The 106,826-nt window shown below is 34.0% G+C and overlaps 5 protein-coding genes across 5 annotated transcripts in view; 2 read left to right on the top strand and 3 right to left on the bottom strand.

Moving 5' to 3' along the window:
- Nucleotides 1–247: 247 nt before the first annotated feature.
- Nucleotides 248–10,917, bottom strand: LOC145265331 (S-crystallin SL20-1-like). The gene is made up of 7 exons (XM_080121100.1): nucleotides 10,785–10,917; nucleotides 9,333–9,425; nucleotides 6,978–7,073; nucleotides 6,670–6,785; nucleotides 2,751–2,804; nucleotides 2,538–2,645; nucleotides 248–412 (listed from the first exon to the last, which is right to left on the bottom strand). The coding sequence occupies exons 1-7, from the start codon at nucleotides 10,915–10,917 to the stop codon at nucleotides 248–250; spliced, it is 765 nt and encodes a 254-aa protein (XP_079977226.1).
- A 13,169-nt stretch (nucleotides 10,918–24,086) lies between these two features.
- Nucleotides 24,087–31,347, bottom strand: LOC145265332 (S-crystallin SL20-1-like). The gene is made up of 6 exons (XM_080121101.1): nucleotides 31,215–31,347; nucleotides 27,401–27,496; nucleotides 27,062–27,177; nucleotides 25,264–25,317; nucleotides 25,030–25,137; nucleotides 24,087–24,251 (listed from the first exon to the last, which is right to left on the bottom strand). Exons 1-6 carry the CDS (start codon nucleotides 31,345–31,347, stop codon nucleotides 24,087–24,089), a joined length of 672 nt encoding a protein of 223 aa, XP_079977227.1.
- An 11,137-nt stretch (nucleotides 31,348–42,484) lies between these two features.
- Nucleotides 42,485–62,107, top strand: LOC145265334 (S-crystallin SL20-1-like). The gene is made up of 6 exons (XM_080121102.1): nucleotides 42,485–42,617; nucleotides 49,043–49,138; nucleotides 52,127–52,242; nucleotides 57,165–57,218; nucleotides 57,345–57,452; nucleotides 61,943–62,107. Exons 1-6 carry the CDS (start codon nucleotides 42,485–42,487, stop codon nucleotides 62,105–62,107), a joined length of 672 nt encoding a protein of 223 aa, XP_079977228.1.
- Nucleotides 62,108–72,082: 9,975 nt separating this feature from the next.
- LOC145265335 (S-crystallin SL20-1-like) lies at nucleotides 72,083–86,661 on the bottom strand. Its single transcript, XM_080121103.1, has 6 exons — nucleotides 86,529–86,661; nucleotides 79,500–79,595; nucleotides 79,190–79,305; nucleotides 78,356–78,409; nucleotides 78,078–78,185; nucleotides 72,083–72,247 (listed from the first exon to the last, which is right to left on the bottom strand). Exons 1-6 carry the CDS (start codon nucleotides 86,659–86,661, stop codon nucleotides 72,083–72,085), a joined length of 672 nt encoding a protein of 223 aa, XP_079977229.1.
- An 18,631-nt stretch (nucleotides 86,662–105,292) lies between these two features.
- LOC145265336 (S-crystallin SL20-1-like) overlaps nucleotides 105,293–106,826 on the top strand; it is an 11,745-nt gene continuing 10,211 nt past the window's right edge. The window contains exon 1 of the mRNA XM_080121104.1: nucleotides 105,293–105,425. Within this exon, the coding sequence (XP_079977230.1) occupies nucleotides 105,293–105,425 (133 nt within the window). The remainder of the gene's footprint in view (nucleotides 105,426–106,826) is intronic.

Below are 106,826 nucleotides of genomic sequence, written 5' to 3' on the forward strand. Positions count from 1 at the left end.
ACATAAAGTTATGATCAGTACATAGAGCCCGTGCAAAGCCGAGCTGAACAGGTAATATCTCACTAAAACAGTCGCAAAAAATGTGAACGATAATAAGGAATATCTCCATAGAGAGTGGCATAACAACAATTTTAGAAATAAAAAAATATAACCGTTTTTTTTTTTTTAAGAATTTGTTTTTATTGAAAAAATTGTCAAAATCAAATAAATTTGTTTTTCAAAATAAGTTCTGTCATTAAAGCCGTCTTTACCAGCAAGAGTTACAACGGCTCTTAAAGTAACCGGCCATCTTTGGGTAGTTGTAGAATCGGTTGTAAAGACCCATCATTCTGGGGTAGTTGCTGAACATGTTGGGGTAGGAATTGTACATCATCTCCATGCAACAGTAGAACATCATGTCACACCACATCATCTGGAAGAAAAGAAAAAAAAATATATATGGTTAACTATGTTGAATGTGGATGATATACAGTGCCGGGGCACACTGACCAATGCCGGTAGAACGGGATTCTTCCGCAAGAGGAAATTTCAAAGGAATATGAAATTCACAATCGGTCCCCAATTGCTTGTATATCTCCGTCAGGGAAGATGAGAGAAATGAATTTTTTTTTTGCATTTTCTTGAGTGAGGTATTGAGTTTCTCCTACACACAGCGCATGGTATTCTCAAGCCTTATTGTTGCTTAACTTCAGCAATCTTACGATAATCGATGTATCACAAAGAAAGTTCAACCTCTGTATTATTTGTATGCACGGGATTGCTAGCAAAATCATTAACCGATCGTTGGTAATTTTGAAAAACAGCTGCTACGCGTAAAAGAAGGTAATGCAGGCGATACAAATCGGAATTCTAATCAATATTAGAATAAAATTTAGTGTCATTATGACCTCGGTCAGATATTCGTTAGTAGACTGTTAAATGTTAACATTCATTGAGTTTTTACATTGAAGATTTTTTGTAAAATTTAATAAAATATTTATAAATAAGAATATATATAGTATATATATATATGCATATATCATATATATATATATATATATATGATATATATATATATGATATTAGTATAGATATATCAAATTCACATTCCCCTGCTCATTGTACCTATACACACTAGTATGTTTAAAATTTAGGGCGGCCATCACACACGCATACGAATAAGTTTCTTTCTAGCTTTCCATTACCTATAACTCAATCTTTAACCCTCCATCCTTTCCCATTCATTCCTATATCTCAACACAGACTCAAATCCACACACCCTATTGTGTCTTCTTTACATACAAGCAAATCTTATTTTTCACAACATTTGACCGAATCTCCTGATATTAACTTCATATGACAAGGAAAATCTGATATTTTCATTTCAGACTTTGCTTTCGTATAAGCTGTATCGCCTGAAAAGGTCTGACTAAAACATAACCATGTGTAGCAATAGAAAATGCTTATAGAAAAACAAATAAAGTATACATACATACATACATATATATATATATATATATATATATATATATATATTCCAGGATAAGATTGTAGAATAAAATCCAGAGAATAACCACTCGATATAATAGAGCTGAATAACAAATAAAACTATTTATATATTAATATTTATTCATGAAGACATATACAAAATTTGCTACATTGGCATGACAGTGTTTCGATCTATAAATATTAATAACTACAGTAGCTTCAGGTGTGTTATTTCACTTAGGTGTTAATGTTAGAAGTTATGAAAAGCAATATTTTATTTAGAAGTCATGTGACCCGATTTAAAAAAAATCAAAAATAAAAAGTCGTTACTAGTGTGTTGATTGAAGAACGTTCAAATGTCATTATTAACAATGGAAACGGTTGTCTATTAAAACTGAAAATTGAAAAATGGAGAAATGAAAAAGAAGTGTAGAGGAGGGTGTTAGTTATTAATACCTATAGATCGAAACATTGTCATGCTAGTGCAGCAAAGCGTATACATGTCTCTCTATATATAAACATGTATACAATATAAGTGTATTAGAAGGCTATAGCAATGTGGGTTACCGGTGTTAGAAGTGCTGTGAAAAATGAACAATATAGACAAACAGGTGGAAATCTTGTAGAATAGTGGAATATCGTAAGGCTATTTCTTTTTCAAATTCGCATATAACATTGCATATAAAAGCAGTAAACGTTTTTTTTGGGGGGGGGCGGGGTAGTTAATATATTTGATATTTCGAGATAACATCCCTTTGTCAAAATTAAAAAAGGTGTAAAAAGCTGATGAGTGTTTCAAAAGAGAAAACCCGCCATGATTGCTATAACCTTTTAATGCACTTATATTTTATTTACCAGCAATGCTTGAAGCAAACTGCCTTTACCTTTTATAAACATATATATATATATATATATTTACATACCCATATATGCATATATTAAACTGTTCTATTAACCTTAGTTTTTATATATATATATATGTGTGTATGTGTGTGTTTCTATTTATGTGTGTGTGTTTAAGCGTATGTATATAGATAGTTACTATAAAATGGATATAAGGTAATACGAACATTATCTCCCATGAACCACATATTTCCGCCATTGCGCATGCACAGAGTCCTCTCCATGAAGGGCATGATTCTGTTGAAGGTGTTCATGTATCTCCAGTACATGTAGTTCTGAAAGCAAACAAAAGGAAACAAGCATTAAACATCGTTTTAGTTGAAATTGTATTAAATCATTCTAGCATTTGTAGAATTTTTTTTAAATGAAATGAAACTTACATCGTAATTGCCGCACATGCTATCACCACCGAATCCCCAGTCGTTCATGTTGTACTGTGGGAAAAGAAAGAGAAACATTATAAACGCTTACAATACCGATTAGAATATGTTAAGATTGGCAAGTCCATTACAGAAAGAAAGACTCGAGGGGTCAAATGAGTATAAGGTGGACGGTGAGACAATACTATTGTGATTGGTAATGATTGTGGTGATTGGGTAGAAGTTGATTATTTAAGAGGGTGGTTCAACAAGAGTTTGTATACTTTAGACTTGAAAACGGTTATGTTTTAATCAGCCTCACGATATCGTATTTCAAAAACTGGCAGTTCCAGAAAAGAAATCTGCTCGTGGAATGACGTTCAGTTTTAGATAGATACAGAAGAAAATAAACTATTGACAGTGATTGTAGATTGATGAGTTTTTGTTGGGAATGTTTTGCAGTGTGACAATAAATAGAAGTCTGATCGAGCACCTGCAATAAAAATAACGATAGAAAAGGATATCAAAATATCTTATATGAGAAAGGAGTAATTAGACAAGAAAAGAGCATCGCTCACTAGATTTCTAAATCGTTTTACTTTATCGATCCAGGAAATAATGTAATGTTGTGTGCATATCGATAGAAAAACCCATAGCATTTGAATTAAGTTTAATCTGTTTATCTGTATTTTATTGAATTTCTCAATATAGGAAAAGGTTAAAACCAAAAATGCAGTACACAAATTTAAGACGCCAGAAATCAACTCGGTTTGGCTAAAATATGGAAGGGAAGTCACGAAATATGAAACGAAATAGAAACTATATGCAAATAATTTATTTCCAAAAATCATTTTCGTTTTAATACTTCTTGTGCTATCATAATACAATATAAAAAATAAACTTCTATTTCAGTTTCGAAATTCAATTGAAGGAAACTTTCAGGTTGACACGGAAGTTCTTGCGGTTTTTAACTTTTAAATTCAGATGAACATATCTCGGCTCAAATAATAATTTATTGATCAAAATAAGCATCATTAGACTCAACACACTTTTGCTAACGCAAAACAAATGTGTTTTTGCCAGTAACATTATGATGAAGTCGCTGAAGGCGTTTTTGATATCGCTTAGGTTTTTGAAGCATTTCTCACGCAGAAAGTTGTCGAGATGCTTGAAAAAATCATCGGCGGTATGTAAGAGGTTTAGAGTGCATGATGGATAAGGCAGATTTTCGTAGCCTAATTCAGGGTCGCTTTAGCAACGTGCGTATTGTTATTGAATAGAATTGGGCATTTTTTTTCTTCTTTATGCTGGGCATTGTTGAATTAGGCTAAGAAACTCTTTTCCAATTCAAAAATAAAAAATTCTCCCTTTTCACTGGCTGAAAACTGACAATTAGTTCATTCCAGAATCTAAATCGTATTACAAAAACGAACGCTCTGAAATTTTAAAATATGGCGTCACTCTCTACAAGGGGCAATCCTTTTAAATAAAATAAACCAGATATAAACATAATCACCAACTACAACATATCTAGACATGTCCATAAGTCAATAATTCTTTTCTTTTTTACATTAAATATGCCATAAAAATGAATTATCCTTATACAGTTACGTTACCGCGCTATTTTTTGTGTTTACATAGATGGTGTAGGTTGTTATTAAATACTGATTTTCGAAACATCGGCACAGGTTGATAAGACATTATTAGGCTAGATAAATATTTCTTTGTTTAAAGTACAATTGACTAAAATTCTTTCTTTATATGCTAAATGATTGTTTTTATACAGTTACGCTTACCGTACTAAACCTTTTCTGTTTACATAGATCGTACATGCTGTTATTAAAACTATTTTTCGACACATCGATACATGCTTATAAGCAATTATTTCATTACTGTTTAAACTAGATAAATCTTTCTTTTTATAAAGTACGATTGACTAAAATTCTTTCTTAATGCGCTAAATAAGAAAAATAAAATGGATTAAGCGAATACTATAGCCGAGACCCGCATATTGCCGAAACCTTACACAGTGAACTATATTGCTTGACTCCAACATTTAATCATATCCAGAAATTGAGAGTTTATATATTTCAAAATCTCCTTGTGTGTGATTTCGAAACTTTTAAACTGTATATTCCTGACTATTTACATACTGTGTGCGTGTGTGTGCGTCCGTGTGTGCGTCCGTGTGTTCGTCCGTGTGGGTTTGCATGTAGGAGTCCGTGTGTGTTTGCGTGTACACGTGTTTTTTTACGTGTGTGCGCGCCCGTGTGTGTGTGTGTTTGCATGTGTGTGTATTTGTGTGTATGCGTGTGTGTGTTTGCGAGCGTTCGTGTGTGTGTGTGTGTGTGCGTGTTTCTGTGCGATACAAATCAATCTAATATTTGCGTCAACCAGAGTCAGCCACGGCAACGCGTGGCCGGGCGTTTACGGCTAGTATTTATAAAATTATTCTAGAAATGGAAGCTATGAAAGATTAAATTACTTGTTTGAAATAAAATATTTCCATACGAATATATTTTAAATATTAAAAATATTATTTTATCTCCTACTCCTCTCTATCTCTCACGCTGTTTCGTTCACTCGCTCTTGCATCTTTCTTTTCTCTATATATATTTCTCACTCTCTCACTCTCTCTCTTTCTTTCTCTCTCTCTCTCTCTCTCTCTCTCTCTCGCTTGCTCGCTCAGTCATATACACACACTAACTGTTAATATTACGGGTCATTTAAACTTTATTAACATAGTAAAGTACAACCATTACTAACTTTCGTAGGTTTAGTAGCCACATGTTTTCAGAGCTACTCAGTTTACAGGGCAGTCGTGATAATTCTGTAGGAGTCGGCATCAGGATCCGTTGTCATCTTGTCGAACCGAATAGAGTGAAAGTCTTAACGTTGCTTCTGCACAATTTATTTATGTATTCTGTCGCCAAGCTTTCCCGACTTCGCATGCAACCTATGACCATTACTGTTCTCAGTGTCAGTTTTAATTTCTGCAATCCTTCAATTAAACAAATAGCTATTATCAATAAAGAGAACTTCATAGTTTTCGTCAGTATCAAAAAAAATTTTTGTTCTTTTTTTTCTGTTTTCTTTCTTTTCGTGATGTTTTTTGTTTGTTTTGCTAAACCACTGATAAGAAAAATCTGAGCGTTTGTATATTTCTTGTATTACCAAATTTCCTGATTTGAAATGAAAATCATTCTTCGATATTACCATAAACATCAGCTTTGTGTTAACTATATTTTATGAACTGTAATTTAAATAGAGTTTAAATTAGCCGTCTCTCGTCTAGGCGATCGAGTTTCCATCTCAGCGTAAAGCACTTGCTTGTCTAGCTGCACTGAAGAGCTGTGATACAACGAAATAGTTTGTCTGTTGATGACTATATATATATATATATATATATATATATATATATATATATATATATATATATATATACACATATGTAAAGATTAGTAACTGTGATCACGATTCCGAGTCTCGACAAAAATACTGTCGCGCTGAATAGCCGTAGAGGCAAAACGTTTGAGCGTGCACAAGTGTATTAAAGATAAAATATTTGGGAGTACATATAGGGTACATAAATGTAGGTAAATGCTTCACCGTAGATAAATGACCCGTGTCTCTATTGCTCATACTATCACAAATAAAATTAATGTGTACGCCTTTATGAGCGATAAATGTTCAGTAATGCTAACAATAATCTGTAGCCTGATCAGTACTCGCAATGCGGTTTCAAATCTCGTCAGAGGTACAAACACGCTGAAAAGCCATAGAAAACGAACGCACGCTGTTGTATGAGTTTTTTTATAAATAAATTGTACATCTTAGCATTGGATATTAAAATAATTTCCTCACATATTTCTAATCGATTTCTTTTCATAAAGTGTCTAAGAATTCGATCAGAGATCTTTACTCAAGAAAACTAACTCACCCTGAAGTTTCCGTTCTTCCAATGGTAATACCTCATGTAATCGTCCATGATTTCATAGAAGCAATCGCAGATATAGTCACACCTGAACATATCCATGGCGTTATTAGGGTAGAAATCTATAAATATCAAAAGTGAATAGTCATTGTACTCATTTGGTCGGATAATTATGTGAGAAAAATAAATCCTCACTCTTAATAATTAAAACATATTTTTAATATTTTTTGTGTGAGAAAAGTGCGTGAATCATTGAAAATATAAGCAAATCTTTAAGACATGTTCAGCTGATTTACCGTGTATGATATACTTACTGAATTCACGGGCCATGTATCTGCAAATGGCCATTGTCTCGGGCATCATGTAACCATTGTCCATCTGCAGACAGGGGAGGTAATTACAGGGAAAATCTAGAAGAAAGAAAATAAAAACTATGACTATATTCGAACATTATATATATATATATATATATATATATATATATATATATATATTAGGAGGTAGCAGGGTTTTCATTATATTAAAAGCTAACCTTGTGTCTAACTTTGCGATAGTAGGAAGGAAAGTAATTTTTCCACTTGTTTCAGTTTTTAATGTTTGCTAAAAAGAACGCAATAAACTTCGCTGAGGTGTTAACATATGCTACGTCTGAAAAAAAGGTTGGTTCACGCTGACAATTAAATGTAATAATAAACCTTGAAAAGTTAGTAAAACTAAGTAAAAGCAAAGTGTAGAATAGTTAGAAGTCGAGAAATTGTAAAAAATAACAACAATCAACAAATACTGTTTTTCTAAACGCAGTAAAATCCAAGTATCTTTTATACTTGCCGAAAATGTGTTCACGTTCTTTTTATTTCGTTTTTAGTTGTTTTTACAAGAAATAATTTGTTTCTTGTAGTTTAACTGTTGGGAACTTCATTCTTGAAAAACTGTATAAACAATCTTTGACTACCAGTAATTCTAAATTTGAGAGTGCAACTTCAATTTTGGGACAGTGGTAGAATAATTTTTCAGAAATTAAGCCTCCCACTCCGTTTAGCAATAAGCGTCCATTTGTTTATTTTTTGACTCAGAGTGTAAAAACCACTTTGAAAAACATATTTTGAAATTAGAAAAAAAGTTGCTTTTAGCAGGTTAAAGATATTCATGTCGGCAGATAATTAAATTCTACTGCGTTTGGTATAAGTTTTTTGCTGTTGTTGCTTTTTTATAATTTTCTCCTGTAAACTTTTCTACACTTTTACTAAGTGAATGAATACTTTTAAATAAAGAGACTTTCTTTGATCGTATTTTAATCCATAAATGCTGGAAGTCCCTCTCCTAATAAAATGTACTCAGAAAAACTGCTTTTCTAACGAGGTTAAAATGTTAATCGAAAAGATGGTGAAAAGAATAGTCAATAAATAATTGTTACAGAACGCAATAAATGCTGCCTTCTACCTGAATGAGTTTAGTTTATGTTTTAAAGTATTTTCAAGCACATTTCTTTTTTTTATCTTAAATTGTGTGTTTTTAGTGACAATTATCTCCAGATTATCTAAAAACAAAAAAAAACGGTAGCCCTTAGATCAAAATTTTACCCGTTGGATTGCAAACGAAATCGCCAGATCTAGCGGGAAACTCGATAAATTGAGAACACTGATTAATTCCCTTTGCCGATGTAATCTAAAATGTTACTCTGTAAAAATTCTTCTTTTATCTATACGAGAGATGATTTTTTTCGCTTTCTCATACTTATCGGATAAATTCCTGTACAAAAGGTATCTAAGAACATGCCAGATATATATATATATATCTATATATCTATATATCTATAAAAGTGAACGTGTCTGTCTGTCTGTCTGTCTGTCTGTGTGTCTGTGTGTCTGTCTGTGTACATTTCCCTACGCAATAACTCTGTCAATTTTTAGTCTATAAACTCGAAATTTGAAATACCGGGTACTGAGATTTGGGAAAATCGATTTGACCTTTAAGAACTCTACCAAACTCCTCCGACTATTTTGGGTCTAGACACTTGAAATTTTAGATATAGGTTCCTTGAACCTGGATCTAACTTAATAAAGTGATTTGAGCCCGAAACTATAAATTTTAATGGGTCATAATAGGGGTCAAAGTTTTAAAAATTAACCATCTTTTTTGTTTTTTTGCTTTTTTTGCACAGCATACACCTCCAAACACCCGAGCAACGCCGGGCACCCCTGCTAGTATATATATATATATATATATATATATATATATATATATATTACTTTTGTGTGAACTTTGAAAAAGATAGGTTGATTTGTTTCAGATCCTATGAAGAACTCACACACATACACAAAGTCACTTTTATATATATATATATATATATATATATATATATATATATATATATGTATATATATATATATATGTATATATATATATATAATGAATTTTGTCGAATTTACCTACATAGAAGTAAATAGCAAAGCCTGTCATTAATAAATGAAGAGATCTTTAGATTTGAGTAACAGGTCTCATACATGTGTTACATACGTCAATAGCGATTAAGTTCGCTAATGTGCATTTTAATACGAGTCATTTTAATACATGTTAGGATAACCCAACTCTGTAAAGCTATTCCTGTGGTGGATGATGGGTGCGATGCAGTAGTAGGATATCTAATGGTTCACTGACTTGGCTCTCACACGGATCTGAAAGTCGGGCAGTTTCATGACCTTGATGTTTATAAGCGCACAGTGGTTTCGATACCAAAGCCATTGGCAAAAGTGACGCTGATTCTGCAGAAGAAGATATACATGTAGCATATTCTTGAACTTAATGGGTACTATGTCAATTAGAGATATTAACAGTGACTTCGTACTGTTACTACAAAGCCCATCGTATCAGACTTGATACACAACAACATTGACAGTACCTAGCGTATCATATATGATACGCCAATCTCTAGCTTCTGTAGTTCATGTGAATTATATATAATATATAATATGCCTATCTCTAGCTTCAATAGTTAATATGAATTAATATATTTTATATAATATATAATATGCCTATCTCTAGCTTCAATAGTTAATATGAATTAATATATTTTATATAACATATAATATGCCTATCTCTAGCTTCCATAGTTAATATGAATCAATATATTATATATAATATATAATATGCCTATCTCTAGCTTCCATAGTTAATATGAATTAATATATTATGTAAACCTGTCATATGGTGCAAAAATAAGGTTATGTTTGACTTGAAGTTGAAGTCAAAACACGACATTATTTCTGTACCAAACTAATATATATATATATATATATATATGTACCAACCTAATATATATATATATATGTACCAACCTAATATATATATATGTATATGTACCAACCTAGTATATATATATATATGTACCATCCTAATATATATATATAATATATATATATATTCCTTTACATCTTTTTACATCAACAACCAATTGCTAAGAGTGTAAATTCACTTACATTTAGATTAAGATAAATTAGGGCAACTGCAGATCGAAATAGTAGCACCCTCGACGTACATAACCCGACAGACTCGCTTAGCAACAAAATCTCACCCCTTCACTGTTTAGGTGCCTTAATGCCCGAAAGCTTTCTACTCTAATAGTTTCTTCCCTGGAGCAGTTAGACTTTGTAATTCCCTTCCGGTTACCTGCTTCTTTGACTGTACTGATATGCAAAAGTTTAAATGTAATGTAAACCAAAGTCGTGTTAATCTTTCCTCAGCATAGTCCCAAATAGTCCAAGTTGCGATATGCCTTGTTACGTGAGTGACGTGAGTGACGTGAGTAACCCTAGGATCGGTCAAAGAGGAAATGATGCCATCTGGAAAAGGCTTTTAGAATAAAAGAACATAACAAGCTTAAAAGTCTCATCCATTGATCTTCAAACCAGTAGCTTCTTTTGTACATGCTACTTTTTCTTATTTTTGTTGATATTTTAATATGGCGTGTCTCATATATGATACGCCTGAGCCTAGAGGGTTACAAAGAGCTTCCACTATATGCGGAATGAACTGTATAAAAACCTTATTCGTCCAGAAACTATTTTTCACATTAAAGATGCCAAAAGGATAAACAGAAATGAATATAAGAAAGAATTCCTTACCATTCCTGCAACGATCCCAATCGGAGAATTCGTATCTCTTGTCCATATATTTGACGCCGGCCATATGGAACATCATACGCATGCACTCGGCACGTCCGCGGCCATTGAAGTAATGGAGGGTGTAGTTAGGCATGGTTGAGTGGTTTTCGACTTGGTGACGACAAAGAGACGAAAGAGATGTTCGTGTGACTGTAAGTCTTCTCTGATGATACAAACCCGAATGCACGGCGTATTTATACACTAAGGTTAATTAAGGTGTTAGTGCTAATGAACAGGTACTTGCTTACCTAGCCAAGGACGCCTATTCAATATTCCCCACTTGATGGAGCTTAATTCTAATCTGACTTTACAAACCTTAAGAGTGCACATGCTCAAGAATAATTATAGTCAGACTTTTATTTGTTTCAATGCACTTTAGTTACTCGGTGACCGATTAACTTGAGATAAACGTGAAATTAGTCAAATTTTCCTTGACTAATATAGAATTAAACATTCCTTAGTTATAGAGATTCGAGTCGTCTTAAAGAAGCTGATACGTTGTTCCAATATTAATAGTTAACCTAATCTAAATATTTATATAATCTTTAAGGTGGTTTCTTTCGTAAAAAAAGCAATCTTATGTTTACTTATCTTGTGTTTTCTAGGCCACGTTACGTATCAAATATCCTTATATTCTTTCGTCTTCGTGAAGTAAATAGGCTGCTTCTCACATGAGTCTTTTTAATTAGTTACAGTGGTATATTATCAGTTTGATATAAAGAATTACGAGAAAATACATATTCAAGTTGTCTTCTTTAACGGCCACGCACTTATTTCAAGCAAAAATGGCGGATTATTCGGATTACTATTCTCATCTTGAGTGTAATTCGCACAACGTTCCAGTCGATGTAACTTCCGACCTTCCTTAGGGGTATCCTGTTGAAGTAGAACCCAGGAATCTTGCTGCAAAACTCGATAATCTTCATAGAATTTCGAACGGAACTATTTATTTTAATACACGGAGATAGCATGTTGTCGTTCGGTCAGCCATTCTTTGTATTGCTCTCAGTGAAGATTGAACCTTCAACCTAAAGTAGTGCTATTTACAACTGAATTTTATCTAATATTTTATACGTTACACCACGGGTCAAGATGAGAAAAATAATCCGAGTTATCCAAATTATCTAAATTATCAATCGTTACCTAAAAAATGAGAAATATGAAAAAATGCCATTCATTAAACATAGTCTAACAAATTTTTGTTTGGCAATTAAATTTTAATCATAAGTGCAATGGATAGAATATTGTGTAAAATTCAGTTGTTAAAGCTACACTCTTCTAGAGGTTGAAGGTCTAATCGTCAGTGCGAGCGATACTCAGAAAACAATTGCGAATTACTTAGTACATCTACCTAGTCATGGCTAACGGAACAATAGCATGGAGCAACCGTGGATTAAATAAAGGGTTCCGTCAAAATCAAGTGCAGATTCGTAGAAAATACGATTATTTGAAACATAAAGGAAGACACTTTTAATAGTTTTACAGCCATTGTTTCGTAATTTACTGCCTAAGATATAAATGAAAAATCATTATCATACTCATTTTACCGAAATATTTCGTTTCAAACTACATCATTATTAGTAATTAAGCTCATTCGATTATTTACTTATTTATTTACGAGGGCAAAAGAATACAATGATGTTTAATACGTAATTCCGTGCAAGTTCGATAGAAAGATTTCCGAGTTCGACAAATAACACCTTTAAAACGTGGAAGGTTATGTCGAGCGAAACTCAAGATGAGAACAATAATTTCAAGAATCCAAATAATACGAATACCTGCCGTTCTTTATGCCTTCAAGCATTTATTCATAGATTTTGGTTTAGTTGTTTTGTTTTACGGCATATCAACCTTTTGGAGGGGTAGAGAAAAATCGTTGTTTTATTTTTTGATTTTGCAGACATATACAAAGGAGAAGAAAAGAAACAATTACGTCATTTTTTGCTCAAGAAGCCAGTATCTTCAGACAGCCAGGTCTTGTAGCATCAGGCTGAAACAAAGAAAACCGGTTTTAGATCATACCATTCTGCGAAACACGTCATATTAGTATTTCTAGAAAAGACTAGTAACATCATGTTTATAGGGAGGATGCAGAGAAGAAGAAAAAGTGAGGGAAACAATTGTAAATACGTTTGCAGCTAATCAATACCTTTCAAATGGGACAGTATAAATAAGATAACAACACCCTATACATGGTCTGATAGTACGAGGTTCTTTGCAGATTTTTTTCGTATAGGTTGAAAAGAAAGATAGACTCATAATTAGTGAAAGATAAAGAAAGAGGGGGAGTAAGGAAGGAGTCCATATAATATATTAAGTAGATAACACGATAATATGAAATCCCATTTTTTATCAATTAATGGCAGGATTTCTAACGACCTCCCCTCCTCCGTCAATCTGCATATATTCTGATTGTTATTTAACAAATAAATCTTAATCATTAATTACAAATATTTCTAAATGTGTTTCTTTCTTTCCCTGCATTACAGCAAGAACGACTGAGGATTCTGTGGTGGCAGCATGTGCGGAAATTACGTTGTAAATCTCATTCCATTTTACCAAAAATCAATTTTGAATTACTTCAAAATTGATTTTGATTTACACTTGATTTTTAAATCGAATTTTTTTAATTACATTTTTACCCCATCAAGGCACATTGCCACTTTGATGTAGGGGGCTACTATCAGGGGCATAAGCTACAGGGATACTATGTGAGGAGTTGGGAAGCAAGATGTCGTTTCACATTACACTTGAACTTCTGCATGTCAGTACAGTTGGGAAAGCAGGAATCCGGAAGGGAATTCCAAAGTCTAGCGGTTCTGGGGAAGAAACTATTAAAGTAGAAGGCTCTCTTACATCTAGGGATCTCAACTGTGAAGAGGTGAGATTTTGCTGCTTGGTGGGTTTGTCGGAAGTATTTACATCGAGGGGGTAGAAGTGCTTGCAGTTCGTCGAAGCATTCACCGTTAAAGTACTTGTAGAACAGGCAGAGGGATGCTACATTTCATCGATGGGACAGAGGCTGAAGCTTAAATGACATTTCAGGACCTATCGGGTTGGCGACTCTCTTTTGAACCTTGTCTAGGAGTGAGAGATTAGTGGCATATACACTAGTCCAAATATGACAACAATACTCCATATATGGGCGAATGGTGGCCTTATAATGGTGCAGGATACTGTCTGGCGTTAGTAGTTTTAGCACGGTAGAGAGAACCTACCTTTTTCGCAGCGGTCCTGATAATGCTCTCAATGTAATTTTTCAAACTCGTGTTTCATGTGGACGTTAGACCGAGGAGTTTAAAAGATGTCCTTTCAGATAAAGAGTTTTTGGTCATTGCTATTGGTGGTAGAGAAGGTTTCTTGTAATTATTGAAGGAATCAAGTTTAGTCTTGGCAGCATTGAATGTGACCATCCATTTTTGTCCCCATTCCACTACAGATTGGAGGTCATTGGAGATGTTTCTGCCATTTTTTTAGATATGTGTTCATTTGTTTTCCTGTCGTGTCTATTATTAAGCGTGGTGTCATCAGCATATATACCCATTTCACAGACTATTTTGTCAGGGAGATCATTTATGAATATTAGGAATAATAGAGGTCCAAGGATAGACCCCTGAGGCACTCCCGCATTTATATCATATTGTTTAGATGTACGACCATCGAGGACAACCTGGATTTTTCTCTTATCTAAGAAGGATTTAATTATGTTAAGTATCCTTCCAGTGATACCGTATGATCTAATTTTCCTGAGAAGACCTTCATGCCATACCCTGTCAAAAGCCTTAGATATATCTAGAGCTACCGCTTTATCCTCCCCTGCTTTATCAAGTGAATGGTATATACGCTTGATAGGAATTGATACAGTTCTAAAAACGGTTGAATGGTTTAATGCAAGTTGTAATTGAAGCAATATTTTATACTTGTTTATTTTTGTCTTCTCAAAACTAAAAGATGGAACAATGAAATTGTCGTCCTAGAAAAGCCGATGTGATTCCATTTCCGCTTGATGAAAACCGGTTTCCTTTTTTTGTTGCAGACCATCTACTAGTTGGCCAGTCGTGTTCAAATCCAAATAGCAATAAGGGTTTTCTCTCATGTCTGGAAGTGAAATGTTCAATGAACGACATCGGACATGCGCACCTGCTCATGCTCTATAAGTTATGATAACAAGACCATTGCCAGCACCCTCAAACTGCCCTGGGTGATTATAACAAAGTTTTTGGCTACGTTTATGGTCTTTAGTGTTTAAGTGAGGGTCACATCATGCCACCTCACATCTTCGGAATCGGCTTGAATCAACAACAAAATATACCTGGATGTGCTGAAAAGCGTGGTGATCCCCTGGGGCAATCAGTTGGCCGCTGGCAGACCCTGGGTGTGGCAGCTGGACTTGGTGGCAGCCCACAAGTCGAAAGAAACCCAGTCTTGACTTCAGAAGGGGTGCTACGACTTTATACTCTTTTCTCATCGGTCTCCTAACTTCACTGTTCTAGACCCGCTAGACTAGTTCGTTTGGTCATACGTTAAGAACATCACCAACATGACCTACTACAACACCAAAACCCGCGTGATCGCCGCCCGAGTATTTGCCGAGCTCCTGCCAACGCTTGTGAAAAAGGCATGCTCCCAGTTTCGGACCCGTATCAAGGCGGTGATTGAGGCTGAATGCAGCTACATTAAATAGACATCAGCTCTACTACATAATCAAGTTACCTGAATTGATTTTTTCAATAAAAGTTTTAAAATAAAGCTGTAGTGTTGTTTTCTTTAGGGCGTCAATTGTATTGTTTTTCCCCGTATTACGTAAAACAAAAATATTTATTTTGAAACATGATAACTCATTATAGTACAACGCAGTTAATAATCAACCAGTATCTATAGTTGCCAGTTCACCAAGTTCATTAATCTTTCCAGGCTTTATGACATCAATTTATTTTTAAAAGCTGACCGTATATTTTTTTCAAATTTATTACATTTTTCTGTATTTCATATATGACAGATCCGCCAAGTTTACTTTAAATAAGTATAATATTATCTGTAAATTAAAATCAAATAATATTTAAATTTTATTTTTTATAATATTTTCATATTTGATAAATATAAATAGTTTTATTTACATTTAAGTATTTGTTGTGATAACTTGTTCTATACATTTGCAACTTGTCCTGTAATTTTTTCACGTTTATAATCCTAAATATATTTTTTCATGCTCGAATGTTTCAATATAATCTATGATTTTTTGCATAATTTTTAATATTATGCTTATTGATAATGTATCAATAACTAATCTTAAGGTATTACAAAATAAGTCAGTAAAATATATGTTTTGTTATTTTTTTATTTGTAAATGAATTCCATGAACAAAGTTTCTTTCTTAGAACTGCACGCCTGTAGAATTGTCTTCCATTTTCCTGCTTTCCGACTGACTACAATATGCTTGTCTTCAAGTCTAACGTAAATAAGTTCTTGATGAGCCGTTCCATATGAGTTAACAAATTTACCGAATTTTCATTACTAATGATTACTATATATTTCAATTTCTACTGTACACTCTTTAACCCTTATCCTTGAGTGGCCTCTTGGCCTTGATAATGTGGTGATGCTTGTTTAAAAAAAAATTAAACAATAAATAAATACATCAAAATTAACGTTTTACATAACAAAGATTTGGAGAGAATATATTTATTATAAAACTAAATTTTAATTTAACATTTTTCCATGATTAATAAGACAATGTCAGGCAATTTGACAAGAACTTTGTAATGGCGTTTTCTGTCAATAACTTCATCCCATTTCTATTCAGCCAAGTATAATTTAAAATACGAGGGGCGTGCAATAAGCAATGGCCCTGACCCACTTCCCGTAGGAGTAGAGCAACGAAACTTGGCACAGTTATTAGTCTTTCTCTACATAGAAACCACCCACAGTTACGCTTTTCTCTTATCGTTTGCTGCAACTCTGGAGACCGTTTATGTAGAACACCCCAGGTTGGTCCTCCAACCACGACGTGACTTCAGAAATCAAGGCTACATCATCTGGGAAACGCTTTCCTTTCAAAAACAAGTTCATGGCTGGGAAGAGGTGAAAAAGAGTGCAAGGTCAGGAGAGTAGGGAGGATGGTGTAGGATTTCATAACTACACGTCCGTGCTTCTGATCTGGTGACATGCGAGTTGTTGATCCCCAACCAATTCCAGTTCGAACAATTTTGTTTTAAGCTAAAGTTCCTAATAATACACTTTAATGTACCTTCGAAATTAATATGCTGATTAATTTCAAATATAATAATTTATTTAAAATCAAGACTTAGCGGATGCATGTTTTCAAACAGAAATTTTACAATATTATTGCAATCAGTTTTTCTTACATATTTAAATAATTTTGACATCATAAATATCTTTTGTTCTTTAAATTTTTGTTTATTTTCCTTATTTCATTTATATATATTTCGCTTTTTTTTATATAACCTTATTTTTATTTTTGCATTTTTCTTGCGTTTTTCTGTTTTTATTTAGCATTTTTAATTTTATTCATTTTTTTTTTTTTACATTTTTATATTATTTTTCTTTTATGGTATTGTTTATTTATTGCTCAAATTTTTATATTATCTGAATTTTATTGGATTTATTTTTATATGATTTTTGTTCGTTTATATTCTTTATTTTCATATTTTCCTTAATTTAAATATGTTTTATCTTATGGCATTATAACTAACTTGGAATTTATAATGTTATTCTACTGCGGATATTTTAAGTCATTTCTGTACGCATATAGCATGCACTGGATAAGGCAAGTCAAGCTAGAGCTGTGGCGCTTGATGTATCCAAAGTCTTTGACAACGTCTGGCGTGAAGGGTTCTTAATGAAAGTTTAATCATACGATATAACTGAACAAATACTAAATATAATTAGATCCATCTTAGCCAAAAAGGTTGTCCTTTACAGACGTACATTAAAACAGCATAATATTAATGTTGGAGTGCTACAGAGTTCGATCATTGGACTACTATTATTTCTGACATTCATTAATGACTGATAACATTGTGTCCGAGATGGTTATATTTACGAGGATACAACGCTCTCTAACAGGCTCAAGAGAAAACGGATAGAAGGCTTCTATCATGTCTAAAAGTGACATAATGTTCGACGAACAGGATCGGAGGTGCACCACTATACAACTCACGCTCTCTACCGATCCATGTTATGACGACAGGACCATTGCCAGCACCCTCAAAATGCATCGCTAGATTACCACGAATTACAGGGACGTGTCCAGGGTGATGAAAGTAAAGTTTGCAGCCACGGTTATGGCTTTTGATGTGGTTTCAAGTGAGGGCCACATCATGCCACGTCACATCTTCGAAGTCGGCTTGAAAGTCAGCACCAAAGGATCTGGATATGCTAAAGAGTGTAGTGTTTTCAAATATAGCTGAAGTGTTTTCTTTATGGCGACAAATTTATCTTTCCACCCTGTATATATATTAAAGGACCTTGTCGGTGTTTTTGTGAGTTCTTTCTCTATGGACTCGAAAACGACTGAACCAATTTTAATTAAATTTTACACGAAGGTAATTTATGTGCCTGGTAGAGTCCTTCCATAGGCTTCGTATGGGAATGTCTTCGATAAGTATTGATAATCGAAATAATCTGATGAAAGAACGAACAGGCGATTTTGGGCAAAGTTACCTAGTCTAACATAATATGGTCATCTGAGAAGTGTTATTATCACACAAGCCGAAAGGTCTGATATATATAATCAAAAGTAGGTTCTTAGATATGCTATGGGGCGCGTTCGAAATGAATGTTTCTTTTCAATACACAATTGATGTATGCTACTTGACGTTTGCATTTTAAACGTTAATGCAAGCCATTATATAAAGATAATTTTATAACAGCAGTTTCTCTACAGTGCAATCTACACTACAATGTAGTGTTAACTAAATCACTTAGCAAGGCATATTAGCTTCATCTCGGTGCACCGTGATAAGTTCCCAAATAAATCAGGCAATCAACCGATTTGATTGAAAAATGGGCGATTTCACCGATTTCAGTGATAATAAAAATATGGGAGTGCGAAACCATTCGCTGATCATTATTCAATCCCTGGGCAACTTCGGGTCACCCTGTTAGTATATATATATATATATATATATATATATATATATATATATATATATATATGTGTGTGTGTGTGTGTGTGTGTGTGTGCGTGCGTGCGTGGGTTCGTTCCCTTTGGACTCGTAAACGATTGGAAAGGACTGGGTAGATTTTGGGGGAATTTTACAAGAAAGTACTTGATGTGTCTCAGAATGTTCTTAGATAGGTTTTATATCGCAAGGTGTCTGATAAGTATCGAATATCGACAATGGAGAAAATCCGATTAAATAAGGAAATCCGATTCTAACACCTTTATACAATCTAACAGTACATTTAAGAAGTACAACCAGAAAAGCTCAACCTATAAAATCCCATGTAAATTCTTTTATAAAACAGGGGCGCGTTCAAAATAAATGTTTCTTTTATGAGTATGAACAATGATACTTGAACCTCTTTACGTTTAACTGTAATTTAAATGATTATGTTGAAATAATTTCATAAAATCAACAGTTGGTCCTTTGATAAGAGAGTGGCGCATTCAAAATGAATGTTTCTGTTTAAAACAAAACTGAAACGTGATACTTGACTTTTGCATTTTAAATTAAGTAAAACCATTATCAACAGATAGTTTTATTAATCAACAGGGCATTCTCTACAATGCAATATAGGTTACAATGTATTGTGGATTAAGTTTCTGTGGGAAGGCATGTTAAGCTTCCTCAGGGTACGTAGTGGCGGATCCACAACTAGAAGCAGGCAATAAATCGATGTTTTCATTCTATTTTCACCCCAAACAAAGCACAGTGCCACTATCGGGGACATAAGTCACAGGGATACTATGTAGGTTGCTATATCTGTTCACATTACACTTGAACTTCTGCAAGTCAGTACATTTGAGAAAGCAGGAACCTTGCAAGGGAGTTCTAAAGTCTAGCAGTTCTGGAAAAGAAACTATTAAAGTAGAAGGCTTTCTTACATCTAGGGATCTGTACTGTGTAGGGGTGGGATTTTGCTGTTTGTCGGGTTTGTCGGGATATTGTAGTTCGTCAGAGCATCCACCATTAAAATACGTAGAAAAGGTAGCAGGAGGCAAGATTTCGTCGATGGGACAGAGGTTGAAGCCTAGATGATAGTTCAGGACCTATCAGGTTGGCGACTCTCTTTTGAACCCTGTCCAGGAGTGAGAGACTAGTAGCAGATACATCAGCCCAAATGTGACAACAGTACTCCATACATAGGCGAATGGTAGCCTTGTAGTGGCACAGGATACTTTCAAGTATAAGTAGCTTTCTAGCACGTTAGGGAGAGCCCACCTTTATCGCAGCGGCCCTGGCAATGCTCGCAATGTATCTGTTCTAACTCGTGTTTCCTGTCGACGTTAAGCCGAGGCGATTGAAAAAAGGATTTTCAGGTAATGTATCTTTAGCCATAGCTATTAATAGTTTCAAAGGTTTCTTGTAATTATTGAAGGAAACAAGCTTAGTCTTGGCAGCATTGTGTGTGACCATCCAGTTTTGTCTCCATTCCGTCACAGATTGGAAGTCTTCCTCCAGTGTTTCTGCCATATGTGATCATTCGTCTTCCCCTCGTGCTTGTTATAAAGTGTGGTGTCATCAGCAAATATACCCCTCTAAGAGATAATTTTATCAGGGAGATCATTCATGAATATTAGGAATAATAAAAGTCTAAGGATAAACGTCTGAGGTACTCCCGCATTTATAGCATATAGTTTAGATGTACGACTGTTGAGGACAACATGAATTCTTCTCTTATTTAAAAAGGATTTTATTATGTTAAGTATTCGGTGATACCGTATGATCTGATTTTCTTGATAAAACCATCGTGCCATATCCTATCAAAAGATTTAGACGTATCTAGGGCTACCGCTTTATCCTCTCCTGTTTTGTCTAGTGTATGGTATATACATCCAGAGATTACAGTTAGGATATCTGCTATAAAACAGGCTTGCTTAAATCAATATTATTGGTCGGTCAGAAGTTTAGCAGCGGTAAGGTGATTGACTAGAGCTTGGTTAATTATGGACTCAAATATTTTGGCGAAGTGGAAGTCTAATGGGGTGATAATTTAATAGGTTAGTTCATTCACCAGAATTCTTGTAAACTGGTTCCACTGAAACAATTTTCCAGCAGTCAGGGAAGCAAGATTCCTTAAGGCATTTGTTGTAAAGTTTGGAGAGGTCTAAAGTAACCTCAGCGGGCATTTTTTTAATAACACAGCCGGGATGAGATCGGGTCTACATGTTTTTGAGGTGTCTAGGTTTTTATAACTTGCACTTGAGAAGAGGCAATTTCCAGATCATCTAGTGTGGCGTCTGTCCGCAAAGGAAAGTCAGGGAGGGAGTTGTTTGCTGGGCCCAATGTGGAGTTTGAGGCAAACCGACATGCAAGCCTGTGAACCTTCTCAGTTGCCGTACCAACAACCTCATGATTGTTGGATTCTAGCTTCTATAAACTTTGTCTGTTTTACTGGATTTATGTCGGTTTAATCTGCGGTATGCATGCTGCCTTTGAGCAATCACAGCTGCACAAGTAGACTATTGGGGAGAGTATGATTTACTATAGAATTTCCGCGTGGAATCATATGCTTCAATTGCCGTTTTTAACCATTTAGTGTTCTCATTTCTGCACTGCGGGAAGATAAAAGATATTCCCCCATGGAGCATCTCTGATGAGATTTATGGTGTTTTTCTAGTCAGCATTTTTATAATCGGCGTTTTGAGCAATTGCTCTTTAGTTTTGAGTCAGAGATTAACGACGATTTCTACCATTATCGCAGCATGATCAGTATTTTCGAGTGGGCTATGAGCATTAGTTACACAATCATTCGGTACTGTAAGTGAGGTATGTTGATCTTGCTGATCTGGGAAACGTGTCGGAAACGTAACCGTCTGTGATAGCGAATGAGATATAGAGAAGCTATGTGTTATGCTACCAGCTGCGTTTGTGTAAGTTGAGACTCCAAGCACATTACTGTGGTGGATATTGAAGTCACAAAATATATGTACATGTACGCTAATATCGAGAGAGAGTGATGTATTTATGCTGTCAGAGACTTGGTTGATTAGTGTGCAGTCCTGGGTCGAGTGAGAGCGGTTGAGAAAATATAAGTAGCCAATGTTATATTGCATGTTAAGTCTAAAGCATATAAAGGCCTGGTCGTCTGATTCTAGCTTTGTTTCTCTAGTCAAGGTGAGAATGTTTCGAATATAGACTCCAAATCCGTGAATATGCCTGTCTGGGTCCTTACGGCAAATTGGGAGATAACCAGGCATGTTAAAGTGTTTATAGGAGATGGAGGAGTGTATGTTAGTTTCACTTAGGGCTTAAAAAATGGGCGATTGTACTGATTTCGATGACAAAAAAGTATGAGAGTGCAGAAATTTTGTTGATCCTCATTACATTCCGGACAACTTCGGGTCTCTTTGATGAAACTTTCAATATTTAAGGTTAAAAAAAATGCTTCCTGTGCACAACTTTTACACTCAACATTCACAGTTACTACTAATGTGTGTTTCCAGCCAATAATACATACGTGTCTTCCCTGTTTAGTAAGTAGTTTTATATTCTGTTAGAATCACTCTCTCAAATACGTAATTCATTTAAGAGAGTAGCAAAAGCTTTCACCAGTTTTCGTATTTATTATTTGAGTTTCCACATATGAATATTTACTACATACTAGATTACGCTTACGTTTAAACCATTCTTGGTGGTTTTGTGAAATGTCATTTAAACTGAAACTACCAGTTCATAATACATATTCATGTTCATGTACATATTCATGTTCATTTACTTTTCGGAATAGGAAATCGTAAAAACGAACACCTAAATTATTGCAAACATGTCCAGCTTCGCATACAAATAAAGTGAAAACAAAGTTTTTTTTTACATATCGTGTTATTAACCCGGATTCCTTTACTTCAAGTTCGTAATACAAATAGAAAAGCTGGCAAAACATCAATCCGCTTACGAGTAAAATAGATCTCAGAGAAGTTCCCTCATTTACATATTACTGATTTAATCCGTGCAATTCCAAACAAAAACAACTATTTAACAGTGATCAGTACGGTAGCCCAAGCGAATCAAAATAATCTCTACCAGATCTATTCGTTTCCTTAATAACATATGATGATTTTGCGCGACTACAGATAATCTCAGAAATTCGCTCATCGTTTACTTGTCATATTGGCGTCTAATTTTAACGAATATAATTTTATTATTTTACTCAACCAAAATAGGAATCCTCCGGACTAACATGATTTAATAATTTCGTAGTTTTCTGATCTTCTTTTGTGTGGTATATGTTATTCTTTCATTAAGTTATACAGAATACATTTTTTTTTAATAGGGATTTTCAAGTTAAATTACTTTTTCACATTATTAAAGTATTAGAAAGGAAGTGCAGAATGTATTTGACAAAATACGGAAGAATTATTTTTGTTTATTTTGTTTAGGTTCTAAGTTAGATTAATGTTTAATGATATTTGTGTTTATTAAATTGTTAGGTAAAACTACTGAATGAGTTTAAACAGAATACGGAATGTTTTACTTTTTCTTGATCGAATTTTCAAATTAGATTAATTTTTAACGATATTTGTGTTCATTAAATTGTATAAAAAATTAAAATAAAAACTAGGAAGAACTCTTTTAAGTAAGGCGTTTCTCTATTAGGGGTTTCATTCTCTAAAACATTCCTAAAAATACTCTCGTCTCTCTCTCCTTTCGTGTTCCTTTTTCTCTGTTTTTCTTTTTAATACTCATTCTCTCTCTCTCTTTCTCTCTTTTCTCTCTCTCTCTCTTTCTCTCCCTCCCTCTCTCTTGTCTCATCTCTCACCAACTTCTCATATCATATTTTTCTCCCATATTTCTTTTATTTACAAATTTCTCTCACTTTCCGAAGCATTCATGCACAGGTTATGGGTACACCGTAAAAGGCAAGCACGAAAACAAACTAATTAACAAAACATTTTAGATTAAATAGTTATTTAAAGAAAGTAAAAACAATTATATTTATGTATATTTTTGTTTTTATTTAAAAATTGTCAAACACAAATGACTTATATTTATCCTTTAAAACGTCTCAATCATGCAATCTGTTTATCAGAACATTCTATGTCATTTGGGCGTGGTCTTTTGAACCCTTGAGTCGTCTTTACCAGCAAGAGTTGCAACGGTTCTTAAAGTAACCGGCCATCTTTGGGTAGTTATAGAATCGGTTGTAAAGACCCATCATTCTGGGGTAGTTGCTGAACATGTTGGGGTAAGAATTGTACATCATCTCCATGCAACAGTAGAACATCATGTCACACCACATCATCTGGAAGAAAAAATAAAAAAAAACGTTAAATACTGATGATAGAAATTAAATACTTTACAGAAAAATAGCGGGGAAACCCCAGTCCGACGTTTTTCATCCTAACTACTTAAACCACAATCTAAATATATTTTTTGCTTTGAAAATAATCATATATATATATATATATATATATATATATATATATATATATACAGGGTGACCCAAAAAACCGGGCCCCAACTATAATTAGGCCCCGTTTCTTAGTGTTTTGTCCGAACGAAATTAAACTTTCGTCACAACTAGTTTATTATATTCAAAACATCACATTAAAACACTAGAGTCTTTGGCCTGTTTTACTCCGTTGACTGTAAAATGCTCAGAAAAACAATTGAATGTTCTCTGTTTTTTTTTTGGAGGGGGGGTCACCCTGTATATATATACAGGCAGTTCGTCGATTTCAACGATGACGCGGAGGTCGGTTAGTGTCCGTGTCGAATGTGCGATGTGAGTCCGATCGGAGCTCTGAAACTCTGAAAAAATCTATATATATATATATAAATTAGCATGGGGAAGAGCGCCCGGTTTTGTCTGTTCGTAAAATACGCTTAAATATGATATTTTAATTTGTCCTGATTTCGTATATATTATTATAGAGTCGTGATTTCAAACGTAAAAAAAGTATTTCGGTGCCATTAGTTAGGATCGAACCTGTATCATTTAAAGTTGTGTATATATATATACGTGTTTGCGTGTCTGCACTGAGATACCCATGAATGTTTTAATTAAAGCAAATACAAACCTGATCTCCCATGAACCATTGGCTTCCGCCATTGCGCATGCAAAGAGTCCTCTCCATGAAAGGCATGATCCTGTTGAAGGTGTTCATGTATCTCCAGTACATGTAGTTCTGAAAACAAAATATAGAGACATATTAAATATTGTTATTAACAAAAAATTAAATTATACCATTCCAGCATTTCTAGAATTGCATCAATTCGATTTAAATATGTTTGTAAAATGAAATGAAACTTACATCGTAATTGCTGCACATGCTGTCACCACCGAATCCCCAATCATTCATGTTGTACTGTAGGGAAAAGAAAGGGAAAGATTTAGAAATATTTGTAAGTATTGACTAAGGTGACTTGTATAAACCCCACCGTTAATTGATAAAAACTTTATCATCATTGTTTTCTTTTTTTTTTTTTTTTTGATGTATTGAATAACTTTCAATAAATAAAGTTTTTTAAAACGCTGTAAACAAACATAATAACATATATATATATATATATATATATATATATTTTATGCTATGAATAAGCGTATGAATATCTGCGTGTTTTATCTATCTATATATATAATTAAATCAAAGAACATGTCGTGCTGTACTGATACAAGCAATAGTAAACTTCAATCTAATATAAATACCAAATATTCATATTATGTAATTATCCACTGACACGTGTTTCGTCGTCTACGACCCATCAGAGTGGCTGTATCTAGCGAGATTCGAAATCGGATACAGCCACTCTGATGATTAGTAGACGACGAAACACGTGTCAGTGGATAATTACATTTTAAAAAATAATATATATATACCGCTCCCCATGTGGGGGTACCAAATTGGTTAAAAGGAAAAAATATTCCCAACTTGCATTTAGGTAAAAATGCACTGTCGTCAGTAATTGAATTCATTCAAAACATATCGCTAAAACCAAAAAAAAAATAACATCTAAGTATTTATATTAGATATTTTAATCTCAACCAAATTAGAAAAAGCTCAATACACATACAATAGAGTAGTGTTTATTATAAGAGAAAAGAAATTAAAACTGTAAGTTGAAATTAAAGGAGATAGCATGTTGGTTTTTCTATCCATCTAATTTCTCTAATCCACTCAACTGCGGATCAACCTATCTTTGGACTACTGCACTCACCGCAAGAACAATTTCCATGAATTTCAGCGGCATGAAAAATTTTCCAACCCGACTAATTATATTTAACTGGATTTAAATTTGGAGTTGATTCTTTCTAAAGAATTGTTTTCACCTTCCGGATTACCTATAAAAGAGCCTTTATGCAGTCTGCGATTTTATTTCGGTTTGTTTTTATTATTATTCTACATCTCCTACATTTTTTCACTCATTGTTTTTAAAAGATATGTAAATCTTGGCAATTGATGACTATAATCAATTGCGGTTTCATTTAATACCATAATCAGCAAATTCTAGCATTACTACAAATATAATTTGCTGATTTCTTTCTGTCATCTGATGAAAGGAATAACAAGAATAGCATTCTTTGAAACTCCGCGAATAGCATTTTGTGATTGTAAAGTTCAACTTAAAGTTTAAATTTTTTTCTCTCTTACATATATATATATATATATATATATATATATATATATATATATATACATATATACATATACACACATATATATATATACGTGCATGTATTCTATTCTGCTTTTTTTAATTACCTTTGTCTTTTCTCCATTTTTTATTTGTTTCTTTACCTGAAGATGATTCAGCGAGGAATCAAAAACATCTACTAGGCATTCGTCTGCTCCATTGTAGTTTAAATATTATCTCTGTTTGTACATGTGTGTATGTGTGTATGTGTGTATGTATTATGTGCGTGTATGTATGTATTTGTGTATGTGTGTATGCATGTGTGTATGTGTGTATATGTGTGTATGTTTCCTAAATCTATATCTTAACATTGTCTATAAAAATTCATATCCACAAAACACCTTTCCTAATCGATTCTTATCAATGACGTGTTACCGTTTCGATTTGAGATGTGCACTAAAAAGTTAACTGACTCACCCTGAAGTTTCCGTTCTTCCAATGGTAGTACCTCATGTAATCGTGCATGATTTCATAGAAGCAGTCGCTGATGTAGTCACACCTCATCATGTCCATGGCGTTATTGGGGTAGAAATCTATAAATAAGAATTATTCCTAGATTAGATCCTATAACAATTTCGTCAAATACTAATATGATTAACAATGAATCTACAACAGTATGTTTTTAATTTAATGAATAAAAATTATTCAAAATATTTGTTATGCGTTAAAATTGAATTTAAATCATGAATGAAAGTGTATTACATTCTTAAAAAATGTTTAGATGAATAATGTTATAACGTAATATAAATCACTTACTGAATTCACGAGCCATGTACCTGCAAATGGCCATTGTCTCGGGCATCATGTAACCATTGTCCATCTGCAGACAAGGGAGGTAATTACAAGGGAAATCTGGAATGGGAATATTCATTTGAGACTATTACGTATTTCATAATAATTCGATAGTGTGGCGCAATGTGAGATTAAGCACATTAAACAAACAGAAGAATAAAAAAAATTAGCGACTAAACATCAAATCTCTTATAATAATTTGATGATTACGGACTCACGTGATACTCCATCTTGACATACGAAAGGCGTTCTAAATGTATTGCCTCCTTTTTTTATTCCTACCCAATGAATCAAAGGGGATCGTTATGAACGCTGAACGTATGCATTCATGATCTGAAAGTTTCATCACGCCATTGCCGATATTGAAAGCAACCTGTTGTTGACGCGCGTCAAAAGCAGAGATACGTCATTAAATTCCTTTATGCAATAAAATTGGCCTGATCAACAAACACCGGGGCCTGCTGAATGTTTACAAAGCCGATGCAGTTGATCGCAGCACAGTTCATCATTAAGATGGGTTCCTTGATTTCATAGTGTCAACGGAGAGGTGAGCGACAAAGCGCACTCCGGACTTTTACCAGCGAGGTAACATTGAGAATGATTGCTCTTCAAATTTCGTGTTAAAAATAGTAGGCTTTACATTTTGAACAACCCTTGTATATAGATATGTGTATTGTGCCTGCGTGTATGTATGTATAAAATATAATCACATGCGCATGTATATATATATATATATATATATATATATATATATATATTAATAATATATATATATATATATCAATAATATATATGCATATTATTAATATTTTTACCAAATTTGTTTTACATATTAAAATTCGGTAATGTTCATATACTAATAAAATCAAAGTCAATATTATTTGACTCAATTAATTAAGATTCTGAGCATGCATTGCAAAAACCAAGATAAAATATAAAATAAGAATACGGTGTATTTCTTATGTATTAAGATTTTTGTAACCATTTGGACACATTTAAATATTATATTATTAAAATATTCCAAAAGACGCTACTCTTCACACACTGAAATACATTTGCCATATATATATGAATATATTTATTATTCCTATTTTAAGTGACATATATATATATTAGACATTAACAGGAGATTATATATATATAAATATATATATATAAATATATATATATATTTATATATATATATATATTCGCGCATATTTTATTGAAGAGGATCTTCGTTCTTGTTTTTATGATCTTTCTTTCGAATTTTTCTTGTTTTCATACAAGTATTTTTGTTGTGGGATCCAAAGTTCTTATAAAGTCCCCTAGTTTACTGAACGTTTTCGGTCTCGATTGACCATCGTCAGGGTTATGCTTCAGAATAATGAAATGCAATAAATCTACTTGTATGTAAATCCAATGGTTATCGGTCTTAAAAATATTATTAGATATAATATTTTATACAAGACAATCCCAGCTAAATAAAAATACTTCGAGGGGATGAATAAACATTGAAAACTCTTTTATTTATTAAACTGTATTCTTTGTTTAGCATTCAATAAAAATTCTAGATTTGAAAATTAACCTTTTAAAATACTAAAATTTAAATTCCTTAATTATGATATATATGTGTGTGTGCGTGCGTGTGTGTGTGTGTGTGCGTGTGTCTGTCTGTCTGTAGATATCATCTCCGAGCATGTCTCACGTGGTCTAATGGATAGTGCTGGCGACTATCAACTCGATAGCTGAAGATGCAATTCCTGTCTAGCGAAAGGTGCTTGTCCAGCCTCACAGAAAAGCTATGATACAGCGAAACATTTTTCTCTAGATGAACACACACACACACACACAGATATATATATATATATATATATATATATATATATATACTGTATTTGTCATGTTTTGCCCCCAACCTCGATCGCCAAACTTGAAAAAAATGCTAGAAATAGCGTGCCTCGTTGAACTCCTTGTGGCCAAAAAGTAAATGACCATTTTAAGTTAAATTTATATAGAAAAGTGATTCCCACTCTAAAATCTCAATTTTCCCTCTTTTTTTTTCACAATTTCTTTTTTCATATTATTTATAAAGGCTGTTTAAACATATTAGGCCCCCAAAAAGTAGGTCTTATTTTTTTTTTTTTTAGTGGTTAAACGACGCGTGGTCACGTCGTAAAAATTAACATTTTTTTTATTATAAATTTTAGTATGTAATCGACGAGATTAACGTGAAAAAAGAAAGAAAAGTGTAAATTCTGGAATTTATAGGGGGGGGGGGGCGCAGTAAATCTTTATTTTGTTTAGGTGTTAAACAACGCTGCGTTACATCGTAAAAAATTTCCGATTTTTGTATAGTCGTTTATTATTTTTTTTTTTTTGCTCAAGAGACACATCCAAACACCCGGGCAACGCCGCGCTGAAATGCTAGTACGTATATAATTTTTGTTTATGCTATAAAAGTGAACGTGTCTGTGTATCTGTGTGTCTGTGTCTGTACATTTCCCTACGAAATAACTCTGTCAATTTTTTCTCTACAGACTCGAAATTTGATATACACAGTACTGAGATTTGGGAAAATCGATGTGATCGGTTGTCGGCCAGAAATTTGACTGCTAAAGGGTCAAAGGTCAACGATTTGTCCTTTGAGAACTCTACCAAACTCTTCCGCCAATTGTGAGTCTAAACACTTGAAATTTTAGATATTGGTCCCTTGGACATGGATCTAACTTAATAACTTGATGTGAACCCAAAACAACAAAATTTAAGAGGTCATAATAGGGGTCAAAGTTAAAAACAAAATGACCTTTGGGTCTCTACCAAATTACTCAGACAGTTTCTGGTCTAAACATTTGAAATTTTACATAAAGGTATTCAAAGATAGGGCAAGCTTTTTAATCAGTTTGCGTCGAAAATTTTTAGTTACCAATATATAAATGTATGTATGTATGTTTGCATGTCGTGCTAAAACTTTCGACAGAGGCGACGGATTTTACCAAGATCAGTATCGTTTTGATGTTCGACCTTTCAGACGACAAATATCGAAAACTTGGCAAAAAAAATATCTTTTCTACAGTGGGGGTTCGCTTTTTCGCCTATATTTTTTAAAGTTATCCCCTCCTTTCGATTGTCTAGCCTTAATTTAAACATAAGTCACTTCCGGTTTGGCAGTGGTCGTAACAGCAAAGACATCAGGTTTTTTTCCCCCGTTCTTTTCCTCCTTCGCGGTACGGGTTCGAGCCTGCCTTCCTACTACCACTTTTTTTTTTTTTTTGCTCAACAGACACATCCAAACACTCGGACAACGCCGGGCTGAAATGCTAGTATATATATATATATATATATATATATATATATATATATATATATATATATATATATATATATATATATATGTCCGGTATTGTTTAGATAATTAAAACAGGCCTTAATTTTAGGAGATATTAAGATATAAGTTTATAGATCAATAAATATTTCAAAATAAAGTGTTATAGTTTTAATATTATTGCATACACTGGGGTTTATAAGCGGAAACGCCATTGGAGGATTAAATTCCAGGCAAGATTTAATTTGATGAAAAACACGTTTAAAAAAATAAACACGACAGTTCTTAATCGACTTTATATGAATTTTCATTTCTTTTGCGTATATCTATTTGTATACGCACACGTTACCCATCTAAGTACAAACAAAGTTCAACAATGTTTAACTTCTGATGAGAAATAATAATTTTATATAGCATATATAATAGCAAAGCCCACACGACTAACAAGAATAAACATAATAAACCATTTCTTACCATTCCTGCAACGATCCCAGTCGGAGAATTCGTATCTCTTGTCCATGTATTTGACACCGGCCATATGGAACATCATACGCATGCACTCGGCACGTCCGCGGCCATTGAAGTAATGGAGGGTGTAGTTAGGCATAGTGGAGTTGTTTTTTGACTTAGTAACTACCAAAAGGAGAACAAGATGTTGTGGTTTCAGCGACTGACGACCGAGACACAAACTAAACTCGTATATATACTCTCAGGTTAATCAAGTTGTTAGTACTAATGAACAGGTACGTGCTTACCTGTCCAAGGACACCTATTCAATATTCCCCACTTGATAGAACTTAATTACGATCGAACCTATTTAAAAGTACAAATGTTTTTCCGAATAATTATAGTTTTACTCTTATTTCTCTCAATGCACTTTGCTTCTTTTTGTTTAATCTGAGAACCATCGCGTTGTACGTGAAATAAATAATTTCTGATACTTATGTTGTATTAGTAGGCAATTAGGAACAGACATGCATATAATAAGTTTCGTAGATTTTGTTTTCAATATTAATAGCAAAACGTCTATATTGCCGTTTAATTCTTGAGACATTTTCCTTACCAAGATAAGCTCTTGGAATTCTCCACCTGTTTCCAACTAGTACATATTAATTAGGTGCTCGAGTTCCTTGCACTTTACGAAAGCCTGGCATTATTTTCCCTTTGTAAATAAATAAACTGTTTTCGGGTTATTTAGACTTTCTAATTTTTATGAGAAAATTGGCTTCAGAAATTTGAACAAATCTCATAAAACAATGGCTTATATTATTTGGATTTTTTAACGTTCTATTCGCATTTTGGATGTTATTCCTACAGTATTGCAGTCGATGTAACCTCTAATTTTCTAAAGATGTATCTATTTTACTTTTATGCAAATGAGGTAAAAATGGGAGGGGGTGAAAAGGGCATCGTGATATTTTAGATACCAACAATAAGGATTAATAAATATTTCTCAAATTTGAGTGGGTAATGGTGAGTTGTTTAAAGAATTTATGGGAAAAGTCTCTCAATTGTTAAAACTATATTTTATCTAACTTTAAATAATCCCCATGAAAGTATATTACCACTAAGGCCTAAAGATCTATTGTGAATAATGGTCCATATTTATAGTCCATCATAAGTTGTGTAGCGAGATGTTTGTTCACATTACATTTAAATTTTTACATGTTTGTATAATAAAGGAAAGAGTTAGCAGAGATGGAATTCCAAAGGATAGTAGTTCTAGATAATAAGTTATTACAGTAGAATTTTTTAGCGTCTGTGAACTTTAATAACGAATAGGGTGTAGCTGATTGTCGGATTAATCGTTGATATTTTAGTCTTAGGGCACCAGTCTGGCATGTTAGTCGGAGCACGTTCTATTGGAATACTTGTAAAACACAATCACGACGATGGGACCTGTTAAATAACATGAAACTTATTAGATTAGCTCTTTTTAACCCTTCTAACAAGGAGGGATTACTGGTTGAAGCACCAGTCCAAATGTGTGAAAACAAGAATCCATGCATTGGCGAAACGAATGGCGGCTTTGTAGAGATATAAAACATTGATAGGCGAGAGAAGTGTTCTCGCACGGCAGAGGGAGTTCAGCTTTTTTGCAGCAGATTTGACATTATTTTCTATGCATTTATTTAAATGCATGTTACCTTTGAATCTTAGGGCAAAGAAATTGAGTGTTGGACTCTCTTATTAGGTGCTATTAACCATAGCAATTGGTGTTTGAAAATCATTTTTTATATAATCGTTAAAGCAGAGGAGCTTCGTCTTATTAACATTAAATGTTACCATATATCTATGTCCTGACTCAATTACAGACAGAATTGACCGAATTTTATTACTAATGAGGACAGTTCGGCTTTACCTGCTTCAAAATGCCGTTCTAACTTGTTCTAGTAATGTCTACAATGGAATTAGAACAAATACATTGAAGTCATTGCCAACGCTGCTTTATCTAGCAAGAAAATAACTCATACCATTTCTGATAGCCTATATTTTTCAAAGTCACAATTCACCCATGCACGATTGATTATTCACTCGTATACCAGAAAGAGGTCTACGTGGATAGTACCGGAAACTATATCGGCAATAATTTCGATTGAACCAGAAGAGGATTGTTTTTTCATTCAGCATCTGTTGGCCTTATGGTAGACTTTTTAGGAGATGAAATAAATGCACCAAGTACGTAGCAATTTGGGTGTTATTCTATCCTCGTCTGTGCAAATTTCTAACACATGTTCTTTACATGGCAATTGAATCATGCTTGTTTTATTTATTTTATTTTTTTGCCAAATTTATTGAATTCAATTGCCTTGAAGTATACTGACATAGGTTTCGTAAACATGAAATTAAGAAATTAGTCGTACACTACTGCCCTGATTTAAACGTTTCATTTATTTATGCCTATACTTTCAACCCGATGTGAAAATATGTTTTTATCCCTTTCCCTCCATACTTATTTAGGAGCACTGAGAAATTAAATGCTTTATACATACTGAACATTAACAATATCTTCATAACAAAAAGTTACACAATATACTCTAGATAATGTAACAAACATTTTTTTTTTATTTCAATTAGTATGTTTGGCGTTGTGGCCCTAGAAAATGCTCATAAAGGAAATGTACGACCATCAGATTTATGTAGAAAAATATATTATACAAGAAAGTGAATACAAAGAAAAGTCTAGAAGTGTAAGCCATTTCTAGTTTCAGATGGTTCGCTGTTACACACAAGTCCTGGGAGGTGACTTGTTTGTAGTAGACAGTTCCACAGAACAAAATATTCTTACCGTGTCGAAACCCGGGAAAGAACATGTGAAATTGCTCCAGAAAAGGTTTAATATTTATGAAGCAATTCTGGTTTCTGATTGGCTGGTAGCAGAACGTGAATTAATTTGATTCGTCAGTTCTTAGCAGCATCGTTTATAAATAGAATCGTCCGACTGTGTGGGATCATACCCCATTAAAAGGGCCAAAATATTGCAACAAAAAGATTGTCGGCATTTTCCGACTGTTTGTTAGACAGTCTGTAGACTCGCGTTGGGTCGCGACAAAACCCCCACGAGAGTATTAAACTCGGGGGTTTTATAATGATTAGAAGAGTCCATTACGAGTGAATGGGTAAGTCCTCACAACACATGGGAAAGGTCATTTTGTGTGATTATGTTCTAGAATGAATTTCATTTTGAGGTGTTACTCTTGGGGTATATTGTGTAAGACTTAGGGGAAATAGTAAAAATGATATTTGACAAATATCAACAAGTATTACAACCAGAATTTATCAAACGATTCATTATTGACGACATAGACACAATTCTTAACAATAACTTGAATTTGACAACGAAAATTGCATTCAAATACTTGGTACAGCAATGAGAACAAAATGGCACCAAAGTATGTTTTACTCTCTTCCCGTACCTACTTGTTATGGATAATAGCCACACTGAAAAATTATATGCCTTATACATATTGAACATTAACGATATCTTGGTAGTAGGCGGAAACAATTGTATGCTCAAAATAAAGAAATCTGTTTTTTAATGAATTTTGCAAAATTTTGTTCCCTTAAATTTTATTTGATATGGTATATCTAATATAATATTAAATTATTTTATTTATACTACTATATACTATAGAAAAAAAACTTAAGGTTATTATAATTTATATATAAAAAAAGATATTCAACAATCAGCGATATTCAGTTACGATGAAAAATGTGTCTGTATTACCTTGAGGAATAACAATTTGGATTGAAAAAAATGCTTTATTGAGAAAATTCCTGCATTGAGTTCTCTGGTTTCTTAACAGATTTCCAAATTATTTATTATACCTGTGTTTCTATTGTAGGGAAAATGATATCAATACTTGTACACTAATCTCACTGCGACTATCGGACATGAAGAAAAGGTTTCTTCAGCAATAACGGAAGAAATCGACGTTCTTCAGCCACGTTGTAATAGCTCGTCAATAAAAATGAAAATACGTGTGTCCCCTGAGAAAGGATCATATATATGTATATATATATATATATATATGATCCTTGTATTGTATTGTTGTATATGTATATATATATATATATATATATATATATATATATATATATATATAATTATCCACTGACACGTGTTTTGTTGATTGAATTCATTCAAAATGTATCGCAAAAACAAAAACAAATAAAATAACATCTCTCTCTCTATATATATATGTGTGTGTGTGTGTGTGTGTGTGTGTGTGTGTGTGTGTGTGTGTGTGTGTGTGTGTGTGTGTGTGTGTGTGTGTGTGTGTGTGTGTGTGTGTGTACAAGGTGAGCAATTTTTTTCACAGGAGATAAGTACCTTGAAATTCTAATGAATCCATTAATAAATGTCTTTTACAGTCCACCTACTTTTGGCTCACACACACACACACACACACACACACATATATATATATATATATATATATATATATATATATATATATAGCTCAGAGCGTTAGAGGAAAAGAGCGATCTCAGTTCTATGAGAGGAGACATTATAAAGCTCTACAAGTATCTTTGGAGAGACACCTTACACGCCGTGAAAATATAACCACAACACATCCAGTTAAACCCCAACTTTAACCCTAAAACATATACTACATGCACTTAAAACTATGATAAAGACTCTATATACCTTTCTGCATTACACTATATATAATATGCTCCTCCTTTATTTAGAATTCGACCCCCAACATCATCTATAATTTTAATTTGTTTTTATCTATTTCGTTCCTAATGAATCCGACCCTAGACGTCGCATCCCCACTATGTTACCTCGCATCTTCTCTACTCTTCTGATGAGAAGCATTAGGCTTCGAAATGCCTTGGCATAAAGTCCCTTCTATCCTTCAACTAATCGATTGCATTCCCTTATTGAATAAATGAATCAATCTATATCCACCAATATATAATTCTGTGACTTCATTTCCCACTCCTATTGTTTTCATATATATTGTAAAATTTGAGAAAAATGCATGTTGCATTTTAAGCTTATATACACAAGTGATGAAATTTGTTCGGTTATCTTTTTTCAAAAGGGAGTTAACCTCACAACTGAGGTAAATTTGAAATATATATAGATAGATAGAGAGGTAGCATGAGCATGAAACACAATTGTCTGTAGATAAAAATAAATATTTAAAAAATGTAAAAATATTATTATCGCACCCTTCAACAAAGATTAGGCCTCTATGAGAATTTATAATAAACCGCCAATCTATGCGAATTCTTGCTGCTACTGTTGAACTAAGTTTACTGTGTTCACCGATTTGTCATAATATAGAATTTGAATTCTTTCCTTTTCCCATCTAAATTGATAGTCGCGCAGGGGCTGAATATTAAATTGAAGAGAACGGTGACCTTACATTGGGTTCAAATCCTTCGGCCAACACAAATTATCATTTTCCACCGGATTTTGTAAGCATAAAACACTAGGGTTTGTAGGTAAATATAATAGATATTTTAAAAATGACGTGTATATATATATATATATATATGATTGTTGAGCTGGATTAAATCCGACGATATGAAATAAAATGGAGGTGGAAGGACCTGGATACTCAACGTTTCGCCCGATTTATGCGCGCTTCTTCAAGAGGGATGGTCATTGACGAGAGAGTCGGAGGATTGGGGCTATATATAATGATGGGGGAGAGCAGCGTGTTTTCCTTATGTAAATTAGATGTCATATATACATGTATATACATTTTATGAGAGAAGAACTAATTAGAGTAAACTAGTGTAGTGGATTACGTCTAAAAGATAAAATATCGTAGAGATTAAAAATTGTGTTTGGAAATATAGCGGTGATAGATTAAATAAATAAAATGACACAAGATTACGAAAGAATCTTTCTTTTTTTGTTTTTAAATTAGAAATAATTGAATTGGGATAAAATAGCGCAGTAACTTAAAAGATGGTATCTAAAAATAAGAATAGGAGGTGATAAAATGGAGTCTAAAAATAGATAATGATAAAATACAGTAAATAAGTAAAATAAAAATAAAATTAAGTGAAATTACGAATTTTTTTTTTTTTTCGCGTTTAACTGGTGTCTAAGTTGTTTTCTTTAATAATTATTTTCGACAGAAAGGGAGCAACGTGGAAAAAACCTTTTCTTTGCTTAATTATATTGCTGGAATGGGAGATTATAGCTGACTCAATTAAACGTCGTGTGGATCTGTTATGTATGTGTTTAAGGAAAGTTGCTTTGTTAAAATCAAAATGGTGGTCGTTTTCCATGATGTGACAAAATATGGCGTTGAGTGTATTGTTGTTTTTTACATCTCTTTTGTGTTCATATATTCTTTTATTTAAATTACGTTGAGTTTCTCCTACGTATATTCTTCCACAATCAAGGCAGGGTATGGAATATATTCCGGCTTTGGTGTTAATGTTGGTATTAGTTATAATTTTACGTGTTAGATCCCTAATTGTTAAAGAGTTTAGTTTTGTTATTTGAATGCCTGTCTTATTTAGGTTTTTATAGATTGTGTCGTTGTTTTTATTAGTTGGTAATGTTAATTGTCTGTTGTGTGTCTGGCTATTTAAGGAATGGTCTCGGTTTCGGTTATGGTAAATTTTTAGTGCTTTTCTTTTTGTATTTGCCAAAAAATGTTGAGGGTATTGCAAGTTCATGAATGTACGTTCGATATACTCAAATTCTTCCACGATGTATTCTTCACTACATATTCTCAGGGCCCTAAGAAAAAATCCTATTAGAATACCTCTTTTTACTTTATCATCGTGATGAGAGTAAAAGTGTATGCAATCATTTTTATTCGTGACTTTCCGATGGACTTTAAAACTTAGATGATCATTGTTATTTATGATGTTGATGTCCAGAAAAGGTATGGAGTTGTTATTTTCTCTTTCATACGTATAGTTAATAGTGGGTTCAATCTTGTTTAATTTATCAGTGATATTCTCTATTTTGGAAGATATAGGGAGAAAAATTAAAATATCATCAATATATCTATAGTAGGAGGTACCCTTGGGCAATTTATATTTCATGGGTCCGGTTTCGATGAATTCTAAAAATAGACATGCCAAAACCCCACTTAGAGGGTTACCCATGGGCAGTCCAAATTTTTGTTTGTAGCAGAGTCCATCGAATGTGAAATATGTCATGTCAATGCATATACTTATAATTTTAATTATATTATCTATCGGCAAAGGTAATTTAATTTTTATTTTATTTAAGTGTTTTGAAAGAAGGTTGAGACATTTCTTGGTAGGGATATTGGTGTATAAAGATTCTATATCGAGACTATTCATGGTTTTATTTTTCATATCTATGTTTTTTATCTTATTAAGAAGGTCGCCAGAGTTTCTTATATGGGAATTGCTAATTAGTCTAAAGAGCTGAGCATATTTCAATGTAACAGTGAAATTACTAGTTTGATTAAAATACAGGAAAGAGAAAGTGCTCGTTGTAATTTAGATATATAATAAGCTCGATAGGTAAATACCCTAGAGCTAATTCAAAAAATTCGTAATTTCACTTAATTTTATTTTTATTTTACTTATTTACTGTATTTTATCATTATCTATTTTTAGACTCCATTTTATCACCTCCTATTCTTATTTTTAGATACCATATTTTAAGTTACTGCGCTATTTTATCCCAATTCAATTATTTCTAATTTAAAAAAAAAAAAAAAAATTTTTTTCGTAATCTCGTGTCATTTTATTTATTTAATCTATCACCGCTATATTTCCAAACACAATTTTTAATCTCTACGATATTTTATCTTTTAGACGTAATCCACTACACTAGTTTACTCTAATTAGTTCTTCTCTCATAAAATGTATATACATGTATATATGACATCTAATTTACATAAGGAAAACACGCTGCTCTCCCCCATCATTATATATAGCCCCAATCCTCCGACTCTCTCGTCAATGACCATCCCTCTTGAAGAAGCGCGCATAAATCGGGCGAAACGTTGAGTATCCAGGTCCTTCCACCTCCATTTTATTTCATATATATATATATATATATATATATATATATATATATATATATATATATATATATATAAATTTAAAGGAGATTAGAACAATAGTCTAAAGAGCTGAGCATATTTCAATGTAACAGTGAAATTACTAGTTTGATTAAAATACAGGAAAGAGAAAGTGCTCGTTGTAATTTAGATATATAATAAGCTCGATAGGTTAATATCCTAGAGCTAATTCAATATTAAGTAATGTGATTGATAATTTAAAATTTAAAAATCAAATTATAATTAAATTAAAAATCCGTTTCATAAGAAAGAACAAAAACAAAATCAATTATCTGTACGATCGTTTCGGAAAACAATGCTTTTTATTGTGGTAGACATCAAGTTACGTACAATAATTACATATAGTTTTTTAATAAGCAAGGTCTCCTCGTCAGCAAATTTTGAAGGGTTTTTATTAAGTTTAAAAGACACCATAAATAAACCTAGCATTAAAAGTAAGGCAGATGTATCTTTTAATTTTTCGCCTTTTGAAATCAGGAACTATGGTTACAATACTCATTTAGATGTTTGCTATAGCTTTTTACCTTATTGAATGATTCAATCCTTCAATAAGGTAAAATATATATATATGTTTTATTTTTTATTACCGTATTTTTCTGTTAAGTTACATTATTGTTTCGGCTACACGACCGTTTTTTTGGCCGTCATGTAGCTTCCTCAGACTTTTACGGAAAGGGTTTCTGTAAAAGTCTGAGGAAGCTACATGTCGTGTATTATTTAATCTAAGAATTTTTATTAATTACCATCTCTAACTTATATATATATATATATATATATATATACTACTTTTATTTTAGTCTTATGTGTAGTTCTATATCCTATGCTCACTGTATTTATCCTTTACTATCATTATTATTATTATTATTATTATTATTATTATTATTTATATCCTTCTACATGCATATGTTTATGGTTTCATATCCTTTTATATTAATTCAATCCATATCTGCCAACTTTAATCTTAATTTACTTAATTTCTTAGAGACCTCAACGCACCTATATATATATAAATGCACTTAAGTTGGATGTAACTATGTTGCTTTGAGAGGACACATATTAGTTATTGCAAATAACGCCCCCTCCCAAACCGCATAGATCTTTAAAGTGTCAAACTCCATATGAAATGTATCCAACAACTAACCGCGACGATCCGCAAATTAACGCCACATCCTTAACTGCTTGTCTTTCTCCTTCTCCTTTAGTTTTTATCACTTTCTCTCCCCCCCCTACCTTCGCCTTCAAAGTTTTACCCAATCTTACTTCCTCTTTTCCCCTCTTTTCTATCTCTCCCCTATACTGTTCCTATCCGTGTCTAGCTGCATATTTTAAACCCCTCCCCGCCCCTTACCACCTTCCAATATTGATTAAATCTTAGAACTTAACTGTTGTGGAATTAGAATTGAAATTCTCCCTCCGCCTTTCTATGCTTCTTCTAATATCGTTTTTCTAATCATAATAACCATTTCTGTAAAATCTGATGAAGTTACTGGGTCGTTGATACGATTCGGTAACTGAAACATGTGTAACTAAGCAGATAAAACAGTAAAACTATATATATAGAGAGAGCGAGATGTTATTTGTTTGGGCGATATGTTTTAAATTAATTCAATTATTTACGAAAGTGCATTTTTACCTAAATGCAAGGTGGGAATAATTTTCCCTTCAACCAATTTGGTACTCCCATATGGGGAGCGGCATATATATATTGTTTTTAAAATATATTTATCCATTGACACGCGTTTTGTCGTCTACAACTCACCACAGTGGCTGAATCTAGTGAGATTCGAAATCGGGACCCGCTTGTAAGAAGCCTACACTCTTACCAGTCGTCCACCTCGCGCGAATGTTCGGGTATATCGCGATTTACGTAGATGTTATTTGTTTTTGTTTTTGCGATACCTTTTGAATGAATTCAATTATTTACGAAAGTGCATTTTTATGTAAATGCGAGTTGGGAATAATTTTCCCTTTAACCAATTTACGTCTCAGTGAATAATAATATTGCGCTGTGATCTGGCTTTCAAGCGCACTTGATGCGTATTTTCTTTTATTCTAATTGAATCAACGTTTCTATAATGGAACTCACACACTTAACGTTAATATCGCGTAGCCAACGCTCTGTTCCAACATTTTAAAATACAACCGCTGAGAGACAACGCGCGGATCTTAACAAGCAGACTTTTCTTTCTCCAACTTTTTGATGTCCCTACCACATGGAAAGCCATCTTTAATGTAGGCACATGTTCTATGCCCATGGCGATCTTGGGGGTCAGAGTTGGATGTTAAGTTTGAGTATCCTTTAATTCCAAACTCTTCTAGGGAAATAGTCGGTCCAATGCCAGTTTCGCTTAAGAATAATAGATCTGGTTTAGTCTCCCGTAATTGGGTTTCAACCTTGGAATGTTGGGACATAGACCCCTGATGTTGGAGAAGGGGGGCATGGTAGTAGGGTTCTACATTGGAAGTTGAAGGTCTGGGTTTAATCTATTGAACTTATGGTCGTCTGTAGTCGTTATTTGCCGTCTTAAGTAATTCGTAATTATATTTATTAATATCACCCGCACTGAGAATTAGCCCTTCAAACTCCAAAAGACCGTCACCTAAAACTGATTACTATTCAGCACTTATATCCGTTACGCCGCAGGTCATTAACTTGATTTAAATTTCTACCCACTCATGGATGACGGAACGAGAACATGCCACCCTCTTAGATTAAATAAACGGTTCTGTCTGAAATTCTGTTGGAATTCCCAAGTTCGACAAGATGCACCTAAAGAAGGTCGGAGATTACAACGGTCAAAATATAAATAAGAAGAGTACTCCAAATAATGCAACTGATACATGTAACGAGTTGTTTACTATTTTTCTCCAAATACTCATGCAAATCCCATTCACTCCTTTCCAGTGCACACGGCCGATATTCAGGTGAACGTACGTTGAAACAAATAAAAATCGAACTGTAATTATTCTCAGTAATTTGTACTCTTAGAGTTCGTAAAGTTCGACCGAAATTAAGTCTCGTCATATGGGGAATATTGAATAGGCGTCCTTGGACGGATAAGTGCTTACCTGTTCATTATCGCTAACAACTTGATCAATCTGAGAGTATAAATACGATTCTTGTTCATCTACTCGTCCTCAGTCACTCGAACCTCAAGAACTTGTTCCCTTTTTGGTAGATCTGAAAACAACTCCACTATGCCTAACTACACCCTCCATTACTTCAATGGCCGCGGCCGTGCCGAGTGTATGCGTATGATGTTCCATATGGCCGGCGTCAAATATATGGACAAGAGATACGAATTCTCCGACTGGGATCGTTGCAGGAATGGTAAGAATTTATTGTAGTTTTTATTTATTATAAAATACGGCATAATTACGTTAACACATGAGTTCTCGTTAGATAATCGAAGTTAAGTAAAGGTGGACCTAATCAGTACGAGATGGGTGACCACTTAGGAATACCAGGCATTATAGCACCTCCTTGCAAAATCTGCAAATACATAATGCCATCATCTCTCTTGGCCGGGATGTACATATATAGAGACCGCTTGTGAATTTGATATTCCCTAGATACTTCGTCCTTCGAGGTAAACGAAACAAACGTACATTCTTCATATACGTTTGACTGCCTTCTAAATATCTATTACATTAAAACATAAGTGCTTGTCGAATAACTAAAGTTAAACATAGTTGACCTAAGTCGTTACTTAGATGGGTAACCATGTATGTGTGTGTTTGAGGGAACGGGAGTTGGAAATCGTTTTAAGACATATTAGAAATGTTCATAACTAATAGGTGTAATCGGATAAAGTCTATTTAAACGCATTTTTCATCAAATAAATACATTTTTATTCAAATTTACACGTGTTTACGCACGTGTTGACATGTAGACACTGTTGCAAAGGAGACAAAACAAGGAATAGGAAAGAAATGCAACTCGTTGTTTCAGATTTCAACAAAATATCTTTATTCCGCTTTCTCTGGCCACGCGTGACTTCTAGTATCGGCTGAAACGTCACACACGTGTCTCTAACGTGATCTGTTTTCACATGTTCTTTTTTTATAACCTTTTTCTTTCTTCCTTGCCGTATGGCAGCTGTATACAAATGACCGAATAGTGTGCGAAATTACGATTTCGCACACTATTATGTCATTTGTATACAGCTGCCATAAGCGCGCTGTTGAAATGTAAGTGTTTAAGATGGTTATTAGCAATGACTGATGTCGGGATGGTGAAGTAACATACGAACAAAAATAGTTAAATGATGCCTTAGGTTGTCTGTATTTGTTCTCTATGTCACTTCACTATGCCGGCATCCGGCATTGCTATCAGTAATGTCCAATGTTCAAGTTGGATAACACTAATATTTTCAAGTCTATTTATACAAATCTTCCATCCAAAATATTTTTAATAGATCAATATTTCTACATTTTAAAGACACCTAAATGTTGAAAAAACTTTAAAAAAACATTTATAAAGCCAATTTCGATGTAAAAACAAAATTTAAAAAAAAACATTATTTTCTTCTGAAGATGGTTGACGTCGATTGAAATATTTGATTTATATTTCATTTATTGAAAAAACATATTTTTGCACAGAAATTTGCTACATAAATATTTTATAGTGTTTTGATCTACTAACAAAACACGTTTCAGTGTGGTATCTACACTTGAACTAAACCTTAATTGCATCTCTATTGAACTCAGATGTTTTAGAAAAAGCATCCAATTAAAACGTTTAATTGCATACACATTTTATTTGCTTTTTATTTAATTAAATATTAACAGAACACCGTGGAAATTCCATAGTGTTTTCTACACCAATATCTATAATTTACTGTTAATGATGATAATTGTTTAAATAATAAATCTTTACCAGAGTCAATACTACTGAGAAACAATGATTTTATTATTTCATAAAACTAATTACATTGTAAACTAAATCTAATTTACAAAACTCACTATGTTTGTGTGTCTGCCTGTTTCTGATTTTTTAATTTACAATAACGCGTGTGCAGCAGCATCTCACATATGCAAATGAGCAAATCTGTGCGCAAGGAACATTACAGCGGAGGAAGAGAAGAAAAACTTAGAAAAAAAGCACCACGTGGAGGAGCAAAGGATTTGGAAGCATGAGTGAGTGCGAGAGGAACTTTTAAACAAGAAGCAATCCGAAATTTGAACAAAAAAAATGGTCGGACTGCAAACATAATAGCGAAAAAAAAAAAGAGATTTAAAAAACACACGTGGCGGGACTACGAGATGAAAACGGACCGGCGTGAGAAATTTAAAACGCGCGTGACACCAGGACAAGCCGATATGTCGACGCAAGAGAAGAAAAGGCACATGTTCGACACAGCAAAGTTTTGCTAACTATATGGCGAACTGAGAGATTTTAAAACAAGATTCACTGCGTTGTTTGAAAAATAAATGTCTTTTACTTCAACTAGAAAAAAAAAAGCTGAGTCTAATTTCCTTTGTTGTTACATCACAACTGTTTCGGATGTAACGTACAGATGCAGGTTAAAATGTAATGACACCATTGAAGAATATTGACAAGCACGTTACAAAGACGCATGCTCGCATTTTTTATGTACCGTTCTTTTATGAGTTTGTAACCTGTAAAATGCCTGCTAAGTGTTAGAAATTGAAAATGTTAGAACTTGGCAGCGTAGACCGGCTTAATGAGACATTTATACGTTGGTTCATTTTTATCTATTTCGTACCCATATAATGATGACTCAAATGGTAACGACTAACGCTGTGATGTTATATGTTTTGGTTTCGATTCTAGCTGAAAGGCCCACGTCATACTTTTTATTACTTTTGAAAGCACTACTATATACTGGGTATAATATAATAATCGATATAGAATTGCCTGAATAATAATAAATACGAAATTTATGTAAATTCAAAATATATTTAACCATAGTTTACGACCGGGCAACGCTTGTCGGCCTGCTAGTATTCTTTTAATAAATACGTCATTGTTTTTATTTGTTTGTTTAGTTATTTATGCAGTCACAATTTTAGCAACTTAATTTTTTTTAACAATTTAAATTCTCTGTATTCTTACCGCAAAAATAATTGTCAGCTAAACTAGTCTTTTAATAAATGAATCTAATATATATATATATATATATATATATATATATATATATATATATATATATATATATATATATACTAGTACTTCATCCCGGCTTTGCTCGGGCTCTATGTACTGTTCAGAACCTGCCCTATGTAGGAATACCCTTTATGTAAAATTTCAAATGTTTAAACCAAAAATTGTCTGAGTAATTTGGTAGAGACTGCAAAGGTAGTTTTTTTAACTTTGCCTCCAATTTTGATCCCTTAACATTTATTATTTTGGTCTCAAATCAAAATAAAAAGTTTGGCCCATGTCCATCTAAAATTTAAAGTGATTAGACCCATAATTGGCGGAGGAGTTTGGTAGAATCTGCAAAGGTCCACTCTTTCAACTTTGACCTATTAGCAGCCAAAATTTCACTCCAAAACTGATTAAAATGCTTGCCGCATGTCTGAATACCCGTTATGTAAATTTCAAATCTTTAGACCAAAAATTGGCTGAGTAGTTTGCTATAAACCGCAAAAGTCAAATCTTAAAACTTTGACCCCTTGGCAGCTCAAATTTTCAACCCAAACTGATTAAAAAGCTTGCCCTATCTTTGAATACCCTTTATGTAAAATTTCAAATGTTTAGACCAGAAATTGGCTGAGTAATTTGGTAGAGACCGTAATGATCATTTTTTTTTTTAAACTTTGGTCTGACCTCTTAACATTTATTGTTTTGGGCTCAAATCAAATTAAAAATGTTTGATCCATGTCCAAGTAACTTACATTTAAAATTTCAAGTGTTTAGACACAAAATTGTCGGAGGAGTTTGGTAGAGTTTTCAAAGCTCAAATTGTTGAACTTTTTCCCATTTCTGCTCGAAAACCGATTAAAAAGATTTTCCCAAATGTCAATTCCTCTTATGTCAAATCTCGAGTCCGTAGACCGAAAATTAACAGAGTAGTTGTGTAGGGAAATGTACACACGCAGACATACACACACAGAGACAACTTCACTTATATATATATATATATATATATATATATATATATATATATATATATATATATATATATATATATATATAATCTTCTTCGTAATCAAAATTGTAGCAATTTAATTCTTTTAAAAGGAATAAATATTCTCTGTATTTTTAACTTAATATTGATTGACAGCGAAATATTATTTAAATCAAAAAAACAAATGTAACTTATTAAAACAATATATCAGTTTAAAATTATACTATGCGGTATGACAAAAATTTCGATTTTAGAACAATTTATTTCTTACAATTTAAGTTGTCCAAGAATTGAGACGTTGTGGCCTCAGGAGCAAAATGGACAAAGAATAGAAAAGAACTTCAATTCGCTTTTTTGGTTGTACAAATATATTTCCCCATTCTCCGCTGTGACGTTCCTCACGTGATTTTCTCTCCGAGCATCATCTACGCCTATCATGTAATCTCGAACGTTATTTTCGTCTCTAACGTGATCTCCTTTTTAACGCCTTTATTTTTATTACCAGTAACGTCATTTCGCATTGATTTGCATACGCGTGTCCGCGCTATGTAACAGTAAAGTCAAATATTTTACATTAGCGACAATAGATTAATCAACAAACACTAGTAGATCGCATTTTTTTAATGTGATGATAACGTACGTACGAATATGACTTGAGATTTATTATTATGGCAGAGATTTACAAAAGCAATTACGATTTCTTAATGATAGATATTTTAACTTCAAAGTAAACAATGTATCAAATATGTACGATTTGTACGTAAACGATTTTTAAAAACAGTACTTACCCAATGATTTCGTCGGAATCGTCTGGGTAGTTTACGGGAAACGCCGAAAGGTGTCGAACGAAAGTGTAGTGATTTTTTTTTCTTTATTTTTTTTTTTAAATGCCTGCCAATTTTCTCAATGAAAGATATATTTCTGTCAGTACGAAACTAATTCCATGAAAAATTATTTGCAAATTGAAAACAATATTCTTAAATAATTAATTGAAAAATGAGAACAATTTCAATAAAATAAAAAATAATTGAAAAATTAAAAAGATTTCTGGAATAATTATTGGACAATGTTTACGACAGTTTAAAAAAAATTAAAATTAAACCAACATTTATTGCAAAATACGTTTCAGAAATAAATATTTATTTCTTGAAGAACAAACAACTGTTAATTATTTTTATATAATTTTTTCTTCTGTTTTTTGTTTCAATGATTTTTTTTTTTTACAAATGTAGATAAATATGTACATTATTTTATAATAAACCACTGATAGTAAACAAATGTTTTCTTTATGATTTCTTTAATTATGGTTAAGACGATCAACGTTTCGGCACTTCGCAGCGTTTCCGCAAATCACCCGGACGATTCCGATGATAGCATATATATATATATATATATATATATATATATATATATATATATATATATATATATATATATATATATATATATTAATACCTGCAGATACTAGTATATCATGCTTTCGGTAATCAACATTGCTTATCTGTAATAAAGTATGATATGCATCCCTACACATATACATATGTAAACAATAAAATTAAAATCAATTGAGAAAACTATCAAATATCTATCATCAACGTGCAAAAACTGAAAGCTTGATATTCTGTTGAATAGTGTCGAACATACATACATATATGTGTGTGTGTGTGTGTGTGTGTGTGTGTGTGTGTGTGTGTGTGTGTGTGTGTGTGCGTGCGTGGGTGTTATGTTAATAAGAAAGTTCTTTAACCAAGTTTTTTCACAGGAATAAACATTATCCTCGAAAGAATAAAAGCAATAATTTATTAAATCTTGTTTAACATTGTTAATTTAAAACATTTTAACATCGCACTCGGAATTAATATAAAATAATTAGTTCATAACACTTGAAAAAATATATATATATATATATATATATATATATATATATGTTCGTCTTAACGTATGTAATTTTTTCCTAAATTAAACCAAGATATACATACGAGTAAATGTTTACAGCTGTTTCAAGACGACGTTTTATTTCACTCATCTAATACAACATAAAAATATGCTGTATAACATGTTGTATAGTATGGACTTGTCCCTTTTTTTTTTCATTTTTCTTAAACTTTTTCTTCTAGGGGATGGGACATCCAACCAGATGTCTGACATTTACCCCTATTTTAGTGAGTCCAACCAAGAGATCTTTTCAGGATTCTAGCCGTCCCTTTCGGTGCAATCGTTTGTATTTCACTTGCACTTGGTTCACCGGGTATGCTTGCTATGTACTTTTTAAAGTTCTTTTTCATAAGCCCAGTTGCTCCTATGATGACTGGTATAATTGAAACGTCTTTTAATTTCCAATTTCGTTTCATATCATACATAAGTCCTTGATACTTTGTTATCTTTTCCCTCTCAACTCTGTTAAGCCCTGTATCATTGGGTACACTGACCCCTATTACGGTCGCTTTTTTGTTTGCTCTGTCCCAACGGTATGCACGTTCATATGCATTACACTGATGTCACCTATGTCAAGATTTCGGAAATCATCAAAGAATTATGCCGCATTTATTGTGCTTATCAAATGTACTTCATATTAGACTGCAATGTAAAACCATATGACGGATCATCTGTAGCACATGATTATAAAATACATATTTTCAAATTCATACTTTCATTCCAGATTTCCCTTGTAATTACCTCCCCTGTCTGCAGATGGACAATGGTTACATGATGCCCGAAACAATGGCCATTTGCAGGTACATGGCCCGTGAATATAGTAAGTATTAACATAACGAACTTTTTATGTTAGACCCAAATAACATTTAAGCTAATAAATATTTAAAATCATTTAGTCCTGTACGGACTGTACGGACTACATATATATATATATATATATATATATATATATATATATATATATATATATATATATATATATATATATATATATACTATAATAATCAAATACCTACAGACACTAGTGTTTCATCCTTTCGGGAATCTTCAGTGCAGTGTGTCACGATTAACACCAGTCGATGGATCCGAACACGGCAACACAAGCCATCTATGGCTTGATTAATAAAGAACGTATTCATTCGGCTATCATTAACCGCGTGACATAACGTTGAATTAAAACATTTTATTTTTAAAGGAAATGCATAGAAATATATACATGCATACACGTATTTTATATATATATATATACTCTATCACAATATATATATAATGTACATATATATATAATGTATATATATATATATATATATATGTATATTATATATATATTGTGATAGAGTACAATAAATTTGAATCTATGTAAAGAAAAGGCATAGAAATATATACATGCATACACGTATTATATATATATATAAATATATATATATAATGCATGTATATATTTATTGTACTCTATCAATATATATATATATATATATATATATATATATATATATATATATGCATACATAACATATATATTGTGATAAACTACAATAAATTTAAATCTATGTAAAAAGAAAAGGTATACAGAAATATACATGCATGCACATATTATATAAGAATAATATTTTTAAAAATATATTAACAATTGTTTTATACCTATAAATGATGGTATTTTTTGCTTACGCTATCATCAGTGTCGAAATTGAACCTTGACTTCCTATGCCATTATTGCATCTCCAGGCTACCAGAACTTGAGTATCTAAAAAACCCAAATCAACGGGCATGAATAATAAATAGTCAGAGAGTATTCAACGACAAGAAGTTGGAATAGTGAATTTTATCGCTTTTTCTTGATTAATGAAATCTCAGGGGGGGGTTCTTAATGGGTTTTTATCACAATATTTCTTTTTTTTATATATAAATATTAAGAATTATGTTTAGATCATCAGACAATTACTGCCAGCTGAGAGATTCAAGCCCAGTCACTAAGCCGCCCATGATTTTCTAGGCTGGTATTCTACGTCCAGCCTATCAGAAATTAATACCGGAGTTGTAGAAAATTAAGTACCCATAAATGCCAAATTAGTGGGCATAAACAGTAAACAGACAGAGAGTATTCTACGATTTGGATTGTCCGTTTTTTTTTCTTAATTTCCTTAAATCATAAATAAAGTTTTATTACTTTTTATATATAAGTATAAGAATGTGCAACTGAAAATAAAAATATAAACTTCACTGCATTTTCAGTAACACCAGGAAGATACATTCATTTTTCTAATATAAAATTTGTCGAAATTTCAAAGTCATACCCAAATACCCTTTTAGCTAATAAATCTGATTCTGACTAGTCATTTTTATCATGTTATTTGCAATCTATTAGAAAATTACTTCGTCCAACGGAGACAATTGATCATATGAAATATCTTAATCGTGCTGCGCACAAAAAAAATCAAGGGAGACAACTCTTACTTTAATTTGAAAAATATAAGTAGATTTGTCTACCGTACAACTTCCTTTATATGGTGTAAAATATCAAAATATAAAACATTAATAATTTGAATGACTTTACTGTATGCTAGGTAATGCTGGGGAGGTACGGTATGGATTTTTCTATAATAGAAATCTAAATAATTGTTTTTCTACGATAACATTATTTTTAGGATTTAGATTCAATTTTTACAGATTCTTATATAAAATGCTAACATGTAAGACTCAATATTGCCTGAGACTCAATGTTGAACACGAATAATATGCATACTTTTACCACCTTCTTACTGTATTCTTACTTTAATATAATTAGAAGAAACGGAAATGTTGGAAAATGTCTGAATTGGTTTCTTATACATAGGGTTTAAATTTCATTAAAATACGTATTTGAAGTTTTTGGAAGTCCTTTGTATATGAATTACATAAGGGTGGGAGCCTGTAGGTATTTTACACATAAAGGTTAACCTAGAGATTTGATTGTCTTGTATAAAAACGCTGAAATATTCGGAAGACATGGTAATCATTGCCTCATACATACGGTGTGAATGTTGTTAAAATTGATCCTTTGATGTCCTGCCCGCAGGGATTACTTCCAAGAGAGCGCATTTAAATAATCGTGTAGACAGAGGAAACTTACAGATTCGGGACAACTTCCATTGTCTTCCTCGAAGAGTTTTATATGTATGACATATTTTGTTTACAAAATACGATGGATTCGAAGTTTTTACGGAGGTTCGGCCACTCGTAAATCTTTTAAGTTTACACGTCGTGTACAGATTCAGGAACACTTATATTGTATTTACCAGAAAATAGTATATATATATATATATATATATATATATATATATATATGTATATATATGTATGTATATATATATGTGTGTATATATATGTATATATATGTATGTATATATATGTATGTATATATATGTATATATATGTATGTATATATATATGCATGTATGTATGTATGTATATATATATATGTATTTATATATATATATATATATATATATATATATATATATATATATAAACAGGGCTATATTTGAAAAGTTAACGGTATTTTAGAGAACCAATGGAGATACGCTTAGGGACTTGGGAACAATTCCACTGTCTTCCCCCAATAAATTCTGCATGAGAATATACTTTTAGATTTCATATAAATTGTCTAATCTTTCTTTTTATAGAGAACACATAGACACCACACCTATACGGACAGACATCGAATTTTTTAAAGAGTTGAAAGAAAATCTTCAGAAAATACAAGAACATTAAAAAGTTGTGGTTTTACGATTTTTTTTATGAGTATTAATTCTACGTTTGCTATTTGTAGATTTCTACCCCAATAATCCTATGGATATGTTCAGGTGTGACTACATCAGCGACTGCTTCTATGAAATTATGAACGATTACTGTAGGTACTACCATTGGAAGAACGGAAACTTCAGGGTGAGTCAGTTATTTTTAGTAATGTTTTCAGATTTATATTTTTTATGATATTTTTTCATAGTTATAAAATGAAATTGATTATTAAAGGTTTTGAGAGATTAATGTGAAAAGCTTAAATAATATAGCATTCGCCATATGTATATATATATATATATATATATATATATATATATATAGAGAGAGAGAGAGAGAGAGAGAGAGAGAGAGACTAGATTGTATGTTTTTTTTGTTTATGCTAGGACGTCATATATGACGTCATGTATGACATCATATATGACATACTGCACATATATGTTATCTGTTATGACGTCATATATGACGTATGTGAACAAATAAACAAACAGGAATACGACTTCATTATATAGATATATATATATATATATATATATATATATATATATATATATATATTAGGCACCGCCAAAACTGGGGGGGGGGCATGTAAGTACTTTTTGACGGACCGTCTTTTTAAAAATCTATCAAAAATCAGGTAATTATCCGATGAATACAAAATTTTCAGCGATTATTAAGAGAAGAATGAACTTTATAACAGTGTACTTATTTTTCATAAACGATGTTTATATATATATATATATATATATATATATATATATATATATATATTGCTTAAAACCCCCGTTGTTTTGAGGGGGTACAAATATGCTTAAAATAATCATCTGAAACTGAACACAACATATTGTGTTGTTGTAAGGGACAGAATTATAGATTTAAAAAAAAATGTTTGCATACCTTATTTTGACATCTGAATATCAGAACTTCGATTATGTTTAATTATCCCGCTTTTGAGTTTTGAAGTGTGAAATTCGGTGAATATGTTAAGTAAAATAATTAATTTAAGTTAAGCAAAACAAAAAAAAAATTTTTTTAATATTTATACGAAAAAAGCCATTTTAAAATCTTTGATAAATAAATTAACAATTTTTTTTAGCGAGTCGAATAATTGATGACCATTATTAAACAGGGCATGCTTTGAAGAATCGATACAAAAAAAAATCGACAAATATTGTGCCCTTTGTGTTAAAAATAGCATAATTTTTTCGATCCTGTTTGAAAACGTTTGCCGCCTTTCGACTACGGTGGACCAAACGCGCTGAAATATTTTTTTTATTCTGCTTTAAATTGCCCACCCCCATTTTGGGGAGCCTGGCCCCCCCACACACACACATTAAAAACCAAACTCATACAAATGGTCACCCATCTGGTACTTGCCAGCCTCAGCGTTAATAATACATTTAAATTTTTGTCACTGAAAAATAATTCTTTTTGGCGTGTTTGGTCTTCCATAGTTTGCTTTTTATCAAATATAAACATAAACATTGTCGATCTAGACTCTAGATCGACGCGAAGTAACTGCTTGCCTATATGAATAAGTGGAATTATTTGAAATCCAGGTACTTATATTATAATATTTTTGCATATTCTCATAGAAAATCATCCTAAATCTTAGTTAGACAACAAATAAATAAATTAATTATTTCAAAAACCTTTTTTTTATATATATTTATGTACGTTTTTTGTGCAAGACAAAAAATGTCAATTGTTAACTTTTTGGGAAAATTTAACATTTAAAATTTAATTAAAAATAGTAGAAAAAGTTTTACATTATTCTGTTTTCTATATGATAAAATTCAGGGTTTTATCTTTCTGGAAAAAAAAAGTTACTCAGAAATAATGGATTTTAATAAATGTAATTTCGTTTTAAAAAACAACAACTTGATTTTTCGGCCATTTTTGGCGGTGCCTAATATATATATATACATATATATATATATATATATATATATAGAGAGAGAGAGAGAGAGAGAGAGAGAGAGAGAGAATAAAATAAACAACAAATACATCGGTCGAGGGCTTAGTTCAATAGATTGCATTGTGGTGGCCGCTCTACTAAGTACGACACCCCGAGTTTGAAGTCAAGTGGTCTATGAGCGATCCCTCGTCTCACGCTCCACAGGGGGTTCGAAATAGGACGACAACGAAAACATCCCGCCGGTCGCGCATGTCGAGTCGGTTGGCCCGTTCAGGCATGCAGCCGCGTCAGCGACACCGACGACAGCTACCTGTGGAGGCAGCTTGACACCGCCACTCGTTCGCGTGAGCACGCGAACCGTTGGCGTTGCTCTGATCCCGTGGTTCCTCTCGTACTGGACGGTATAGCCGTGGCCACGGTCGACGTTGCATGTGTCGATCTGTAGAATAAAACTAACCTTTCACGGCAACCCCAAATCATATATATATATATATATATATATATATATATATATATATATATACGTCCCTAACAATAGGGCGATAATGTATATGAAAGGGAGGAAATCCAAGTGTATCTAATGGGAGGCGACTCTCTAAGGCTCAGTGGAGTTATTTAATAGTTAGCGCTAAAAAAAAAATAACATCAAAACGTTGCAACATTATATATATATATATATGTGTGTGTGTGTGTGTGTGTGTGTGTGTGTGTGTGTGTGTGTGTGTGTGTGTGTGTGTGTGCGCGCGCGTGTGTGTGTGTGTGTGTGTGTGTGTGTTAATAATTCATTAAAGGAACTGTCTTTTTTTTAGATAAATCATGTTTAGCATGCAATTTTCAAACGAGTCTTCTGTAAGGATAAGATGTTCCGAACAATTCCCACCATACTGTCTGTGAAAAGCTCTGTTTGTGATTTGCTAATCTCAAAAGCGTGCACAAGTTTTTCCTCCGAAAATAACGTCCATGTGAGTCAGACTGATCGACAATACGCAGTCTCTGGTAAAATCTGCCTCAGTCTGTCAGGACTAAAATATATCTCCGATTGCACAAAACCTGAAAAATCTCTAAAAGTTGGCCACACTAGAAACTGAGTAGACAACCATCATATACATAAGCTATGTTTTTTTTTAAAGGAAAGTTCAGTGATTATAGTTTCCAGTAATTATATGAGCAACTGGACTTATGAAAAAAAACTACCTGCTAAATATATCCGGTGACCCTAGTGCAAGAGAGATACAAAAAATTGCAATTAAAGGAGCGGTTAGAATCTTTTTAAAAAATCTTTTAACAAAGTAATGAGAAAATAATATATATATATATATATATATATATATATATATATATATATGTATATATATTTATGTTATATAGGGGTTTCATTAAAAGAGAGTCTTATTATTAGTGATGCTTAGAAAGAGTCTTATTAGAGTGTTTGTCGTTGAGAGAGAGTCTTATTACAAGTGATGTTGTATCTTAGAGAGAGAGAGATGTTGTTGTAAGAGAGATTGTTCGTGTTATGAAGATTCATATTTATATTAAATGTTCATTACTTAGAAGTGTTGCTATGGAAACTCTTCGAGTGAGGAGACATTGTTCAGACAGTCTTAGTGTAGATATGAGATGTAGAGTTCACATTGTAGATATGAGATGTGTATGTCATGACATTTTATAACACAGACATATAGACATATAATAACAATTCACTTTACCTTTCGCTGGAATCACAGCACAAAGACGACGTTTACAAAAACACCTTTTATGGTTTTATTTCTTCTCACGACCGGCCGTGGTTTTCATCATCAAAAATTCAAAGCGTCATTCTAAGTTTCACAAGTGACCGTCTCGCTTCTAGACGTTCGAATCCTCAGACTCTCTGTGGGTTTCTCCCCCTGCTTCTGTTTTCTCACTAACTCACTAACTAACTAACTCTTACTTCCTATATTGAGAAATCCATGCATGTCCGGCCAACATGACCACAATTCATGTGCCATCAACATGCGCGACCTGCACGTTTCCGAACATTCTGATTTCCCATTTTTCCTTTGTTGTTTTCACAAAGGAATTCAACCTACATATCTAATTCATTTAACCCATATTTTATTATCCACATTCTTTCTAACAATGATAGTTTATTTATTATTTATTTCATCAGAATCTATTTACTGGACATTCCATTTAAACCTATTGTTCTTTAAAACTTATATCCAGGGTTCGATTTCTGCTTTCTCTCATTTTATTTTCATTTTAACTAAATCTCTCTATCTGTATACTTACATGAAAAGGGGACAGCCCTTATCATGTAACATTTATATATATATATACTATTTACTGATGAAGAAATTGAATATATATATAGAGAGAGAGAAAGAGACAGACAGACAGAAACATTTGCTCACTACTTGAGAAGAGGAAAACATTACAATGCCGAAGAGAGGATGCTGTATAATATTTAAATTTTGTATTTATTTATATAGTTTATTAACTTCGTATTATAATGACTTTTGTTTTATTTTATTTTAGTCTAAATTTAAGGAAAACAATGGCGCCCCTTCTTTGGCTAATATTTGATCTCGGTGAGATATAAAAACATTCAAAACTTTCATTAAATTCTTTTTCATCTCTGAAATGTTGAGTTAGTAAAAAAGTGAAGAACATTAATTTCCTTCTCCCCAATTGATCCGTTACCTTTCTTTTTAGTGATTGCTACGAACGGATTCCAGGTAATCCAGATAACTAATTATCTATTCTGGTAGAATATTCAGCCTTAATGTTGCTATTATAGACAACATCATTTTGAGAAGGCGCATCATTCCTCGTATTATAAATTCTGGGGTAGTCATTATGAGGGATTATTGGGGGGGGAGCTTCGAATACCACCTTACTTTGAATATTTAGACAGGGTTTACTTGTGGGGGGAAATATCCTCATGCCAGGTTATCCTATCAACCCCTTATACAGACAAACTTTAGATAATATAATGGCACTATGTAATAGACATTCAAGTTATTTCTTTTGTAGCTATGCCGTAGGATAATAACATCAAATTTTTCTTATAGAATTTTTATAGCCCCGTATTGCAATCTAAATATATTCTAACAATACCTTTATCATAAATTACAAATGATTCTAAATCTATCTTTTTCTTTTCCCACAGTACAACATGAACGACTGGGGATTCGGTGGTGACAGCATGTGCGGCAATTACGATGTAAGTCAGATTTCATTTATTTTTTTAATATTTAAATCGAATTGATGCAAATCTAGAAATGGTGGCATAATCTAATGCACTTTCTTCAAAGGCAATTTTTAATATGTGTTCATTTTTTGCTTTCAGAACTATATGTACTGGAGATACATGAACACCTTCAACAGGATCATGCCTTTCATGGAGAGGACTTTGTGCATGCGCAATGGTGGCAGTCAGTGGTTCATGGGAGATCAGGTTCGTATTAACTTTGTACTTGAAGTTAATTATTTTGTCAGCTTATACACTCCTCCCACTAACGTGTATATTATAAAACATGTTTTATTAACTATTTGTTCTTATATATATATATATATATATATATATATATATATATATATATATATATATATATATAAGAACAAATAGTTTATAAAGCATGTTAAAAAACACTTTGAAAAAGAGTTAAAGACATATTCAATTTAAAAAGGAAGCACAAAATAAGTGGATAGTCATTAATCCGCGGAGTTTCGGTGAAACACTTTCCTTCTCATCAGAGGGTAGGATTTATAAATGTTTCTCTGTATTCTTATCTGCTCTTTACTCTATCCTCTTCCTATTCTTTTCTTTTGCCTTTTTCTCTTCTTTTCTTTTATTTTTAATGATCGCTATAATTTTTTTTACGATCCGTATTATCAATTTTCGTTTCGATTTTGATTCCTGCTCATGGTATTCAAATCATATTTTGTTTTCATTTTGAAATCATGGCTATATATTGGGTACAATATATTATGAAATAATTGATAGAGAATTGACTCAATAATAATAAATACGAAATCCACGTAAATTAAAATATTATCTTTAAGCATATTTTATGACCAGGTAACGCCGGGCACTCCTGCTAGTACGTATCTCTCTATCTACCTATCTATTTTTCTATCTATCTATCTCTCTATATATATATATATATATATATATATATATATATATATATACATATATATATATGCATTATAAAAAATAAAATAAAAGTGGTTTTCTATAAATGTTGACTTAGTTCAACATATCGCATACTTTCATACGTAAACTAAAAAAATCCCAACTACAAAAAGTAAATGAAACTGTACAAGTAGAAATAAAAATAATTTTTAACTTAAATTGTTTAATAGAAAACGTGAATCATCAGCTGTCTACCATGTAGCTGTTTCGGAGATATTAAAATCAGACAACTACTGAATTTATGGCTCTTTAGTGATAAATACAATTTCTTTAAAATGAAATATAAATTCAATCCAGTTAGTATTTCACTAATACATGACTATATAAACTTTGCTAAATATTGCTACTAATATTGATAATAATATAATATATAAATAAGTAAATATATAAATAATAAGTACAATAATTCTATTAAAAACTTATTCTGAGAACTATTATGCTATATATGCACATAAAATTATGTAGGAATAAAGATTTTTTTAAAGCTTAAGTACTTATGTGTGTGTGTGTGTGTGTGTGTGTGTGTATGTGTGTGTGTGTGTGTGTGTGTGTGTGTGTGTGTGTGTGAAACAAGCAGAAACAAAGAATTAAGAAGTAAATAAGTGTTAGGAAGTCTATCGATACAAATCTGAACCCCCTCCCCATATATATATATAGAGAGAGAGAGAGAAACAGAGAGAGAAACAGAGAGAAAGAGTGTGTCCCACTAAAAAGTAGTCCAGAAAAATGTAGTAGAGAGGAGAAACATTCTTTTATTGTTTAAGTTACTTGTAATGTTATAAAAGATGCTGGAAGTACTCCCGTTGACATCTATGCATTTCTGGTCACGTTTAACAATGTTTGTAGATACTGCCTGTTCTCTGGTGATTCCCCTGATAACGTTGGTAATGTTCTCCTTTAGTTGGTCTAGATTGTGAGGATTATTTGCATATACTTTTTTAAAGTCTCCCAAAGATAAAAATCACATAGTGACAAGTCCGGGGAACGTGGTGGCCATAACCCTTTGTTTATTGTTCTCTCTTCTGTAAACATGTCATGAACTCGTGTTAGTGATCTGTGAGACGTGTGGTATGTAGCGCCATCTTGTTGGAAAAAGAATTGAAATTTGTCTTGTGGTGTCAGTTGGTCATTAAGGGTAAGATTAGAGAGATCGTGCTACTTTTAAGGTGGCTATATATATGTGTGTGCGTGTGTGCGCGTGTGTGCGTGTGTGTGTGTGCGCGTATGTGTGTGTGTGTGTGTGTGTGTGTGTGTGTGTGTGTGTGTGTGTGTGTGTGTGTGTGTGTGTGTGTGTGTGTGAAATGAGAGACGTTGGAACTCTGTTTGTACTCTTCCTACATAGAGGAGGTTGATTTATAGAGAAAGATTTTTATTTTTCTGGATTCGATCGATCGCCGATTTTTACAACTTTAAATTTTAAATTCTACTTTTCATTGATCAACGAACAACGGACAGTATATAATCTGTAAATACTTTTGCAAGTTGCCATCTATTAAAAGTATTTGCTTTACATATGAGATAAGAGCAGCCAATCAAGCTACAAGTTACCTTTTTTGTTTGAGGAGGATACAGTTTTTTCTTTTCTTTTACTACATAGAGGTTGCTGGGTTGTAGAAAAAATTGATTTGGGATTTTTTTACTTTCCATAGTCCAATCAGTCATCGATATTGCTTTGGTTTGAACGCCTGATGTATTATTTTTTTAATCTGTAGAATTTCATTGAATTCAAACAGCTCTGAATTACTAATAAACCACAAATTGGTAATTTTATAGTATTTTGCGAATGGTCAACCAATAAAAGTCTTCGTTTAATACACTTTGTTGCATTGTGATCGCACACGCTAGGTTCTTAGCAACTTTAGATCGCACATTGACGTTCTCAATCATGAGTGATCAAGAAACCAATAGAATAGGTTTCTGATTTCTTAAAATTTTACTGGAAGAAGAATTCACTCATGAAAAAAGAGAGAGATCTTGTAATTCTTTACTTGTAAATTTATCTTGACTGAGTTTTTTAACTTGAGAACGGAGAGATGCAGACGGACAGACATCGAAATAATATTTATTTTAGATTGTTCACATTATTGGATTGTATGCCATCCGCACGACTTCCAGAATGAAACTGATTCTTTTAATTATTTTTGTTTCTCTCGCTCGAAGGCGTGGCGTCATCACCTCCTTATATCGTTCGACTAATTTTGTCTTGTGCGTTTGATCTATTGCACCTGCTGTATCACCCATCTTTAGTTGAATCCTGACAACTATCTTTTATAGAAATATGCGTTACCTTGACATGAACTTATGTAACCCTAGTCAAAATTTGACTCTAGCTAACTTAATCGCTACTTACTGGCGTAGGGTCTCAATTTGAGAAAACATTCAGTCAAGCCTATATATCACAATGTTTGTCATATTAAGAGTACTGACACAAGTTTTATTTCGACATATAGCTTCATCATCCGATGTGTGCGGTCCTCACAGCGACTCGGTTCGGACATTCTTATGAATTAATTTGCTTTAGATGAGAAATCAACTCTAAAACTTATTGGTCTTTCTTTCTCATCAAATTTTTTATTGAGCTCATATATTAGTTCCATTGTTCTTTCTGCTACTCATGAAATCGGTTCTCTCAATTGCTCTAAACACTTTCGCACGCCTGGAGCTATTCTGTATTTCTACAAATCTACTATGAAACCATGCATGAACTACTGTTCTCATATTTGCGCTGGTGAGTCACTGCCCCATTTGAAGGCTACTTATAAAGTGCAGAACAATATCTGAAATTTGATTGGCCTGCACCCTGTTTTCTTCACTGCAACCTCTTTTGCACGTGTTGCTAGTCTAAGTCGATTTTATATATACTAGGATGGCATGTGGTTTTCAGAATAATCTGATCTATTACCTGCTTCTTTTGTTCAAGCTCGTTTGACACGTTGGTCTAGTGGTCTTCATTATTTCACTATTTTAACACCTCATTGTAATACGGCTTCCTATTCCCTGACCTTCTCTTTTTTCCAAGAACTGCAATGCTGTGAAACTTTCTTTATGCTCATTGTTCTTTTAATTGCAGCCTTACTTCTTTGAATGTTAAAGCCAATAGGTACCTCCTGTCTTTGCGATAATCATCTGTTGCTCTTGTAACCTCTTTGCCTTTGTGTCTTGTCTGAAACAACTTCCATAAAAGAAAGCATTTATTTCATAAGTAAACTTAAACTTTAGAATACATCGGCACAGTAATTATATAATTCGTCATAAAAAAACGACTTTTTTTAACAAAGGATCCATCACTTATCAAGGCCCGGGGGCCACTCGAGGATAAGGTTTAATGAGTGTACAGTGGTCAATGGGAACATGTAGTCCTCTTTAGTAGGGGAAATTTTTCAAATTGGATTACTTAAGAGGATGGTTCATCAAGAATTTGTTAACGTTGGACTTGAAGGCGATCATATTGTAGTTAGTTGGAAAGCAGGAAAACAGAACAAAGTTCCACAGATGTGCAGTTCTCAGAAAGAAGCTTTTTTCATGGAATCTACGTTTAGCTTTAGGCATAAATAAAGAGGGTGAGAAATTATTGATAGTTGGTTTCGGATAGACGAGTGATTTTCGTGAAAGTCAAGACAAGGGGGGAGAATTTTCTAACATTATTATGTGATTCAGATTTTTATAAGGGTGAATTTGTCGCTGTTATATGAATGATACAATTTTTCACAGTATTACATCTTTATATTTATATTTCTCTTTTCTTCCAGATGATGTGGTGTGACATGATGTTCTACTGTTGCATGGAGATGATGTACAATTCCTACCCCAACATGTTCAGCAGCTACCCCAAAATGATGGGTCTCTACAACCGATTCTACAACTACCCAAAGATGGCCGGTTACTTTAAGAATCGTTGCAACTCTATGTGGTAAATGTGACTCACAGATTCCAAAGACCACGCTCAAATGATAAAGTGAGTTTTGATAGACAATCAAAGTGTATCAATAGACGTTTTAAAAATAACTATCAGCCATTTGAGTTTGGCAACTTTTTGAATAAAAACAAAAGTTATTCGTAAAAGACGATCGTTTTCCTTTTCTTTATAATATCGTTTTGTCGGTTATAGTCAAGATTGTTTGCCTTTTTTTCCATCCGGTTTTGGCTCTGCGGACGGAACGACGGTTACAAGATATTGTCCCACATGATTAGTGATTATCTTACTATTATCCCCCAGTTTTCCCATGTTAAGACCGGCTTTCTTGTCCGTTTAACCATTACTAATTATCAATCAAAATCGACAGAAGAAACCGGAAGTAAAACAAGGGGACAATCTTGACTATAACCGTGTTGTCCCTACCTATACTACGAAAACATTGCCAATCATTCTTTACTTATTAGTTTTATTTATGTGTCCCCTTGTACACTAGATGTGCTTTGGGACATTTTAGTGACGTCATCCAGAAAATGAGGTGATGGTAAACTAGGCACACTAGATGACGTCACGAAATGATGAAGTTATTTATCAAATTAAATAACTGTCACAAAAGTATGAAGTCATAAATGATTATGTCACTAAAGGATGACGTAATCCATTAAAAAATGGAAATGACTGGGTATAGTTGATAAGCCACAGATTCCATACTGTTGAATGTCCCGAAACTAATTAATAAATCTGATGACTTTTAATAAAATTCTAGGTTCTTCATTCTTTTTCTCTTTTCTTATTTTTTTTTTATTTTGTAAGACGATTTGTATTTTATCTTAAAACACGTCTAGTTCGCTGATATATCTCTTTACGTGGAGCAGCTTTTTGAGGTCTACGATGAGTTAGTACTCGCGACGCGCCATATCTCGAAAATACGATTAGTTTAGAAGCAATTTGAAGTGTAATTTATGTAGTTTTGCTATCGTTTCGATCGATTTGTAACACAGTGCATTTTCATGGTGAACAAGCACTCTTCCTTTAACATTTGTGACCGTTTTCTGCGATTTCCTCAATAATGCCGCTTTCTTTACTCTCACTTCGCGCTTAGACATTTATTATTATTTATAAATATAATAGCTGTAGAGCACTACGCTTAATATTTATAACTTAGTAAAAAGAAATGATGTTTATTGCTATCGTTTCCCACATATTAATCCAATGTTTATAATGTGTTATGGCTTGCAATAAGCCACAAAGAAAACAGAACAACTGAATAGAGTTTAAACAATGTATTACTGGAACAACCACGTAAAACGATTACAACTGAAAAGAGTAGTAAACGTCACCGAGCAGGTGAGGGTCGCTCTGGTGTTTAATCCACACCTGCGATCAAAAGGTCTACGGTTTATATAATGAATAGAACAGTCCATTTGGAGGGTGATTACCCACAACGTACTGATAATCCGGTGTTTATAAAATAATGCTCACAATAAATAGATTTATGACAAACATTATCGGCTACATGTGTGCATACATGTTTCCACTGTCATTTCTACCGAAATGGAGCACCATAAGCCTAACAACTGCTTTCAAATGCGAATATTCATTTCTTTTTTGCAAAGTATTTTATATAATTTTTAATGGTAGATGCACAAACATTGATATCGAAATTAAGCTATGGCTGCAGTGATAACGTAGAAATAATTATTAAGAAGCACAACAATAAAACACTGAATAGTAATAGCACAAGCATTAACAATAATGGATAAGCTAATAACCGTAATTCCAAAAAATGAGGCGAATGCCTCTTACAGAATAATTGTCTCACTTCTGTAGTGATATACTGTGCAAAAATATACATTAAAATATTCAGAAATATTTCTACATTTCTACATATGAATACGATTTTTTAAAAAATTATGTGGATACAGATTATCATTCAATCATGAAAACTATAAGAAAGGCACAGTTACTATCACTACATTTTTGTAACTTGATTATCGATAAAAAACACTAGTAAAAAATAGAAACTAATTAGGAGGGCCAGGATCTGTAGATCACATAACTTGCTATGCGTTTTGTGTCTGACTGAAAAGCTTGAAATAATCAGATTGAAAACAAAATTATTTAATGTCAGAAATAATACAACTTTCAACTGGAAGCACTTCAAATAACATACACTACTTTCACTGCAAGAAAAATGTTGATTGGTAGTGATTATAACTATAACCCTCCTCCCGAATCCTCCACATTACATTTATGATATTGAATTTAATTTTATCTAATCTTTGATATTAGGGTGTCTATATATTTTAAACATTATTTAACCTCGACTGTATTAGCGTGACTATAGGTCTGTTGAAATCTAATGCATCAACCATCTCATAAAGAACACTTCACAGCTATACGCGAAAAAAACATCCAATCAACATTAATTGCGTTTCTATCATTTTATCTATCTCTGTGGTCGTCCTCATAGTAAACCATCCTACTTTTAACTAAAAAAACCTTGTATATTTTCAAAGATGGGAGCAGTACCAATAAAACGAACAATAATGTTGAAAAATTATCTTCAAAATATACTCTTTTACCATTACCTTCAAAAAGTTTTTTTTTTAAAGCTAGTAAGGCGGGAGTGACACCATTAAAACGAAATATTATGTTGAAAAATAAACTTTGGGACACAAACATAAACACCACTATTCTCAATCTACTTATGACAGGAGTTCAATGACGCGTTTCCGATTCTGACGCACGTCCGTGGCAGTTTTTTTTTTTCTTAGAATCTCACATCTTCAATATCTGCAAGAGATAGATTATACTTTCAGGTTATGGATGCATAAGTTCAATCAGCATAACAACGCTATTTGAAATCCATTCTAATACCATTCAGATTAAATGAGTAAAATTAGAGGCATCATTTTTGGAACGCCGCACGTATATCCGTTTATACACGCTCTAATACATACATAAATACATACATACATAATAAACACATACATGCATGCATGCATACATACATACATACATACATACATACATACATACATACATACATAAGTACCTAGAGATAAATATACGTATAAACACATCTATTTATACCTTACTTCTTTAAACTAAATCTCACAGGGGAAGTAATTCTTGTATCTGTATATTTTACAAGTGAGTCAACTTCTTAAAAACTATGCCATAATGTGTTAAGGATATATTTTTTTAATATTCACTTGTATTAAATACAAACTATGATTAACATTTTCAGGGAAACTATTGTGAATAAATAATCGAAAACTTACAGACATAAAAGTTTAGATTTATCTATATATCTATAAAAGTGAACGTGTCTGTGTGTCTGTCTGTTTGTGTGTCTGTGTGTCTGTTTGTGTGTCTGTGTACATTTTCCTTCGCAATAACTTTGTCAATTTTCAGTCTACAGACTCGAAATTGTATATACAGGGTACTGAGATTTGGGAAATCTATGTGATCGGTTTTCGGCCAGAAATTTGGCTGTTAAGGGGTCAAAATTCAACGGTTTGACCTTTGAGAACTCTACCAAACTCCTCCGACAATTTTGGGTCTAAACACTTGAAATTTTAAATATAGATTCCTTTGACATGGATCTAACTTAATAACTCGATTTGAATCCAAAACAATAAATGTTAGGGGGTCATAATAGGGGTTAAAATTAAAAAATTGATCGATTTTTGTTGTTCTTTTGGGGTTTTTTTGTTTTTTGCTCAGCATACACCTCCAAACACCCGGGCAACGCCGGGCTGAAATGCTAATATATCTATAAAAGTGAACGTGTCTTTGTGTCTCTGTGTCTGTCTGTGTTCATTTCCCTGCGCAATAACTGTCAATTTTTAGTCTACAGACTCGAAATTTGATATACATAGTACGGAGATTTGGGAACATTTATGTGATCGGTTTTCGGCCAGAAATTTCGCTGTTAAGGGGTCAAAGTTCAACGATTTGATCTAACTTAATAACTTGATTTGAGCCCAAAACGATAAATGTGAAGGGGTCATAATAGGGGTCAAATTTTAAAAAATTGACCGTTTTGGGTTTTTTTTTTTTTTTTAGCTCAGCATACACCCCCAAACACCCGGGCAACGCCAGGCACCCATGCTAGTATATTTGCGGGGGATTGCTTAGATTAGTCGCGTCAGGGTTAGAGGGATAATCTATTTATACTTTAATTTTATAAACTAAATCTCACAAGGGGAGTAAGTCTTCTATCTCTACATTTTACAAGGGAATTCTAAAAAAACTATCAATAATTTATTCAGTATATTTCATTATTTTAATAATCTAACGTGAGTGCAAAAAGAGGATGAATATATAGACTAAGAGGAGTGGTATAAGGCATACTCATTTTATATATATTTATATATATATATATATATATAAGCGAAAATGTGTATGTATGTATGTATGTATGTATGTATGTAACAGATGCAACGGATTTTCACAAGATCGGTATCGTTTTGAGGCTCGATCCTTCCGGCGATTAAAATCGAAAAATTGGCTAAAAACATTCATTCTATTGCCCTCAACGGGACCCTTTTCTACAGGGAGGGGTAGCAAAAAATCGTTCCTTCATTACAAGTTAGACAAATACGCACGCGCAAAAAACGGTCGTTCTAGAATTAGTTTAAATATTTAAAAAACCGACCAAATTCTGCTGACGCGCTAATCGCTCAGTCGGTTAAGGATCAGCGTCGTTATCTTAAAATTGTGCGATTGTAAGATTTTTTTAAATAGTAAAACATTCGTTATTTTTTTTGTTGTTGTTTTTCTGATTTTTTAAAGAAGTTTTAACATCGTTCGTTTTGCATCATGTGCGTTTTTTTTCGTTTTTTTTTTTTTTTTTTTTGTTTTTTTGTTTTTTTTTTGTTTTTGTTTTTTCATCACGTTCTCTGTTTTGGGGATTTTTTTGTTTTTATTTTTCCGATGTTTTGTCATCGTTTTTTTTTTACCATACTTAAACAGGGTTATTACTTCGCTTATTCTTTATTTTCCATTTTGTTTTGATTTAACCCCTTGCGGACGGAAATTCGCCATCTCATCGTTGAATTACCTACATTCCCCAGCTGGAGCTGGGTCCTTTCGACGGGATAACTTCGGCTAAGATTGAGGTGGTTGGCCGGCTCAACTGGAGGAATATTGCGAAGACCAAGTTTTATTATTATTCATTATTGATTTGGATCAAGCCTTTCGCCAACCAGAGTCCAGCCCCTATATGGAATTTACCTTTCAGTACTCGGTGACTTCCAAAACCCCAGAAAGAGTTTCTTCCTTCACTGTTAAACTCTCGCAAATACAAATCAGGGGGCTTACTTTTACTGGACAGGAAATGGCGACCGACTGTATGAGTGTCAGGAACTGTTTAACAAGGTTCGAGAACTGTGAGACCGGTATGGCCAACGATGCAGAGAGGTTAAACTTTTTAAAGTGTTCCCTCTCGGGCAGAGCCTTGAAACTAATAAACTATATATGTTGTACAAATACCAATTATCATCGCGACATGTCTATATTAAAAAAGAAGTAATTTGACCTGGAAGCATATCCTTGATTGTGTCCCGAAAAAGAGTGCGCCCCTCTCTTAGCTGAGGAATTGCGTTTCCAGTACGGTGTCGCTGTTGGAAGAACTGGGCAACTTTTTCTTCTTTTCAGAGTTATCATAATAAGTTGCTAAAATTATTTATGCAGTCTCTCATCTATGATAAACTTTATTTTAAAAGATGATTAAATCAGAAAGTAAATTTTATGGTCGGAAAGATAGTGGATACTTGACAAGGATTTTTGTAAACGACTAACAAATGATTGCATCATATTTTCAAATATTTCAGGAGTTATTCTAAAGTTTTCTTGGTCAATATATGACATAAAGTGACTAATTTTTTGCGATTTTTTTTTAATAACAAGGACAAAATCAGAGACGCCATGTTCTATAAGCATGCTGGCAATGTCAAACGTCCAGGAAAATCTATAACAAAATAATAATTAAGAAGATGGCGTAAAAAGATCCTCGTAATGTTGGATCATATGATTGCTTTGTTTGTAAGTTACGCAATATTTACGAATTCCATTAATCTGAAGTGTATTTTTATTTATGCCCATATTTTTATAATAAATGCCAAATATATATTCATATTGTAAACCCCTCGAGGGATATTTATTCTTCTAGTTAATATAACATACGGGTGGCGTTCCAAAACTAACGACTCCTATTTTTTATTCCGCCCGAATGGATTAGAAGAGATTGCAAATTGCATTGTTATGATAACTGAACTCATGCTGTCATGACCTGAAATTTTTAGCTCTTTGTTGCAGATATTGACAGTGTAACACTCTAAGAAAGCAAGTCCTGTCATGGACGTGTGTAATAAGCAGAGATCCGTCATTGAATTCCTGGCAAAAGTGCATTGAGAATGGTGGTGACTATGTAGAAAAATAAATTTTGGAGTACAAAAGGCCGTCCGTATTAATGGTACCATTCCTGACTTAGTTAATCTTTAATATTTTCAATTACAAAATAGGGAGCTTTAATTTTGGAACTGCCATCATACTTTCTGAGAAATTGTCACCTGGATGTTTTCTGTCTTCTACACTCAAATGTACTCTCCCTCTATTTCAAGTGGTTTTGTTTCTTCAATACCAGCTGTCTATATCTCAGATTTTCCTTATTTTCTAAAATAAATGCATGCTTTTCGTTGTTCATAAAATAATTTTAGAAAGAATAGAAAATAACACATTTTATGAAGGACTTCTTTTTTATTACAATTATATTTATAACAAAATGTTTTGGTCGTCGTCGAAAAAATATGAAAATGTCCGACCGATAATTTTAAATTGACAGTTATAAGATTATTAGAATATAAGATTATTAGAATATAAGATTATTAGAATATACATTGTGATATTTAAAGACGAGTGTATTGTGCACTTTTTCCATTGCTTCCAACGTAATAGCTGTACTGAAACTAAAGCCGCTTTCAGGACCGCCAGCAACCACTATGAAAAAGTAATAAAGAACGCGAGGGGGTTGTATGTTCAGTCCGTCAAGTCCAAAGTATCTGAGTAGCAGCTTTGCTCTCATCAGTTTTGACAAACAGCAAACAGAATCCTGAACAGAAGCTTGTGCTCCATCCCAACTATTATCGATGGACTTGAGGTAATCTCGTCAGCATCAGACAAAGCCAAACTATTTGCCAAGAACTTTGCAGCTAATTCTACCCTTAACGAAAGGCCGTCAACCCCCAGCATTTCCTCGTGTATCTGAAAACACGCTATGCGATATACATATATATATATATATATATATATATATATATATATATATATATATATATATATACGTGATGTTGCCAAGCAAATCAAAAACCTTTGTTCCAGTAAAGCAACCGGCCCTAACGGCATTCCAATGGTAGTGCTCAAAAAGCTTCACCCAGAATAGCTCCAACACTTACAAAGTTATTTAAGCGTTGTCTTAAGGAGAAATGCTTCCCAAACCATGGAAAATCCCGTCAGTATTCCCTATATTTAAGAATTCAGATGATCGTTCATCTCCCTCTCAGTACAGACCAATAAGTCTCCTGTGCGTCATGAGTAAGTTGCTGGAATCTGTGTTAAATAGAGAAGTAGTCAACCATCTCAGCAAAAATAACCTTCTTAGTGACATTCAATATGGTTTCCGTTCTGTAAGATCTACAGCAGACGTGCTTACAGATATATCTCATAAGATTAGCGAATCTCTCGACAGAGGCAACCTTTATAGGGCAATTGCTCTTGACATATCAAAGGCCTTTGATAGGGTATGGCATAAAGGTTTACTTTACAAGATCTCCAGCTATGGTATAGATGGAAATGTCTTCTCAATTATTAAATCATTTCTCTCTGATAGGTTCATAAGAGTAGTAGTTGATGGGCAAAAATCAGAAGCTCGCAGTATTAATGCTGGAGTCCCTCAGGGGTCCATCCGTGGCCCAACTCTCTTCCTGATGTACATTAATAATTTTCCAAATCATATCCTTACATGATTCGTAGACATTTATGCTGATGACACCAGCATCTATGGCAGCACATCTAAGACCGTAAACAACCAAGTTCTCTCCGATTCTCCCTCCTCTTATCATGAGCACGTGGTACAATGGGGAAAGGGGTGGCTGGTTACTTTTAATGTATCTAAAACCAAGATTCTTTCTTTACATCATCAACGTTCTGATCCCCATCTGCATCAATTGAAATGAATTGGAGGCCTCATGTTTTGACAAGCTCCTAGGCTTGACCTTTACTCCTGATCTTAAATGGAACACGTACATCAAATCTGTTGCCAATGCCACTGGAAAAATGGTGGAATCCTTCTATCGATCCACTGCTGATACAATTCTCTATCTATATAAGAGTCAGGTACGTCAAAGAATGGAGTACTGTTGTCACATTTGGACAGAAGCTGCTAAAAAGGACTTGATAGAGTTCAAAATAGACTCTGTAACTTCGTAGGAGATGTCCTTTTCTCTTCGCTGCAACCTCTATCTCACAGAAGAGGTGTTGCGAATTTGTCTCTGCTTTATCGTTATTTTCATGGCAAGTGCTCCACTGAGCTTCAATCTATGGTCCCCCCCTCGCCAAACTTTCACAAGAAACACTCGTCTAGCTGAAAGCACTATCAATAATTCCCCCCACTCTTTATCTGTGCCTAAACCTAAACATAGATTCCATGGACAAATCTTCTTTCTTAGAACTGCACGCCTGTGGAATTGTCTTTCGCTTTCCTGCTTTTCAGCTGACTACAATATGGTTGTCTTCAAGACCAATGTAAAGAAGTTCTTGATGAAATGTCCCTCTAAGTAATCCAACTTACAAAAATGTCAGTACTTATGTTTACTAAGCTATAATCACATTGACTAATATATACCCATTAACCCTTATCCTTTAGTTGCCTCCAGGCCTTAATTAGTGGCGAAACCTGTGTAAAAAAAACCCTCTTCTGAAATATACCATTGTTAAAATATAATATAATTGCATCGAGTTGCAAAGATAAGTTGAATATGAGTGGAAACAATGTCGAGGCAAGCGGAAAAAAGACTCGTCATTTTACCGGTCTCCTTATTGCTTAGTTCCGTATCGTCATGTGGAATGAATCCATTAATTTCATTGTTGACATTGGTTTCTCCGATATTTTGTAGTCAGAATTCATTCTAAAAACATTCGGTATTCACAGGAGAGTGTATGAGAAGGTTGCCAACATCCACAATGAAAGAGATTTTTTTTGCGAAAACAGATTTAAAATTACTAAAGATATATTAATAATATGCACCTGTAGGGGCGTGTATTCTTTTAATTGTAAATAAAGTATATTCAGAAAGTAACTGTCATGTGGACGCCTTTTGCCTTCCGACAAATATACTCTTCCCCTCCCCCTTTCTCTCTCTCTCTCTCTCTCTCTTTGTGTCACGTGATCTTGTTTAATCAATTACAGCAATTTTATCTTTCTTTACTGGCACAATTTTCATGATTTCCATTGTTTCTAAAGTAGTTTTAAAAAGATAAAACCGTAGTTTTGTTGTTTTTTTTTTAATCATCAAACTCAGGTGGTTTATTGGGTTGTTTAGAAAAGACAAAGTATATAATTGTATTAAAGTTTTAGTAAATTAATAATTGAATGATTAAATGTAATATTTGAATTAAACGTTCAAATCCGATAAAATGTTTTAAATCAAAAACAAAACGTGTTGTTAAAAAGTTAAAAGAAAATTGAATGCAATGTTCCTCCCGGGAAACTCCGAATGGCATAGAAAGCTGTTGGTACTGAAATTAAGGAAAACAAAAAAAGTATTATAAAAGAAAATAAAATTTATTATAAAAAAAATGTCAAACATGGCTGACTGATATTATTTTGACAAAGGCTCGTGGATACAATTTCCCTGTGTATCAAAATATTCATAATTTTGGCGTGGTCATTTGAATCCTTGGGTCATTTTTACCAGCAGGAGTTGCAACGGCTTTTAAAGTAACCAGCCATTCTTGGGTGGTTATAAAAGCGGTTGTACAGACCCATCATCCTGGGGTAGTTGCTGAACATGTTGGGGAATGAACTATACATGTTTTCCATGCAACAGTAGAACATCATATCACACCACATCATCTGGAAGAAGAGAAAATACATACGGGTTAATGATGATATCACCAAATCATATATCACATAATTTACTTAGAAATATGGCAGCTATAACTAATAAGTTCAATAGTTAATCAAATATCGAGATATAGATCGATATATTTTTATACGAAACCTATGTTCATCAACGTTTGTTTCCATATGGTGTTCTTATATTCTTTAATAACGCAAATAAATAACAAATATACGTTATTTCGAATTCTCTTACTACTGTTTTTATCTTTGATATTATTTGCACAATGTTTCGATCGATATAACATCAGACCTTCTTCAGGTGTATTATCTTCAATGTTTGAAAGTAAGAAAAGAGTAAATCCATATATCCGATGTTTCGTAGTTATTTAAGAAAATAACGAAAACTCGGACATTTTTAAACATTGCGGCTTATACAACTGAAGAAGGTCGGAGGTTACAACGACCGAAACGTTGTGCAAATAACACTCTAGATGAGAACAGTAGTCTGAATCATCCAAATAATACGATGGCCCTGTCGGTGGGGCATTAGGATACGCCGACTGCCCCCTTGCAGAGGGTAAAAGTCCCTCAATGGGGGTCCTGGATATGACCTTAAACTATATCCAATGGTGAGGCCCCAGCTTGTGGGCTTTGGGGAGTGTGGAGCCACCCTTTAATTACCATTGCTCCCAGGTCCACTCTGACCCGGAGTGGTAGTACCTGTTAGGGTTCCAACTATGGGTTAAATAGAAACCGACGTGAAAACAACAAATATATTCTATTAAAAATTAAATTCTTCAAAATCTTTGGATTCGGCATTAAATAACCCGAAAAGGGTTGATATGCCGTAAAACAAAAACAACCAACCAACCAAATAATACGAATATTTTTTTCTAATCTCAAAAATTAAAAACTGAAATATTCTTTAGTTCTATCAATTGTCTAATATGAAAACAGTCTTGATGTCTCTGTGAGCATTTTGTAGAAAGAGTGACTCTTTTTTAGCGTTGTTATTTCATTTACACACGTGTGGCTATACATACGAAAAACGCGTGAGTAAATGAGATAATAAAATAATGATCTTTTCTATATTTTTTATATATTTATGATTACAATCTTGGTGCTATCAGTGCGGATTGTTTTACGGTTCGCATGGCATGATATTTCGGTAAAAAATCTCCTTTTCAGATTTTGGTTTCTGTTCCCTTTTATAAGTGCAATCTGTATTCATGTCAATACAGCAGAGAATAAGTTTTAAATGTAAAATTTAGATTTTAGTTTCAAATGTTTTGGTTTTTCGAATGTTTTGGTTTTAATGTTAGTTTTTTATTAATAAAATATATTTTATCAAAATATACGCAAAATAACACTTATTTTTCCCCATTTTCAAAAGCACGACTGTAAATGGCAAAAAAAGATCTTTCTTACATTAAATTTATTCTGAACAATTTTTTCGCTTCAAAGCAAAAGAAAATAAGACACAAATAACGGTTGACACGTCGCCGCTGTGACTACAGACACACAACCAGCTAGTTCTGTCTACAAAGTTAACTGCCGACAAAAGGTGATAATTAATGGATATTCACAGCATCCTAGTTATTGGGTTTATCGCGTGTTTTAGCTGTTTCTTTGATATATTTCTTTAATCTTTAATTTTTTTTTTTTTTTTTTTTTTGCTTTATTAAATTATTTGTTTCATTTGCTTGTTTATTTGTTACGTTTATTCGGCTAAAAAAAGACACATTGCTAATTAAACGAAGGAGCTGTGGTGAGCTAAGAGTTATATTTATGAGTTATCCTATGTGGTGAGTGGTGCTTCGAGATGTGTATTCTGATGATTTTCTGCGTGTTGGAACAGTTGCGAAGACAGGGAGTAGGGATGGAATTCCAAGAGTTAGAAGTTCGAGAAAACATCTATTAGAGTAGAAAACCTACTGGCATCTGCGGGCCACTGCACTGTTGGGTCTGGATTATTTACGCCAAGACAGCACAGGTGCAGCAGGTTCATAAAAACACATTCCATTGAAGTACTTGTAAAACAAGTAAAATTGTGCAGCATTACAGCGATGGCACAGTAGTTGGACCTTGGTAAATAGTGTAGGCCTTATTAGATTTTACGCTCTTTTTGAACCGGTTTAATAAAGAGAGACGAGTTGGTGGGTGTGCCGGACCAGCTGTGGCAACAACGTATTTTACTAAATAGATAAGGTTTGCCTCTTTATAGGGTATAATTCTTATTTTCTATATAATATTTTAGTTTCCTAACTTTAATGTTAATTATAGATTCAAGGTTTCTGTTGGATTCAAGTTCTGATGAGAATATTTTATTCAAGGTTGTTAATGTTGAGTTTTTGTGCTTAAATAAATGCTATTCATAAATCATATTAAATGTGTTTCTTTATATATTAAAATAAAAGTTTCATATACCTTTATTATATGAGTAGATCAATGAGGAAAGATTAAGCGAATATATATATATATGTATATATATATTGTTTTTAAAATGTAATTATCCACTAACACGTGTTTCCTCGTCTATATACATATATAGTGTGTGTATGTATATATATATGTGTGTATATATATATGTATGTAATGTATGTATATATATATATATATATATGTGTGTGTGTATATGTATGCATATATGTGTATATGTATGCATGTATGTATGTAGGATAAGGAAAACCTTGATATAAAACCTGCGGCGACTGCTGCTTCTAATTATGTTGACATGCTCTTCTTTTTTGGCTCAATGTGGCAGTTGTTTAGACAGTGGGATTGTCTCAGTGCAAAGTCTTTCCTCGCTATAAAAAGCTTCAATGCACAGGCATTACTTGATAGGTAATGGAATACACATTTTGCAATCAGTGTGTATCTCGATAACAAAAAGGCTGGCTGTAGCCTGAAGCGTCAATGGCAATAAAGGCTCTGGAATTCCAGGGTCTGGCCTAGTAGGTGTTCGGTGCACCACAGCTTGGACCCGGTCATCATTGGATGCGCAGGACCTTCTATAGAAGGTTCATAGAATGACCGTCTGACACGTGCTGCTAGTTGCGCTCATGTTTTCGTCATTTGAGCCAGAGATATATTCAGTAATGGCAATAATCAATAACAAGTTGCTGCCATCATGTCTGTCTGTCTGTCTGTCTGTCTGTATGTCTGTATGTATGTATGTATGTATGTATGGGGAAAGTGTGTCAGTTTATGTCATATGCAACTGGTACCATGTAACCCAGTACTACCTGCCTCATGGTCGGGTCACCGGCAACTAAACTGTTTCCCCCAGCAAACTTGTTTGGTGAGGAGGGTGGCTAGTCTCCCTGAAGGATTAAAAACAAGACCGTCCAAAGGGCGAATGAACCCTTTTTCGGGGTCAACGGCCAACTAGCACCGTGTGTGTTTTTGTGTATGTATGTGTGCGTTGGAGGGCTCCCTTAATCTGTGGTGAAGGCAACCTTTCTAGGAGAAGCAAATCTCTGATTTAAAAAAAAAACATAAAGCGGGCGACCAGTACCCGCATTAAGCTGGTCTGCAGTTTAACTTGTTGGTGGCTATCTTGCTCTTACTTGTTGCTGGATCTACACATTTTGAACCGAGAGAGAGAGACTTAGCTGTCGTACAAAGCTAAGGCTCTGTAAAATCATCTGCGTATAGATACTCCCTCAGGCATGTGTCTATTAAAATGATCCTGTGGCGATGGAAGTCATTTTTGAGCTCATTGACTTAAAGTGTCTGAGGGAGTGGCACTCGTCTGACAAGACGTTGCAATCATCATGGTGAACGAATAATTTCACGAAATGTACATGTTAACTAGAAACCTTGTTCGTGCGATTTAATCCGATTAGATTATTTTCTTGGGTCACATGTCTACGTTGATAAAGCAGACACAACATAGAACTTGCAAGACAACATTCACCGGTGAAAACCATCCTAATTTAGCGCGTAGAGTTTGTGAAAATTGGACTTCAAAAGTCCGCTGTATACACGCAAGCCGCGGGACCATATACCCAAGATTGTATTTAAATTATAAATTTTAAAATTTAATAGTTGGAATAAACCACATATTGTATAATAAAAATATTATTCTGTAGTTTATTTTACTTTAAATTGAGCCACCTCTAATATATATATATATATATATATATATATATATATATATATATATATATATATATATGAACGTGTCTGTGTGTCTGTGTACATTTCCCTAAGCAATAGCTCTGTCAATTTTTAGTCTACATACTCGAAATTTGATATATAGGGTACTGAGATTTGGGAAAATCGATCTGATTGGTTTTTGGCCAGAAATTTGGCCATTAAGGGGTCAACGTTCAATGATTTAACCTTTGAGAACTCTACCAAACTCCTCCGACAATTTTGGGTCTTGTAACGTAATCCCCCATTAAGGAGCGTTAGAACTACGATGGGGTAGCTTTGTATTCCCGGGTGACGTCAGATACCCCAAAGATTTAAGATACAGAAGATAAATATACATATTTTATTTCATGCCAAAATAGATATTGTTTGAAAACCAGAGAAATATTTTTACTGCTAAAAGTTGACGACAGGAAATTTCACTTAGAACCTTGTCTGGCCTTAAATGAACCCAGGGTCGGATGTCAGAATTGACATCTGTCCTTGAAAATGGTAAGAGAATTTCAGGTGTGGAAATGGTGCCCACCCAGGGACCTGGGGCTTAGGATTTCGTGGAGATTTCGTGGCGAAATCTTATTGGCTGGGGAGAATTTCCACCCCATCCACACACCTTACTATATATAAGACTGTCGTGCGAAAATTAGCCAGAGAGTTTCAGATCAGAGTAGAGCAGAGTAGAGTTGAGTCGCAGAGTAGAGCAGAGACGTGACCCCTCCCCACCTCATCCATCCGTCGGTCGCTGTCTGTGAAGAGAGTTGAGACTTTGAAAAGAACTTACAAAATCTGAATGAGAATTGTAAAAACATTTTGTACATAATTTTATGAGAATTAAGCTTTTGTAGATAGACTACAATCCTTTGTCTTTCTTCCTGCCTGCCGCTTCGATATTCGCTTTCAGCATACCAGATTTCATGTAACAGCCTCAGAGGAGTCTAGACGACACGTGTCGAGAATCCAGAGAAATAAGAGTCCTTAACCACCTCCCCGAAGGAGGCGTTACAGTCTACGCACTTGAAATTTTAGATATAGGTTCCTTGGACATGGATCTTTCTTAATAACTTGATTTGAGCCCAAAATAATACATTTTAAGGGGTCATAATAGGGTCAAATTTAAAAAATTCATCTCTGCGGTCTCTTCCAAATTACTCAAATAATTTCTGGTCTAAATATTTGAAATTTTACATAAAGGGTATTCAGAGATAGGGCAAGCTTTTTCATCAGTTTGGGTCGAAAATTTTTAATTACCAATATATAAATGTATGTTTGCATGTCTGCCTTAAACTTTCAATAGAGGCTACGGATTTTACCAAGATCAGTATCGTTTTAAAGTTCGATCTTTCATACGACAAATATCGAAAGATCGGCTAAAAACATTAATATCTTCCCCTTCAACTAGGCACTTTTCTACAGAGGGGGTCACTTTTTTCGCCGATATTTTTTTAAGTTATCCTCTCCTTTAGATTGTCTAGCCTTAATTTAAAAAAATGTCGCCTCCGGTTTGGCGGTGGTCGTAACAGCATAAACGTTAGGTTTTACCCCGTTCTTTTCCTCCTTTGCGGTACGGGTTTGGGCCTGCCTTCCTACTGCGGCTTTTTTTTTTTTGTTGCTCAAGATACACATCCAAACACCCGGGCAACGTGTGTTAATGTGTTTTAATTTAGATAATCAGTAATTTAATACTGACCTGATCTCCCATGAACCATTGGTTTCCACCATTGCGCATGCACAGAGTCCTCTCCATGAAGGGCATGATCCTATTGAAGGTGTTCATGTATCTCCAGTACATGTAGTTCTGAAAAGACAAAAACAAACAAGTATAAAACATTGCTTCAAGTGTAACTTACATTAAACCATTCCACCATTTTCAGAATGGTATCAATTCGATTTAAAAATCAAGTGTAAATCAAATTCAGTTCTGAATTTCTTCAAAATTGATTTTTAGTAAATTGAAATGAGACTTACATCATAATTACCGCACATGCTGTCACCACCGAATCCCCAGTCGTTCATGTTGTACTGTAGGGAAAGAAAGAAAAGCATTTAGAAACATTTGTAATTAATGATTAAGATGTATCTCTTAAATAATGATCAGAATATATATATATATATATAAATATATAGATTCTTGAACAAATCTTTCACACTCATCACTTGCACAACATTCTAAATCCTATCAATTACATCACTGTTAAAAAATTAATTTATTTATTCTAAACACGCTATCTCTCTGAAATATGTATTCCCAAAACAAAGTAGCAAACAGTTTCTCCCTTCATCCTTCTAGTCCTCTTACCCTCCTCACTTCACCGTCAGACTTCTTTAAAAAACCTATACATATTACATTCATATTCCATTACATTATACATTGTTGTAAGCTTATATATATGTGTGTGTGTGTGTGTGTGTGTGTGTGTGTGTGTGTGTGTGTGTGTGTGTGTGTGTGTGTGTGTGTGTGTGCATGTGTGTGTGTGTGTGTGTGCATATATATGTGTGTGTATGCATATATATATGTGTGTGTGTGTGTATAGGTGAACTTTCTCAACGAGCGAAGAAATACATAAAAGGCTTAACTACTTCAGCGTGAATCTAGCAATCCCAAAGACTGACTACAATCCAAAAAGTCTGATAGTAGATAATATACACCCGAGAGTCCTGAGCTGGTAGCAATAATGTTTCCGCTCGAAACTACGCCTGAAGACAGAATCGTAACCTGATGAACGCGTTGTTGGAAGCAATGCTAATGTACACACACTAACTATGGTGTAAATATATATTTCTAAAAAATAACTGACTTACCCTGAAGTTTCCGTTTTTCCAATGGTAGTACCTCATATAATCGTGCATGATTTCATAGAAGCAATCGCTGATGTAGTCACACCTCATCATGTCCATGGAGTTATTGGGGTAGAAATCTGTAAATATCAAATGTGAAAAGCTGCAGTCAATTTGAAACCACGACTTAATTTTTAAAGATTGCAATTAAAATTATTTTAAACACTCTATGTTCATGATGAGAATTTCATAGTTAGCACGAATGTTGAAAAACGTAAAAAAAAATTGATTTTGAAAACTGATGTATCATTTAAGAAAACTATTGTATACTTACTGAATTCACGGGCCATGTACCTGCAAATAGCCATTGTCTCGGGCATCATGTAACCATTGTCAAATTGCATACAGGGGAGGTAATTACAAGGAAAATCTGAAAGAAAAACATAAGAAACGTATAACAAAATATTATTTTATTACGTGTGTCGGAATGCTTCACTATAAATTAGTCTCCCCATGCTGTACAGATCAATTCGAAATACACAACGTCTGGCACCAGCAGAAAAAAATGGGTGTATCAATCGACTGGAGTATTCAGAGTTAAATTATTCTAAAGATGTGTTGTGATAATTTCAGGTCTTCTCTTGGTTATTGGCCCTTTCTTGGCGCCATCTGAATTACTAAGCGGTAGTGTCTATCCGTTGATTACAATTGGTGACGATGATGAACGCACATATAACAACAAATTGAAAGATATACACTACAACTTATCTATATATATATATATATATATATATATATATATATATATATATATACATATATATATATATAAGGGAAAAGGACAAAAAAGTCCTATGTGGGAACTACAGGGGTATAAGTCTGTTGGAGGTAGTCGGTAAGGTATTTGCCAGACTCCTACTAAACAGACTAAATGAATATATTTGTCCCTCAGTACTGCCCGAAGCCCAAAGTGGGTTCAGACCCGGGCGTGGCACAATGGACATGATCTTCTCAGTCCGTCAGATACAGGAAAAATGCAAAGAACAAAGGCTAGCTCTATATCAGGTATTTGTAGATCTGAAAAAAGGCTTCGACACTGTAAACCGAACTGCCCTGTGGATAATATTGGGGAAACATGGATGTCCACCTGGTTTCGTAAATATGATCAGACAACTGCATGAAAACATGAAAGCGCGTCTCCAGCTAAACGGCACAGTTTCAGAGGGCATTGCCATTGACAACGGGGTTAAACAGGGAGATATTCTAGCTCCAACCTTGTTCTCAATCTATTTCGCAACAACACTCGCGTTCGCATTTAGAAACTGTGAACCGGGAGTGCTCTTTCGATTTCGGACAACGGGCAAGTTATTCAACCTTACTCGTTTCAGGGCCAGATCGAAAACATTTCACTCACTTGTCAGGGAGCTGCTGTATGCTGACGATGTAGACTTCGTCGCACACACGGCAGAAGATATGCAGGGCATCATGGACTGCTTCTCCAGGGCGTGCACTGCCTTTGGCCTCACAATTAGCCTGGAGAAAACCAAGATAATGTTCACCCAAGCTCCAAACAGCCGCTACGAGGAACAGGTCATCTGTGTAAATGGAACGAAACTGGGCACCGTTGATGACTTTGTATATCTTGGCAGTACTATATCGAGCGACGGAACCCTCGATAAGGAAATCTTAGGAAGGATCAATAAGGCAAGTAAGGCCTTTGGTAATCTCGAAAAACGAGTGCGGGCAGACAGAGCCCTGACCTTCAAAACAAAGATAAAGGTATACGAGACTTGTGTACTACCTGTCCTCCTATATGCCTCGGAAACATGGACGACATATCGCTGTCATATCAAGGCTCTGGAAAGATTCCACCAGACATGCCTACGCAGGATATTTAATGTCACCAAACAAGCTCTCTTGTCCGATGAAGAGGTGCTCAAGAAGGCGAGCACATTCAGCATAGAGGCTCGAGTCTTTCGAAACCAGACTCGATGGGCGGGTCACGTAGTGAGAATGGAGGATTATAGGATACCTAAGCAATTGTTCTATGGGGAGCTTGAATGTGGCAAACGACCCAATCACAAACCTCGGAAAAGATACAAAGATGTAGTTAAGGGAAACCTGCGGGCACTTGGCATAGAAATAACAAGGTGGGAAGAGATAGTTGAAGACCGGGAAAGTTGGAGGCGCTACGTCTACGCGGGATGTGAGAATTTTGAGGTTTTGAGAGTTGAGCACGCCACTATAAAGCGAGCCTTACGAAAGCGAGAGGATACAGAGGACTTTGATCTCGACCCCGCGTACTCGTGCGGGATATGCTGCAGGGTGTGCCTGTCAAAGGCAGGCCTCAAGAGTCATGGAACTACGCACGCGGGACGTGAACTGGGAGCACGGGAGGGAGGGGGCGGTCACTAACAAGGTTATCCTGCAGAATATGCGGCAAACTGTGCAGGCCGGGTGGGGCTATGTGGAATCATATGCGGACTCACTCACACGCCATCGTATCGTGAGGGTTGGCCGTCTTCTGTAAAGAAGTGGCAGTCACCATATATATATATATAGATGTTTTTATTTGTTTTTGTTAGCGATACTTTCTTGAATGAATTCAAGTATTTATACGAAAGTGCATTTTTACCTAAATGTTTGTTGAGAATAATTTTCCCATTGACCAATCTGGTACCCCCTTTTAATGGGGAGCGGCATATATATTATTTTTAATATAATTTTGATATAATTATATTTTAAAAATAATATATATATATATATATATATATATGTATATATATATATATATATATATATATATATATATATATATATATATATATATATATATATATATATATATACATACGAGACGCTTTACTGGGTAAAGAAATTTAAATATAATTTTAACTGAAATATGTAAAAGGATCCGGATTTTAAACGAACAATAATCAAAACTGCTGAAAACGAGAGTTGAAAACACAGTCGAAAGTACTTGCAAAGAACAAAAGAAAAAGTAGACCAAGACGACAATGGAACTTTCTTACACAGATTCAACCGAGAAACAAGAAGGACAATTAGAAAAATTAAAAAACTACAAAGAAAGCTTATTAAGCAAGAACACTCCGTTCTATTTAACAATATTTGTCTGAATGAAAACATGCTGCCTAAATACATTATATATATATATATATATATATATATATATATATATATATATAGAGAGAGAGAGAGAGAGAGAGAGAGATAGATAGATAGATATAGATATAGATATAAATACATCATATATATATATATATATAGTTTAGTAGAAATGGTAATTAATAAAAACTGAAGAAAGTGCTCAATACTGTTGTAGAGCAAATATGTGTTTTATTTTTTATTGCCGTATCTTTCTGTTAAGTTACATTATTGTTTCAGCTACCCGGCCGTTTTTTTTTTTTTTTTTTTTTTGCCGTCCTTAGCTTCCTCAGACTTTTACAGAAATGTTCGTTATTATGGGATCAAAGAGTGAAAGAGTGAATGAGGTCAGGGGAAAGGTGCGAGAAGAGCGGAAAAAAGAGGAAGGGGACAAGGGGGAGAGGTGGTAGGGGTTGCTTGGTGTGTCGGTAATGTTTTAGTTTTGGAGTTTAAGGAACTTGTGTGGGAGCGTCTGGGAAGTTCATTTCTGGTGTGGCTGAGGGCATAGACATACATGGAGGGGGAAGGGGAATATGTGGGGGTAGGAGGAGGGGGTTACTTTAAAATTCGAATCTTAATGTTAAATTTTTTGGCGTCTCGTTGGTGAGATGATTTCTTGATAAGTATGTCTTGACCTGTTGGGTGTTCGCTTAGGCGCGGAGGCGGGGGAGGGGCTATGATTTGGTTTAACAGAAAGATACGGTAATAAAAAATAAAACACACACACACACACACAGACACACATACACACACACACATATATATATATATATATATATATATATATATATATATATATATATATATAGTCTAAAGAAGTTTTGGGTCATAAAATGTAAAAATAAAAATAAAGAATGCAGTTTAAATTCCCTGGAAAAAAAAAACTAAGTTTAACCTATCGCACCTATAGCACCTACATAATCCGATTTCTAAAAAGTTTATAATTATGTTATGATAAGAGAATTCAACTATATAAGGATGAAAAAAACGTTAACTAGAATTGTCAAATAGAAATAGACTTAGCACTTGCATTAGCCAACTTCTCAAAAGTCTACAATTATAAAAGAGAAGAGAAGAGAGAGAGAGAGCGCGTGAGAGTCAGTTGAACTCGGGTGGCACGCTCAATGCCGTATCAAAAACCTGTTCTGGAATGAACCCTTAAAACTCACTAAAATAACAGTCCTTCAAAAAAAAAAAGTAATAAATACTTCACTGATGAAAATTGCTCGAAACGATAAAAAGATAAGTCTAAATATCTGTAAAGAAAAAACACAAAAAGCACATAATTAAAACAACCCCCGTTAACCTCCTTTTGAATATAACAGATCACTAAGTACGTGACCATTGCTGACATTTCTAATTGTTTTCGCTTTTTTTTGGGGGGGGTAACTTCGTTTTGCCTACCGCGCATCTCTGGAATAAAAAATTAGTTTGTAGCTCATTTTTTGTTGCCTTATTATAACGGACTCTTATATCCTTTTTTGATTAATGCCATGGAAAAACGGCATATCAACCGGTGCGCAAAGAAGCTTTTAGTTATCGCTGTCCCGTTCGATAAATCAGTCATATTTGGATCCGTGTCTACTAGATCAGGTTTTCCCAAGCTTCAGGACACCATGGAGTCCCTGAGCAGAGCAAAGATTTTCACGGAGCACTAACAAGATAATTTCTAAAATTGCTCGAAATGATAAAAAAAATTCTAAATATCTGGGGAGGAGACAAAAAATAAATTAATAAATAAAACATAATTAAAACAACCTCTCTTTTGAATACAACAGATCACAAAGTACATGATCATTGCTAACCTTCCTTGAATTTTTTTCTTTTTTCTTTTTTTTTTTTTTGACTACCGCGGTCAAATTTGACATTATTTTTTTAAATATAATCTCTGGAATCAAAAATAAGTTTGTTGCTCATTTTTTCTTGCCTTATTATGACGGACTCTTATATCCTTTTTTGGTGAATACCATTGTAAAACAACATATCACCCGGTTCGCGAAGAAACTTTAAGTGATCACCGTTTCGGTCGATAAGATGGTCATATTTAGATCCGCATCCACTAGATGCTAGGCTATCGATCACACGTCATTAAGAACTTTCCTTTTAACTTCTGACCAAAAGGGTCACAATTAAGAACACCTCGTAACATACGTGTAACATTTTTTTTTTAATGACTATTTTCTAAATATCACTTTTTTGGGTCATCTTCTCATCATCGCCATATTTTTCATGTTTGCATTTATCAACAAAACGATGAGTTGGAGCGATCTGTAATTGATTTGTTTTTTGGGTTTTTTTTTTGTTGTTTATTTTATACAATATGCAAAAAAAAAAAGATATAAGAGGATGATGCATACGTTGGGCGAGTCCATCTGTCGGGGGATAAAGGAACCAACATGAGCAAAGCAGCGCAATGGTATTCGCGTCAAAAGGGTAGGAGGATGGTAGGAGGTAATTAAAACCTAAAACCACGTGTTCTTTTTCCTTTTTCTGGTGAGTTGAATTTTAGTTATCGTGGCGACTAGACCAGGCGTGATTTGCTCTGGAAAATACTTTACATACTGTTGTTACTAGACCCAGTTGAAGGGGGGGGTCGCTAAAAGAGTATTTCTTTTTCGCAACCCTGATGTTTGCCTGGTCGCCTTGGAGTGTCTCCCTTCGGCCCATTTTTTCCGACATTTTTATCTCATAACGCCAACTTAACATGAAAACTGTGTCTAAAAAGTTTTAAGATTTAATTTTATTAATGTCATATTATATCTAAACAAGCAGATATACCTGCCGTTGCCCGGTGTTAAATGTAATGTTAAATTTCTTTTAAAAAAATGAAGTAAAACAACGAAAAGAAACTGACACGTGTGCATACGACTATTATGTTGTTTTGATTTTTTTTTCTAAACAATTCACTTCTTGCAAATAAAATAATACTCGAGTTTGAATCGAAACCAAAACCTAAATTCAATGCGTCAAGTACGATAACCATTTAGCCAGCTTACCAAGATATTTAAACAGTGTTTTTAATCGTCGTGAAACAGTTCACAAATAGATAAAAGTCTTATGACCTCCAAGTACCAATTTTTCAATTTTGATTCCTTAGCAGCCCTTTTTCGAAGGAAAACGACTAAAAAGTTTTCCACGTGTCTGAATACCCTATGTACCAAATTTCAAGTCGGTAGATCAAAAATTCGTTTAATATATAGGTTGAGAAGTGTTCTCAAGCACACACACATTTTCACTTTTATATATATTTGAATTTCCAACGTCTTTTTTCCGTTTCTCTGAAATAGAACTGCGTCACACTGTGCACGTGAAACATTTTTCAAATATTTTGTACTGGTATTTTTTGTTTCTTAATCTCATTCATCCAGAGGAAGTCTCGAAATAAACACGAAACGTTGATAACACATAATACGGTTTGTTCCTTTTTATTCTCTCTCTCTCTCTCTCTCTCTCTCTCTATATATATATATATATATATATATATATATATATATATATATACTAGCAGGGGTGCCCGGCATTGCTCGGGTGTTTGGAGGTGTATGCTGTGCAAAAAAAGCAAAAAAACAAAAAAAATGGCTAATTTTTAAAAACTTTGATCCCTATTATGACCCCTTAAAATTTATAGTTTCGGGCTCAAATCACTTTATTAAGTTAGATCCAGGTTCAAGGAACCTATATCTAAAATTTCAAGTGTCTAGACCCAAAATTGTTGGAGGAGTTTGGAAGAGTTCTTAAAGGTCAAATCGTTGAAATTTGACCCCTTAACAGCCAAATTTCTGGCTGACACCCGTCACATCGATTTTCCCAACTCTCAGTACCCGGTATTTCAAATTTCGAGTCTATAGACTAAAAATTGACAGAGTTATTGCGTAGGGAACTGTACACAGACAGACAGACACACAGACAGACAGACAGACACGTTCACTTTTATATATATATATATATATATATATATATCGATGCTGCGATGATTTTTTACCTTACGTGTTTACCCTACAGATTAATACCTTCTTCTTTGAAATCAGGGGAAACGATACGCGAAAGACTTTCATATCTTGAAACAGATTGTATATATACAATTTAATTTATCTAAGTTTTAGTAAAGCTCAACACTGCCTAACATCCGTTAATTGAAGAGAGCAACGATATTCGGGTATAGCTAAATAAATATAAAGAATATAATAAAAAATCTTACCATTCCTGCAACGATCCCAGTCAGAGAATTCGTATCTTTTGTCCATGTATTTGACTCCGGCCATATAGAACATCATACGCATGCACTCGGCACGGCCGCGGCCATTGAAGTAATGGAGGGTATAATTAGGCATGGTGGAGTGGTTTTCGGCTTCTTGGCTACCAAAAGGAAAAAAACGATATCTTATGGTTCGAGTGACTGTTCAGTCTTCTCTGGCGATCAAAACACAAACTAGACTCGTATATATACTTCCATGTGAATGAAGTTGTTAACGCTAATGAACAGGTAGGCGCTTATCCGTCCAAGGACGCCTATTCAATATTCCCAACTTGGCAAAGCTTAATTCCGTTTGGATCTTCGAATTTTGAAAAGTACAAATTCTTCCGAATAATTATAGTTCGACTTTTATTTGTTTTGATGTAATTTAAGTTTACCTGAACGCACGAGAAGTTGCATGAAATTTCTGTTCAACGTATGGATTTAGTAATATTCTTTCCAGTCACTATTGAATAAAACGTTAATTATTGATGGATATTTAAGTTGTATATAGCACATACAAGAACTTTCTAGATGGTTCAAGTATTAAGAGTTAACTGAATATATATATATATATATATATATATATATATATATATATATATATATATATATATATTGTGTAAGCAAAATCAAGACTTCAAAAACGGTGTTGATGGAAACAAAAAGTGTATTTCGTTTTACGTTACAATTGTTTCCATGTCCAATTCGATAATTTCAAACATTATATCGTTTGAAAATTTTCAAAAACCAGCATTTCTTCAGACTTTATGAATAAACACACTTTTTTTCCTTTCTCCTCAAAAATGCTCTATTTACTTTACCTCTATCGCATCTTTGCAAAAACAGTGTATATATATATATATATATATATATATATATATATATATATATATATATATATATATAAACTTGGTGAGTTAGAAGAAGAGAGTAAATTCTATTCTTTAAGAGGAGACTTATCGACTTATCGGGATTATATAAAGCTCCAGAAGATATCTCACTACTGATGCAATTCTCTATCTGTATAAAAGCCACGTACGTCCAAGGATGAAGTACTGCTACCACATCTGGGCAGGAGCTGCTAAAAACAGCCTATCCTGCCTTGACAAAGTACAAAATAGACATCGTAGCTTAGTGGGGGTGCCCTTTCCTCTTCCCTGCAGTCTCTATCCCACAGAATATACGTTGCGAGGCTGTCTTTGTTTTATCGTTATTTCCATGGCAAGTGTTCGTCTGAGCTCCAATCTCTCGCCCCTCCCCTCGCCAATCTTTCACGAGAAACATCCTTCTGGTTGATAAGCTCAACAAATCTTAATGGAGCAATAAGAATGGAAAATCAAGTCACACTACAACTTTCATTAATCTCATAACACCGCGCTATAACCATAGTCCTCTTATGTAATGTGATAACTGTTACTTTTGAATAATCTTACTTAGCATACACCCTCTCGCTTTAATCCATCATCGTAATATTATGCCTGAAAACATACACCGTCTCTAAGTGCTGTTGTTATCTCGGTTACCTCTGTTGATAAAATACATTTTAGCGTAAACCCCTGCATAGATACTATACATATTACATACGGATAAAATAGAACCACCAACCAACCACCTCTATATTATCCCCTTAAGTTTAAACACATAAACTACATACATTGATTAAGACTATGATAGACACCCTATACACCTTTTTACATTAAACTTTATAGAATACGCTCCTCATTTATCTTATAGTTCAATATAGTTCAATATAGTTCCCCCAAACAACACGAATAATTATATCTATTTATTTCGTTCCTGATGAATTCCTCGCTGGATGTCACATCCCCAACATGTTACCTAGCATTTTGTCTGCTCTTCTGATGAGAAGCATTAAATTTCGAAATACCTTGGTATAAATAGTCCCCTTTATCCTTCAACTAAATGTATGTATACCCTTATTAAATAAATGAATCATTCTATATATATACAAATATATAGTTTTGGGGACTTCATTTTCCATTCTTATTGTCTCATATCTATATATATATATATATATATATATATATATATGTGTGTGTGTGTGTGTGTGTGTGTGTGTGTGTGTGTGTGTGTGTGTGTAATTAAACAATAAATTATTGCTTATACCTACAGACACTAGTGTTTCATGCTTACGCAATCATCAGTGTAGGAGAAAACAATTCGTGCCGGTCATTAGATTCCAGTCACGAAGCCACCTTTCGCTCTATTTGCTTAGCCTTTAACACCAAACAATTGCCACGTGAATGAAAAGAATTAAGAACTATTAAACGCCGAATTCTGGCGAATGCATCATATATGTCGATTTTCCAATGCCAAAAACGATTCATTAATTGGCTTTTTTTATTAATTTTGTTTAAAACAAAAATCTTCTACTGCTAATAGTAATGATAAAAAATATTGTGTATTTTTTACGTCTGAGAATATATCTGTACATTTAACTTGTGTTTTTACGCTAATTGTGCAAAATAACAACTTTATAGTTAAATATTTATAAAGAATCCAAATCGGTAATTGTATCGGAATCGGGAAAAATATTGGAATTGCCCCATCACTAATATATATATATATATATATATATATATATATATGTGTGTGTGTGTGTGTGTGTGTGTGTGTGTGTGTGTGTGTTTAGTTAAAAGCGACTGAGAAAAAGATGACATAACCATATGCTTCCTCTATCAGACTAAAAAAAAATCTCACACCTACCAGTAGCTTATAAAGGCACCATTAGGATGCGCATAGAATATTTTTGTTAGCTTTCGGCTGTTATACAGATACAGATGCACAAAGTGTCTGTAAAATCGACGTTCACCTGTACCAAGCCTTGGATCGTGCCAATAGATAAAAAAAAAAAAATCTATCATAACGGTAGTTGCGAAGAAAAAAAAAAAGATTTGAGAATTCGTTTGTGTGATTTTTTTTTCTACTAATGAATCATCAAGGCCAAAAATCATTCGAGGATAAGGCTTAATGAGGTGCATAGCTTGTCAATGGGACGATGAAGAATATTATGAAATGATTGAAAATGAGAAATCTAATGGAGATATTTTTCTTACTTCTAATGATGGTATGCCAGATATTTGTTGACATTTGATATAAAGACGGTCATGTTGTAGTCTTTTGGGAAGTAACTTTGGGGCAATGTTTTCAATAGATGGAATATTTACGGAAAGAATCTCTTTTCATGCAGATCGAATCTAACTCTGACACACGGGGGAAAGATGAAATGTTGTTTTCAGTTGTGTTAGAAAGACGAGTCCATGCTATGAATGTCTTAAAGGAGGATTCAAAAGTTGGACTCCAGTCTAGCACTTTCCATGCAAATAAAGAATTTTACTATAGAAAAACTATCGATCACTCTCTTGTGTTAAAGGAGACGTGTCATCCTCAGCATTATATCGTACGAATCCAAAGATTCTATTGTTAGCATTGGTTTCCCCAATATTTTTCTAATCAGAATTCTTTCTAGAAGACATCGAATACTTCCGTTGCTAATATCCTAAATCCTAAATCAAAATAATCTTTGTGGAAGGAACTGGATTCGAACTTGGAACACCCAGGCGGCAGTCTGTGTCGTTAACAACTAGACCTGCGTCACCTCTCAAATAAGCCGTGTAGAAGAGTAGAGACCATCTCGACATTGAACAAAGCATTTTCTGAACATCACTCAATCTAAACGGTTTTCGGCCAGAAATATTGCTGTCAAAAGGGTCAAAGTTCGACTATTTGACCCTTGAAAACTCTACCAAACTTCTCCGCCAATTTTGGTTCTAAACACTAGTAATTTAAGATGTAGGTTCCTTGGACATGGATCAAACATTTTAGTTTGATTTGAGCCCAAAAAAATAGATGTTAAAGGAGTAAAAAATTAGGTTCAAAGATTAAAAAGTTGACCTCTGCGGTCTCTACCAAATTATTCAACCAATTTTTAGTCTAAACATTTGAAATTCTACATATTCATAAAATTAATTAAGACATAGAATAAGTTTCTTAATCGATTTTTGGCCGAAAATTTGAGCTGCCAAGGGGTCAACGTTCAAAAGATTTGACCTAGCAAACTATTCAGCCAATTATGGGTCTAAACATTTCACAATTTTCATAAAGAATATTCAGACATACTTTACAAAAGACAGTTTCTTTTTCAGTTTTTGAGCGAAAATTTGGCTTCCAAGAGGTCAAAGTTAAAAGAGTTGGCCTTTGCAGACTCTACCAAACCCCTCCGCTAATTTTGTCTCTAAAAACTTGAAATTTTAGATGTAGGTTACCTGAACATGGGTCAAACTTTTTAATATGTATATATATATATATATATATATATATATATATATATATATATATATATACATACATACATACATAAATTTATGAACAATACATAGGGCACGATCAAATCTGGGTTGAACTGCTAGGACATAATAAAATCATATGCAATCACTTAGTCCTACAAAGGGGATTGTGTCATGGCTAAAGTATTTCTGTAGCACTAGAATGATCCAACGATTTTTACAGAAAGTTTAGCAGCAGATTGAATGGTCTTCTCCATGCGGTCTAGGGTGAAAGTCTGTCCAAAAAACTTACCAAATCAAGATACAAATTACTGACTCAAAATAAACAATATGCAACTGCAAAAACCAGAGATAGACTGGTTAAAGTGACTTGCGTAGGCAACATGTCATAAAGAGCGTGAAGACTTATGGTTGAGTAGGTGACGTCGCAGCGTGAGAATGCGTAAATGTCCTAAATATTATTTCCAGTCCAATTTTTAATCTACCAAAAAGAGCGATTGGTAAAAAAATCAGTCTGTTAAATATTGGGCAAGTAGATCCACAAGTATATAAATTGGTTAGGTGAAAAAAAAAACACATGAAAGTTTAATTGGTATGAACTTGTTGACCTCTTGGTTTGATTTACTGTAACTGTCAGAATTGATAGAAATGGATGTGGCATTGCATGAATCCAAGAGAGAGTGAGCCAGAGAAGTCGGCAGTTCAATGGAAGTACTACACATATTAATATAGTCTTTTAAAATACTCTTATAAAATACTAGCTTGAATGCCCGGCGTTCCCCGTTTGTTTGGAGGAGTGTATTGAGCAAAAAAAAGTAGTAGGCAGGCTCGAACTCGTATCGTGAAAGAGGAAAAGAACGTGAAAAAAATTACCGTTGCATTCGTCCCCAAACCGAAAGTGGCGAAGGTTTAAATCAAGGCTAGTCAATCGAAAAGAAGGGATGACATTCGAAAATATCGGCGAAAAAAACGATCCCTCTTTGTAGAAAAGTGCCCAGTTGAGGGTCAAGCAATTAATGTTTTGGGCCAATTTTTCGATATTTGTCGTCCGAAGGGTCGGGTTTCAAAACGATACCGATCTCGTGAAAATCCGTCGCCTCAGTCGAAATTTTTAGGAATACATACATACATACATACATACATACATACATGATGATTGCAACGTCTTGTCAGACGAGTGCCACTCCCTCAGGTACTGAAAGTCCATGAGCCGAAAATGACTTTAGTTCTGCCGGCAAAATTCACACGCACAAGCAGACATGACACTGAAGACGTTCGCTGGTGTATATACATATATATACATGCACGCATGCATGCACATATACACATACACACATACAAATAACCCACATATATGCATACATGCATACACATATATGCATACATACATACACCTTACATATATGCATACATAGACATACTTACACATGCATAAACATACACAAGACGGTCATTGGCATACATACATATATATATATAAACGCAAATATACATATCTACACATACACACATACATACCTGTAAACATACACACATATATACATACACCATGATTAATACACATACATACGTATACAGACACACATGCATACATACAGATATACATATACATACACATATACAAATACATGCACACATATACATACATATACCCATACGTACACATATGCACATATATACATACACTTACCTACATATACATACACGTACATAAATATGCACTCATACACATATACATACATGCTCATACATACACATATATATGCATGCATACACATGCATACATCTACATACATCTACATACATACACACATGCATAAATACACATACACACGCCTATATACATACATGCACATACATACACACACAAACATATATACACATACATATATGCATACATATACGCATAGATATACACACATATACATACACATGTACATAAACATACATACACCTATACATAGATACATATAATGAAATACATACATACATACATACATGATGATGGCAGGAAATTTTTTCTCGAATATTGCCATTACTTGATATAGCGTTAGAAAATTGAAACATGAAGACAAATCAGTGGCGAGCCACATGAAAGTGGCTTTAAAGCCCGGCCAAACTCTGGCATTATTTGGCATACATGTTGCAGACATGAGCGCCACTAGCAGCACGTCCTTGATGGTCACTTCTATGAACATTACATACATACATGCATGCATATATACATACATACAGGGGAGATATATATAATAGATGATTAACCACTGATTATTGATTTTTTCTTTCTCCGCTCACCACCTCACTTATTAGTGATTTGGAACGAGGATCAAGGCGAATAAACCTCTTTTGTCTATAACAGTGTTCTTTTGACTTAGTCTGTTATCGATATATGAAAGAACTTCTTTTCAAGCAGCGTTTCTTCAGTCCTGAAGGGCAACGTCAATGGCGCGTACAAGAAGTCAGCTTACAAAGTTATGATTATGAAATTTTATTCATGTATGACACAAGGGCTGAAACGTAATAAAACGAGATTTTTTTCTCTACAATCGATATTTTGTACTCCAAGTCCTTTAACTCCCTTTACTCATTGGTTACAACAAGAACAATAAAAAAAATAATATCGTACTTTTTGCGTGCAAATGTTCGTCGTTTATCTTGTCAGGCAATATATTACATTATTAGAGAGAGAAAGAGAAGAAAACAAAAAAAAGCGACAAGCGAGGAAAAGAGAGGGCGTAAAAACCAGTGGAGGAGAGGGGGCAACCTATGTCAATACTGATGAAATCTGAAAAGTGTACTCTGGATACACTTTCGAGAGTCCTGTAACCCTCGTTTCCCTTACTTTGCCATGTAGTCTTTACATTCTGTTCTTGTCGAAAATGAGTGAGAGGGTGCTGATTTTTCTCAAGTTTTTGTTTAATCTGAACAGGAGACGTGGATGCCTTGAGTATGTTTTTATCATTTATCTCCCTTTGTTGTTATATAACCAATAAATGTGCTAAAAGGTTTTATCTCATCCGACGTTATTCACCTGATAATCTAGAACCTTCCTAAAAAAACAAGAAGGTGGCATTTAACTTATACGGGTTAAGGTCTCTTTCTCCGAAGAAGGACTATTTCAGTGAATATCAAATTCACATGTTGAAAAATAATGACGATCACTATTCCGCATCTCAGTAGAAACCGATTTGTCTCCCCTGCACCATCAGTAAATTTCTTGGATCCGTGATAAATTACGAAATTGCCGTCTACCTCAGAAAAATACTTAGCGACAACCAATATTGCTTTCATCCTGCAAAGTAAATTACTGTTATACTAACTGTAATATCGCTTGGGATTGCTGAATCTTTATATGAAGGGATTTGTCTTTAGCCCTTGAAATATTAGAGGGATTTAATAGGGGTGTGATACAAATAGGAATCTTCACATGAGAGAGAAAACGAAAAGTTGAGGAGTGAATATCTGGCTGTCTTCACAACCATCGGATGCCTCCGTCCCGATAGATCTATAAAAGTAGTTACTGATACTAGATATACATAGAATAAGTCTGGTGTGTTCAAGAATCAGCATCCAAAATTGTTCCTGCCCTCTTTTAATGATCTGCAAAACTGTTGTGGGGACGCCCACTAATTAGAATAGGTGGGTGAACAAGATATAGATAAAGGAACCAAGTCAGCAAGACCGGAGAGCTGTGGTCGAACGCCGGATAGGCAAGACGCATGTGCCGGCTGCTCCATGAAAGACTTTAACACGCCCTCTGCCGGACAATCTTCCAACTGCAGTACAACTGCACCTTTGTAAATATGTATTTTATTTTCGGCTTAATATATTTGTTTTACCTTTACTTTCTGCGTTCGTGTTGTTATTGATACAAACACAACAAAAACCATAGTCTGTAATCATTTGTTGATATCTGGGGAGACAACACAATACTTTATAGTGGCATTTTTGAATATCTTTATAAATCAAACTCTCACTAATACTCTCTTTTCGAATCTAGAACAAGCAATAAGGTAAAACAGGCTTGTGACGTTCAACACTTTTGAAATCAATCTGAACTCGTTTAACCACTAATGCTCGGATCCTTGCATTTCTCCAATAAATGTTGTTTTCTTTTTCTTGCAAAGATTCTTGTTTTGATAAGCTTATGCGACTGACTTTCCCTTCAGATGTAGAATTGAAGATGTATAGCTAGTCTGTTGCTGAAGTCGTTGGAAACACATTAGTTCAGCCTACCGCCCAAAAAAGTTCCTAACGATAGATTGAGTCCTTTGTTTATATAAAGGTAACAAATGTTCTAAGATGGCGTACCGATGCAAAATCTGGAGAAGTGGTATCGCTCAGTACATGCTTACATACATTAAAATCGACTTTGCAATCTAGTGAGAGTGTATCTAATCTCGGAATCATATAGAGCGACGTCAGAAAATGCGATAAAAAGAAATGCGTATGGTGCAATAAAAATGTGACATCGCGCGGAGGCGCATAAGTAAATGCATGCGAAATGACGTCACCTGGAAAAAGACTATAAAAAGGAGAAAGAGAACGATCACGTAAAAGACGTGGAGCACAGACCAAGATAACGTTCGAGATCTCATGAGAGTTGTAGAAAACATTTTAGATCACGTGGGTGACGTCACGGCTGTAACAATGAGGAAATAAATGTTGCTACAAAGAACAGACGAGTTGGGGTTATTTCCTATTCTTTGTCTTTGTTTTTCTTTGCGACTGAAACTGCACGCAACGTGCGATTGTTTCCGGATAACGTTATAAAAATGGTGCTATGTTGTTGTATATTAAATGTTATTTAATAAGAAATAATTTCGAGTAAAACTCTATTCATCATAATGTATGTAATCGGAATAAAACACGTGTGAAATATGTAAAATGTGTTACAAGAATCGACTCGAATGTTTACAAAATCGATTCTGATAGACCTGAAGTGTTGTTCTATGTAAACACATAACAGTGTTAAACTGAAACGAAACGAAATTTTCGGAATAAATTATTTTATATAATTCAGTACAAGACTTTACTTTGTTTCAGTATTCATGTTTTCCATCCACGTTTCTCCTTATGCCTGATGCCGCCATTTTCTGTTCTTGAAAAAAAAGTATTGAAATACCTGTTTCCCTATTATTTCGTAATTATACACTGATTTTACTTCCAATACGTTCATCATTTAATAATATATAACAGCATAAGACCATTTTATCGCGTTGTTTTCTGTCACTTTATATTATTACCTTCTCGTCGCCAAATTCTCTTTCTCGCAGAAGAAACGTTGCTAGTCTGCCGTTTCCCCCCTCACTTTTTCTCTCTTTATCTCTCTCTTAATATATTACAATGTGAATGAATGAAAGGAAAGAACGCGAAAATAGAAAGAAAGGAGGGGGAAGATATTACAAAATGAGAGAGAAAAGGAAAGGGCAATAGAGGGGGAGGATATAATAGAATGGGAAAACAACAAATGCGTTAGAATGCGAGAGAGAGAGAGAGAGAGAGAGAGAGAGAGAGAAGGGATGATAAAATAGTTAAGAGAAACTCCAAAGACAGAAATGGATAAGGAAAACAGAAACGTACTACAAGAAAAAAAAGTGAACGGGAAGAAAAAGAGGTCAAAGCCAACAAAAAATTGCTAGAATATGAGAGGAAGAGAAGGGATCATAGAAAAGAGGGGAGATGGGAAAATTACAGCGAAATGTAATAGGTGTGATTAGTAAATCTAAGAAGAGTTCAATAAGATATCCTTCGGAATCTTTTTTAAAACATATATCCGGGGTTGGAGAAAGGATAAATAGCAAGGACATTGTGTAGACGAATATTGTATTAAAGAGCGGGAGTAAGATCCAATCTATGGAATTAAATGTTCTTGCGTAGAGAGGCATATGAGAGTTCAAATGGAAAAAGAGATAAAAAGTAAATAACTAGATACGAAGTAGAACAACATTGGCAAATCGACTTTCCATGGCAAATTCAAATCAAATTCAAATAGCGTAAAGGTGGAAATTAAAAGTAAGTAATCGAGGCCACCCAGCATGGTGTTCATGACCAGCTGGAAAATCACAGGTGCGACCTTGACTCCGAAATTAACCTTTCAAACTTATAAGGTCCTCTGTGTGTATTTATACAGAGGAGTTTTGAACATTCCGCCTCGACGGGGATCTGCAAATATGCGTCGCTCAAATCCACCTTAGAAAATACTTTATCACCGTTTAATTTGTTGAATATCTCGTCTGATATGGGGAGTGGATAGTGGTAATCTTTGACGGCTGCGTTCAGACCCGTGGAGAAATCCGCACACACAGGAATCTGGTTTGTTTTCTTGGCCACATATACGGTAGGGGCTGCCCAATCACTGCTGCTTACTTTCGATAGTATTCCGACCTTTTCCAGCCGATTCAATTCCTTGTCGATTTTCTCTGTTGCTGCAAATGGGACGTTTCGTTTCTTCTTGCAAACGGGCAAAGTGTTCTCTTTTGGTTCGAATCTTGCTATATCCTTTGTATATTGTGCTAGTCCTGGTGAGAATACTTCTGGAAATTCTACTTTTAACTCATCCTTCATTTGTTGCGCTCCTGTAGACGAATCTTCTACCCTATGACAGAATTTATTCATAGGTTGGTCCCACAATTCGAATCGCTCCACCCAATCAGTACCAAAGAGGTTTTCGGATGTCCTATGTACATACACTTTCACTTTTTTAGTAATACCATTTAAGGTCACCGGGAGTGTGAGCTCTCCCTCAAATTAGCCTTTTCCATGTCTTAAGGTTAATGATGGACAGGTTTGATCTGGAATCCATATGTAGATGCACAGTTTTATTTGCGATGTTAACTGTGATATATCTGCGCCGGTTCTTATCCGAATTCAAGTCGAATCTAGTCTGTCAGACGCTGTTCTTGTCCTTGTTCTTCCTGCACTGGATCGCTTTGTGGCCCTTCCTGCCACATTCGTTGTAGTACTTACATTTGTAAAAACATTGACTCGACAAATGTTTCCGCCGCAGCGATAGCACGGGCTTGTAGGAGATCCGGGTCTTGTGACTGGGTGGTACTTATTAGGTATAACCTGAGTTTTCTTACTTCCAGCTTTGCTATTTCGGGGTGAGTATTTCTTCGTCTGAAGGTCGTCCTTCTAATGAATGTTGCGCCTGACTCCTCAACGTGTCGCGAGTTGTTCCTTACGCAGACTACCCGTTGACAATCCTCGGCCAACTTCTGGAGGGTGAGGCCCTGTTCGCTTTCAAGTCTAGAGAGAACACATCGTCTAATCTCAGCGTTTTTGGATGAGACTAGACCCTGCGCAAAAATTAAACACTTAAAGTCAGCTGCCGATAAGTCAGATAGACGGAAATCATCGCAGTGTTTATTTACCATGGACGCGACGGTCAGGTAATCGTCGTCGTCGCTTTTTTGCAGGTTAAAGCACTCCCATCTTCTATGAAAGAGCGTAGAATTCGAGCTCAACAGTTCGGATAAAAGTTTGACGGCTTCAGAAAATTCCAATTACCTTGTCTTCCTGGGAAGAATATAATCCACAAACTTGCTATGTTCTGTGTTCCCTAATTTCCTCAAAAGTAGGCGAACTTTCTTAGCGTTGCGCCACTTTTAATAATCCACGGTGAATAGGTCTTCATATCTCCGATAGAAAGCGTCAAACGTCCCATCCATCTCCGGTTGGTAGTTGAACGTTTCTATAGCGTTCCATATTGTACTTTGGGAAAAAGCAACACTGTCGTCCCTGTGTCCGTTCTATCGAATATTTTTAACAATAGCTCTTCATGTCTCTGTTGATAAAGTAACATTCTCTTCTCCAACCTTGTTGCCTCTCTTGAAATTGTAACTGGACATGTTTATCACGTTCTTTTAAATTTTCCTCAGCTTTCTGCTGCTGGTCTATCTGGGCCTTGATTAGCTATAATATTGTTTTAACCTCCTCCGTCTTATAATGACTTTTTTCAAGGACACGAAAAAAATTATTTCCGTTTTGGACTGGAGAGAAAAGATAAAATAATCTTTAAAAATACAAAAGAAACTGTCCTTTCTTTGAGTGTGTGTGTGTGTGTGTGTGTTAGGGGGGAGCAATATACTCTTACTTTTTTTTGTAAAAACCTTAGAGATAACCCAATATGAGAGTGGACAAAAACTAAAATTTTACTTGCGAAACAAAAACAAAAAAATATATGTACTGTGATACCATACAGTTGCAAAAGAATAAAAATTGTGGAATAGTTTGGAAGTTAACCAAAATGGCTGTTTTTTATGTGTGTGGGGGGGGGGTCCCACACGGAAGAAAAAAATTTCACTTTAGAACCGACAGTTAAAAATAGAATATTTCAGGAAATTCCACTCAATGAAAAAAGTATTTCCTTTAGTCCTTTTATTTAAAACGAAAGAGAAAAAAGAAACATTTCTCTCTCGTTAAAATACTGCATAAAGTTAGCAGCAAAAAAAAAACAAAGGCAAAAAATCCTTTTCACTTCATTTGAAAAATGTCCAAATTTGCATACGAATAAACAGTCGAAAACATACAATAAAATTGTTCTCGCGGTGAAATTGGGTCAACATTTTTCTTTTTTTGTTTAAAAAGTAACCAAATTAACTTTTACAGCCTTAACCAAAATGCGTTTAGCATAGTTCTTTTCAATTTAAATATAGAGACAAAAAGATTAACTTACATTTGAGTCGATAACTTTGCCATGTGTTCGTTTCTGAGGGTTTTTTTTTTTGGTTTTTTTAGGATTTTATTTTTAGAACGTAATTGCCAGCCGAATTCTTAGCTTGTAAATCCAAAGTTCTTTCGAAGTCAAATTCAATTCATTCTTTTCCTTTTTTTTGTGGATTTAACCCGTGTCGAATACGACGTCGCCAGTTGTTATGGGGTTAAATGGTAATAAACGAAGGGAAAAACATGTATTCACATATATTACAGGCAAAGCGAGTTGAGCAATACCATTCCTCAACGGTTGGGCGTGTGCACCCGACCTCCTTTGCTGAGTGCCAATCTCTGACTGCGGGTACCAGTACTTAATATCGGAAGTGACGTCACCAGAGGAAGTTATGTCATGAGAGTCCATTAATCCCATGGAGGGGCGTCTCCAACACTACAGAATAAAATGGGGTGAAATGAATATAATGTTCTCGAACAGGTGGTAAAGGATATAGAGGGATAGATAGTATAGATGTGGCAATAGTACTTGATCCTTGGACGTACCTAGCTCTTATATAGATAGAGAACTACGTCAGCATTGAGATATCTACTGGATCGATAGAAGGAGCTCATCATTTTTCCAGCGACATTGGCATTTGATGTATGTATTCCATTTCAGATCAGGAGCAAAGTTCAAGCTCAGAAGCTTGTCGAAACGAGAGCCATTCATTTCAATTGATGCCAGATGGGGTCAGACTGTTGATGATGTAAAGATAGAAGCTTGGTTTTAGATGCATTAAAAGTAACCAGCCACCTCTTTCCCCATTGTACCACGTGCTCAACATCAGAGAGGAGAATTAGAGAGAACTTGGTCGTTTATTGTCTACCACAGATGGTAGTATCATCAGCATAAATGTCTACGAATGATGTAAGGGTGTGATTTGGAAGATCATTAATGTAGAACAAAAAGAGAGTTTGGCCCACGATGGACCCCTTAGGGACTCCGGTATTAATACTGAGAACTTCCGATTTCTGCTTATCAACCATTACACTTATGAATCTATCAGAGAGAAATGATTTAATAATTGAGAAGACATTTCCAGCTATAACATGGCTGGAGATCTTGTGATGTAAACTGTTATGCCATACTCTATGAAAGCCGTTCGTTATGTCAAGAGCAATTGCCCTAGAAATAGAAGCCTCCGTCGAGAGATCCGCTAATCATATGAGTAAGCATATCTGCTGTAGATCTAGCAGAATGGAAACCATATTGCATATCACTAAGAATATCTGACTGTCTTCACAACCATCGAATGCCTCCTTCCAAATAGGTCGACAAAAGTATACAAAAAAATGTCAAGGAGGAAATAATCGGTGGGTTGGTTGGTTGGTTGGTTGGATATAGTTTAAGGTCATATCCAGGACCGGAAATAATCGGAAAGCTAGGGGTTAGGGTATCAAAAGGATAGGGAAAAAATAAGGAATGAAGATTTTATAGAATAGAGTGGTAGAAGATGGAGCGGTATAGAATAGAAGGAGAAGCATGTTATGCCGAAGGGGAAGATAATGTTCTTTAGGGCTAAAGTAGAGTAGGTGAAAAGGCTACGGGTGGATGGATTAGAAGGGTATAAAAGAGATTTGAGCTAAATGGTAATAGTCTAATTAAAATGATGTAAATATCAAAAACGGAACTATCGGAGCAAGAGGAGATAATAGTATTTAAAGAATGATAAATAAAGGAGAAAAGAGGATTATAGGTAAATGGGAAATCACATGTCTGTGTGATATTAAAATTATCAACCAATAACTCATAAGTGAGGTAAATGGGCGAGGGAAGTTATGCAATTTCGAATTGACTACACTTGTATTTTTCCTATGTTTACAGCTTGACATTACTCGTTTTTATAATTAACTAGCGAGGGCTACCCGGCGTTGCCCAGGTGTTTGGAGATGTTAAAAAAGTAAGTATCAGGATCGAACCCGTACCGTTGAGGTAAAGTGTGAAAAAAAAAACGTGCGACGTTAACCATTGCTCCACCGCTACATGCTAACGGAAACGCGTTTGAATTTATTTAATTAGTTGGATTTGGCAGGTGCCCGTTTTAATGAGGTAATGAGGTCAGTTTGACTGCGGGATTTCATTTACTGATGAAGGCTTTTTTTATAGGAAAAAGACTAACCCACGTGCGGCGAGCGACAAATATTGAATATTTATCTTCTCGAAATCGACCCAATTAAACAGAGGCGAGCTTCGTTGTTAATTGTGAGATATTACGATTTATATGTGATATAAACAGTTTTAAAAAGTTGTGAACCGACCGACCGCTTCTCTGAAAGAAGCCTTTTGTAGACACACAGAAAAAGTGAACACACATACATACATACATTTTCGCTTTTATATTTATAGATGATGTTAAAACTTAGGGATAAGGTAATAAAGCTTACAGCTTCCGATATACAAATCTGGCAATACCTGGCGCCAGGAGTATAGAATTTAGATTTTTTTAGTATTGACTATTTCATGGAGAAGCTTATGTTTTAGTCCTATTTTTAATTGTTGTAGAAAGTTTTGTAATTTTATTGTTATCCATGTGTATTTTCGTTGAATGAATGGATATGGTTTGAAATGCGGAAACTTGTTTATTTTCAAGATGTTTTGTTGTTTTTAATATTTATGTTATAGTTTGTGACGTGTTTTTTTTTTTACATAGTCATCACCACTTATCAAGGCCAAGAGGCCACTCGAGGATAAGGGTTAAAGAGCGTACAGTAGAAATTAGACAATATAGTAATCGTTAGTAATGGAAATTCGGTAAATTTGTTAACTTATATGGAACGGTTCATGAAAAACTTGTTTACGTTAGTCTTGAAGACAACCATATTTTAGTCAGTTGGAAAGCAGAAAAACGGAAGACAATTCCATAGGCGTGCAGTTCTAAGAAAGAAGCTTTGTTCATGAAATCTACGTTTAGGTTTAGGCACAGATAAAGAGTTGGGGAAAATATTGATAGCGTTTCTGCTAGACGGGTGTTTTTTGTGAAAGTGTGGCGATGAGGGACCATAGATTTGAGCTCAGCCGAGCACTTGCCAGAAAAAGAACGATAAAGCAGAGACAAATTCGCAACATCCTTTCCGTGAGAAAGAGATTACAGGGAAGATATAGGGCATCCCTTACGAGGCTACGAAGTCTATTTTGAACATTATCAAGGCAAGATAAGTCCTTTCTAGCAGCTCCTGTCCAGATGTGGCAACAGTACACCATCCTTGGACGTACCAGGCTCTTATATAGATAGAGAATTGCATCAGCAGTGGTTTGTATGGTTGGAATTCCTAGTTTGTTTAGTGTGTTTTGTATTAGATCCGGGCGTTCTATGGTTCTCCATTTGTTTCCAATGTAGGCATAAACACTATTCCTTGCCAAAATTGTCATCATATATATGTTGGAGAAACCCAACGTAGATTAGAGAAAAGGCTCGATGAACATAAAAGAAATATCGGAAATAGCAATTCTCTGACTGCATTATTCTCTCATTCATTGCAGCATAATCAGACTTTTGACTTCAAACAAGCAAAAATACTTAAATCTATTTCAAATAAACTGCGATAGAGACTCCTTGAATCAGCGCTTATCGCAAATTCAAGCACAATTAAACAAGGTGGGGGTTTCTATAATGTGTCGCTATTAATAAGGACACTTCTATCAAAAGAACATAATTTAATTTTAGACACAAATTAACCCACTCACGCTATAGAAAACATCTATAAAAATCAATACATATAATCAATCAATACATTGCATAACAAAAAGACACTTATTTCATTTCAATTACACATCTATATTTGAATTATAACGGACATATTTGTTCCCAAAATTGCATCATATCTTTTTAAATATATTAACGGTTATATGACGTTATAAAAAAAATCTTACTCTCTCTCACACAACACTATTATCCTTTTTTTCTTTTTTTATTTTTATTTTTATTTTTTTGAATTTCCAAAGACTTTTTCTGTCTCTGAAATGGAACAGGGCCATACATTTCATTACATCAAAAATATATTTTAAAATATTTTTACTGGTGTTTCGTTTTCTTACTTTCATTCATCCAGAAGAAGTCTCTAAATAAAAACGAAACATATATATATATACATCAAAGTAGCACTGTGTCTTGTTTTGGGGTAAAAATGCAATCATTATATATATATATATATATATATATATATATATATATATATATATATATATATATATATATATATATATATATATAATGATTGCATTTTTACCCCAAAACAAGACACAGTGCTACTTTGATGTAGGCGGCTACTATCTAGTCATAATTTGCAGGGATACTATGTATGGAGTTGAGCTGTTTACATTACACTTGAACTTCTGCATGTCAGTACCATTAGTGAAGCAGAAACCTGAAAGAGAATTCTAAAGTCTAGCAGTCCTGTGGAAGAAACAATTAGAGTAGTAGGCTTTCAGGTATGATGGTATCTACTGTGTAGGGCTGGGATTTAGCTGATTATCGTGTTTGCTGAGGGCGTTTACGTCGAGGGGACACAAGGATTGTAGTTCGTCAGATCACCTTTCATTAAAATGCTTCTAAAACAGACAGAGGGATGCAACATTTCGTCGACGAGACAGAAATTGAAGCCGAGATGACAGTGCAGAACCTGTTAGCTTGGCGCCTCTCTTTTGAACTATGTCAAAATAGTAGTAGAAAATGCACACGCCCAAATGTGGCAACAATACTCTATACATGAGCTAATGATGGCTTTGTAGAGGTACAGGATACTCTCAGGCGTAAGTAACTTTCTAACACGGTAGAGAGAGTCCACCACCTTTGCAGTATCCTAGGCAACGCTCTCTATGTATCTGTTCGAATTCAAGTTTCATATAAACGTTAAACTGCAAAGTTTGAATGAATTACTTTCAGATAATACATCATTAGCCACGGCCATCAGTGGTTGAGAATGTTTATAGTAATTCTATTGGAAATAAACTTAGTCTTGACAGTCTATATAGTTATTGGTACTTTAAACTACACTTGTAAAACAAAAATAGGTAAAACGCTCATAAAATCCAACTAGGATTGTTAGTAAGGGCCTATGGCTATAAGTGCTATTTAACAAGTTTCTAAGTGGCATTCTTCTTGGTAGTTTAAGGTTCAATTATCAGTGTGGGTGATACTAAGAATAAAATCACGAATTATTTAAGACTTCTACTGGCGGAATGAGAACAATCTACTCTCATGGATTTAATAAAAACGTGACTTCGAAATTCTGTGCAGATTTCTAAATTCAATAAGATACGACTGAAGAAGGTGGAAGTTTATATCAGCCGAAACCTTATGAGAGTAACATCTTAGATTCGAACGGTAGTCCGAATGATACAAACACTGGATCATTATTACTAATTCAGCTAAATTACCTTATACAACCTCATACGATAACTTTCGGTTGAATAATCAGAGACAAAGTGCATTGAAACAAATGTCGAACTATAATTAGTTGAAAGAATATGTACTCTTAGAGTTCGTCAATTCAAGCAGAATTAAGTTTCATCAAGTGGGAAATATTAAATAGGCGTCCTTGGACAGGTAACCGTTTACCTGTTAATTAACGCTAACAACTTAATTATTCTGTTAGTATAAATACGATGTGCGTTTGTCTCTCGGTCGTCAGAGAAGACTTACAGTCACTCGAACCACAACAGCTTGTTCTTCTTTTGGTAGTCACCAAGTCGAAAACCACTCCACCATGCCTAACTACACTCTCCATTACTTCAATGGCCGCGGACGTGCCGAGTGCATGCGTATGATGTTCCATATGGCTGGCGTCAAATACATGGACAAGAGATACGAATTCTCCGACTGGGATCGTTGCAGGAATGGTAAGGAATCATTACAAGTTTTATTCTTCTTAGGTCTTTGGATTTAGCTATGGAAAGATATAAATTCGAAACACAGGTTATCGTAAGTTAACTATAATTCCGCTTGGGTGACCATGTCGGCATGCCATGTACCGTATATAAATAAGATGAAGTTGATATTTATATATATGTTTATAAATATATATAATTACTAGCGGGGGGGGGGGACTTTGCCCGGGTGTAAAATATGCTTTAATAATTTAATTAGTAATAATTGCGTATATATCATTATTATAGAGTCCTGATTTCAGAAGTAAAAAAAAGTATTTGAATGCCATTAACTAGAATGGAAACCATAACTGTAGCATTCAAAACCAGTGACGTTACCACTGTACCAAATTGGCACACATACGAACTGATTAAAAATTAAAAATGAAGATGAACTTACAAAATGTATAGAGTTTTGCAATTTTGATCTATTTTTGAACCCTTAAAAATTATTTTAACTAAAGACTAAAGAACGATCCATACATAATTCAATCATTCGACGCCCCTAACGTCGCTCTACGACTTTTAGTTTTGGTGGCCATAGAGTTTCAAAATATAGAGACAGACAGCCGTTTATACATAAGATTTTACCTACAGACACTAGTGTTGCATGCTTACGCAATCATCAATTTAGAAAATGATAATGATTACTGGTTGAAGGATTCGAACCCAGTAACAACGTTAGCTTTAACTCTACTGCCCTAAATTTAACTTCCAGCCGCCAAGTAATATTACGAGAAGGAAAGCGAATAAAGTTTTAAATATTATGTCAAGTGTACTAATACGAAAAGCAAGTCAGATAATGTTCAACTGCAGACGCAGGAGCATTGTTTTATGTTAGTGTTTATAGCTTATTATAACTGCTGAAGAAGCCCAATCCTAGTTGCAGAGGGCATATATTTTGTTGTTGTTGAAGCCCAATCCTAGTTGCAGAGAATAATATTTTGACTTCTTAACAGCTATTTTTGTCGACTAAAAAACAAACCGAATTTGTTCTACAGCTCCAAATCCACTATATACAGTTTAGTAGAGGTCGTTCCTCAGTCAACCAGAGAGCCAAAGTCACACACAAACATATATTTTATTTGTTTATTTTTTGTTATTTTTAAAACAATAGTCATGCATGTTTCAAAATACCTACCTCTCTTCAGCATAGCTTGACAGTCCGGTGCGTTAACCATACGCCATGAACTCGTAGATGATTTGACTGTATATTTTTACCGTTTATAAACTTAGATTTCTTGTTGACTTTTGTTTTTATTTAACAATAAATACGGTTAAATAGCGGCTTCGCCACGAAGCCGCTATTTAGAAAATCGCCCATATTTTATTTGGACGTATATAATATTTTTATTTATTTTTTATTAAATATAA

Source organism: Euprymna scolopes, chromosome 40 (assembly GCF_053919585.1).
Source record: "Euprymna scolopes isolate OS-2025 chromosome 40, ASM5391958v1, whole genome shotgun sequence".
Classification (NCBI taxonomy): Eukaryota; Metazoa; Mollusca; class Cephalopoda; order Sepiida; family Sepiolidae; genus Euprymna; species Euprymna scolopes.

Excerpts from the sequence above, each read along its gene's own strand:
- LOC145265332 (XM_080121101.1), bottom strand. The coding sequence starts at position 31,347 with ATGCCTAACTACACCCTCCATTACTTCAATGGCCGCGGACGTGCCGAG. Across the intron at positions 27,178-27,400 it reads GTACATGGCTCGTGAATTCA|ATTTCTACCCCAATAACGCC; the intron begins GTAAGTGATTTA and ends TCTTATTTATAG. Across the intron at positions 25,318-27,061 it reads GGAAGAACGGAAACTTCAGG|TACAACATGAATGATTGGGG; the intron begins GTGAGTCAGTTA and ends TTTTCCCTACAG.
- LOC145265334 (XM_080121102.1), top strand. The coding sequence starts at position 42,485 with ATGCCTAACTACACCCTCCATTACTTCAATGGCCGCGGCCGTGCCGAG. Across the intron at positions 49,139-52,126 it reads GTACATGGCCCGTGAATATA|ATTTCTACCCCAATAATCCT; the intron begins GTAAGTATTAAC and ends TGCTATTTGTAG. Across the intron at positions 52,243-57,164 it reads GGAAGAACGGAAACTTCAGG|TACAACATGAACGACTGGGG; the intron begins GTGAGTCAGTTA and ends CTTTTCCCACAG.
- LOC145265335 (XM_080121103.1), bottom strand. The coding sequence starts at position 86,661 with ATGCCTAATTATACCCTCCATTACTTCAATGGCCGCGGCCGTGCCGAG. Across the intron at positions 79,596-86,528 it reads CTGGGATCGTTGCAGGAATG|ATTTTCCTTGTAATTACCTC; the intron begins GTAAGATTTTTT and ends TTTTTCTTTCAG. Across the intron at positions 72,248-78,077 it reads AATGGTTCATGGGAGATCAG|ATGATGTGGTGTGATATGAT; the intron begins GTCAGTATTAAA and ends CTCTTCTTCCAG.
- LOC145265331 (XM_080121100.1), bottom strand. The coding sequence starts at position 10,917 with ATGCCTAACTACACCCTCCATTACTTCAATGGCCGCGGACGTGCCGAG. Across the intron at positions 7,074-9,332 it reads TGCCCGACTTTCAGATCCGT|ATTTTCCCTGTAATTACCTC; the intron begins GTGAGAGCCAAG and ends TCTTTCTTCTAG. Across the intron at positions 2,805-6,669 it reads GGAAGAACGGAAACTTCAGG|TACAACATGAACGACTGGGG; the intron begins GTGAGTTAGTTT and ends CTTTTCCCACAG.